Source organism: Epinephelus lanceolatus, chromosome 18, assembly GCF_041903045.1.
Source record: "Epinephelus lanceolatus isolate andai-2023 chromosome 18, ASM4190304v1, whole genome shotgun sequence".
Lineage (NCBI taxonomy): Eukaryota > Metazoa > Chordata > Actinopteri > Perciformes > Serranidae > Epinephelus > Epinephelus lanceolatus.
This window is the reverse complement of record NC_135751.1, coordinates 22,187,145-22,311,918: the sequence shown is the minus strand read 5'-3', so window position 1 is coordinate 22,311,918 and position 124,774 is coordinate 22,187,145. Positions and strand designations below refer to the sequence as shown.

The following is a 124,774-nucleotide window of genomic DNA, read 5'->3' as shown; positions in this document are numbered from 1 at the left end:
TATTTTTCTTTTGCTCCAAGGTTCAGGAAATTCAAATTTATTTTGCAATGGTCCATAATTTGTTTCTTAATATGTGTGTATAAAGTGTACATATATATATATATATATATATATATATATATATATATATATATATATATATATATAGTATGTGATTGTGTGTTTGTTTGTGTGTGACATTGCAGTGTCCTTGCATAGTTGGAAAACCCACCTACTATAAGTGGGCTGAACCCATGCCTGCTTTATCCTTCTGTCTGCACCTTCCCTGCCTGCTTCCTCGCCTTTCTGTTCATCGAAGGCTTTCAATTCCTAGATCGGCACTATTGTTTGAGCGCCCAGCCCCCACGGCAGCGAGAGCCCCCACCACCACCACCATCACTGCTGTGTTACCAAAGAACAAAAGAGAGAGTGTCAGACACCACCCACTAGATCTCTTTCACACCAGAGCCCCCACCTCAGTTCCAGATGGGGTTGCCTTTTTTTCAGGGTTTCTCTCAACCCCAAGAGTCCTCCAAAATGGAAGCCCCCCTCCCCCTGGAGCCCACTACTCAGCTGCCCGTCATCCACCTGCTCCGCCGCCACGCGCCTGTGGCCAGGGCACGTCCCCTCTCTCCCACCCCACCAGGGAGTCCTATTAAAATCATTAACCACTTTTTTACTGGGGTCTGCTTCCAGGACATTACTCCGCCAGCAGTAAAAACTTTAACAACATTAACTCCTCAAAAAGGAAGGACAAACTCACCATCTATCTCCAGGATGAAAAGGAAATACAATTAACAATAGGAAAAATATACATGCACTAACTGTTTAAAAATAGTAATGGTTTCCTGCAACATTATGTGATACATATATGTATTTATGTATATTTATGTATATATAAAAATAAATATTGCACATTCTCAGTCTTCCTTGTTCCGCTGCTTTTAAAGCAGTACAGAGGAATTGCACCACACTGAATATTGTGATCAATAATGCTAATTCTAATCTCTGTCCTGTGGTGGTGTCACATACAAAGGGAGCAGGCAGATGCTCATTTGTTTTTTCCTCCCTCAAAGCATCAACATGTAGCGTCTTCAGGAGAATCTCTGCCTCGACCTCCACCCCTGTCTTGACCTTTCCCCTCCAGGGACAGAGAGTGAGGTGTAGCAACAGGACACATCTGCTACAAGACAGCTGTTAAGTCTCCAAATGTTGATGCTACAATCAGGGTTTGGGGGGTGAGGGGGCTAAAGGTAATCATTGCTGAATTACTTAAAATCTGCTTAATTGCTAAAGACACAGAAACGTACAACTTGTTGTATTCACGCCTCCTCCAGAGACAAAACAGTGTAGTGAGCTAATCAGACAGAAGAAGTCTCTACTATCTCTCTCATCTTATTCACTAATAACCTGTAAAAAATCAATTGAGTGTATCTTGAAAAGCAGCACGTAAGACTTAGCCACCAGCATGCACAGCCACACTTTCTCCTCTGCCTACATTACATGCATGGGTGCATGCTATGCTGTCACTCACTAACCAAGATTTATGGAAATATTCCCTTCCAGCTCCACTTGGCGCAGTGCACATTGTACACTGCTATTAATGTGCTCAGTGTTTGAATGTATGCAGATATATGCATACGATATGTTTATGACTTCTTTACAGTACCTGCTTTAGACTTTTTACAGGTTACGTGCTGCAGGAAACGACTAAAACCCCATCACCATTACCACCACCCCCCATCCCACCACCATCCTCCAGTCCCTAAGGGTTCAAGCACCCAAATCAATTGAAAGAAAGAAGAGTGCACTGTGGTCCTCCCCCTACATCTGTCAGGGAGGGAAAGCAGGAGGGGCCACACTCATGGGCCGTTCAGGGGAACAATATCACTCCATCTGTCACAAACCGTTTCATCTCTGATGGGATGAAATATAGCTCGCAAATACATCTACCTCTATATCATCTATGTGTATTAGCTTACCGGTGCCCAAGCCTCGATCAATTCCCAGAAGCATACGCAGTGGCTTTTTGTCTCATATTACTTTCCTCCCACCAGCCTGCACTCTCCAACCACCTTGCAAATTATGCTTTTAAGCCAAACAGCATGTTAAAAGAAATTATTCCACTTTACACACTGAACCAGTTAATGAAAATGGAAGACTACCAAGTAACGAAATTTGCATGTAAAAAGTTCCAGAATGAATGTGCAGAGCAGCGAATCTGAAAGCTTAATGAAAGAGACAGCACATATTGTATTTGGAGGAAATACTAGGGGGAGAGAGAAAAAAAAAGTAAGATGCAATCTGCTAATAACCAGAGAGCTCTTTCATATTTAAATGGTGCTGCTGCTGTGTTTGCAAGATGGGTGTGGCCCGTTGATTCTTCTTGCCTCCTGAGCTGTCGCGGCTTTGTGACGTCCACGATCCCATTTGCTCTATCAAATTATGCTATCGGACTGGTCACCGTTCAGTGCCGAGGACAAAAATGACAACCAAGTCCACAGTGCTGCACGCCGATCTCCGACAAAACAAGGTAGCCATCCAGTAAGCTGTAAGCACAGCACAAAATGGCTTGACTGTTTACTGGAGGGAAAGGACGAAAAAACTAAAACCCATATCCCCAAGAGCCATCGTGCATCTCTCTCGGCAGCAGGTAGAGCTGCAATCTCAGTCATTCATATTTAATTCCACAAGAGTTTCCGGCCAGACTAATGTGCTATTGATTTCAAGTCTCCTATTACTGAAACGGGGGAGGGCCATGATGGGGAGAGAGCTGGACTACAGGGAGTGAGCGAAAGAGATTGAAATAGGAGAGGAGGGATGAAGATGGAGGGGGAGAAAATTGAGTGCAATGGTTAAACCAGCAAGTTTCTCTAAGAAACATCATCATACTGTATTTGGACAGCCCATATTATCTATCTCTGTCAAGAAATTATGTTTCAAATTCTACGTGGAAGCACAATCAGGTCTAAAATTTCAGGTTGATGCAGGAAATATGTACTATATTATTTATTGTTTCTTAAAAGTCAGGGCATTGACACAGTTCATGGAGCTAAAAACAGCTCAGCCTAACAGAAGCAGGCATCCTTGTACCAATTTTATTCGTTTTGTGTCTGTCACTTGTGTGTTTTGTTCACGTCAGATAGAAAGAAAGCAGCAGGAAGAGGAGCGAGGAAGAAAAAACAAAGAGAATGTCTAAGAGCTTTGTGTATTTAAGGTCTCTCCCTAGATACCAACTCAGACAGGACAAGATGAAAGATTAATAACTACGGCTTTATATTTAAAAAGGTTTTCAGTAAAACACGGTCTCTGTAAAGGAGGTTAGTCCTGCTTCGCCCAACCTCAAAGCCACATGGACCCAGTCACCAACATATATAATCGTATGATATACATATTGAATTGATATTAATATATACCTGCACCTTGTTTTTTTTTTTTGCCTTAGTCAAATAAGAAGGATGTGGCACATAAACATTGCCTGAAAAGATGAAACCTATCTCATACCACACTGAATACACACAAACAAAAGACAGATAACTGTTCACCGGGAATTAAACAAGGCACATGGAAAGCAGAATATAATCCATAAATAAAAAGATGACAAGAGCGTCTACTTCAGAGACTTCCTCCCACCAGCCTGTCTACTCTAATAATAGCCCAGAGACAACACATCCAGACAGACAGAGGGAGAGAAAGATAGAGAGAGAAAGAGAAGGAGAGAGACAGAGAGAAAGTGCAAGAGTGAACCCATGAGGGAGACCACGAGAAAATTGCCAAATAATACATAAAGGGGTTGGATTAGGCCAGTTGCCATTATCAACAAATGTCCTTTTTAAAAAGAGGCTAATTTAATTTTGGATCTTTTCCTGAAAGCAATAACTGCTTCACTACTGCTGCCACAAAAACCCTGAATTGCCAAGAGCCAGGCCTGGTGGAGAGACCACCGAATTAACCAGACCTGAGGCTGAATCATCCTACCCATCCCCCAGATACACTGTCATAGTGTCACTGTCTCTCCCTCTCTCCCTCGCTCTCCCTCGCTCTCTCCGTCTCACACACACACACACACACACACATACAAGGCCACTACCTTACCGCAGGGCAATGGCAACAGGCATTCATTTTGACGTAATACTACAAGAATAATAGAGATGAGAAGCAGCAAAGGCCGGGCTAAGGAATTCAGACCTAAAGGGTTTTTGCAATTTACAAAGTTAAGTTTAATTATATATTTACTATCCAGAGTTCAAGCACATAATGAATTTGTAATTCACATGCTGTACTACTGGCATATTTCTGCTGTTCTGGTAGTGCTGCATGGATAAAACATTAAAGATGTTATGGTACCATTTTGTCCTTCCCGATACGGTACCGGAACTTGCGTATCGGCTGATATTGAGTACCAGTCCAATACCACTGCACTAAAAAACATTAATAGCTGTATAATACTAACTCTGTATGGAAGCAATAAATATAAAATGATTGCTATCACTGTTGTATGGCAAAAAAATAGCATACATGATGCATCTTCAAATGCTTTATAAGATTGCTAGTGCTGAAACTGACGACATTTTTACCACCCCTCAAAACTGAAGCATTTTGCCTTATTACTAGTGGGACTTTACGAGGACAATATTGCCAAATTGCTGACATTTTGCTCACAGCTCATATTACACTACAAACCAGAAATCAATTCTTCTTCGCTGCTGTAAAACTGTCGTGATTAGTGGCTGCGTCACTTACAGTTTTAGAGCTACGCCAAAGAAAATGTTTTTTAGGAAAACTGCTGACATATCCTGGTAATAAAGTACTTTAAAGGTCATATATATTACATGGTATTGGATCGGTGCAGAGACTCGCATATTTGCCAATACCCAATCCAGCATTTTAGGCGGTATCAGAGGCATTTCCAATACTGGTATCTTGATCAGAACAACTCTACAGAACATAAGCATTTTTCTGCCTCTTTACCACATATCCTATGATAACTGCATATTTGCACTTATGATGTTTCCTCTGTGGGCTGATAAACTTCAAAATGAGTGAACTAATTCTGGAGATGCTTAGAGTTCATCCCTCTGGCACCAAGGAGCATTCCATGATATGCTAAGAGAAAAGGGCCGCTGCAACAAGACTCCGAATCACCACTAGTGGAGGAACCCTTAACAATAAGAAAACAATCAGTAGAATAACAAAAAGGCTTTTAAGCAAAACCAATGCTTGATCCTTTGATTCAGTAATGTACAATAGGCGCTTCAAATGCCCTCTTACCCAAAGGGAGGATTCAGCTGCCGTGCTACTAACCAGGGCTTTAATGAGGGGCCACAATTAAGCCCATTTATTCACATTAAGTGTGAACTGTAAGTGGGGCTGCAGTCAGTTGCCGGACCTGGGTGCCTTTGTGTTACAAGAGCCGCTTTTATTCGGCAAACAAAGATGGAAAAAACACAAGCACCTAATGACCGAATCTCGCCGTCTCTTCTCAGACGTTCATACACACTGGCAGAAACACACACACACGTGCACGCATACACACATACTCTCTTCCTCCCTCTCAAGCAAACTGACTCAAAGGCTGAGTTGAGTCACTGCTTGACAGAACGGTGGGGGCGGGGTTAAGACAGACTGACAGTGGGGCTCCATCTCTATCCTCTTATTAACGCTTAACGAGTGCTTTCCTCATGCAATATTCATCTCCACTAATATCATCCAAGCTCTGAGCCGAGCTTGCTACTTATGTAAGGCAATTATGTAAAATATCAGACAGAGCCCATGTTCAGAATATGACTGGAAGAGAGCTGCAGGACAATGACAGGGAGAAAGAGGGGGTGTACAAGGGTGACTGGGGAAGGTGGGAAACACAATAAGACACATACAGTAGGAGGAAATGAGTTACTTGTGTGTCCTGAAATATGTCTTGATCTGAATATACACATCACCCACACATCCACTAAAGGCAAGTGGTCAGTGTCAATAATGCAAACAGTTTCCTCCCTTGCACCATCACTCCTTCCAGCCAGGGACGTCTAAGGACTCCTCAAGGTCAGTTAGGGAGAGCAAAGCAGATTGTTGCAGAAGGGCTCACATCAGCAACACTTATCCACTCGTTGACAGTGAAAAATACACACACAGGAGACATCCTATACAAAGCACAACCTCCCTTCACCATCTCACCATCACACTTCCTCACGCGAACAGCAACCCTAGACTCGCACACAAATAAACAAACATACACTGATTTACGCACACTTGCCCGCACACCCACCCCCCCAGGTCAAGGCCCTATGGGGGTCTGCACAGAAATAGGTCATTTGTCACACATGATGTCCCGGGGCAGGGGATGCATTATAGATGAGCCCAAACAGCATGTCTCAGTGAGCTCTCACCACACAGCTAGGGACACAGGAGGGAGCAGCAGGAGGTGGGCAGAGAGGGGATGAGAACTCCTCAGGAAGGGGAAACTGAGATGTCGTAAAGTAAGATGAAAATCACTGCTGGCCACGTTTCTGTTCAAAGAGCAAAGAAAAGGGGACATTCAGCAGGGTCTGATGGGAGCTGCAAATGCACCTTTCTCAACTTCTCACTGAATAGGCATGAATTAATTCTGGGGGTATCTAATTTGTTATTCTCATGTCTGCACCTGACCCTATAGCCAGCCATCTGCCTTGCATGTGAGAGGTCCAGAAATCATCCACTCATTAGTCGTATTATGGATTTGACGCTTTGTTTGTGGCCACAATTCACACCCAATTATTGCATATTTTGTGTCTTTCCCCCCAGTGCTTCAGTTCTGTGATTATCAGCTGAGAACGTGGACTCCAAAAGTCTGCTGATCCACGCTCAAAAATCGCTTTTATACACAAAGACAAAGGCCTAAGGAGTGAAGTTGTTTGCTGTGGTTTCAAACAGACCTAAATGGAGAATCAGAGAGAAAGGAAGGGGCCGTGCTGAAGGAGAAGTGAGTGCAAAGTGTGGGGAACGAGAGAGACAAGTCTGCTGTCTTCTGCTGCACCCATCTGTTCTGAAAGTGCAGGTGGAGCCCTATTCACTCCGCTCTGCGTGTGAGTGTGAAGAGGGGGGCAGGAAGAAAGGAAGGGCAGCGAGAAAAAGGGAGTGGAGAGATGGAAGGGCAGGGATGGAAGAGGGAAGGGGGGGGGGGACTCTTGGTGATCTCTCCTGAAGGGGATAATGGGAGAGGAGCGCATTGCAATGGCTGCCATGTAGTACCCTCCCTGCACAATTAGCCAATCAGCAGCGCGCTCTGCCAGCCAGGAGGACGCATAAAAGAAGAACATTGCAGCAGAGGCACAGAAGGAGACTGCGAGAGGAGCAGGGAATTACACATAAAAACAGCAGAACCAGAACACCCTCCCCTGGACACACCCTGCTGAGGATCACTGCTTCTCTTTTTTTTTCTGAACCATCGCCCACGCCACTTGGAGAGAACGCTCTCCCTCATCATCACCCAGTAGAAAACCCCTTTCTCCTCATTTTCATCCTATAGAGGACACCTACAATCTCGGAGGGCTGAGACTCCCTGGCGAAGATTGTATTTTTTTCCTTTTTTTCTTTTTTTTTTCTTTTCATTTGGACTCCTGACAGAACACGAGGGCCATATAATAGAAAGGCCGAAGAGCATATAGAGACTCAGCCTCCAGCTTCAAGACCAGTGGAAAGAAGGACCTAGATTTCTTTCATTGTACGTCAAGAATGGTTACTGTACGTATGACTCTATTTCTCTTCAGATGTTGTAGCAGCATGCTTACATTGTATCTCAGTCCCTTTACGTTTCATTTGCTATGCATTACAGTGCATGTACACATTGGATGTAGCCATACACAGATTTATTTCTTACTAGTGTATCTGTAGTGGAGACATATGTCATTTTTAAACGGAGCTCCCTTGCTTTGCCCACATGCCAAAACACAGACAGGCTTTTGGATTAGTGTCCTGTGTTTTTGTCCTATATGGTTTGCCGTAATATTATGATAAGATTAACGATCGATAGAGGCAATTAGCAGTCCGATACTGAGTGATGCGCCATGCCGGCTGCGCTCCAGCCTGCAGTCATCCCGAGCGATGGATAAAGTCTTTCTCCTGCCATTTTAGATAACACAGCCTTTACGTTTGTGTATCACAGCCTCAATGTCGACGCTTTTGAGTGTATTTCCTAAGCGATGCAGGCGTCAAGGTTGAGGAATTCCGCAGGATTACAGAGATGGAGATGGAGAGAGGCGATGGAGATGGAGATGGGAGATGGAGAGAGGTTTCAACGGGGAGGGGGGTTGGTCTTGCTTTCTTTGCCTGGCGCAGCACAAGGATGCTGGAGACGGCTTTCTGAGACAAAACATGATGCCTCGGAGGCTGAGGGCCCATCCAGCAAGGCAAAGGAAAAAAGGGTCGAGTCACTCCGGGAGGAGGGAGGGAGGAGAAGGGGGGGGGAGAGGGAGGGGAGATTACGCATCCATTGGTTTGCATTGAATCAGACAAAGTCCAAAATTCCTCAGGGTTCTCGTTGCGATGCAACCGAGTAAATGGGCTGGAAACCTCAGAGGCCAAAGACAGTGAGGACGCGCGCGGACATCTCCATTTTAAGCGCATTTCCTTCCAAGTATCACAGCGCGTACGTACAAGATGGCCATGCTTACGTTGCGCGTGGCGGATGAAAAAAGGAGATGTGAGCGGTGATAAATTAGCTTTGCACTGAGCCGACGGCCGGATTGGGCGTGTCTCTGCTGGACTTAAGCACCCAAACGAGGGCCTTGAAGCCTCAAAAGGCCTGCTCCGATTTACCTCTTGACATCCTCTGTGGTTGGCAGCGGATGGTTTATTTATGCAGAGCAATTAAGGCACATTTGCATTGAATTATAGAGGCCAGGAAATAAATAAAAGAGCAAGAATCAGCTCGGTACAAGCAGGTGTTAAATACCCAGCGACATTTTAATAAAATCCGTAAAGTATTTGTTTAGTTTGGGGGAAATTATTAAAATATTATTAGAATTGGAATTATATCCACACGTGGCAAAATGTCAATGACTAATAGCATGAGCACTAGATAAATATTTCAACACATAAAAGGCACTGGATGCTAGAGATGGACTTTAACATCTCATGTCACTGAATTTAAAAATATTGCTTCGACAATATGAAGCAAAATGGATGCTGGGCAGCACCATCATGTGTGAGGCTCGGACAGACACATCCCCAATCCCACTTTTATTTTCTCTTTGTTGTACATTACCTATTGTCCCTCCTTTCAGGCCTATAGACACACAGAATCACACCGACAGAGGCTGTAGCTCCCCTCCACATGGTCCGCAGTACTCCATGCCTGTTCCGCAGTGCCAAGCAAATAAAAGCGTTGAGTCAGATAACCTATCCAAGGCACTTACACAATTCAAGGACAAGGGCAGCCGAGGCCATCACTGTAAACCACCCTAAAGTGTTGTCTGATGCGAGGTTGAAAACACAGAATTACATATCAGTATTTTTATCTGAGGTCTGAAGTCTGTGTCCAAAATGAAACCATTAAAAGGCTCAATTTTTATTGCAGCTAAGACATGGCCTGTGTAAGTTGCATGAAACGTTAAATGTGATTGTGTTATGTAAGCGGTGATTTGCCTCCTGTTGCCAACGACTTCATGTAATTATCAGCAACAAATATAAAGCCTGAAGGGAGGAAAGAGGTGCATGTGCTATCTCTGAGACTGCCAAATGAATCTCATGGGCTCATGATTTTAGATAACAAATTGTAGAAATTCAATATTATAAAGAGGGTATATGAAGGTTTATAATTATGGTAAAATATTTTTATGTTTTTGTAATAGTAGGCGAGTTAAATCCAGCTATTTTAAATGCAACTATCACCACTATTATTCTGTGCGTAAATATCTCGGATTGGGGATTTTTTTATTTGACCTATCATGGCGTTTTTGACTTGTGGCTGGCAACTGTAACAGTCATTGTTCCCGGAGAGTCCTGCAGCCCCTGGCCACGACACAAAGCGCCACTGTTTACATTAATATTCATAGTGCTGCCATAGCCTCTGCGAGGGAGAAGAGGAGGAACGGGTGGCTCTTTTGTTTGGTCGCTTCAATACGTTTATTCAGCAAAAAGGCGCTCCGGTTCATGAATGCCTGCAGAGCTCACAAGTCTTGCCTTTTTTTTTTAAATAAAGGAGGGGGGTAAATAAGAGAAACGTTGAAATCGAGGGATTTTTGTTATGCATCTGCCATATGCAAATAGCCGCATGTGTTATTTCTGTCTTAATTACTCGATTTTAAGCGTTTTTCAAGTTAAGAAAATGTAAAATAAAATGAGTCAGTGGTGTTTGCCGGATTCAGGGGCCTCTGTGGCCTCAAACGAGACCGTCTGAAAGCCACTCCCTTTTTCAGCACGCTGGATAGCGCCCCGCATGCTACAAGGACTTGCAGGACACATTTGTCTCCCTGAGCCTTTTGACGTTGTCTGCTCCCATCTTATCAAAGAGAAAAGCCCACCATACTCAGAGAAGCTGAAATCTTTAAAGAAATCTTTTATTTTTAGTCTGCTGAGCAGAGAATAGGATAGAGCCTCGGTGAGCACGGCTGACATGGGCTGTGACTCCTGTCGTCCTGTTGTTTTACAGCTGCCACCATGATCCTTTAAGCTGCAGAGAGTGTGGCTAATGCCCTTTGTTTGGGATAATCCCGTAATCTGTGTTATTTAGAGGGCTCATTTACACTTCAGCCTCGCATTCAGTCTTGATTCATGCCTTCCAGAAAGAAATCTTTATATAATATATGATAATGTGGACTGGAGACAAGGTTATATGTTAAAGAAATCTGTATCATCATTGCTAGTTGAAAATATCCAGGTGGTTTTAGTTTTGTCTACACAAAGAGAGCTAAAGTACATATAATACACACATACAGCAAGTGAAATTAAATCTACATGAATCCTAAAATGTCCAAAAATTAATGTTTTTGCTGAAACTGCTGATGTTGACTGGGTCATTTTCTCTCTTGTAACATGTAACCTGGCAAACCACACGCTCTGACTTAAACCTGGAGATGATTATTGTTCTGTACATCATAGCCTCCAGTGCTGCGCTGCATTTGGAGCAGAAGTGAATTGGGTGAGAGCAGTTTACAGGCATCAGAAGACAGGCACCGCATTTACATTCAGTCATGTAATGCTTCTGTGTTTTGTAATTTAATAGTGTACAGTGTAGGTGGTGGGTACGTGTGCTTGGCAGTGGAGGCAGGGCTCTTGTTTGCGTGCACGTCTGGGTTCATGTGTTTGGCAGAGGAGGCAGGGCTCTTGTTTGCGTGCAAGTCTGGGACCATGTGTGGGCGATGCTGATGCAGTACATTAAATATTAAGGGAGATCTCACAGAACCCCAAAATAGAAAAAAGCAGTGTGGGACACATATTGCTACCCTGACAACTGGAATCTTTGAGGAAATCTAAAAGAGGGTTTCTGAAAAAGATATGCTTTTGTCCTTATTAGATAGTTAACAAGAAATATGTTTAGAAAGAAGATTTGCAACAAAGGACCTCGGCCATATTTGCACCCAGGACGTCATGGTTACAAGGCACTCCTTGGGTGATTTTTATTGTCTCCAGTATAGCTGGAGTAGAGCTATACTGGGCGTATTAGGATTATTCATGCTATTGTAGGCTACAGCATCCCGATGATTTATTGTCTCGTTGCCATAGTAATTGGGTTTCTGCAAACCAAACTCTAGACTATTTGATTTTTGTTGTTGGTATACACAATGAAATATGACAGCCCTAAAGACGAAACAGTCTCCTCTGATTTATTTGTTTCCAATAACGTCAAAGCATGCTGCTTCTCTCTGTTCCTGTATGAAAATCTTAATCTTAGTTGCTGCTTGTGTCAGCCAATCTCGGTGTGCCCAGCCCATGCTCGGTGGGTCTGTGAATTATATAACTTCACACTGTTCACTGGGGATGTGTGTTCTGCCATGGTGAGGGTTATTTCAGTTGGCGAGTCAAATTTGCCCTAATATGTTTTTTTCCCCTTCAAAATGCTTTTTGTCATATTTGGGACACATTCAGCTGCTTATGTTTCTGTTAGTCAGATGCATCACATCACACAACCGTGCACTAGGTTAATATTACAATAAACACAACACAACAGCTTGATTCCACCTTTTTGTCAACATGTGTTAATCGTATAGTCGTAATGGCACGTAAGAGATAGTCAGCAGGCATTTGAGCCGTGCATCAAAATCCTGTGACAGATTGCTATCTGCATTGCTCTGCCTTTGTGCGTAGATGTGTGTCTGAAGTATTTTATTTTTAGGCTGTCTTAACTCTGTCACTGTGCTCTTTCTCCCCTTGTCATTATCAATCTGTCTTACTGATATTCCCTGCGTTTGCAAAGCCGTACAATATTAATACTCTGAGGCAAAAAAAAAAACAAGAAAACGTCTGACCTGCATAGCTGCTCCTAACAAGCACAGACACAAACACACACCGAAAGTAAGAAAGCCATTCAGCCGTTAGAAACAATGCAGTCTTTGAGGGACTGTTACCTGGGCAACGTGAGTCGAGGTGAGGCACAAAGCAAGACAGCAGGTTACAGAGACGAGGAGAAAAGGCAGGTTAGACAGGCCCAGTCACAGACGCTGGGGAAGGAGAGAGAACACATGAAATGGTACATAGGTCTGGAGACACAAATGAAGACATTAATGCTTCTAGTAATGTGATGGTAACACAGAAACACACTTACACAAACACATAATGCAGGTAGATGGTGAGCTGTGAATGAAAGATAGGGTAAATATTGCTGTTATAATGTTTACGTTTCAGTGACACCTACAATATTTCTCCATCAAGTCAGGAAATCCCCTGAACGTACTTTTGAAATAATTCTGAACATTCCTTAATTAAGTCCCTTTGTTGCTTTGCACTACATTGAAAGACCCCAGGAGCTTTAGAGGAGACTCATTTAGCCTTATTGACATACATAACACCCACCAGTTAGGGATGTGCAACAGCTCAAACCCACAATCTGACATAACAATTTCACACGTGTATTAAAACTATTCATCCAAGCACCTTAAGAGTTCTGTTTGCGAAAAGGCACTGAGATGCATCAAAACTGTTATAGTCCACTGCAAATGCATGCACATGGTGATGCTATAGGGGCTAATTTTAGTTGCATGAGTCAACAAGGATAACCTAACTCTAGGCATGCATACCTATTTACTTTGACGTGCAATGAATCTTATATTTAATTTAATGATGTTTGAAGGAGAAAACAACGGATGCAAATGAAAAAAATGCCCGCCCTTGCACAATCATATAGGATGTTAAATTACGATAGCTAAGCCTGCACATTTTTAGTAGCTGAACAAATTAGTGCACAAGCATCACACGAAGAAATGTCATCACAACCAATTTCATTTGAGATTCTTCATCCTTTGTTTACACACACAAAAAAAAAAAACGAGTTTGCAGTGTTTTTCCATGAGGATTCAAACTGGAAATAATGACCCAGGGACAGAGAGCTAGGTGTGTGAGGGAAGGGAAAAAGAAAGGGAAAGTGGAGCAGGAAGTTTTGTTTCTGGCCACACCGATGTTCCTTGAGGAGCCCCTGTGGATCAAATTAAGCAACACTGTGCACTCCAGAGCAACACAAACACTACACTGTGTACTAACCCACACCATTATTCCACTTACAAAAATAAAAGTCATAGGACCACAAAGAAACCTTAACAAAGTCCGATGAACAAACGTGTAATCCTGACTTTTATTTCTACCAAACCGTGATATTCCTCATTTCTTGTAGCACAAAATCCATTTACCGTCGCCACTCTGGCTTTTGTCCATCATCTCGACCACTGCCACCCCAAACTCCCCCAGCCTCACACACCACCATCACTATTATCCGTCCCTGTGTAATGATGTAATGGTGTTTGACCCTGGAAGAGAGTAGGGGGGAGGGGAGCAGTAAGGAAAAAGGGACTGTGACATCTGCAGAACCAGAGGCAGGGAGCGAGAGAGGGGGAAAGATGGGGTGAAAGTGGGGGAGGGGAGATGATAAATCAGGCCTTGTATCCATCTCCATTTTAGCGATGCTGATTCCTGACCTTTCCCTCTGACAGCGACAGAGTGGACAGCCTGCGTGTGTGCATACTTTATGTATTATGTGCTAAATATTAGCACATTAGCATTTACACGGCAATATCATTGCAGTGTCCAACTGTGCGTCTTGTGCGAAATATAAAATCTAACTCCACCCTCTTCCTCAGCAGATAATCAGCACCATGGAAACCCAGGTGTCCAACGGTCCAAGCGGAACCAGTCTGCCTAACGGCCCAGTCATTAGCACCAATGGCTCCACAGACGACAGCAAAACCAACCTGATCGTCAACTATCTGCCTCAGAACATGACCCAGGAAGAGTTCAAAAGTTTGTTCGGTAGCATCGGAGAGATCGAGTCCTGCAAGCTAGTCAGAGACAAGATAACAGGTGCAACACTTTGTCCACGCTGAAAACAAAACATCACTACAACTGGTTTTGAGAATCACTGACACCACTGTGGCTCTTTGTCTCCAGGTCAGAGTTTGGGATATGGCTTTGTAAACTATGTGGATCCAAATGATGCAGATAAGGCCATCAACACACTCAATGGTCTCAAACTGCAGACTAAAACAATCAAGGTGAGCTCACCTCTATTCTGTACAAAATTCACTCTCAATTTTTGGATTCTTGATGGTGTGCTAGACAAAAAGAAAGGAAGTGGAGATTCTGTCAGGGAGGGGGTGTGTGTGTTGAGAGAGGTGGCGACAGACGTGACAGAGGGAGGGGAGGAAAATGGGGAGGAGGAGGCAGAAGGGAGCGCTGGCCAGAACAAAGGAAGTGAGAGAAAGGGTGAAAAGAGCAGGAGTGAGTGGAGGTCAGAAAGCAAGGGGCGGACAGCATGCAGAGGTTATTGTGATGGAAATGTAATTAGGAAGCCTGACTGTGGTGCACAAGGGTCAGTCTTGGTTACCCCATCTGCCTCCAATCTAGGCTAATTAGGGGGCTTCTTTGTCCCAAAATCAGATGAAGGAAAGAAGGGGGCATATTATTAAACACTATTTCCTTCCATCCCCCCCCGACCTGATCAAAGTAGATCAAAGATCGAGACAAACTGCAGGATTGAGAAATCGAATCTCTGAGAGAGCAGAGCAGGTGATCTACCAACAGCTGTCCATGAATAGGGACGTTAATTTGGACTAATGGCAGATCAAACAACAAGCTACCAGCAGGAAAAGTCAAGTAGTGGATTTGGTTCCTTTCTGGAATATTTGTGTATAATACCATCAAATATTTTCCACAATACTGCACAAGAGAAATTACTTCTTACTCTGGAACAACCATGCAGAAAAAGTGTTAATTGTCATGGCTATTATTCTGCTTATTTTACTACATTCAATTATTATCAGTGTATCTATACATAGATTGCTCTGTCTAATTAATTCATTCTCAGATGTGAAAGAAAAAAACTCTTTCAGCCAAGAGCATAGTTTTATCCTTCTGATTCTGCAGAAGGCTTCAATGAAGAGGGGTGAGGCTGTGAGGGAGGGGGCAGCGGTAGAAGGGTAGGGGGTAGCTCGGAGAGCAGAATGCCAATGACAGGATTAGAGGCCATATGGGCTTCAGGCACCATCTGTACTGTGGGAGCGACAGGGAGAGGGTTAATTATAGGGCAGCCTCTGCTCCCCGAACACAGCAACTCCCCCCTGACTCATCCAGAACACCCTAATCACTGCACCACACAACCCTCCTGCTCATACAGTCTGTCTGTGTACACAATAGACACTGGTGCTTAGTGCTGATGGATGAAATCAGAACACCTGTATTCATCTGAAAGATAATATACAAGTCATTTGGATTCGCATCAGAGTTTTCTTTGCGCCTGTGCGATAAGTGAAATTTTAATCTCGCAAATATTTCTAGAAATTTGTGAAATTCACAAACAGTTATTCTATAACACCAATCCATATGCATAGAAACAATATGTGTGTGTTTGTGTGTGAGAGCAGTGTGTTTAAAAGTTGTCAAGGATCCTGCAAGTCTTGTGATGCACTTATATTGTTTGCTGTTTGCCAGTGGAGCTGTTCTCCTCCAGAGGATAGAGACAAAGGAAGGAGGCAGGACAGGGAGGGCAGCTCAGCCTATCTCAGACAACACTCACTCTGTCTCTCCATCACACACACACACACACACACACACACACAGCACTGCCAACAATGTACTGAACTGGATTATCTATTGCACATGAGATTGCATGCTCTCATCAACACAAAAACAAGAATGTGTGTATAGCTTGTTTTTTAAACAATCAATCAGATATTCTTCTGCAGCACTAGATGTAAAACTGTTCTGAAAAGTAGACCAACAGAAAACCATAAGGGATATAAACACAGACGCACCAAAAATGGCCGTGCACTAATTAAGTCACCAGTGGATTCAGGGAAATACATCAGCTAAGGCTGATGTTTTTCAGCGCAAAACAAAGCTGACGCCTGGGCTTGATGACTGGTATCAGTTTGGGTAATGGTTACAGTCATCATAGTGTCTCTGTGACGGTCTCATTGCGGCTGAGTGTGAGCTTAAAGGCAATGATTAAGTCCACAGATAGCAAAGAGACAGTTGGGTCTGTGGAGAGGGCGAATGAGAAGAAATCAGCAGGAGTTGAAATGAAGATTCTTTGCAGGCAACTTACATCAGAACTTTCTCACATGTCCCTTAAAGCTGGAGTTGGTAACTTTAATGAAAGTGACATTTTGTCATCACTGCTGAAACAGTCAGTGTGTCCTGATAGCGGCATATGTGACAGATAATTTGTAAAAAGAACATGTTCCCCTGCCTCCTCATAAGGCTCCTAATGGCATTTGCAAGAATCCACCATATGTGAAAGAAAGCAGTTTGCTAGAATCTACTGCGGCTCGTGGAAAACAATTCGAGGAGTCAAAGCCGAGGAGTTTCTAATGAAACTGTCAATCACTGCTCATGACAGGCTCATCACTGCAGTCAAACTGTAAAACTAGGCAGCGCTGATCAAATATAAATCAAGACTCTGTTACTGTGTTGCCTATTTCTCGCCTCAAATGTCTTCAGAAACATTTAAGTGTACTGTTTAGCTGTAAAATGAGAAAGCTTGTTACCTGGCAACCATGTTAAAAAACAAGTCAAACCGAAACTCAGCACCACCCATCGGCTGGAAGACACTCTCTTATTTTACAACTGAAGGACACACTATAATATGTTCCTGAAAAAATCTGACATGAGAAAGAGGCAATTCAGCAACAGAATCTCGATTCATATTTGATAAGTGCTGCCTAGTTTGACAGTTTGACCACAGTTGATGAGCAGTGATTAGCGTGATTGACAGCTGCGTTAGAGACTAATTGGCTCTGATAGGTTGTTTTACATGAGGAGATTCTTGCAAATGCCATTAGACGGAAAAGAAGTGGGAGGAGGAACCTGACTTTTTCAGATTATCTGCCTCGTGTAATACTGTGTGGAGAGTTATTTCTATAAAAGTCGCCTACTGTAGCTTTAAGTTGACGTGTTTGTGTTTCTCTAATTGAAGCCCTCTGAGACAATCTTGTGATTTTTGGTGATGTAAATATGATGCACTTATTGATTTATTTGATTTGGACGTTGTAGGTATCATACGCTCGGCCAAGCTCGGCCTCTATTCGTGATGCCAACCTTTACGTGAGTGGACTCCCCAAAACCATGAGCCAGAAGGACATGGAGCAGCTGTTCTCCCAATACGGTCGCATTATCACATCCCGTATACTAGTGGACCAAGTCACAGGTATAGCCTTATTTCACTTCTCATGCTGTCACTCAAGCGCCATTCCATGTCCAAACGAAAGAATGGTAGGCCACAGCAGTCGTTGATGCCAAGGTAGTAAAATTGGTTTGTATTCTTAATCGGAGCAGGCATATCACGAGGAGTGGGCTTCATCCGGTTTGACAAGCGAAATGAAGCAGAGGAGGCCATCAAAGGTCTGAACGGACAGAAGCCTTTGGGTGCCGCCGAGCCCATCACTGTCAAGTTCGCCAACAACCCCAGCCAGAAGACAGGCCAGGCCTTACTGACTCAGCTGTACCAGACCGCTGCCCGCCGCTACACGGGGCCCCTGCACCACCAGACTCAGCGTTTCAGGTACTGAACCTTTGGCAACCTCACACCATCTAAGAGTAAAAAAGAGAAATCAATTAGATGAAGTGGCACACCAACAAAAAAAGCAAATGTGGTCTAAAGAAAATTGTGAAATTGAAAACATTCAAAATAAAAACACTGTTAGTAAAATGTTCCTTTAAGCAACAGTATTGCTTTACAGTACAGAAGGAATTGGCAATATTGCGTTGTCCCTCCTTCTCACTCTTTTTCTCTGACTTTCTTTTAAACTGCAGCATGATCCCTTCACTTGGAAAGGGACCAGATCCAAATAACAGCTCAAAACCAATGTAAGACACCAGACTTTTCCAAATACAATAAAATAAAACTAAAGCTAAATAAATCTTGCTTTAAGAATAATACTGAACCTTTCAATTCTGCCTATACTATATAGGCATTACAGGCATAATAAAGATTGAAACTACTATATGTTGGCCACATCTAGATGGGTAAATATGAATAATTGTTCAAAAGATTTGAAAGTCAAAGGCCTCCAGTATTAACTATTTTCATAGAACCATAAAAACAGTTGTCGATACGCTCTCAATGTTGAATGCTTACTTATTCAGTATGGATAATTATTTTTAACCAGTAGATGTGAAATGGCCGGGGATACTTAATTTGGTAATACTGCATTCAAACTATTAAAGGAGAAGCTATTGTGGAGCTTAATCAACTGATGTCACAATGAACAATAAATACCAGCTGAGACACATACTCACAGCACTATTTTACACACCATCAGTTTGTGGTTGGATGGTTTGGGACTGCGTTGCAGTGAAGGATGCCCTCTGGAGGCCAGCTGGTGAAGGAGCAACATGTTAACTGAAAAGCCCCCCTTCCTTGTAGATCTCATAACTAACTTCTGCATCCCCTTCATTCTCCCTCTTGCGTTGCAGACTCGACAATTTACTAAACGCCAGCTACGGAGTCAAGAGGTAAATGCCAAAGGTGTATTTTCAAAAGCATCCATGCCAAAATTAAACCTCAAACAAAGTGCCTGGAATACCACCTGCTGACTTCATCTCGAAATCAGATATAATGGCCGTAATTCTTAACACCCACTGCCCATTTAAACCATGTGACAGAAGCAGCCCAGACAACAAAACACTATCTGTAATTGCAATGATGCAAGCTTCCAACAGCAGGGTATTCTGGCATGGCTTTGTTTAACCTTTTCGTTCTTTTATTTTTACTTAATAGAGATAATTTATATGTATTTATTTATGAACTAACATTGTCAGTTTCAGTTGCTTTAATGTCCCCTTTTTTTCACCAGCATGGACATACCAGATTCCGTTTGCGTCTCCTCTGTTTGCTCCAGTTTGTGTATGATTTGATTCCAATTTGCTTTTCATCCCTTTCTAGGTTTCTGTGTTTTGTTCAATACTGTGATTTCTGTTGAACATTGTGATTCATGTGTTTAATTCTTCCAGAGGCTTTGGTCAGCAGAGAAAAATGAGAAAATATGCAAATTGTGTGGGTGTCTGTGTCTCAGGGCACACAGTGTCATTTTGTATGAAAGCAGGTAGTTTGGAGCCACTGTGGTGCCCACACATATTTATCTACTTACTGTACAGCAGAGGGGATGGAGATGGTGTCCCCCGACTACAATCTTTATCACTTCTCACAGATACATGCCCATAAGAGACAGTATAGAGAACTGAATCCTGTGTGGAACTTCAGAATGACACCCATGGTAGCTCTCCCACTCTCTTCCCCAGATTCTCCCCCATCACCATCGACAGCATGACCAGCCTGGCCGGGGTCAACCTCACTGGTCCAACTGGAGCCGGCTGGTGCATCTTTGTGTACAACCTGTCCCCAGAGGCGGACGAGAGCGTCCTGTGGCAGCTCTTCGGGCCTTTCGGTGCCGTCACCAATGTCAAGGTCATCCGTGACTTCACCACCAACAAATGTAAGGGCTTTGGCTTTGTCACTATGACCAACTACGACGAAGCCGCCATGGCTATCGCTAGCCTTAACGGCTACCGCCTGGGTGACCGCGTGCTGCAGGTTTCCTTCAAGACCAGCAAGCAGCACAAGGCCTGAGAGAGAGAGGCTGCTGGCGCCAGCTCCTTCGACCTGCAGGGAGAGCAACCTGAGCTCCCTGCGCCATCACTCTACATGGGCCTGGACTGAGTCTCTCTCTGACGCATTCTCACACAAATCCATAATATATTATCACAGACACAGACATGCAGATACATGCATACACGCACAGACATGACCAAACATATCCATACGCAAAGCATACACAAGTCAGAGTTTCAAACAAACACACTAGTGGAGTTTTTCTTTTCTCTTTACACAACATGCTAGTCCTTCCCTATATTTGCCTGGATTGAATTAGAAGGGGTACGTAGCTGGTTTGTTGGGTAGGGGCAAGAGCTATCTATTTAGGAGACAGTCTAACGAATGTGACAGAGAATGTGTACTGAGTGCTTTGATTGAATTCAGGCAAATAACGACAACTGATGAACAAAACGATCAAAAATTTAAATGAACGAATATGTGCAATTTACCCAAACTCTTACCCCACCATCTCTCCTATTATCTTGCTGGAGAGGATGTAGTCACTTTTTTACACTTGGGCATTTTGAATCAGCGATTTTTTTAGATCAAAGAAAATGAAATTAAAAAACAGTGTTCTCTTATATACGTCTATTAAAATATAACTATATATTCAATATTTAAGGTGGTTATAATAGCCGAGTATGTAAGCATTTTCTAGAAACTTTGACTACTGTTTCCTGACCTGCATTAGGTGGTGCCTAGCGTAAAGGCAGTTTTCTCTACCCTATGTGAGCGTGTTAGCTCAGACCCAATAAGATTTAGGCTAACCAATGAATACTGGTCACAGAAAAGAGTAGTCCGAAAGACATCAGAATCACTCTTTCCCTCACAGTCTCACACCGAACGACATTAATAGTACACTTCTGTATCACAGAAACACAGTTCAAGAACTAGAAGATATATTTAGTCCACAAAAAAATTAAAAAAAAGAGTTCCTGTATTTCTTCTAATCTATCCTCGGGATGGATTCAACACAAGCAGACTGTCTGTGAACTCAGAGCAGAGTGGCAGTGCTCCTATGGTGACGGCGCTCATTAGTAATTCTCTGGTGGGCAAGAGAGTGGCGAGTACGAGGGGAAAACCGTTTCACCGTAACAAAGCCACGTCAGAGGAAAATACCGGTGTTTTTTCACTTTTTGCATCACTTTTTCATCGCACCCGTATTTAACATTTGCCACATTTACTCTGCATGGCTTTGTCAGCCATGATTTGGTGTGATATCCCTTTAACTGGAAGGCCATGTGGCGTGAAGAGGTCAAGAGCAAAAAACGAGACGTGAAAATTACATTGTTCTTGCTGACATGCTTTGATCATGAATGTTACTCTACTCGAGACAAGTCTTCAGATGAATTCAGACAAACAGGTGAAGGGACTTGGATAGTTTGAACATGATTACGACCCGCGCAGCAAAAAGAAAACGTCAAACACACCCCATGGACTGAACAACGGTCTAGGCTGCAGAGAAATGACACAGATGAGCAAAAACTCAAGAGCACCGGTATTATTCTTCAGTCTAGTGCACAGATAAAAGCTCCCCGGATAAATGAGGTCAAATCTTTACCATTCAGTGGAACACATCTACAGTAACAACACGCATAGAGTAGATCAAGAGGACTGCGGTTCCAAACGACCGAACATCTAAAACTGACTTAGAGTCACGTGTGTGAGCGATTATATCTGGCAATGTTAAAAAAATTATCACTGATCCTTTGAGGAGAACAATTACCAGCTCCTCCAGCTTTGCCAAATGCTCCTCAGTTTTATTTTAAACCCCTCGATTCTCTTAAAAGCTCCCCAGAAACTTTGAACTCCTGCCCTCTCAAAAGATGACTGTACGACATCAAGCCTGCAAATAAGTGTCATAATTATACTTCTGTTTACGACAGAGAGGTATTTATTTATTTGCTTCAGATCTGTTTGGCACTACCACGAAAATAGCATTTCTCAAAATATCCCCAACCCAATTGCATGAAAATTATTTATGGCACCCTTGATGAAACATTAAGGCCAACCTGTCTAGTTGAAGTGTCTGTTACAGACCAGACTTAAGATTTACCATGGGGAGAGCGAATGTCTTTCAATATCAAGACATCTGCACATGATAATAGATTAAATAAGGTCAACTATATTCAAGACATTTTTGCTTTTGCTTTTCTAAATGACGCTGTGTTAGCCAAAGAGGACGATCTCTTTGAAAGGATTACATTAGAGATAAATCTATTTTTATACATACAAAGGAACAAGACCTTGTGCTGAATTTTTACAGATTCTTAAGCTTGGAAAAATTGGGACATCGCATGGCTTTATTTTAAACCCTCTGATCTTTGCAGAGCAAGGGGGAATAAGCATGCGGTGTATGGGTGGGGATTTAGGGAGGGGGTGAAGGAACATTGTATCTCGTACAAACTTAACCATTCAACCATATCACAACAATTGAAACATAAAACAAAAAATTTGATGTACAAAAAACAAAAAAAAAAAAGTAAAATTAAACAGTTGGGGGTATAACCTGACAGACACATCTATACTTTTGAGTGCTTAGACACACTCTCATCTCTTGTCCTGAAGTTGTGTACAGTGTTGCTTCAATGATGGTGCAGTGAAGTGAAGTTCTTTGACTTGAGAATCCCAGACACAGCTGCAGTGAGACCAGCTCATTGCCCAGCTGAAAAACCGAATAGCTGCTTGCAAAACGTAAAAAAACAACAACGCAGATTCAAACAGTGACGCAGATTCATAACGAACACTGAGCATGATTCTTTATGATTAGATAGATTTGATTTTGCCAAAGAATTGCTTTGCAAGTCAGTACCAAGAAGGATAAATTAAGACTAACTATATTATTCCCTGAGTAATTGCTGTACAAATCTATGTTATTTATTGAATAAGGACCCTCGACAATTTCAGTTATCATTACTTTTGAATACCTAAGTTGCGCATATCAGTTTGCATTTGTAAATCCTATAACCACTAAACCAAATGCTAAAATGAAACCGTTGCAAGCAATCCCATTTGCACAAATTTTATGCACACAACGAATGATAAAAAAAGGCATATCAAAAATAAATTATGACAAAGGAAAAAGAATTGGATGCATTTCCCCCAACATTTATATCATCTGCTTTGTCTCATGAGCAATTTAATCCTTTTGAAAGCGTTTACATTGCACCACTTACTCTGGCATCTTTCGATCTGACTCATACTGTTTCATCCCCCCAAAATACTCTGAATGATTGTTGCTGGTGTGTCCAGAGCTGACCACATAAAAAAAGGACTAATCTAGCTATTTTGGGTCGAGCAATTTTGCAAGAGATAGCACTGTAGGACTGAGCACTTGGCAAGACCAGTGATCGACGTTACGAACAACTGAGAAAACAGGCCACATTGAGCTGCAGCTGGAGTTGTTCGCCCGGCCATGTCCGATGTAGTACAGTCAACCCACAAACCAAACGCACAGCATGAAACAACCTTTCATACACCGTCTATACAAAGACCCACACCTGATGTACAGTAGAGAGCCAAGGACCATGGCAGGAAACAGTACTACACTGCTTGAGCAACAACAATAATCATTTAAAAAGACAAAAAAACTTTCCTATGGAACAGTAAGTGCAATGTGCTTTGTTTTTATATTGACTGAGAACAAATGATATATATTTTTTAAAAAAGAAATTAAACGTCACACTGAAAAGGTTTGCGGAATAGCGAAAGGAGCAGACGAAAAACATTAAAAACGAATAGACTCATAAAGAGAATCAAACATGCAATGAGAGGTCTGATCTGTAGATTTCCATAATCACTTCCTCAGCCCCTAATTTGTGCTCTGACCATGCAAAGCTCAAACAAACTGCATATTTGGCTGACTTAATAGAGCAATTCTCAATGACCTTGAAAGGAATACTGTCTAATATATCATCAGTTTTAGCCCATGTCAATTTCAAATATCTTTTCTTTTCCTGTAATTTATTGATTTCATTTACATATCAAGACTCACTTGTTAAATTAGCGTATTTGTGTTGTTGATGTTGCCATAGAGAACACACATGGGTCAAAGATTATGTTTGGTTGCATTGATTGGGTACAGTTTGTTATTTTTCTTCCATTATTTAATTAGTTGCAGTTTTTACAGTGTATGCAGATTTTAGACTTAGTTAGACTTTTTAATTTCAATCAAACTGTGTTCAATTGTGTTTGTAAAAGTCTGTGGTAGCTTTTGTTGCAACATAAAATAATTTAAACAGAAAAAATTCAAAATAGCGCCAACAAACTTGTATTATTTGGGCGACTTTAAGCTTGTAGTTTTAACTTATTGTTAACTTAAAAACTATTTATTATGATTATTATTATTGCCTCGTATAAAGTATGTTTTGTGTATATTTATGGTTTATTTCATTATATTTGCAAGTTTAAAAGATTTTAAGTTTGCCAAAATTGTGGTTACACCATTTCGTTTCTTAAAAAGGGGGACAAATAGAAAAACAGCTTTAGAAGTACGATTTGGAAACGTTCTCCATAGTCAAAGAATGCACTGCTATATTTAACTAATTGAAGTGTATAAACATACATGCTGTGTGCTAGATGTTATGCCTTTACTGCCTGTGTTCTGTTTGTCTTGTTAAATGAAAATCTTTTAATTATTTAATCTAATCACAGTCTTGTTTTTTCAACCACTCTGTCAACCCCTGAGACATGGGACAGCCCCTGTAGCGAGGCTTTGGCCCACTTGAGGGTCCAGCAACTAGCCAGGAACGGAGGGGATGTCCTAGGTTTGATACGCTCACAAGATGCTTTCCTGTTTATGCTGATGGGCTGACTTCTAAAAAAAGATATAAATGGTTCTGTTTCTGTAAACGCATTGTAATACTGAGATCATCTGTATCTATTTCAATATCAATGTCTGCTATTGAGAGATGTTCTTTAGCGCCAAGATGCATTTGGAAACCCAGCCAAGAGCTTCGGCGAAATATTACACAGCTCAGAAAAAGCTGCAGGAAGGTTTTCTTGGGAGTCTCTAGGGTAGTAAAGGGGTGAGTGGTCCTTCTGTTTCTCAACCAACTGTATTTTGTGTCTATTTATTTAGAAGAGGGGACGCAGTAACTTAGTGATGTTTTTCTTACATTTTCCTGGAATGGTAGAACAAATCAAAGGTGAAAATGATCAAAAACAGTTCTGCTGACACCAACGTCAGCGGAAGAAATACAAAATCTCATACTTCCAAACATGACCAAATGAACAATGTCAAAATTTAACAAAGAAAAAAAAAATAAACCTTTCAGTTTAGTCTAGGATATTTATTACTGGGATTTCAGCTGAAGACGCTTGAAGACTTTTTCATGGAATTGTTTAATTATTTGTACTTTACATGCCAGAAAAAAATAAAATAAAAGTTACAAATATTGAGTGACCCAATTTTTATTGACTGTCAAAACGATACTGTTGAGAGTTACGACGAGATGTTGCGGATCAACTGATATAGGGTACTAAGTCAATATCACTGCATAGAAACAAAAGAACTACTGTATTCTATTAACCCTGTAAGGATGTGAAATCATGTGAATGTGGCTCTGATTAAACACTAACCTAGTGGGACTTGATATTGCCAAACTGCTAACATCTTGCTAACAGCTAATGTTATAGTTTTTAACAGAAATCAGTTCTTTGCTGCTCTGAAACAGTAGTTTTCGATTGCTGCATGATGCAACTTGCTATGTAGGCTACTGTTTAAAAGCAGCAAAGAAATGATTTCCAGGAAAACTGCTGTTACATAAGTGTGAAATACTTCAAAGTTTATAAATGAATCAGGCCTCTGTCATATTTTATCTGTGCATTGGCCTGCATATTTTCCGATACGTGATCCAGCATTTTAAGAAGTATCAGAGGCATTTCTGATACTGGTATCGGTATTGGAAAAATTCAAATTATGACCAAACATTTCTTTCAATACCAAGTTGTTTTGTTATATAATAGGTCTTTTTATAAGTAGGCAAATATTTTAAATCCATTAAATAAATGCCTACATTGAACTATGCTAAATGGTTTGAGAGTATGAAAGAAAGGATGGACTATAATCGTTGCTTTAAATATATTCTTAGGTTTCTAGACAGCTCCTCCTACTGTGGTATTTAAAGCTATGTTTTAGAAGTATGTTTAATTAATACTACTGAAATTAATTAAAGGCACATGCTATTGGCACCCAGGTGCCCATGGCCAACAATGCTATCTTCACCTGCCAATGTGGCTATTTGACACTTACGCGAACATGAACGGGTCTGTTCAGGTATTCAGCTAAAGTTTAGGTACACAATGTGCATTTAGCAACTTTATCCTTGAAACTGAAAATAAAAAATCAAGTCTAAAGAATACAATCCATTGTTGACTCACAAAGGACTCAAACCCCAGTCTTATCTGTGAAAGTCCCCTAATCACTTAACTCAATCATCCGACCTCCTCCACAGACTGTGTTGCTACGTCACCTGATTTTCTGGTAGTACATTGTGAGTTTTTTCTTCTAAATGTACCACTATAATCTCAGACAATATCCAAGATTAGCTACTACTAGCCCAGACCATGACCTCTTTGTCCTAACCCTAACATATTGTAGGGATGGGTGTGAATAGGCAAATAGCTGCAGTGTGACTGTTCTTACCCTAGATGCGAATAATCTAAAATAGCATGCACCTTATTCAGAAGCCACCAGTATTCATTGACAGCTAAATTATAAGATAAATAACTTTTATCTGGAGTTAAAAAAACAGACACAAGTTTGTAACATGATAAAATGTACTTTATTTGAAATCAATGGAATGACTACATTTGACACAAATCAGAGAAACAACACAACAGGTACAGTGGAAGCTGGATGTGTAGACAAGGTAACTACTCATTGGAATTTCCATCGTTTACTCTCAAATGTTAATTGGCGCCAAGGTGGTGCTGCTCACAGCATGGCAACTTCATGTTGCTGCAGTGACTGTGGTCCCTCACGAACAACCTGCAAGAGTGAGCGCAAACACATTCACTTCAGTGGCTTGTTAGCTTAAGTCATGACTTCCTATAGGGAAGGGCAATTCAGTTGCAATTAGTCCCTGGAGGAGTTTTTTTCCAATGACTGTGCATTTACACCAGTGATGTATCCACTTCCTGTGTTATCTTTGAGTCAGCACATTTGGGGTTAGATGCTTATTTAGGTCCATGACACATGAAAAAAAAACCCTAATTCTGTTGTTTCAGGCACTCTCACCTCCACAATTGCTTAAACAGACCAAAAGTCATCCACTACATCATTATCATAAAGCTCAACTTAGTTCGGGACCCTGTCTACAATAACACCATCAATCACAGCTACTATAATACTCTAGACTCTGAGTTTAAAACACCAAACCCATTTGAAAAGTTAAATAAGTTACAGTAGCCTATTATGATCCTTGGTTATTTCAAGGGAAGCTACACCTGATATCTATTCACTCTGTGCAGCATCAGGCCTGAGTGATTCTATCATTTTTCCAACCCACTTTAGATGACACCACGCCCACCTCTGCATCACAAAAGCTAGCTGCCAGACATCAAGGCCCGATGATTGGCTGCCAGCCTACTGCTGTGGCAAACAGGAAGTCGGCTGCTGGCTCAGAGAGGTGTCTTATAGCTGGACGCCTTGTGAAAAAGCACAGCTTGAGTCCATCAGTGGCTGTGAACACCACCCTTGCCAAAAACATTGAGGAACTCTAACCTCTCTCATCCCTCTCCTTAGAAGCAGGACGTTGGATTTCGATGCCTCTCTACCTCCGTTATGTAACTGTCTTGATCACATGTGTATATGTCTCCCCTGTGTTCGCCTGTTTTTACAAACAGTGGCTGGCTGATTTCTACTTGGTTCAGCTGTGAAGCGAAATTTTGCTGACTTTCAACCAGCTCTGTCATCACAGTATGTGTGCAGATGAACAGTTTTCGGCTTTTTCCTAAAATGCCACCAGAACCCAAGGCTCCCTGCTCATCTGCAACAAAAGTTCAATGGAACTCCACCATACACACTGTCCACACTGCAATGATACAGAGGTGGTTGAAAATCAGCAGTTTCCCTTTAACTACCCATATTGCTATTTTCCAAGCTACTATAGCTGCATATTCCACTTAAATGGACCCTCAGGGGCAAGATGACACCCTGACTCCCTGCCGGTTCACTAGATATCTTCTAGGTTCCTAGAATGGTGAGGGCAGGACCCAACCTACTCTCCTTCTGATTAATACTCGTTGCCTTCATTGGTTGGTTTGGTTAGGTTTAGGCATGACGAGTGACACTGATAATGGTAAAAAATATCAGGGTAAGCCAGTCAGAGGCAAAGAAGGGCAGGTCAAGCCTTCACCATCCTAGGGAAAAGAAACTCAATGCCGGACAAGCACACTTTCTGGCTTTGTAGTCTTCGAGCGGCAGGGAGTGAGGTGGAGGGACCGTGGGGTACATTCAAGGGTTGGCTAGTTAGCTAGCTCTGTCACTAACGCTGGCTAGCAGTAGGCTGGCAGACAATTATCAGGCCGTTCTTCATGCAAAAGTGGGCGAGGTTACATCTAAAGTGGATTGGAAAAATGATAGCTGCAGCTATAGCAGTCTATAGCAACAGTAACAGTGATATTACAGAGATGCGCAACATAAAGCATGCTATGACTATGTAGTATGAAATGCTTTCCATTTAAATTAATTTTACAGACATATTTAGTGAAAATGTCATGAGGTGCAAATGGCTGAACTGTCACAAACCTCTAAAGATGTCTAAAGTTAAGATGTCTGCAGTTAAGGGTGGATGCAATACTGTACCAGTAAGAGAATACATTACAATGTTGTTCCTCCAGTTTATCCAAAGGAACAGCTTTCACCCATATACTACATGAATAAATTCTTATCATTCATTTACTCTTAGTCCTCTATCAACTTAACAACTACCATGATCTCAAATAAAGTTGCCATTACCTTGCTCTTGTTCCTGTCTTGCTGTTCTTCTAAAGGGAAGCTGTGACTGAACAGGGGATTTCCTTTGCCTGAAAATGCTGCAACGCTAACCCTCCACATGCATTTGAAGGTGTCTACACCATTTAGAAATGGACACTGTAGGTGCAGTAGATTTTCTGTTCAAAAAAACAGACTGTTCTACACAGTCTTGGCCCAATTGTAGGACCAATTTAAGACCCTACAGGGGAAAAGATGTGGTCCTGCAGCAGACCATACTGTATGTGCCCTCACACTTAACAGCGTGAGATTGTCTCAATTCATTTTAAAGGTTTTCCAACTAACACAGACAAGTTAGAACTACTCACAAATCAAATGGATCTAGAGCTCTTCGTGCCCATGAAGCGCTGCATCCAGGCTTGGAGGCTCCTGGCAGACAGCAGGGCTGGTAAACTCCATTAGGTACTCGCAGCGACTGGGCTCTGAGGTAGATGTCACAACTGTCTCCTTTCCACATGTTAACTTAATCTGAAAGACAAAGGATATGTTTTTTCTGTGCTCTGCCCGACGAGAAACATTAAAGGATTGAAAAACCAGGAGTACAAACAGATCAAGTCGGGGCTAACTGCCTGAGACTCACCGTGGTAGATCTGTTAGGGCCTTGCCAGCACCCTGTTCCATGTTCATACTTCATCACAGAGTAGATGTTATCCTCAGGACCTGCCCATTGTCCCCATGTTCTGTGGCGCACAAGTGATGAAAAGCATGGGACAAGTCAAGTGTGTAAAAAAATAACAGCATATTACACAAAACAGTAAGAAACAACATAATATATTCTCTCACCCGAGGTTAGTTTCTGATCCACCATACTTGGGTTTCTGGGAAACTCTGTTGAACGGACAGAGCCTGTAGATGTACCTGAAAGCAAAAGATGAACTTAGTCTTTCAGAAGTAGGAACTTACAACAAACTAGAACATTTCTTGAGAATATTTTGACTGTGTGCCTGATACTTGTTTGCATCCCAATATTAATATTACAAGTACTAAGGCCACATGTATGCATGTCAGTGAGACAGAGAAAATACAATGGTTGAGCAAAGGCCACTGTCAAAACAGGTATATACAGGAAGTACATGTTAATACCATTAGTAAGACCTGGGTTGACTAAAGCCTCAATTATGGTAGGGCACTTGACACTTTTGATGAGTGTTGCTTTTTGACGGAAAAAAGTGTTGCATGATATTCTTCTTTGAATTTTCCTATGTTGCAGACAACGTGAAATTTTGTTGTGCAATGTTATTGGTGGTGTTACTATGATCACCGTTGAGTTAGTAGTTTTCTATCCACAGCGGCCAGTCAAGCTGCCTTCACCAGGCTGACTGACTGCAGACAATTACTCAACCAAAATAATTTTCATGGTGGAACCATGGCAAGAGATCAACAGTGTTTGTATTTATTGATTTTATTTCCCAGCCCGCCGTAGAGAGTGAGGGGAATCTGCAGCTCGCAGACAGACTGGGAGCTGATCAGTCAATGTAGATATGGTTAATAAATGAAAAACACATACACAGCAGGGTATCTGTGTAATTTAAACAGCTGTCTGTGCAGATTACGCTTCACTAAACGCGACGGAAATAGACTCAGATCGTAAAAACGTGGGGGGGGGGGGGGGGGGGTCTTGTTGCTATGGAGACAACTCAAAACCTTTAGCTTAAACATAAATTGAAAATTGTGCGCGACTGTTTAATTTCTCTCGGGCAACACTCATCAAAAGTGTCAAGCGGCCAACCATAAATCAGCCTTTACAGCTGTGCTGAGCTACCGTGGAGCTGCTGTTTGACAAGTCTTGCAAGGAGAGGACGAAACAGCTGACATTAAAAACGGTTTCATGAGAGGACCCAGCATGGATATTACACTGGGAGTTAAGCGGTCTAAGTAGCCAGACGCTGAATGTACTATTTATCCAGGTGTACGTGAAGCACCATGGGTGATCTTCATCCAAAATACTCTCTCAACTCAAACACTGAGTCAGAATGAAGAAATAGCTTTTACTATGAGTACCACAAGGCTTCACTGAAGATGCTGATATATAATGTTTCCATACATTTTCAAATGTAGGAGCTGTCAATCGTTAAATACTCCCATCATTTCTGTATTTGAGGTAGTAGTAGCAGGAATAGTGGTAGTAGTAGGTTTAGTAGGCATGGCAAAAAAAAAAAAACATACGGAAGATGGAGAATAAGAAGAAATAAGTACAGTGAACAGCAACCAGTGTGCCTTTTGCTTGCACATCAGACACACAGAATAATTAAACAACACAAGTCATATATTTTTTTTAAGTCAGAGTGTGTACATACTCGCTAGTTGTCAATTCATAACACTGGCTGTAGAGGTAGGCAAACTCAGCATTGGGTCCAAAGTCAAAGGAGATTTCCTTTTCAAGGTTCCTGCAGACAAAAAATAAAACAAATCCAAAATGTAATCTTTCTTGTTACTAACAACACACTGATTGTGCAACAAAATAATCCACTGCAGCTGTTGGAAGTTGCAGCTGTGGTAACAAACACTGATTGCCTTATTGGCAAAGGCATATTCTTAGTACTTACTTAATCTGATCATCAACTTCCCGGAGAACTCTCTCAGCCTCATCGAATGCATCCCTGGCTTTCTGAGCAGCTGGGAATCAGATGCCAAAATTTGAATACACCCTTTAACTAAGCTTGGTTCAAACCCATACATACATGTAAGCAAATGTACACACATACACACACATATACATAAAGTGTGAGCCACTCATGCCCTCCTGTTGATGTTTTTGATGAGAAATTTCTGTCATTTAAAAGCAACACATCTGTTAAATGAATCACATTGTCCGTCTAATTAACTATTTATTTGCACTACCAGAAAGACTGATGAGTTTCAAGTTAGCACATTAAAATTCAAACTAATAGGTAAGCAGTCACATCTGTGCTTTTTTCCTCTTAGTATTTCACAGCGTGACTCATTTAATCATAGCCGAGGACTGGCTGAGTCACTCACTTTTATACACACGCTTACCATCAATGAGGCCCTGCGTTTCTTCGTCGTAGGGTGGCATAGTCCCCTCATCATCGTCATCCTTCTTTTCTTGGGTCTGCATCGTAGGAGGGCTCTGCATATCAAACACAGAGAAAAAAAAATGACTCACTAACATAAACTTGAGTGCCATCCAGCAGAAGTTTTAAGGTGAGAAGGAGAAGTGGGCTTACCTTATAGTCTTCATCTTGGTCATCATCTTCGTCCTCTTCGTCGTCGTCCTCTTCTTCATCTGGGATGTCATCTTCAGGGTACGGCTCGGAGTCATTGTCGGAGACTGGCTCCCTGATCTCCTCCTGTGGAGTCTCTGCTGGTGCTGGAGTGTCTGCACTGGCCTGATGCCAAGAAAGCTGCAATTTTAGATGAGTCGAGGCTTTCATACACCGAGCTTACTGGAGGAATAATCCTGTTCTTACCTCTGATATGTACTTGTCTTTGATGTTATTCCAAATAGACTCAAATGCTACGGTGTCCACTTTGTCTACTCCTCCCAATAGTCCCTACACAAACCAGAGACAATATTCACATTTTGATATGTTCAGCTCCTTTAGATGTGCAACCATCTTTGAAATACTTATATTTATTGATAACATCACTTTAACATCAGGAACACTTAAAAATATAATTTACCAGAGCCTCTGCTTCTGTGAATGAAGCATCTGAATCTGGGTCGAGCTCCAAGTGGGACTGAAGCTCAGCCACTGAGACACTGAAACAAACACACCAGTAAATCATTCACTGAGTCGTAGTAACAACAAGGCCAACTACAGCAACACTGAATTACAATCATATTAATGATCAGCCAAAATGTACACATGAAAGGCATGAACATACAGTCTGTTAATAATCCATTCTCAGACACTTTTGTTCAGAAAAAAAGGTGGTCGCTATAGCATTTTAATGGTCCAGTTTGTAGGATTTAGGGACATCTACTGGCAGAAACAGTATATAATAGTCATACCTGTGTTTTCATATCACCTAAATTAGGACGCACTGTGTTTTAGTTACCTTAGAATGAGCTGTTTGTACCTACATAAGGAGCAGGTCTAAACCTGCACACTGAACCTTTAAGTCTGCTGTGTGGCAGCACTTTGAATAAACAATGAATAACATACAGAGCAACAAGACAACTTAAAATAAATATGGCTCCAGATTTACAAATGCCGTATTTCTTCTCTGCACTACTTCACTTGACTTTGCTCTTAAAGCTGTCTCTGATAAGCTTTACAACACGGCCTTCCCTCATTATGGGTGCTAATAAATCTGGAGGGTGCTGATACTCACAAGCCATCTGCATCGTCATCCAGTTCAAGAAACACCTCAGCCATTCTAGCCTTGTCCTTCTCCATTTGGAGAACAGCCTTTTGTTCTGAATCAGAAATTACATTTTTGAGTCATTAGAGATTCTGATCACACACACACACACACACACACACACACACACACACACACACACACACACACACACACACACTTTTTGACAGAATTTACACTTTAGGTTTAAATGTCTTGTATCAGGGAAGTTTTCTGAGTGCTACTAGTGTACTGGTAAGTGGTATCAAGGAAACTCAGGCTTCTAATATAGAAGAATCATGTTGAATTTTGGTGAAATATGGTACCAGCAGCAAACTCTAGTTCGTTTATTTTTCCTACATAAATCATATTCACTCAGCTGTCACTCCATGTTTTATCCCTGGTCATCCACGCCTCACCTGCAGTGGCTCTATGCCCCCCCAGGAGGCCCCACCATACAGTTTGAGAACCACTGGTCGAGCTAAAAAAAATATCAATAAAACTGTCTATACTATCTGTAATGTGATGCTCTGTACAAACGGTAGATGGTGATATGCTTTCACATCCTAATTTACCTTCCCAGGCCTTCAGATGGCGCTCTTTGGCTTCTTTCTCTGGCTGCTCTGCGGTCTCCTTTACAGTTCTCAGAGCCTCCACCTTATCTTCCAGTTCTTTCTTACTGGCCTGAACTTCTGCATGTTTGGCCTGTTGAGACAATTTTTTTTTTAAATTAAGCAATCTACACAATACCGACATATATATGGAATGCCACTAAATTTATGAAACACTGTCATTCGAAAAGGCAATATGGAGGATAAACAACAGTGTGCCACAAATAAACTCACCAACAACTTGGAAGACTTGGCATCTTTTGTTACTCTAAAATTAGCTGAATTGTTTGTTTGTGTTTTACAAGAGACTTCAGATGGCCAGCATCTATTTTCTGGATGTGAACCAGGCCTATTCTGAGTGAGTGAGTGGGGTGTGCTTAACATTAGGTTACTCAAACTACTGCTTTTATTTTTCTGTGTATAGTTAGCAAAACATTGGTGGCATAACTAGATATACAATGATTGTGTTGACACCTTTAAATGTCTCTACTGAAGTGTCAGTATTTCTATATAAAAACAAATTTGATGCTGCAATAATCCATGTTTCATTGCTCTGGATCTTGATTATTATTCCTGCAAATACCAAAGGTTTTCTCGTTATTCGCACCTTCTTATCCTCAAGGCCTCTCTTGGCCTCTTGGATAAGTTGCTGTTTCAGCAGAAAGCCCTCCTTCGCGATCTCTGCCATCTTCTGCAGGCTCTCCCTTTCTTTGCGCCCCATCTCCCTGCAAATAACACAAGACATACTCAACAAAACAAAACATTTAACATCTTCTTTCATCTTTCACTGGGGAAATCAAGTTTGGACTGTGAGGCATGCACAAGTTATTAGAGTTATAATCCAAAAACATTCCCACCTGCAGGTGTTCTGACAGGCAGCACCACTATTGTACTCATCTGTTGTGTCACAGCAGTCTGTACAAAAGACATAGACATTAAACAACATCCTAACTGTACAACACACCTGAAAAGAGATAGTCAGCACCATTTAAAACTCTTACCACAGATTCCGTCATTGATGCGAGAGGATGGGATGAAGCCTGGTCGGTAACCTGCATTGGTGCAGTGGAAGCTGCCATTGGGACAAGCGGCAGTGCCTGCAAATAATTGTGATGTCAGATATAAAAACCGCTGCTTGATATCGTCAAGACCTGGCATTGTGAGAATCATACCAACTAACTAGGCCTCCTATACATTTATTAGCAACTATTTTATTTGATTCAGTGAACTGTGGGAAAAAAATAGCACTAGACAGTAGTACAGGAATTTTCAGCATGCAGGATATACGCACCTGGCTCATCAGAGCCATCCTGGCAGTCACAGTAGTCATCATTCACTCTGTCAAAGGAAATAGTGCGGGAGCCATCCAGGCAAGTAAAAGGTTTGCCCTCTTCATAGAACTGCCGCTCTTTACAGATTGAACAGAAAAAACAGGTCAGTGCCATGACAGCTTTTAAAGTCTCTCTAAGTATACATGTATATATATAAGAAACTGTATATAATGTTTATCTTCTTACACTTCAGTCTATTCTAATTTGAATATTTAAATATATGTTAAGATAAGATAAGCCATAATCGATCCCCAGAGGTAGGTCAGGTGTCGTAGCAGCACAAACAAAGAAATAAGCAGAAATAAATAGAGAAGTGAACAATAAAAATAAGAATAAATAAGAGGTCTACACTGCTAGTATAAAAGCAGAGGTGAAAACACAAACTGTGCAAGAGCAAATAAAGACAAAGTTATGAGGTTAAGTCAAAGAGACAACTTACAAGGTAAAGTGACACGATATGATTAATAGCAGTGGGTATAGTAACAACATACACCCAAATAATACAGAGTAATTAAGTAATGATATTTAGTGCTGTCTGTGTTAATATAGCAAAACAGAAATATAGTATATGATGTGGTAAGACATGATGTATTAACATTGTATGGTATGGAATATAAGATACAGTATAGTAGGAGCGATATGTTGTGTGTGTGTGTAGTGTGTGTGGGCTATGACTTACATACTATTGTGCACCCTTGTGTTGTAAAATGACAAATAAATGAACAGTGTAAAACTCCAGAGACCTAATTGTGAACTTTCACCCCAGAGGAAACTGTGCTAATGGATCGGTCTTATTGGTTGTAATTAAATCATAAATGCTTACTTGACAAGGGGACACCGCGAGGTCGTTGGACTTCCACTGCTGAGACTCCCACACTCAGCAACAGCAGCAGGTACTGACAGGGCATCATGATTGCTCCACACAGGGTCCGGATACAGGAAGATTAAGATACACTGGAACCGCCTCAACCACGCACAACCTGCAGAGTAATACAGGAAGCACTCTGTAACAACCGATAATCTTGTACAATACAAAAGCGACAAAGCTACATCAAGTATCGACGCTTTTTTTCACGACGGTACACGACGACTTCTAATTAGTTAGCCGACAGCTAACAAATCAATGCTAACTAGCGCAATTAGCTATAGCTTTAGCTAAAAGCAACCCCTAAACTAATACGTAAATAAAAAAAACACCGAGACTACGTATGCCGTGACAATACTATCACAATACCTCTAGTATATACAGTTAAAAGAGTGGATAAAGACAAAGAAAACTTAAATTTATTTTTTCTTAGAACAAGCTAACAGCTAATCATTACCGGTCAAAACTCCGTCCAGTTCCGTAATGTCAAAGCGCATGCGTGTATCCCCACCCGCACTGTCTTGTTTCGCTCTGATTGGACGACGCTTTGTTTAGCCCCTGTGATTGGTGGAGAGCCGTGACACCCGTCTGAAGGAGAGGATTCTGGGGAGGATGCAGCCATCTCATGCCAGACAGGTGCAGGTAGTCATCACTGTTTATACTGTCATCCTTACACCATATTCAATATCAGCGAAAAAACTAACAAGTAAATAACGTTCAACTGTACAAATATTAATTTAAAACTGCACTATCATTTAAATGTATCTTAAAAATAGTACAAATGTCTTTAAAAATCAAGGGAAGGTGGCTGCAATACCTAGGTCATAATACAGTCTTTCTGGACTTGCTATAGATAAAAATAAGGTTACACTTCTAGCCCATTGAGTTATAAATTAATAATAATAATAATAATAATAATAATAATAATAATAATAATATTAATTTATTAGGTTGTATGCCTCTGCAAACCAGTCAAGTTGCACTTGCCTGTGAAAACATGGATGCTTCACACACATTTTCCCCCCTGGAAGCACAGAAGATTCATGCAATCAGCACAGTTCCAAGGTGGGCACCCAAAATTAGAATCACCAGTTCGGTATTAGACCAAATGTCTCCCCTTCTGCTCCTAAGATATGATATTGAGTAATGGCCAGAAAAGTGTTTTATGCAGAATATTATGATGTCACAGTAAAGTTGACTTTTGACCTTTTGGACACAACATGTCATCACTTCATCATTTCATCCTATTAGACATTTGTGTAAAAAGTTGTCATAATTGGTGTGAGAATTCTTGAATTATGGCCAAAAACATGTTTTGTGAGGTCACAGTGACCTTGACCTAATCTGATCTAATCAGTTCATTATTGGGTCCGAGTGAACGTTTGTGCCAAATTTGAAGAAATGATCTCAAGGTGTTCTAGAGATATTGCTTTTACGAGAATGATGTGCGATGTTGCACTCTATGAGTCAGATCCACCCCTCGCTCCTCCACAGTTCTACCCTCTGATCCAAATAAAGTCACTTCTGGCTCCAAAAAAAACACGATGGGGATGCCAAACTTGACGCTTCAAAACAGCAGTCCACAAACAACTGGGTGACATCACAGTGACCTTGCCCTTTAACCTATGACCACCTTATCACTAAGTCCAAGTAGACGTTTGTGCCAAATTTGAAGACATTCCCTCAAGGCGTTCTTGAGATACCATGTTCACAAGAATGGGACAAGATGGACAACCCAGCATGTGAAATGCTGACACTTAAATTGGTGACAAACTACCAAACGGGACGAACATACAATGAAACTGTAATGACAGCGAACATGACAATGGTGTTGCATTTAATATAAAAATCTTACTTTATTTGTATTTTTAACACACTTTACAGTACCGAACAGTGAAATAAAAGAAAAATATACTGATATACTATAATATTGTTTTATATATAGATGTTTGCTTATTAAATGCATTTATTCACAAAATGACACCTCAGCTCTGTTAAGAGGAAAAACTTTCATAAAAATAATATAATAAAAAATAACTTGGACACATTTTACACATTACAGCAAGATCATTTACAAATATTACAATCATTTCATGTTGTTTTTTTCCCCTTGAATAATCTTTCTTACTTGTGAACAAACACATGAATTAAAGCCCAGAGTATTATTCACAGAGGGAGTCAGTCTGTGACAAAATAACCTGACAGCAACCAGCTAGTTAGGCCACCACTGGACGGACATTTAGGCTATCAGGCTAGTGATTAAAGTTACTAAGAAATAGAGGTGGTGATAGGACTATAAATGGCCACGTTTGATAGGGACACATTTATTTCCTTTGATCGTGTCACATCCAATGTGACATCATCAGCCTACATTTGACTTTTCGGTCAAATTACTTCAATCTCACATGGACTATTAATAGAGAATGACTTCTTTGTTTGATTATGCCTCTAGAAAAGGGGTTAACATTGACGACTGCACGATGACGGTTTGTGATTTGGCCCAATGGAATTTAATCAACAGGTGACCGCCAATGACCAAACCACCAGCACAGATTGTACACTACCTGAAACACACTGTCTGCCCCGAAACCTGACGAAATAAAGTGCTGGTACAAATTTGATTTTTTAACAATAAATGTGGACAATTAAAAAACATGTTAGTACAAGTGAGCGAAAACATAACCAGAGAATGAAAAAGGTGAGGATATGGCCTGCAGTGCTTTAGTGGTTCACTTAACAACCTTAAGTGGTTATTCGTCAATCATTATGACTTGGATAAATTTATAATTTACAATCCAATATTACATTATATACAAGAATGGTAATGCTTATAGCTATATCATCAACACGTGATTCATTTTCCAGACCATCCACCAGAATGATATAAAAATAAACTGTACACAAACTGTTCAAAGAAAACACTTCCCGTGGTTTTCTTTTCATCATTTAAAAAGAATGGCAGCAATCAATCAATTGAATAATTTCCTTAATAAGAAACAATTGCTACAGTATCGTGTTTGTATGGCAATTAAATATTAATGTTTTTATAGCTTATGACATAACAAGAAGCCACAAAAACAAAGCAACATCTTTAAAGTAAAAGGCCGATGCATATGGGAATCTTTTTATGTAAGTAACTGCAATAGTAATCCTGGATTCCCATCGACAAGATGAAAGCCTGTGTGGTGGCCCGGCAGCTCTGCTCCGTGGTGCGACGGAGCAGGTCAAACACACAGGCTTCTGTTGCACCGAGCTGTGGTGTCTTCAGATAAGCTCAGTTACTGACCTGCAGAAACTTGCTCTTACCCTTCAAAAGAACCACACTCATGTTCTTTTATTATTATTATTATTATTATTATTATTATTTTTTTACCCTGTGAAAAACAAACACCTAAACAAACTGTGACCTATTTAAGCTGTGCTGATTGAATCCTTAACACCATTCAACAACATGTGGCGATGCCAGTGAGGGAACAATGACACATATGACAACATTTTCAGTATCCTGCCCTCTCTTTTCTGTTACTCACTCGCTTACTCATGACCACACAATTAGCCACGCAAACAAACACATGCACGCGTCAACTCCATCATGACAACAAATCAATATCTGGTCCGATTCAAACAAAGGACACCCTTATTCATTCTCACCGCCCACACAATCTTAACTCCCATTTCTCATTCCTCCTGCATGCCCCCAGGTATCTATGAGATAGTCATTTTACCCTCCTGATTAAAAAAACATTCTTTATGTTGGTCCGAGCACAGCAACAACATAACAGCTAATTGGCAGCAATGTTTCTCTTTCCCCTCCGAATGCAATGCTGGATACATTGTGTAAAGACACACTGATACTCACAGAAATAAGCATACAGACGTGATATAAATATACTAGGATATCTATTATATATCTTATAAATCTACATACTGGCAGGTATGTATCCTGCATCAGACATTAAGGCAAAAAAGCATCAAACATAACAAGGATGATTAGGGACTGCCAGACCACCTTTTGGCCAAGTCACGCTTCTTTCCCCTGACATCTGCCTCCCTGATTTTCTTATTCATTCGTGTTCCTTTAAATCACTTCACCCACTGAAGCATCTCATCCTTTACTTTGGTGAGAATCATTTGTGTATGAGGAGACGTAACCACACAGTGCAAGTGGGTGTGAGATGGCGAGTGGAAATTTGTTCTGCTGATGAAATAATTCTGTATCCCTTCAACGTATTTAGCAACTGTTAAATAGAAAATAGGCAAAACTTATGCTTCAAAGCATCACATGGCTTATTCTCAGAAAGTTTAAAAAAAGCATTCTAATAAGAAAAAACCATAAGCTGGAAAGAGTCCACTGGTGGTTGTGGTGGTGGTGGTGGTTGTGATTGCTCTGCATCTAGAGTTCTGAGTTATTATATTACCAGAAGAGCAACAAAAGGAAGACTTACAGCTCAAAAACATATCACCACAGAAACTGTACGTGTGATATACACACCACAATACCATGAACAGTAAAGAGAGATCTTCAACAAGAGACAATCAAAAAATGATAACAAAATCAGACACTCCTGTCCCACAATGCATTGCTTCACGACAGCTCCATTCAGGAAGCTGGTGTTTCAGAAAGGCACAGAGCCATCTTGCACCAGTAGCACTCTCCTCGTAAAGGGAAAAGGGGTATGGGACCCGGCGGCCCCTTCGTCGCAGCATCTTCTTTTTCCTTCCGGTATTTTCCTCTCTCCTCCTCCAACTCTGTGGATGTTCTTATTTTTCTTTCCGACAGAAATGGAAAAAAAAAAAGTCACTCGGATGTGTAGCTTTTCTGAGGAGAACAGTTTCTGTTGAGGTTCTAACGAACATGAATTACTAATACTGACTGACTAGTTAATACTCCATTAAGAGATGGCTTTTTCCAAAGAGATTCATTACTGATCAGTGTCCCTCATGTAAATGCACACATACAAACATACAGTCAAGTGTGCGTGTTTGCAAGAAAGGAGGGGGGGTTCGTTCCAATTATACTGCATGGCTGGCGCATGCATGTACACACACTGAATTGGTGTATTCTACATGACTTGCTTCTACAATGTGTGTCACTTTATGTGCATTTGTGTGTGTGCATTCCAGTCCCAGAGTGCTACGCTGTCTTCAGTTGCCCCGTCGTTAATGCTCTCCTTAATTCCTCTCAGTCTAAAGTTCGTTGTGAAATCAGTCGGAGGACTTGTGACCACTCCAAATCTACAGTTGCTGTGTAATTACCTTCTCTGTAAGCGATTTTAATTTATTCCCTTTTTGAAAAATATATTTAAAGGTCTGTATTGTCATTGCAGTCTTATTTGTTCTTGGTTTGGCCATTGAAAGGATGAACAAGATAATGTGTGCAAGTGAGGAGTGAGATACAGGAGCGGAACTCATGTATCTTCAGCTTGTGAAGAAGAATCCTCCTCTTCCTCTACAGGACTTGTGTCAGAAAGTCTCTCCTTTTCGGATCTCACCTCCAAGTGAGCTTTCAGCTCCTCCTCCACCTCCTCCTCCTCCATCGCCACCTCGTCCTCCTCTTCTATTATGTCCTCGTTTTCCTCCTCTGCCATTATATCTTCCTCTTTTTTACCCTCCTCCTCCTCCTCCTCCCCCTGACTACAGTCCCTTGCCACATGATTTGGCGTAGGCTTGTCTCCCTCGTCTCCCTCCTCTGCCTGAGAGCTGTCTTCAAGGGTGAGCTCAAACTGAAACTTGTCAATGCAGGCGTTGAGTTCCTTATCCTGACACACGGGAGGTGGCGAGGGGCTTTGTGGGATAGTGCTCTGATACCAGTCCCTGTTGTCCTCCAGAGTGTCCAAGATGTCCTGGGCATCAGGGTGCACAAGGTCGCCCCATGTCTCCCACAGTGGGTGAACAATGTAGTCGATAAAGCCCACCTGCACCCAGAAAAAAAAAGAGTATGACTGACATCATATAAATCACAGTGGTGTCACTTCACTCCCTACGAATCAGCATTAAAAATGTACGAGGACGACTGCTGTGATCAGAGATGACAGGTCGCTCTCTGCACTGTGGTTATCACCACACCTACAGCATTAACACTTATCCAGTTGTGCACAGAATCATATTCACACGTGTGTATATTCCTGAGCCGATCATTTACCTGGCTTTTTTCCACGGATGCAGTGTGTTTGTCGCACATGGGGCTGATCTCCATCCCTCGCTCTCTCTCCTTATCTCCCTGCCTGAAGAACTCCTCCATGATTCTCTCCGTCCATTGTCGATACACAGCCAGGGGTTTTGTTGGATTGCTCAGGTCGGCACAGTGCACCATGTTCCTCAACACCTGCACAAATACATGGTCACATGTAACACACTATATTGGTTATATGCAAAGTTATTAAGATGGAATTCAGAATGCATGGAGGTCATCTGCCTTAAACCCATTGAAACCTGATGTTACATTACTTTTCTTGTGCTGCTTTCAGACACCTTTCTCAAATTTATAAACTTTTGAACTCCGATCCGAGCAAATGGCAATTTCTGTCAAAAGCATGGGGAAAAAGGCAATGAGCAACTTGGCGGGAAATGTCCCACAAATTATAAATTAATAGATTTAGAAAATTATTTTAAAAAAAATAGGGAAAAACTATATTTATAATCATTATTACATATTTAAAATTATGGTAAAGATAAAAATTAAAAAAAAAAAATAAAAAAGATAAATAAAATAATAAATAAAATAAAATAAAAAAATACATAAAATAAATAATAATTGAAAAAAATATATGGTAAAGAATTGTTATAATTTTTAAGCACTTTTTTTCCCAAGTCATTTCCTTGTTTGTTTGTTTCTTTTTATAGTAAATTACTTTTTATTTTATTTTATTTTATTTTTTACTAATTTCTTGCAATATTTTGAGTCACTTCTTCTTTCGTTGCCTTCTTCCTGCGTTTTTGAAAAAAATAAAGCCAACTTGCTCAGGTTTCAAAGGATTAAAGGAACACTTCACCTGCAAAATGATCATGTGTATATAAATAACTTGCCACCTGTTACCTTGATTTTGGCATGTCTCCGGTAAACACAGCATTTAAAAAAGGCAAATATTCTTATTGAATAAAGTAATCAGGGTCCACATTGAACAACAGCAAAAAGTCTCATTTATCCAGTCGTATGCTCAGTACTCCCAAACAGATGTATTTTTTCTGTTACCCGGGAACATGGCGGACGAAAATAAATGCTTGATGTTAAGACATTTTTTTATTAATTCGCATATTGCATATTAATTTTTTGCTTACATGTAATTTGTTATGGTTATGGTATTAGGTTGCAACTGTTAGTTGTTGTTCACGTAGAGTGAGCTAGATTATTTAGAAAAGTTGTTTATTAGCATAGTGGTGCAGTGGTTAGCATTGTCGCCTCACAGCAAGAGAGTTCAACCTCGAACCCAGGGTGGGGGACTCAAAACCATCTGTACGGAGTTTGCATGCTCTCCCTGTTTCAGTGTGGGTTTTCTCCAGGTATGTTGGTTTCCTGCCACAATCCAAAGACACACAGGTTAGGTTAATTGGGGACTCTAAATTCAGCATGAATGGTTGTCTCTATGTGTCAGTCCTGTGATAGTCTGGTGACCTGTCCAGGGTGTACTCCACCTCTCGCCCAATGTCAGCTGGGACAGGCTCCAGCCCCCCGCCACCCCTAACAGGATAAGCGGTTACGGAAAATGAATTAATGAATGTTTATTAGCATGAACACTGATAACAGGTCAGGTAGAGCAATATTTTAAGGTTGAGGGGATGCACTGGTGCAGCAACAAGTTTGGCACAAAATTACTTTGTAATATGAAGCTTCAAACTGTTTCAGCAAAATGAGATAGCAACATGAATCTTCACTGGGATGTTAAATGCTCTAAGCAATGAAATACAAAACATCTTCATTGTAGCATCCTTTTTTTTCCATATCACAACTTACAAGCTCATGAACACACCACAGTTGGCAGAACAACTTCCCATCTCAGAGATGCGACTATCTAATGAGCTTGTGAATGCAGCAACAGTTCCTACAGGGATTTCAATCACATCCTTTGCATTTGATTAGACCGTTTGAAAGTGGGCAGGTGAGCACAATACAGAGCTACAGCTAAGTCAGCTGCTGAGCGGACTGACCACGCACGCCTCCCTCGAAGTTAAGTCAGGAGGAGGACGACAAGGGAGAGCTGAATGAATAAGACCTCCAACACATTGTTTTGGAAATGAAAACAAAGGTTTTGCTAACTGATATACAAACACACATATCTTCCTATCTCTCTTGTCATTGCTCAGTTAGCTACTACAACCCACAAGCACTGAAGTGCGGTCTTTTATGACTAGTGTGGCTAACTAGTTGTCCAAAGTCTCATTTGATTGGATGAACTTTTGTAAACACACCTGAAAAGAAAAGACAGGGATCATCTGATGCTGACTTTTTGACATATATTTGTCATATAATAAAAGATAAATGATCAATTAACACAGGGACACAGAATAAAAACAGGGAAAATGAATTTTGTTTTATGGGGACTTCAACATTGTTCTCTCCTTTGCCTGCAAAAAGGTGCAGAAACTTATTTTCAGGTGGTGTTAGCAACCACATCTGGCTATGTACTTTGAAGTTACCTAATTTCTCCAATGCTAATGACGAACTCATCACCTATGTACAGTCAAGAACAACAGACTAGTGTTGTTTTTTAAATTCCCTTCCAAAACTCTTGAATCAGACATTTCCCATAAAAACACTTGTTGGACCTCAATCATTCAGGATTCAAACTGGCATACTGAACCAACGCTGCACTCCTTCCTGTCTCTGCGTCTCTGGGCATGTTACCTTCCCATGGTCGTCTTCATGAACCTCTGATTCAAATTTATGACACTCAGGTCAAATATATTTCTACATGCCTGGCTGACATCATCCAGTCCATCAAACACAGTTTAGATAATACTGAGCAGCTCTTGCTTTCAGCAAAATACTACCCCACGCAACATCTCTCTGTCTTCATTGACAAAACAAAGTGACACCTACTTCATCCATCAAGTACTTAAAGGCAGGATGAGTAGGATTTGTCAGTTGTGATTTGTAAACACAACATTTAATGTTTGCCCATCCTCCCCGGCTCAACAGCTCCTCTTGGACGCATGCTTATGATCTGGTACCTGGTCGCTATGTTTTTAAAGAGTCCTGACCTTACACCATGCGTGCATTTGTTGAGTAGGGGTCTACACACCACTGCCCAAAGGTTGACACACAGAAACGCCCAGAACACAGGAAAATAAGTGAATACAGGCAGGTGCAGGGTCTCTGCAGATGGAGACACCGCTACACACTAAATAAAAGATGATTGAGAGGGATTATGAGTCTATACATTCTGCCTTTAAGCAAAGTCTTTGATTACCAAATCCTCTAGATGTGGATCAGCAGCACATCCTGTGGCTCTACCTCCTGCTATGTGTTGCCTTAACTATCTATTAATGTTACCAGCAGTGGTCATGGGTTGGAGAAAATACAAAAAAAGCCCAGACAGACAAGTTCTTGTAGTGTCCATGTGCACAGTCATCTGACTCACTGGATGTAGACTGTGGGTATACACATGCCAATGGGCAGCAATTTCAGCCAGCATTCTCCTTCCCATCCACTACATTCATGCTACTGTTTTGCAAGGGCACAGTCGCTGCATCCTGAGCTTAGCACCACCCAAGATGCTTGTGACTGGTTTAGAGAAACACAAACAACCCAGAGCATTTCCCTCCTATACCAAAATTATGGCACAGTGCTGTGGAGATAGGTCTGGCTACATGAGACTATGTACCCAGTGTTGCCACTACATGCCATGACATTCTGAGGAGGTGCATGTAAGTTATGACAAGGACATATCTCCCACGTACGAGCCGCGTCCTGCAAGGGTGCAATATTTTGATGCAGGAGTATCAACTAGTCTTCATCTGAGTTGGTGTTCTGTCCAGCCACCTACACTGTGCTGTAAGCTCCACTTCAACTCTAGCCAAAGCAGTGTTTACATCCTGCCGAGCCTTTATCTCAAACACAACCCCCTTTTTTTAACAGTCTAACAGGCAAATTCACAAAGAACGCACTGTGGCCGCTGATAGCACCATGAATTATGCAATACTTGCCACCGCTATCTGCCTGTCTCAAGGCTCACTTCAGAAAAGATGTGACGCCGCTGATAGAACAGCACAAACACACGCCCATAAAGTATTGCAGCCTTTTGCGTCTGATTACAATTCAGACTGAGCTTAAGGTCCTGGCTAACAAAGTGCAGAGACATTCCTCAAAACTTCAAGCAAGGAATTTAAACATAGCAGAGAGAAACTAGTTAGGATTTATTAATATTCCAGTCTGTCAGTTAGTCAGTCAGTTACCACCAGCTTTCTAAAGATGCTCATAATTTCAGTGTAACTTCGTGTCTGTTAGCACTGATCTTTGTGAATCAGACTGTTACATTTGGATACATTTCACCCTTTGCAAGTGCTTTGAGAATTACACATTTCTTTTTGTCTTGTTTGTGCAGGTTTAGCAGCTGCAAAAGCCGTGCAGTCCTTTTGTGAATTCACCCTTGAATTTATTTATTGGATACATCAGATCCATGCTTCAGTAATGCTCAGTTCTTTTGTGACAGACTCAGAATCAGAACATCTGCTAAATGGCTCAGCTGCTGATTGAAGTGTCTTGTAAATGAAGTGAAAGATCTCACCTGTATCCGATCAGTGTAATGGTCAAGCAGCAGTACACCAGAACTTGTCACTTTCTTGGTTTCCACCATAGTCTTGAGGTCTGCCAGCAAACTCATGTGTTTCGACATATCTGTTGCCAAAACCTGGGAAGAAACATGAGAGGAGTTCATTAGAGAAGAAAAAACTAGAGAGATGGAGAACAGAGAGGTGGTGCTGTAGGAGACAAGGAATATCTTCAGAATCAGAGTGCCGTCAACACTCACCATATCAATAACAAGTTTCCTCAGGCTCTGCCTCTGCCTCTTGCTGAGGTTCTGGAAGATGTCACAGTTGTCCTCGTGAAGCAGCTTGAAGCCCACAGCTAGGTGATGGTTCTCCAGCACAGACTCATCATTGTACATCAGGGCTAGCTCTGAGTCTGAGGGAAGCACCATACAACACATACAGAGTGAGTCAAAAACACATACAGTGATTTGCATCACCCCATCAACACATCAACTCATCACCATTTTAGAATCAGACTGTGGTGGCAGTGTTCTAAAATATCCAACCACTCAGTTGATGTAAGGAAGAGGCAGAGTTCAAATCAAGCTTTAGAGTCAAATATCTACATTTAGAACAACTGAAAGCACAATTTACACACTAAACAGATTAATGTGCTTAAAAAATACAACCACAAGCAAAAAGGGTGCTTTTTAACTGAAACTGAGGATGACTGCAGCACCAAGGGCAAAAAAGGCCCATTTCCACCAAACACTTTCAGTATGGTACCTTTGGAACCAAAAGAGACATGGTACTTAGACCCTAGGTCCGTTCAGCGTTTCCACTGCAAACAGTACTCTTAAATGTGGTCAGGGTTGTTGTCAGTCACTGCTCTGTCCATCACTCACTGTACTTCCTTATTACAGGTGACACAGATGGAAGTCTGCACCTCGTTTATCGTATGCAGAACGAACCTGCACGCCGACATTTTCTGAATAAAATAAAACAGGCTGCGGTGAGAGTCTCTCTCCATGGGATATTTAAAAATAGTAGGTTTGTGCATTTAGACTTTCTGAGGCAAGCTCAGGGGTTTACTGTTGCCGGAGCCCACAGGAACACAGGCTTTACAAAAAGGTAGCGACCAAGTGCCAGACTATAACCAGCAGGCACCCAGGAGACACAGCGCAAAAAAAAAGACATAGCGAGGTGAAACGAACTCTGGTGCAGTTTGTTTGTGGTGAGAACGTGTTCCGACCTCGATCTGAACCAACTGCAGTCACATGACACATTGTTTGGGTTAAACATGAGCATGTTACAGTCCTGGAGGATTATTAATGTGCACCTCCTCCTGTACTGCCTTAATATGCACATTCAGCACATCCAATGCATCAAAACAGTTGGAGCTGCGCCTCATTTTCAAACTGTATGGTTTGACTAAAATGAACAATGACAGCAATATAGTCCACGATGACCAACGCTAAAATCAACCTGCGTAGTTGTCCCTCCATTGTGACATTAGAAAGTGGTGCATTTATCTTGCAAGTGTACTCTTCTTCAACGTTTTGTTTACTTCCTGGATTTTTCCCACATGGAAATTCTGACCAATCAAGAGCAGCTTTCTCACACAGACATTTTATCTGGTCCACTTGTAAATGCTGCCGTGATAACACGCACCAACTCTAGGCAATTGTGTGATTGTGTAACAAAATTAGTCCCTGATTCGGACCAAAGCAAGAGAACTCTAGGTCTGAAAGCACCCTAACATGTTTGCAAACAGAAAGTGACAATCCTACATAGTATACCTTTAAAATAACCACACAGACCAAGTTTAGAGCCTCTAAATGTCAATACTTAAAATTCTTTCACTTCAAGTACACACATCTCAGTTAATAATGGTCTGTACAGCACTGTTGCCTAAAATTAATTTTCCAGTGCTGTGCAGCATTGTGATTAGTTATAATATGATTAAGAGGATGGAAGCATTTTATTATGAGGCAAAGGAAACATAAAACTGCCCTAATGTACATTAACACTGTCATGATAGATACTTGAAATAAGAGTTTAAAAATAACAATTAAGACAAACCTTTGCTGGGGAGAAAGACAATGAATGACAGGCATTATCAGAATAGCTAACCCAGAAAAGTGGCCTCATCTAATTCTTACATAGTGGATCTTAGCTACCTGCCTCATGGTCGTTCTGAAATCAGAGACTTTTAGTTGGGAAAACATGAGACCTGTCATCATTATACTGGGTCTTTTATAGCTTTCGTCCCTTTGTTGTGCAGGTGTACTCAAGCCTGAGCCATTTAGATTTTTACACAAAAGCAGCTTTTTGTTTGTTCTTGCCATCATGATGTCCTTTGTTTTTTTCCCATCCTACATTTCTTTTCATATTTCACATGTTTGTTTGTGTCTTAATCTCACTTCAACTCACTTGTGTTTATGAGGAATTGGTTGGACACTCCAGGATGGTCCACATCATGGATGGCAGCAGCAAATAACGCAGCTAGTATCTCTAAATCAGTGAACACAGCCTGTGAAATTTAAGAGAAAAAGTCAAACTGCTGTTTGCAATGTGCCTTTGACCACTGTATTCTACACACAAAGAAATTATTTGGCCCAGTAATTGTAGCATTAACCAAAAAAGTAATACTCTGTATATAAATCTGTAAATAAATCAAATAAACTCAGATGAATAGACCTTAAACATTTATGCAACTATAGCTCTATTATTTTAGGTATTAATTATACTGGGTTAATTCTGTGTATCTGTCAAAGTCTGTGCATGTGAAGTTGGATGTGTAGTGGCAGACGTATAGAGGTACTTACATCTAGAGCCGGTGTGGATAGCAGTACATGAGTAGACTGAGTGACATCTGCAGCGTGGAGGCTGTTGTGGTAGGCCACATTGGCATGGTAGTGGTCCTCCAGGGTCATCACATAGGTGACAAACGTATCGATGGGGATCCGAAAGGTCTTCAGTAGATCTCTTTCCTGCAGCAGAGACAGTCATAGATAAGTCACGCTACATGATACACACTATATTATCCACTGTGAGTTAAAGCGAAGTGTGTCTTTGTCTCTCACCTGGAAGATGGCAAACATTATGCAGCTGAGGGGTCGGTTATTTGAGAACTCTGCCACATGAAAGATATTAAGGCCCCACTTGTTCAAGTCGTTCAGCTCCTGAAAGCACAACAGAGAACATTAACACACATCAGTACAACAATCTATATCACATTGCCATCAAAATTCACCCATAAAGATGCACTACACTACAGTGGTGGGTTCTTTGGATTAGATTCTTTGGATTAGATTAGAATAAGGTTGTTTGAGACATGCAGCATGAAACATGTTTTATGGCTACATGACTTTGTGGTGTGTTTGCCAGTGGAGAAATTGGTTTCTCCTCCACAGCAAAACATTTTTCCACAATGAGAAAGAACAAGCGCTTGCTCTGGCTCTGATGTCATGGACCAATGCCAGCAGTTTTCTCAATTTCTTTATTGAACTTTAGGATACAGGCCATACAGTATCAAAGGGGAAGACTATGGGTGTTTTCACAAATAGTCCTTTTCAAACAAACTAACCTCAGTTCTCTTAAAGTGCACCAAAAAGTGGACCAACAGAAAAGGGACTCGGTTCTCTTTCTGATCAGCTTCAGCTTGATATAGTTTTATTTTAACTTTGACGTGGCACTGCAGTGTGGTTAGGAAGCCCCTCGCTTTCTGATGAACTTAAAATTGGAGGAAAACCTCAGTGTGTCTGTGCTAGTCTGTTGCTGTTTGATGTATTCTACATTCCACATCTGGAGACGTGCAGTATCTTCCGTGGACCAAACTACTCCTCGTCCTGTGTCCTTGCAAGCGTTACAGGCAGACATGGTTTTGTCGTTTTTTCAAGCGTCCCAGTGCAACAGCATGTGATATAGAGGGCTAAGTAGAACGGCAAAGAGCAAAGCGAACCTGGAGTGCTTTGCGTTCACAAGGCACAGGTTAAGTGAACCGCACTGCAGACTTGAAGCAATCCGAACTCAGACTCGCAAGGTGGTACGAGTTCAGTTTGTTCACACATGCACAAAAAATGCCGTGTCACCGCTTTGAGTCCGTTTAGAGGGCTGAAAAGGACCAGGTGTGAAAACACCCAATGTCACACACTAAAGAAACATAGGGGGGATTGCATTCCTGTCAAAGACAGCGTCATAGTTTTGTACTTCCCTATATGCAGTACAGCAGGGATACGCAACATCCAGGGGTCAGTTGATAAACAAAAAATAATAATATTTATTTGATAAAATTAATAAACAAGGCAAATCCATTTGCAGCAGCCCCACACAGGCTAGGTGTATGCAGGAGTGTTTTTAGGTGTTTATGACATTCAGGGCTAAGCCCAGATATTTTTTACAGTCTTGTTTTGTTGCATATGCACTCTTGCACCTTAATTACATTTAAAGTAAAAAGACAAATTTCCAGTGTGAATGAATTTATTTTCATTGTGAATTAGAAAATGGTTGGTAGGCCGCGCGGCACCCTATCCAGGGCCAGATTTGGCCCATGGGTTGTAAGTTGGTTATCACTGCTGTACAGCATCAAAAACACTAACAAAAAACTAAATACACAGAGCAGTACAGACAAAAGCAAAGTCAAGCCAACAAAGAGAACAGTACCAAAAAGGGAGAGGCCATATCACAAATCAAAAACAAAACAATTACAAAATAATATAAATAATTAAGGAGGGATCACCCCCCATTAGATACAGCATTACATCCAAGTCTTGCACTCCCGTTAAGTAAAGCACTTAACACTTAAGCACCTACAGTATATAGTGCAATCCATGCAACCCCATAGCAAATCAGTTATGCATTAGTACATCATGTGGTTTCCTAACTGATCCATCAGACCCTTTAACACAAACGCTGCTCAGGGACCACCTCTTATGGAATACCTTAACCATACATTTAAACCCGTCTGTCAAATATTCCACAGATATTGTGTCAGAAATAACCTTGTGCCACCCAGCTATTGTTGGAGATTTTCAGTCTATCTATTGCAGCAATATATTTTTCTTTCACAGACAGTAAGGACACATTTAAGTCTTTTGGAATGTACACTTTAAAGTTGTGTGCCTGGCAGCCCAAATAGACATATAAGGTCCTTTTAATGTCTAGAATTAGGCATGGTCTATCTATCCACTATGTTCTTCCAATATTGAAGTATTTACAAATCCAAACACAACAAACAAAACTCCCAGCCACAGCATTGCACTTCCTGCACTGCTCAGATTTATTGTGATCCATTTTATGTCTGAGATGGGAGTAATCTGCAGCCGGTGTAGTGGTCTAAATTGAGTTTCCTTCGTCCTATTAAAAACTGAAATGTTATTTGCCGATTTCCATATCGGTAACCTAGTTGCTTCATCAGAGTCTATATTTAGCTCTTTATTCCAATCTTGGTGCGTGAATGCAGGTTTGCCTTTATCAGATTTAGAAAGTGTTCTATACCCAAACAACAAGATGCATTTCTTCCATCTAACAGAACTATGTCCTCCAGCAGAGAAGACTGATGACAAAGGTCAGTGTGTTTTTGGTGAAGAACAAAGTGGCCTTATGTATCTGAAGGTATCTAAAAACTGCTTCTGTGGTATGTTATATTTCTCATATAATCAATCAATCGAAAGAAGTATTTTTGCTTCATATAAATACCCAATAGTGATACTCCCTAGGTAGGATGGAACATTTTGACATTGTCTTATGTGTGCGACCCACTGCCAGGAGATTTTAAAAGCAGCTAATAGCAGTTAGCAGCTAACTCAAGGAAGAACAGCAGCCAAAATGTGCACAAGCTAGGGAGACAATGAGGCCCAAGAGCTCATTACCCTCCAAGCAGAGGATACAATCAGCTGCCACATAACAGAGATGGTAAATGATTGTTGTTGCCATGTTGTGCCATTGTTGTCGTCTAGAAAGCACTGCCAACGCATATGTTATATGTCACACTGGCGGCCAACGCTGTTGTGTGATGCATCACTTCCATCATGCCTCTTTTGCTTCCAGAACACTGGCATGCGGTCTGAAATCACAGACTGGAGCAGCATTATGCTTGCATTGTTTGATTCTGTATTAAAAAAGGAAAGCAGGCAGGATGAAGGGTCTTCGTTGCAGACCAATTGCGTGATCCCCATACTGGCAAGAGGGAGGACAGCTATCCCTCAAGTACTTCCAACCTTCCTTTTTTCCACCAGGCTTTAACAGTTGTGTTTCTAACATTAGGTAAAAGTTTTGATCTTCTTTTGCTCTGAAGTAACAAGAGAACATTTAATGACTGATTGACCTAAGAAAATTCTTAGTTACAGGTGATCTATAAAGTTGTGGAAATGTTTTCCGATTGTAAACTCCTTAGCAGGTGTGGAATTGTGTACTGTATGACAACAGCTTCTTGGGGGGCATTTTACCTTCAACTGTTGAAGAAATGTGTACTGAAATGCATGTGTACATAACAAAATCATATTCACATAGAGAGGTAGAGTATGTAGAGAAGAGTGACAGGAGATACTTATTTGTTTCTTGTTGTTCTATGCAATAACTTACTGCTTGAGCTGCTTTTCCATCTAGTTCAGCTCAGTTCAGGTCTTTATTGTCTCACAAGAGGATTTTTTGTTGCAACAAGGCAGCGTGGAAACATTAATCACGAACACAATAAAAATAGAAAGATAATGATGTATTTACCCTGGCTAACGCGTCCTCGTGTTCAGTCTTGACGCCAAATCGAGGCGTGATGGAGTTTGAAAGGCTGGAGCTGTGTGTGAGCTTCTTCACACCGCTGATGTGACACATTGGCTTCTCCCTCTCCCTCAAAGTCGGGGATGGGATCTCCACCTCGTTCTGCTTATCTGGGTGAGGGGCAAGAGTCAGAGGTCAGACAAGATGGAGACTTAATGGGTTGTGCTTGACCTGAGGTCGAATGGATGGCAGGTTTGCTTTACCTAGAAAGGTAGTGGAGATGTATTCTGACACCTGGTTCCCTGAGCGACTCATCTCTGACAAATGGGACAGCTCCCTGTTCAACATCCTCTTGAACTGTAGGAAGGACAGACAGAAAAACAGAAAGTTAATGACTTGAATGGCACTTACAGAGTACATGTAACATAAAGGGTTACTGGCATATCCAACATGTAATAGTCACTTGTACATCAAATTCTTGTACCATTTGGAATAAATGGGGACCACGTTTAACAACAGCAAAACTGTATCACAACATCCATTTACAAATGTTCACACAACTCGTGCAGTATAATACAAGTCTCATTTGGTCAGATATATTGTCCATATCCAAGGGGTTTGCCTCCCTAAATGTAGCACTAAGCGTTACAGGTCATCCTTTGTTCTGTCTGCTATCGCTTATCTTAACCAGCGGTGACCACTAATTGTCCATGACAGTGTGTGATTCTGCATTCTGCGTGTTATCTGGTCTGTATCCCAAATTGCCCCCTGGGGACAGTTTTACCTTACCTTACCTTACCTTACCTTATCTTACCTTCTCAGTACTTCCTAAACACATGTATTTTCACCAGAACTTACCAGGTAAAACTTAGGCTTGGCTGAGTAGCATGACTGGGAAAATGCACAAATGCACATGCTTGCCCAGGCGCTCTACTCTTAGTGTTTTAAATAGTAAGGTTTTAAAGAAAATGCATGTGTTTCGGAAGTACTGAGAATACGACTGAATAAATGACACTTGGATTATACTGTGTGTGCTGTTTTAGAGTTTGTAAACAGATGTTTTGATAAAATTTTGCTGTTGTTAAACGCAAATGTTCTGTTTTTGGACTCCTCATGCAGCGGAGGCATGCAAGAAAAACAACAATTTCTTTACAAGTTCACTGTAAAACAGGTGTGCATTTGATATACAAATGATCATCTGTGGTTGAAGTATTCCTTTAACATTGTTCTTTAGAGCCCCTTTGCACTGACAGATAAAAAAACAAAACCTTCCTGTGAGTCAAATATGAGAAAATAAATTATCACCCTCATTCTGGCTCCATTCACTAAAGGGTGAGAAAATCAGTGATGCATCATGCCTCGTCTTTTTGAGAACATACTGTTCAATACCCCATTTCTGTGTGCTCGCATTTTGTTAAGCATGTTTTTATATGCTGCAATAATGTGATATACATTTTTCCATACATCTACAGCTGTAATCATGAGCAACCAGTCTGCAGGTCCTTGCAGTACAGGCACAAATGTGATTAAGTGAATACATTATCCCCGCAGACAGAAGAACACTGTTCCTGAATGTTCTCTGTCATTCTTTTATTTCTATAGATAAAGGCGGCCGATGGAGGATCGATACTTCACCTGTCGCACAGAGTCATGTGAAGGCACAATACGATTCGGACAAGACCCCTTCAGTCTGTGTCCTACTGACTGATCTTTCACACATAACAATCTCCATGGCAACCAGAGCGGTTGCCGTGGCAACTGCCTCCTCACAGTCAGTCCTTCAGCTTGATGTGAGAGCGGTGGCTGCTTGGGTGACAATCTGAGGGAGTAGGCAGGTGTCTCTGACCTTTACCAAGGTCAACCCTCCCCTCCTCTGCTGTCTTCCTCTCTACGTCTCTCTCTTACTTATATCTGCTCCCTCCTCTCCTCTCAAGGTAAACAACACCCTCCACTACTGCCCTCGAGCCCCGAAATCCTCCTCTGTCACACGCTCCACTTTGCCTTCCCTGCCATTTCACACACTCGGTGCATTCCCTCCATCTTTCCACTCTTTTCCTCTCAGTTGTCTCTCTCCTTTTCCACCCATTCCCATCCAGCCTGGCGCTCGCTACATGATAGGCCGAGCAAATAGGTGCTCTGACAGCAAATCGTAAAAGCAGTCAGGCAGAATCAGTCACCAGGAGCCAGGAAAGCAAGTCAAGCCCTGTGGCACACTTAGGCGGCAGGCTGAGCCCAAACCTCCTCTCTATCTCTCTCCCTCTCTCCCTCTCTCTCTCTTTCCTTCCCTAATGCTGTAACGCTGAGTCATAGCTGCCAACCAACACTTCCACAGTGCCAGTCCGAGTGCCAGGACAAACAACACTCTTCCTCTGACACTGACTAATGAAGCAAACATGTGAACGCTGCACAGACATGACCACGAACACACACACACAGAGAAACACCTGCATACATGAGGGACCCAGGAGGGCTTTATATTTGCCTGTGATCATAAATAACAATAACCGAATAACACACGTGCTAAATGTGACCCTCCTCTGAACCACAACCTGCACAACTGATTGATTCAGACTGCATACGTATCAGAGCAAACTCATATAACCTTATGTGCCCTATTTCATTCGGGAAAACAGCAAAGACAAAAGCCAGAATTTGTTTTGGCAACACAGTGCCACGATCTAATGCAAACCTGACACATAAAAGACAACTCACACAATGTCTGTGAACGTAACATGTTGGCAACATGAGGACAAAAGAAAAAGACACATCTACTCAGTCCTGAGACAATAAGCATTGTCCTTCACTGACAATACGCTTGGCTTCCTTGAGTCTGTATTGAGGCCAGCCTCAGGGTAGCAGGAGAGAGACACAGAGGGATGTGGGACGCAGGTGTGGAGGATGGAAATGGACATTATGTGACACTGCAACATACGTGCAGAAGAGATGGCTAGACTACTTATCGTCACAAAGTCCCAAAGCTATTGTCTTAGATTTTGAGCAGCCTGGTGTGTTCTCAAAGGACAGAAATGTAGACCAGATATAGAAGGATGAGGAATGAGAGTGATATTGTCTTTTTGTTTACAGTGCTGCTGCGATGTGGGGACACTGAGCAAAGTTAATAAAGTCTGTGCCTTTATCCCTGTTCCCCTTTAGTGGATTCATGTATATATTATGTAAGGGAACACACTCATAGATATTCTGCCTTATATTGTCTCACAAAGCCACTGTCAGACCCAGAAAACCTTCCTCCAACACATAAATTCAGTATATAATGAACAAGTTCCCATGTAAACACATAGAAACATATAATTGACAAACAGACACCATCACGGATTAAAATACAGACAACATACAAGAACATGGAGTAAGTAAATGAGTTGTTAATGCATGCTTAGATGTAGCAGTAACACTTGAAGAGTCCAGAACATCTATCCAAGATGGCCACTGCCAGGCCTTGTTTGCCCTCTGCAAGCTCTCCGAGCCCTACCTGGTCCCACCATCCAATGAGCCAGGGCCTGGAGCAGGTCTCACAGAACAGGTCCACTAAGGGCGTCCTGCGCTCCGCTGCCGTCCCACCCCCGTCCAGAACCCCTCCAGCGGCCGCACCGAGGTCCAGCTCTGCCCCTGCCCTCCCCTGCAGGGGGCTGTAGCTGGAGGAGCGGGGCAGCCTGTAGCCCCCTGGTACAGGCGAGGGGCAGGGGGATGGCGCCGGGTCAATGGCTTCCACCACACCCATGTTGAGGGTGACGGGGGGTTTGGGCCGATGGCACAGGCAGGAGGTGCGGTAGTGTAGTGGAGAGGGGGCACTGCGGGTGCCCCAGTGGCATGAGGGCGTCGTCAGGGTGTGTGAGGAGAGGCCACAGCCAGTCAAGCCGGAAAACTCCAGAGTGACGGCTGCCCCAAGAGGGGGCGAAGGAATGGGGGGAAGGGGGTGAGGGCAGGGGCTGCTGGTGCAGACTGTCCTTGCCTACATGCAGCACCCCAGAGCAGGCCACCCAGTCAGTCCAGAGTCAGGCTCCAGCCTCAGTGTGGTCCGAAGATGAGGGTCCCCCTGACGGGCAGACCAGGAGCCCCCTGGATCCGGCTGCTGTGGAGACTACATCTCATCCCATTTGCTGAGCAGACTGACCCAAATCTTCCGTCACTGCAGGGTAGAGGTGGATGGGAACCCGAAAGAGGGAAGATGGAGGGAAACAGAAAAGGAGAGGGAGCGAGGGACTGTCTGAAGGGCACAGAGAGGAGCAGATGGAGGAGATGAGTGGGAATGTGAGAGAAATGTGAACGACAAAATGATGTTGCGAGAGCTGCTTGACAAACAGTAATAAAAAATTTAGATGATGGAGGTGAGAGGGACAGAGTGATGGTGACGGCAGGATGGAGAGATGACCATGGTATCGAATGATGGTGGTAAAGGGAGCTTGGATGACAGCAGGAACATCGGGGAAGGAGGGAGGGAGAAGCAGATGACAATAGCAAGAGAAAAACAAGGATGGAGAGGATGAGAGAGGGACAGAGAGAAAGAGACAGAGAAGGATGCAAGCAGGCCTGTAGCAGACGGTCAGGCTGAAGAATCACACCAGAGCCGTGGTCTGGAAAAACAGGCTCCCTCTCCCTGCGTCGACTGCCCCTCCCCCACGGTACGGATCCAGAGGCCCGGCCCAGTCCTACCAGTGCATCAGCCCGCCTGTGCCGTCTCACACTGATCCCAGCAACACACAGTCAGTCCACAGTCAGTCAGGCTGCCTCCTGATAGCTCCGTAGCCCAGTCCCCTGCTCCAAGTCAATCCATGCCTCAGCTGGCCAGAATGCCAGAGGTCTAATCCTGCCGCTTCAGGCTGCCGTTCCTCCTCCAATGCTCTGCCTCTTGCGCCATTTCCCTGGATGCTGTAGACAGCTCTCGCAAGCTAATCAGGCAGTGTGGCTGCAGGCGCATGCATGTGTGTGTGTGCGTCTGTGCCTGCTCCTGCTCTCAGCCTGAGTGCGCCTGCGCGACAAGACAGCATGTACGTCTGTCGAAAATATGTGTGTGTGCAAGGGTGTGAGTGAGAGTGAGAGACTGAGTGGGAATATTCATGTGTACCTCCATGTTGGCACAGTGCGGAGGATTTCTGTAGCTTAGTTGCGGCTGCGAAAAGGCAGCAACATATTCACAGAGACTCTGTTTACCCCAGGAGACTCTGCACGTTGGACGTGCATGCGCATCGATGTATACACACACACTCACACACACACACACACACACACACATAAATGATGTCCTCTAAGCATTCTGCTGTTTTCTCTCCCTCAGTCTTTTCATCATAAGCCTGACTGATTACAAACACGAAGAACACTGCCATTCATCAATAGTGATGTGCAACATGGGGAGCATTTCTAGAATAAAACAAACAAGGTGCACGATGCTGTCTCTTTAAGACAGAGCACTATTAAAGGAGCATCACCTCTCTTTCATTGGTTACTGCCCAAACCACATGGCTTGTGGTCAGAGTGGCAAGCCAATGACTAAAAGGGAAGGGCAGACCCTGCTGCTGTTCGATAGCAACCAAGGTTACAGCAGAGACATCAGCATCAGGGCCCGTTCCCCCCTCCCTCTAGTGTCCTCCATACCCACAGACCGTCAAACTCCCTCTCTTCTCTGTCCCTGTGCCCCCACAAATACAAATGCGTGCATACTTAAGAAGCCTGTCCATGTGCACACATACAGGCGTCTAGATATAATAAATTGCACCTCAAAATTCAGCACAACCTGGCTGCATTTGTTCCAGCTGTGAACGCTTAACTAGACATAATAGTGTGTGTCAGTAAAGTCCAACAAATGGCATAAAAGCCAGGAGACAGGTGACCACATAATGTAGTATTAATTATTCATCAGTGCGATTACAACCACAGGGCTGCAAAAAAACATTTAAAAGAATTACTATTTCTATTTAACAACTCTAATTAACAAACAATCTACAGTAAAAAACAAACAAAAAACAGCACAATTACTTCAACAGCTCATTTTCTTACCAATATTAGGGCGAAATATGTAAATGCAAAATGTGTCAGGTGTTAGAGGACACTGGACAAGCCAATTTAAGGTTTCACAACCAAATGAAGTGTCCTTAAAAGTAAGTAAACTAAGACGACCCTCCTCCCACACACTAGGTGTCCCTGTTGCTGTGTTGCTGTGTCTGGTTGTTGGTGCAGGTGCTGAATGGAGGATGTAGCTGTAGCCGTACAAGTCACACCTGGGCCCGGTGTGTGCCCCATCAATAAAAAGCTCCCTCCTTTGACAGTCCCGCTCTTTTTGGGGGAATAACAACTTTTGGTTTCTTTTGACTGCTTCGATTATATACTGCAACACACACCTACATGCTCTTTATTACTGATAAACTTACGGTACGTGTTAAATTGGTTAATTTATGACTTTTTGTTTCTAAATTATTGCTGCAGATCGTTATTATTTGTTACATACCACTCCTGCAGGGTTTGTTTTCACTTTACTGTTATAAATACTTGTACCTTGGTGAAGCTCAGTGCTGAAGGAAGTATTCTGATCTTTTTACATAAGTAAAAGTAGCAACACCACAGTGTAGAAATACCATTTTGCAGTCAACTCATACTTACTTAAGTGAAAGTACACAAGTATTAACATCAAAATAAACTTAAGCACCAACATGCAGAATGATCCCATCAGAATCATATTTATATTACTGGATTTAAAATATTGATGCATTAATGTGTATATCGCTGTTATGTTGCAGCTGGTAAAGCTGGTTAGGGTAATTTCAAGTACTCTTTATAATGCTGAGTAGTTTTATTGTTTTATCTATAATAGACTGTCATAATTTCTTAGCTGATTTATGTTCTGATACATAATGTAAATCTGAAAAGTAACTAGTAACTGGGGTGGAGTTATAAGTGCAATGTTTGCCTTCAAAATGTAGTCAGTACAGGACTTGATAAATTCACTTTCCACCACTGGTGGAGCTACATTGTTTGTGTTTATCTGTAGAGTGGGAGCTTAAACAGGTAGTTAGCCAAACTGTATTTTGTACACTGAGTGATACAGCCATGAACCATGAAATGCGCTGTTTATACATTGTTTATCGACAAGCTTTGCACCACCCTGAGTTAAAGTTGAGGCAGAAGGACAGTGAAAGTCCTTGTTGTGAGCATGTGTGTGTGCGGACAGGTGTGCACCTTGTTGGAGGCCATCTCGCTGACTGAGCGGTGGGTCTGAATGGTCTCCAGCTGGTCCAAACACCAGTCCAGTTCCTCCAGAGTCTCCCGAGCCATCTGCTGGTATGTCTCCTCTAGGAAGGACAGACACACAGAGACAATATGCAAAACCAGCAGCAGAAGAAGAACACAGACAGTGGCATGACAGAACATCTTCCCAATGATCTGTGGCTTTTAAAGGGACAGTTCACTCCAAAATGAGTACATATAGTGCTGTTTATCAGTCTAGATTGTTTTGGTGTGAGATGCTGAGCCATTGAGATGTCTGCCTTCTCTTGGTTATAATGGAACTAGACAGCACTCGACTTGTGGTGCTCAAAGCACCCAAAAATACATTTGTAAAAATCAACAGCAATGTCTCTTTCCAGAAATCATGATCCAGTTACACAAGATAATCCACAGACAGTGTTGGGAGCAGTTTCATATAGGAACTATTTTCTTTTTACCTAACTACACCTGCCTACCATATCACCGTGCAAAAGAAAATGTGCATATATGGACGAGAGGCTCATGCGTGAGATGTAATGTTAGCTAGCTCAGTGGTGCTAGTTGAGCTAGCTTCCGTCTGTGTGGTAATAAAGTCAGCAGGTGTGGTTCATGATTTCTGGAAAGGGACATTACTGTATGCATTTTAAGGGGCTTTGAGCACCACAAGCTGAGTGTCATCTAGTTCCATTATATCTGAGAGAAGGCAGACATCTCTAGAGCTGATATCTCCAACACTGAGCAACTCACACCAAAACAATCTAGACTGATAAACAGCACTACAGGTAAAAGGGGGAAATATGTATTTTTGATATGGGGGTATTTTTGATCTGTCCCTTTTAGCTCCTGTAAATCAGTAGGTTAGTTGACAGAAAGAGTTGGCCACCTGTGATAGAAAGTATTTATATGCTTCAACTGGTAACCCAAATGTGCATTAAAGGGAGGTTCCACCAACAAATTTGAAAACATGATTTGCTCCCACTCTAAAACTGATTGACAAGTCTTTTACAATAAACCAATTGAATCAAAGTTGTTTGTGTCATCCTATGTGGTCACATTGATTTATACCAGTATAGTGATTGTAAGCAGAGTAAGACAAGTCTAAATATACCAATGCACATTAGACAACAGTTACAGTTTTTAAAAAAAGTTTGTGTTTTCTGACACTGTTTAGATATTTTCACATCAGTGATAATTATTAACACAGCAAATTAGGCCTGTTAGGAAATTTTGGGATTGGGTAATTAGGATTAGTTGGATAACTTATCTGAAAAACTATTATTTAAATTCAAAACGTATGATAACTATCAGTTCTAAAACCTGACTGACAGGTCTTTTTAATATGCATAAGAACAGATGACTTAATTATTAATGAATCTTTATAAATACAATAATTTCTGCTTTATAAAGACTTGCAAAACTGCATGATGCCTCCTTTAAGTTTTTGACTATGAGATTTAGACACACACAAAAAAAAATCACCAAACAATTTTGAAATTAGCCTCTAGACAGCTGCACACCAATTGTATAAAACAGTAAAATATGAGTAAAAGAAACATACATAATGTATAATAATATATCTGCCAGACACATGCTTAAATTGTGCCTTTAATAATAAGTGTTTGGTTAAAACTAAATAAAAATGTTCATGCTACAGTTGAGCCATCAGATTCTGCAGGGTTAATCAAAACAGTGTGTGGTCTTGCTGCTTGCCCAACATTTTTACAGCTGGTTACATTCTGTCCTCCTAATAAAAACAGTAGGTTACAGCATTTTAAGACTATTAGACACATCTTTTGGAGATGCTTTTCTCTCAGGTTCAGTAAAGATAAAAGGCTCCATAGAGTGAAAGCTTTTCATAAATGTCTTTTATACAACTATGTATGAAAAAAGACTCTCAGCATCCACTCTAGAACACCCATATCTTTTGTGGCTTTAGCATAATAAGATCCTGTCTCATAAAATATATGAAGTACAGTTAATTAAAAAAATCCTCAATAATAGCCACATGATGTTCTGCAGTCATTTTCATTACGGATGGTGCATTCAGGGAGTGTGGGAGCCTTAGTGTGTCCTTACAGCCCTGTGAGGGGACTGTGGGACTCTTTGGACTAAGAGTTTTAATTAGCTGACAACATACCAGAGAGTGTAGCTTGGGGAACAGTGGGTTGGCTTGTCACTGGTGACCTCCTGTGGACAAACACATCATTACATCAGAGGGAGAGCCAGACGCTGCTGCCCCCTGCTGGGGTTCAACACACATTCAGCATTACAAGATGAGGCAACAAAAGGCTTGGCTCACACAGGGGGCATAAATATTTTTCATGTATGTTATTTATTTATATGCTTCCAAAAAGGGAGAAACAGAGGAGCGCATGTCTGGATTAAAATGCCTTTGAGTTTGGAATAAAAGGGCAACGTGTTTTTAAAGTGTATAAAAATGCTTCAAATATTCAAGTATCCAAAAATAGTCAAAGACAAAGCTCTGCTCTCCTTTAAGTAGCCTTCGTGTCTTTGTAAATGTGTAGTGAGAGAGACGCTGAATAATTATAGCTGCTGATAATTCTGTGCTGCAATGCTTTATATATCATATTGACGTGGAGCTAAAAGCCTGCCAACTCCAGCTCCTTCTATCTGCTGCATTACAAAGGAGAATAATTTTAGTGTTATTGACCGTCTCTATCGTCTGGGTAGAGTCAGGGACATACATCTGAGGCATGACGTTCTCTGCACTCAGTCCTCAGCCAGCGAGCTGGAGAGATGCCAAATAATGCAGATCATATTTTCCTTGAGCACAGCCTGATAATCATAAACTGGTTAATCATGATGGCAAAAGTGTTTCCCCACGGGAGCAAGGAGAGGGAGACATTAGCAAACACACACTCTGCAAACTAAGCAGGCAGTCGTGACGAGAGCAAGCGGGGGGGAAGGGGTGTTTGACAGCATGATACTGACTTGTTAGTGGGTGTTGTGACATTGGCGAGGATGGTGAAGTTGCTTCTTACAGTTCGTAGGCTGGCCAACACCTGGGGGATGGATGGACAGCGTAGGAGGGAAAGAAGGAGAAAGGAGGGAGGGAACAGGAGGAGGGGGAGGGGGAGGGGGGACAAGTTCACTGCACTAATTAGCCAGCTTTTCACGTCATTTACAGCAATTAAACAGACGCGGTGCATGAGGAAAACATACCTGAGCGAAAGGGGTGACGATCATGTCTTCGGCGTGCCTGCAGGACAAAAGATTAAAAAAAAAAAAGTGCAGAGTGAGATGAATGTGAGCGGTTTGGGCAGCTGAGGCACTCAGTATCAGTGTTTATATGAGAGGCTGTATCTGTGAGCTGGATGTTTACAAAGACCTATTTGGATCTAAACACAGAAATAGTCCTGAAATACACTGATGGGGGGGTTTGGGTGTATAAACTTAGGCCAGAAGACAGAGCACAAGTGTTAATGTTAAGAGGATCCATCATGATTTCATTTGCATAATGACTGCATAATTAGAATCATAATCATTGCTGTGTTGATTGGAATAATGTGCAGTTAGTGTGTGTGTATATGTGTGTGTGTGTGTGTGTGTGTGTGTGTGTGTGTGTGAGTGGACAATGCAGGTTAACAAACATGTTCAAATTCCTTCAGTGATGGATCGAGGATGCTTACCCCTCACTGTTGATGGAGGAGTTGCGTGACATGGTTTTGGGGGACGTGTCATAGTCTGAGTCTGAGCGGTACAGGAAGGACTCCCTGCGCTGGCTCTGGGGGAAGGAAGGGTGGAGCACCAACCCAGGACTCGCCTGCGAATCCATGGGGCTGCGGCCTGGCGAGGGACCATTCTCTGAATCGAAGCTGAGGGGTTAGAGAGGACAGGGAGGAAGGTGGTTTTAACATCTGTTACGTATAATTCTGGTGTTTGTTTTGCTTGCCTCACAGCGATAACAAGATAAGGCTAAACACCCAAACACAAGCCGCGGAGTCCATCCTCCTGTAGCATTCTGAGGTTCTTAGAGGGGGAAGTTGAAGGAAGAGAGACCTGACAGACGCTGCAGCACAAACCCATGCAGCTTTGACTCCGAGGTGAGGCTGGATTGGCAGACTGCCATCGGGCTGCCCTGAAAATTACCCTTTACTGACAAGTTATATTTCAGAGCGAGTCGTGTTTAAGAGGGCGAAATGAGCCACATCAACTATAGTGTCTCTCTGGGCCAAAGCTGTCAGTCAGAGGACGTGAGTGACTGAGATATTTGATTTGGATTCAGATCTCTTTTAGGATGAAATACAAACAACATTAAGACCTCTTACATGTATTAAAGGAATATGATCTTTTCATAAAACTGGGCTATGTGATAGAAAGACACAAATATTTTTAAAATGGGTGCTACATGACCAGAGAAAACAGAAGAAAAGGGTGGCGACAATTGCTTTTGTCCTACAACTACCAGAATGCACTGCACTGCACCGGACCAATAAATGCTCCCGCTGGTGGGTGGCGTAATGCAAGTTTGTCTGATTTGACACAGGAAACAATATGGTGACCAGGTAGCAAACAATCTCAAATAACAGTTAAACAGTGAGCTAAAATGTTTCTGAAAAAGAAATAGGCAACACAGTAATAGAATCTTGGTCGGCACTGCCTAGTTTCAGCTTTGATCTGAGGTTTTAAAGCCTCTGTTTTCACAATATCAGAAACCGTATAACAGCCACTTCCTATTACAGCTAAACAGTGCACTAAAATATGTTTCTAATAACATTTTAGGCGAGAAATAGGCAACACAGGAACAGAATCTTGGTTCAGCACTGCCTAGTTTCACCGTTGATTTGAGGTTTTTAAGCCTCTGTTTTCACAATACCGGAAACTGTATGACAGCCACTTCCTATTACAGCTAAACAGTGCACTAAAAAATGTTTCTGAAAACATTGTAGGTGAGAAATATTGACACAGTAACAGAATCCTGGTTTAATAGCAAATATGCTGATACAACGAGACACAAGAGGGCTGAACTGCTTCTTCTTTTTATTTAGTCTTAACTTAAAAATGCTACAAACAACACGTTTAACCTATGGCTTCATCGGGTTTGGGTGAAATGTGTTGTTTGTAGCATTTTAAAGGTACGACTAAATTAAAATAAGAAGCAATTCAGCCCTCTTGTGTGCGGTATATCTGCTTATTTGCTATGAATCTGATGTTTCCTGCCATCATCTCCACCAAGGACTGAGGGCACTGTGCATGGGGCATGTGCTTTTGAATGAGAATCCTCAAGTCCTCCAGAGGATTACAGCTGAAAGATGACCAGGGAATAAGAAAAAGAGACAAAGTGGATCTTAGATACACCTTCATCCAACCCAAGAGATTCAGCCAGCAGATTGCTTATCTGCTTACTATTTTGGCATTTGTAGACAAGTTTAGCCAAAGGGGACACGGCAACACGCTTCACAGGTTACGCTCTCCTCTTTTTTCACCAACACCTGCAGCCATGGCGCTTTTATCTTCTAGCAGCCCTCGACAAAACTCCTCAGCCCAACTTTTTCTGAGATGAAAGAAGATTCGATCTTGCAGCTAAGAAATGAAGTCAGTATTGATTGACTGGAGTTTTAGAGTTTGGCATCAAATAACAAGAAAATGATGGGCAATTTTGTAGCAACAATACAGACGGATAGCAACTTTTCTGACAAAATCTGGGAAAGTGTGCTGCTTGATTTGTCATCAGCTTTGTTAAACACCAGAACAGCTACAACACTTCGGCAATGAACGATGAACATGTCCACTCCACTTTTTTGGAAGGAAGTATTGGACCCTTCACTTTTACAGTCCGGATACTTCTGGCAAAAAGAAAAAACAGGAGAATCTGTGTGTAAATCTGAAGGTATGGAAGTTTGAGTGGTGTTTGTATCTTAGAAGTTGTGGTAAATTACATAGAGAATGAATGGAGAGCATGGAGATGAGAATAACTAAACAAAGAATTTCAAAAATCTGCAAAATCTTTCAAAGTGTTAACAGTATCCATGATATTGGAGCTTAAAGTGACTGCTTTAAACATTGTAAGAGAAGATATATTTTTAAATCGTGAACCCCACAGGGTTTAATAGAGGTAAAATCTTATTTTTTATTTATGTCCGAGGTTATAAAAGAAATAAAACAATTGATTTTTGCTTCCTTTGTCACACTGTAACATTTAAAAAAGCTCTATTGGTTAATAGTAACTGGACTGCACTTGTATAGCGCCTGTCTAGCCTCCTGACCACTCAAAGCGCTTTTACACTTTGTCACATTCACCCATTCACACACACAGTCACACACTGGTGGCCAAAGCTAACATTCATGGTGCCACCTGCTACTCAGTAACCATACACAAGCTCTCACACACTGATGTAACAGCCATCAGGAGCAATTTGAGGTTCAATATCTTGCTCAAGGACACTTTCACATGCAGATTGGCGGAGCCAGGGATCGAACCGCGGATTTTCCGATTAGTGGACGACCCGCTCTACTTCTGAGCCACTGCCTTTTTTGTTTGTGTGCAAAGTTTCTTGACTAACGTGATGGCTTGACCTGTGCCAACGTATCATCCTATATTACCCAGGTGGCAAACTCTGAGGCTGAAAAATGAAGCCAACGTGGAAATGCCAAAAACTGCAGTTCAACAAATTGGCCCCTTGAGACTGGCTCCACAACAGGGTCAGTCCCCATAGACCCCCATGTTAAAATGCCAAACTTTACAGCAGAAATAAACATGTTTACTGGCTGGTACAAAAATGTTTTTTGTCTCTATGGTTAATCTTAACATTCCTGACGACTGTACAGGGGTTTGAATTCATATATAACTCACCAGTTTATATTTTATTAAGGCTTACAGTTACACATATCTAAGGGCAGGGGAGCCTGAGTGACTGTCTGCGAGGTGTCGCCACAGTCTGATACAGATCCACCCCCCACTCCTCCACAGCTCCATCCTTTCATCCAAATATGGTCACTTATAGATGGCGAAAGCTAAAATGCTCAGCTCAGCTCATTATATTATATAGTCTATGATATTAGCTAAAATGTATTAGCTATCTGCTGGTTTCACAGCCTCACACTGAAAGACAGAAACAGTTTGAATATCATTGTTAAATCTGCTCTCAGACCACAGGAGTGACACAACAGGACTTGACTGGTTTTTGCAATCATCAAATCTTCCACAAAGCCACACATATTGTAGCTTCTTCTAGACATGTTCTTGCAGGCAAATTTTCTCTGTTGCCATCAGGGAGTCGTTATGTTTCACATGCTTGTAAAACTAACTGGTATTCAAAATGTTTTAGTCTCTATGCTATTTGTCTGTATATTTTTTTTTTATTTGTCTGTAATATTTTTTATTGTATTTATTGATTTTTTTTATTGATAATCAGTCTATTAACTTTTTATTCCCCTAAACTCCTTGGTATATTATTTATCTTTGATTTTTATTAATTACTCATCTATTTATGTGCCTACATGTTACTGTACGTTACAGTATGAGGGCAAGACAAGCTGCTCAAACAAACTGCCCCTGCTGACATTAATAAATTTGTCGAAGTTGTGAAAATTGTGTGACATTTCTGCCTATGAGAACTTTGCATTTATGTGTTAGTGGCTTACCCAGTTCCCCTTTAAGGACGGTTGCCTTGTGGGTAACTTGTGAGGGTGTGACATGTATGTCAGTGTATGGAGGACAGCAGCTCTCTCGGGCTGCCATGGTGAAGACAGCAGTCAGCAGAATTAAGTGTCTAGATGAGCTCAGGGCTACTGTTCGACCTCATGAGAAGGCCATGTTTGTTGTTTTGTGGTGAAGCCATTGTTGGTGAACGACGCCTGAACGCCTCGCTATACTTCCTTCTGCAGAGTAATTCGGACCACTAGAAGCTTGTTACCAGCTAATAATGAGTCAAGCTAAATTAATGCTAATAAGCCAGTGTATTACCAACTCAACAGATTCTCACTCTGACCTCGTCACATATCGATGTTTGGTCATGAACTGTTGTGGGACAGTGTCAAGTTATGCCACTTACGTGCATTGTCCAACTACAGTTCAGAGCTTTCACTGAGAGAGAGGTAACAATAGTTTATAACAGGGCACTATTTCACTTCACTTTTCATGACTTTATGCTGTATTCTGTGGCATCAAATATTTTTATTATAACCATCCATTTCATGAAGAAGACCTCACAATTATAAATCAACAGTTGTGTTTTCTTCTGCCTAAGGTGGGGGTACCTGAAAAACTAGAGCCAGTGCCCCCCATATATAACAATATGAATCTGTGATTGTTGCTTTCAGGTTGCAGTCTAATGTTTGGATGACAAGGACAGATAGGGAATCAGGTTGCAGTGCAGCTACAGCATCTATTTTTAATGTAGGATAACTTTTATCTCCGCAACACCTCCCCACTTCGTCTCCTAAACTTCTCCAACTTTTGTTGTCAACAGCTTTTCAGTTTGACTCCTAAAATTAAGCGTGACGCGTGATATTTTTAGAATTTACTTCTAAATTGGCCAATTAGGAGCCACTCCTCTCCCCCAGCAGGCTTTGTGAATATGGCTACAGATCAAAATATCATTAAACAAGTTTCCCTGGTAATGACAAACACATCAAAAATGTCTGCCAGGGGGACCCTCTGCAAGCTGCACGCACTAATCCGTGTTTTTTTTCCCCCTGCAAACTTTGAGAGTAATTACAAGACTGAAATCAACACTTCCTAAAATCTAATCCATCTGACTGACTGGTTTTTAGAGTGTGTGCACGGAATAATTTGCTCTTAAGTCTTTGGGGAGTCGCATTACAGGTACATTGCACAGATGTTTGTAACGCTCACACCTCATCTGGAGTGATGCACAGCAATCACAAATCACTACAGCTTCTGTTTATTAGAACAGAGACATTAGTGAGGTGACAGAGGGCTGAGGCAAGTTAGAGATCAGTGGCTTGTACCTGCTCAGACAGTGAGAGGAGCGTCTGCGCTTCTGAATACTGCGGTTCAGTTTCATGCGTTGGAACAGAGCAGAGCCCCCGTGTCCTCGGGTCTGATCCACCGGTGACACAGGTGAGGTGAGAGAAGGCACAGGAGGTGGACCCTCAGGACTCTCCCACAACCTCAGCTGTCGTGTCAGCTTCCTCTGACTCATCGCTGCAAGCTCTGGCCCTGGTGGACCCGACCAGTTAAAGCAAAAAGTCCCCCCCTGCCTCCACTTAAAACTGGCTGTCTCGCTCTGTTTGGCTGTCTCCCTCCCACGCAGTCCCCCCTCATCGACTTTTTAGTGCGTCGACTCACGTCACAGCCAGACAGAGCTGCAGCACCTGCCGTATACGTGGTGCAAACTGTCCTCAATCCGGAGCGAGATCTAATAACAAGGCCTGATCCTCCCTTTAGTCCTGCTCTCCTGCGTGTCTCATGCCAGAGGAGTCAAAGTGCATCAACATGCATATCCTGCGCTGTGATCCTCGGGCCCCTGGATGCTTAAACTCCAGTCCCCCCCACTTTCACATCCTCAGTTTGCTCCCTGGATTTAAGCAGGTCTCCTTAATCCTCGCCTGTGCAGGTTTGTGTGAGGTTTATTTGTTCCTCGGCCTCCCAGAAGAGAGCTCCGCTGATATTTCACCACCTCAGCTCTGCTTGCTGCACCTGCCGGCCCCAACTAGACCTCTGTCCTCATCTGGTCTCCAGGATTCTGTGGCTCCCGTCGCACATTCACAACCCTTGAGACACCCGGGCTGCAAAAAAACAACTGTGATGATCTCTGTTAATATCCCAATTAGCCAGCCTTTTGCTCTTCACGTTGTATCTGTTACTTTTTATCTCCTCCTCCCTGCCTTTCTAGCGCAAGCATGTGCTCTCACTGCCCTTATCTCACTGCTCACAGTTCCTCTGCAGCAACAGGAAGGCTGATCAGTAAGTTACAGACAACAAACTGTAGAGTAGAGCAACACACGGAGCCTGTGTAATGAGGACCTTTGAAAATAAGGTAGAAAACAACCCAGAAAGAGGAGGAGAGAAGAGGGAAAAAACTATGTGAGGGGGGGGCTGGGTTGACTCATACCCCTGTGTAAATGTTTACATGTTCTACTAAAGAGCGTGCAAGGTTTGCACCCAAAACATTTCTTATTTAGACATCAACAGCCTTGCTCACCAACAGCACTTTCCTTGGCCTTCAGATGTGAGCAGACACGGTGCTACCTTAATATTCTCCATGAGCGACAATTAGACCATGAAATAGCTTTCAAACAAGGTGCATTAGGTCAACCACAACTAATTCAGTGATGACATCGGAGATAGCGATGTTAGACAGGCCTCAAGCAGATTTCTTTTGGTACACTTACATGGTTTCCCAACACACTGCAAGTCAATCTGCAGTCATATTCGACTGCAGTGTTAATGAAAAAATATGCTGGTGCTATTGAACCTCTGCAGGTATCTGCAGCTTTGTAACTGTAACTGCTGTATTACCAAAACGGCATTTGGAAACAGTGCTGTTGCAAGTGTGGCAATTTCCGCCAAAGAGAGAACTAAAGAAGTGGTGGGCAAGTTAAAACTGAGAATTTCTCAGTAATGATTGCACAACTTACCACATTACATTCCTGTGGCGCTGTCTGGTAGGTTTTTTTCCTCACATATAACTGAAGACTGTAGTCATAGATCACATTTGGACCTAAGGACACCTTTAATAACATCAGAAAATATGAGTAATACAGACGTACAGTTGTTGCCTCATGTTTTTTGGTGTGTTTTTTTTTAAATGGCAGTTAACAATAGCAGTCCAGTGTGTCATATTTTTAGGTAAAAGTAATTAATTAACCCTTTCATGCATGGATTATTACGACCTCAGTCAAGATTTTCTTTCTTAGGTGTTTTTTATTCCTCTTTTGGCATGAAACAAATATGAATATATATGTACATACATTTTTTAAAGGCATGCATTTAAATTTTAAACTAAAAAAATTTAAACCAAACAAAACTGAAACTATAAAAATATATTTTAATGCAGTTAAACTATTGTGTTCACATATTTAAAAAAAAAAAATTCTAATCCTGTTCAATGCCATGCAAAAGTAAGCACTCTGCTCCCAACTCCTCAGCTTCTCCTCTCTCTTTCTACTCCTTCCTTCCATAGGCCTACCTACCTCCCCTTATTCAACTCCTTCCTCTTCACTCCTTCGCCCCCACCCACCTCCTCCTGTTGAACTATATCATTTTTGCAATGAACATTTTCTGTAAAAAAATATTGTCAAAATATTGTTTCCAGTTCAAAAACTGTACATCACCTTCTAATAACATAAATCAATTGATTTACAGCCACACAAAAAAACCTGTAGTTGAAATATAGCCAGTGATGCATGATTTCCAGTAAATGCAATTTCCTCACAACATATAATCAATTATTGGAACATTTAACAACTGTATTACTCCTTAGATGTTACTTGATTTTTCCATAGTTTATTTACCTGCCAGGGTCTCCTGTTATAAAAGGATTGGCAAGATACTCTTGGGCTGCACATGTCTTGCATTCCTTCGGCCATCTTGGTTTTGAGAGATTTGTGTTGCACTGACAACACCTGGCCAGTGGGTGGCAGTGTATTGCATGACGAACTGTAGTGACTTAAATGCAAATGTAGCATCAAACACAAGTATGTACAAGAAAATGGCTTTCAAATATCTGCCCACTGTAGTGACCACTGTACATGAAAATCTACAGGTGGTAAGTTTTATGAAAATTACTTTTGTCATTTTAGCTGAAATTATCACTGCATCTACAAAGTATATGAGACAGATGGTCTGTGAAAAAAAAAATCATGTCCTTCCTCATTCTTGTGGTGCTTCTGAGGGCATTTGCTAGAGTCTACAGCAGCTGTTGGAAAACAACCAATCAGAGCGGAGGAGTCTGTGACACAGCTGTCAATCATGTCAGTCACTGCTCACTGTGGTCAAACTGTCAAACTAGGCAGTGTTGATCAAATGTGAATCAAGATTCTGTTATTGCACTGCATATTTCTCTCCTTCAATGATTCAAGAGACATAATTTAGCGCACTGTTTAGCTGCAAAATGAGAAAGCTCGCTCCGGCCCATGCTTTATTTTGGCTCATCTTATCATTACACTAAAACAGTGGTTCCTAACTGGTCCAGCCATGGGGTCCAGATTTCTCCTTAATCATTAGTTCAAGGTCCCACAGTTTAATTTAAGTGTCATACTTGCGTTTGGCCATGTTATGGAGCTGGTTTGCTGTCTCTGTCAAGCCGCTGTTAGATACTCACTCTACAGCAGGAAACAGCACTTCAAAATAAAAGCTCTGTGCTGAAAATTCACTGTACTTATTAATAAAGTGTGGGGGTTTTTTTACAAACTTGACATGTTTGCAAACCACAACCCACTTTTGGACCACGACCCACCGGTTGGGAACCACTGCACTCATATATGCTTCTGAAAACATCTGAGGTGAGAAAATACTGTTACTGCATTGCCTTTTTCTCACCTTAGATGTCTTCAGAAACATATTTTAGTGCACTGTTTAGTTGTTAAACGAGAAATTTGGTCTGGCTGATGGGCAGCACTTGGTACTCACATTTAACTGTATCTTACATGGCAACTGGTTAACACACCATTTTACAGCTAAACATTTCACTAGAATACATTTCTAGGTGAGAAATATATGTAGTAACAGAATCTTGATTCACGTTTCATCAGTGCTGCCTAGTTTGACAGTTTGACTGCAGTACATGAGCAGCGACTGACATGATTGAAAGTGGCGTTAGAGACTCCTCGGCTCTAGTTAGTTGCTTTCATTTACATGGAGTGGTGCCATTACAAACACTGCGGGGAAGTATGCTTTTTTCAGATTATCTGTCTCATGTATTACAGTTAGGATAAAGTGACAGTTTCAGCAATTATGACAAAAAGTAATTTTTAGAAACATTGCCAACTAAAGCTTTAAGATTTCTAGTCGTCTGCACTGCACGCTGACGTTAGAATAATCAGTGAGAAGAGATCACACTTCAGCATCACATGCTGCTGATTTCTGATTAACTGTAATTCTACATTTCTGCTTGTCTGAGTGGAAAACCCACTCCAAGCACTTTTTTGTTTTTGGTAGCGAGGCTAACCTTTTGTCAGTGTTTGGAATACAGATTAGACATTTTAAGTTGTGTGTGCATGTGTGTGTGTGTGTCTGTGTGAGAGAGATAGAGAGAGAGAAAGATTGTGTGTGCCGGTGTGTCTGTATGACAACCTGCACTCGTGTTTATTTGTGACTGCTGTGAAACACAGAGGAAAGATATTCAAACTTTGCGTGTCACAATTTGAATATACACTTTGTACATACCAAATGAGAGCACAAATGAGACGACTTGTGAGTCGTATCTGTTTTTCCCTCAGACTTTTTTTTTTTCCTCTGCAAGAGCAGCTAACACAAAAAAGAGCCAAGCAAAAACCTGCTGCATGAATTCAGTGTTCCACCTTTCAGCAAGCAGCTTAAGGCCCGAGCACGGCGAAGAACACAGTAAAGGTACAATGCCTTGTCAAGCTGTTTCCTCTTCTCCTCCTGCCTTCCACATTCAGCAGCTTACCCTTTCTTCTGAGTCTCGCTCTTCCCTCCCCTCTTTTTCTGCTAGAGAGTAACTATCGTTTGTTTATGACGCACAGGGGGATGGATGGTGGATCTCGTCTTGGAGAGTCGCTCATGAAAGGGCCTCACATACAGTCGGTTTGAACAGCGCCTTTCAAAGACAGACTCTGGAAAAATGTCAAGAATTCTAATTCCCATGACAGTTACTATTGTAATCTCTGGAGAGCTGATGAGGAGACAATTATTCTATCTACTATTAAACACGCGAGTCCCAGCTCAATAATAGCTGCTGAAACCTCTCAAAGTGACTCATGTCGACATGCACACACACATGTGGACACACATGCTGGAAGAAAACACACCCCCATGTTGCACTTAAGCACACACGCACAGATGAGCATTAACGCTGAAGCTCTTTGTTTTCACTCAAACACTATAAAAAGGAAAAGCAGATGCATGTGCACACACAGACTGTACACAGGGTGATTATAAGCTGTGTTGTGGGCAGCTCTCTTGGCTTCATTATGTGAAAGCAGAGTCCCTGGAGTGTATCGCTGCGGACAATGACATGATGATCAGAGGTTTCAGAGGGAAGGGGCTTTGTGCCAGCTGAGTGACTCCTTCTTATGGAAGATAACAAACCGTCTCTGTCAGGATGGAGAGGAGCACATTAAAGCTGCTGTCTCTCATGTAGCCCCACTACCTGAACTGCCTCACTGTGTTAACTCGCCGGGGCTCGGTGACGCACGCCAGAGACAAACCTGTGGTAATGGATATGTTAACAGCACGACTCTGATTCATCTTGTGTGACTGAGAGATACGGTCACTGAGTTGGAATGTAAATGTAAAGCTCGTTTTAGTGATGGGCGGGCAGATTCTTTCGAGTTGATACATATAATAGGGCTGCACAGTTAATCACAATAATATCATGATTGCAATATGGCCAATTGGAATATCCAGATGGCTGGAGCTGCAATTTGTTTAATAAAGGTAAAATGTGTCACAACATATCATTATAAATGAAGCGTTGTGGTGCTACAGAGATGTCCCCAGCCTACAAATATATAACAGATGTAAAGCAACACACTTGTGTGGTACAGACCCGGGCAAAAATCACATCATCACCATTTTTATTTTTCTTATGCCTCTGCACTAGCGATAGACGTGACCAGAGGCATTGTGTTTTCAGGTTGTCCATCCCTCCCTCTGTCCCTCCGTCCCATTCTCATGAAATTGATATCTCAACAACGCCTTGAAGAAATTCTTGAAATTTGGCACAAACATCCACTGAGCTGCAACAATGAACTGATTACATTTTGGTGGTCAAAGTCACTGTGACCTTGTGTCTGTCTCATTCCTGTGAACATGATATCACAAGAACATCAAGGGAATTTCTTCAACTTTGGCATGAACGTCCACTTGGATTTAACAATGAACTGATTAGATTTTGGTGGTCAAAGGTCAAGGTCACTGTGACCTTGCGTCCGTCTCATTATTGTGAACGCAATATTTAAAGAATGCCTTAAAGGAGTTCTGTCGAAATTTGGCACAAATGTCCATTTGAACTCAAGAGTAATCTGATTAGAATTTGATGGTTAAAGGTCAAGGTCACTGTGACCTAACAAAACATTCTGGCCATAACTCAAGAATTCATATGTAATTATTACAACATTGCACACAAATGTCTAATAGGATACGCTGTGTGTTCCAATACCCATACTACCATACTATATAGTGTGCCAGAAAAAGATTTAGTATGTCTCAATATGTCAAATGCAGTAAGCCAAAAATACCAGGATGTTCTACTACATCCAGTATGATTTTGCAGTATGTAAGCCAGCATGCTTCTCTGGCTATTCTTACCCACAATCCCCTGCACAGCGAACAATATGTCACATCCACTGAGCTGTTTGACAGCTGAATGACAGCTGTCAGAAGTCACAGTGACGGATGAAGTAACATTCAAGTAACTGATGACCAATTGAATAGTAATGTTAGGAATATTAATTGTTTAGGTAAACAAAATGGTCATAAATATCACAAACAACAATATGAAATAACAGTGACACAGAACTGGAGATGTAATTTCACTGTTGCAAATATAACATGTTAGAATCTACAATCTGTGCAGTTATATCTTTAAAGTTATAACGCATTGCAAAGTAACAACAGCAGAGCTCTCCAGGTTCATCTCCCTCTCTGGCAAACTCGATAAGTGGCGTTTTTTGTTTTTTGTTTTTTTTTTTTATCTCCAAGGTAACGTATAAAGTAAGATGGTCAAAGTTCAAGGCATATAATAGTATAATACAATAGCATTATTGTACAATAATATAATAGTATGTACAGCTGCAGTACCTACTTAAAGTAAAAAGAAAAAGTAGTGAATCGCAATGCACCCATAATGATGAAATGATGACATCTTATATTCAAAAGCTCAAAGGTCAGCTTCACTGTGATATCACAATGTTCTGCATAGACCATTTTTCTGGCCATTATTCACCATGTCAGAAAAAGAAGGGGAGAGACTTGGTCGAATACTGAATTGGTGACACTTATCTGGGGTGCTCGCCTTGAAACTGCTGATTGTATAGATCTCCTGTGCTGCTGGGGGGGAAGATGTGTGTGAAGCATCCATGTTTTTACAGACATGGATGTAAACTGTAAGTGCGACTTGACTAAACTGCGAGGCGGTAATGCTAGTTTCATTGAAAACTTCCCATTCCCACTAAAATTGTGACTCATATCACAATCACAGTACCTGTCAAAATAAATGCAACATGATATTTTTGCTTGTTGTGTAGCCCTAACATGTGAATGTATCAAACCTTTCAAGTTTTGATGTGTAATTTGATTTTGTAAAGTATGGTTTCTCTCCGTTATAGTATGTGCACGTCGACAAAACCTTTCTTCAATGCATCACCAGTCATCATGTATTAGTTTACATTATTAAACCGAAAATATTAATTTGAATGTATTGATTCAGCATCACACATGTATGTAGGTAGGCTATGTAAGCTCAATATGATGTTACAGAAATGTCAATGACCAATAACCTGTCGTTCTTTGAGGGGCAAGTAGCAGATGTTCCAGTTACTTCCACAGCGTTCTGCTGCATTCATGTGTTGTCCGAAAAATGAGTTATTAATCATATTTCATGACTCACCTGAACTGTTGTTAAATGTGTGTAGGATTTAGGGGCATCTATTGCCATGTAATATAATATTCATAAGGTTTTCATGAGCGTAAAAAATCACCTGAAAATAAGAATCACATTTTTGTTACCTCAGACCAGTGGTTTTCAAACTTTTTGTGCCCAAGATCACGACATAACACAATAAAAAATAATAATAAAAAATAAGACAGGTGGCTTTTGTGATACTGTCTGCTGACAGTTTATTTCTCTTCTTTCTTTCAGTTGTAGGTCGTCTTCGCTGGTGCTTTGTTGTAATTTGCTCCATACAATACAGTGATCCACTGTCCTACTCACAACGTTCTCTTGTTAAATGTTATCATCCCTCACACTGGCTGCCAATCACAGCTTTTGATGTGTCACACACTCATAATTCCCATGCACAAATGGTGACAAATAGGTTCCCCATGAAGGAGAGTTTAGAGTTTGACTTTTTATTTGGAAATGGGGCGCACAATATACTGATACAGAATTCATAATTTTTACTATAGGTCCAGTTGGATTTTGCAATAATAATGTGTGGTCATCACAAACTCTGCTTTGGCACACCAATTGAGAAACACTGGCATAAACTAAGTCGCTGATATCTGCAATGTTGTTCTACAGTAGTCCAGAATGGACAAATCAAACACTGGCTCTAGATAAGACCATTCGCATTTTTGCGTTTTCATGTCAGCCACCGTAGTTTTCCTACAAGCTTGGCACACAGAAGAAGTTTCAGTTCTTCAACCTCACCACTAGATGCCACTAAATCCTACACACTGGACCTTTAAATGCTCCGAGCAATAAAATACAACACATCTTCTTGGTAGTGCCCAGCTGTTTTCATATTACAACTAACACCTTATTAACACACCAAAGTCGGAAAAACAACCACCCGAGAAGCTTGTGAATGCACCATTGGCCTTTGCTGGCAGAGGTCTTGACTTGAGTTTGATTTAATCGATACTCGCTGGTTAATTCAGTGCTACTTTACGACACATTATGGATTCATGAGCACTGACCCAGTACATAGCAGACACTAAACAGAGTCATTCAAAAAGATTTGTTCGTTCATTTTCATCCATCACTAGCTCGCTTAAGCTGGATTTAGGTAGAGGAATCTTGTACACAGGTATTACTGCGGTAAGAATATGATTATTAAATTAGAACTGTGCATCTTCGTACAGAGAGTCCTTGTGTGTAGCATAAGCCGGGAAAATTGGACTGTTCTGCAGCAGCACTTCATTTTCTCTCATCTCTGTGCGCATTTCTGCAACAAAAGGGGGGAGCTTGATTCCATGTCATTAATACGCCAGGCTTCAAAGGGCTTTGGAGCTCCAAGTCAATGCAGCGATTAGTATAATTAAACCTATAAGTCTATATGAGAGTGTAGAAGAGATTCACATACATCCTCTCCATTGACCCCTCTGTTGCAATCGATTATTCATTAACAATCATCACGAGGGAGCCTCCGGCTGAGGCTGGAGCTGCTGCCACATCAGCATTTTCCCAACAGTCTGGTTGGTGTCAGCTCTCCTTTCCCTCTGTGGCACTGTATGGTGCTGTTAATCAGGCCTCTCTGGGGGGATGAGCCAACCCTTATTCATTTAAGCTACTTTAAAAAAAAAAAACCACTACAGTTAGTATCTCCCCCTGCCCCTTTCTTCATTCTCTTCAGTTCACTAAGTTAATGATTAACCTGCCTGAGTCCATCACCCTCTCTCTCCCTATGACACACACACACGCACACGCAGTCCGTACTCTCAGCCTCAGTGGAGAATGACAGTTATTTCCTGCCCCCGCTTCCTCCTCTGCCAAGCAAGCACAGATGCTTATTTCCACGTGCAATTTCAAACCCCCTCTCCACTACACCCCCCACCCACCCATGAGCTGTGCCTCACCCAGGCATTTAGCACCTGGCTGATTGCTACCAGTGTGGGAGTGGTGGCATTGCGGGGAGTTGAAGGGAAGAGAAGCGGGGACTTGCAAATTGGGTGAGGGTGCTACTTTTATAGGCTGACCATATAATCACAGCTGTACTCCATTGCTGCAGTTGAATCATCCGCGGGATCTATTGAGCACATTAGGGCTTTTTATTATGAAGCACTTTCGGGCCAGGGCATGCTTTTAGGGCAACATGCCCGTAACTGACACATCTCAAATGACATGTCCAGAGTGGGGCTTGCCATCTCCGCTTGCCTCAGCTTGCCCTTTGTGCCTCTCAGGCAATCACAAGAGGGATAGAAAGACAGCGGCACGCTCAAGCCTGCTTCCATTTTAATGTCGACATTTACAGTACGATGCACAAGGAGCTCTGAAGGGAAAGTGCTGGCGCCACGCCACATGGGCAAAGAGAGGGCATCTGGCCACTGGAGCTTCACAGAGCCAGCAATGACATGCGTGGGGGAGGGGATAATACAAGACAGGCCGCTGGAGCATAAATAAAGAGCGGGACAGTGGCAAGTCTGTCAGTCGTCACACTGTAAGATCTGATCTTTAGCGAAATCAACTAATCTTTTGTCACTAATTCAATATAATTAGATCACTTTTATAGACATCATGATCAGAACTCATAATCACGAACTCCAGCTTCGTGACTTCTTGCAACCTGGCTGCTGAACGCTCATTAAACTCATCAAACTATGTTAGCCAACACACATCATTATCTTATTAGCATATTTCCCAGCATACATTGCCTTTGAGTCAAACCTTTCCAGTAAGCATTCCTCTATCCAGTCTGAATACAGTTGCATGACGAGGGCTTGTTATTTCATGCATGCGTCTCAGATGAGTCACTGATATCTTTTCAGATAAAAATGAAAACAATGCTAACCCCGATGAAAATTCAAATCCACTTCAGCCCCTACCCCCACACTCTCATCTTATAAGTCAGCAGACTTGCATTGAGCTCTGCATGTCAGTACTAATACAGGCCTGACTGGTTGTGCACAGCAGAGGAAACACTGTATTACAACCTTAAACCCATTTATACCAAAAGGACTGATGCAACTGGAAAGCAAATCTGACTTGGAACTCTTTGCTCGGGTTTATCTGTAGTTTAAGAGTCTTACATTAAAACAGCTATGATGAGACAATATGAATGTGCGGTAATACGCTCACACTGGAGTCTTAGTGTTCAATTCAGATTCATTTAGGCATGCACAAACACACAAACAAGGACAATAACAAAGATGGTATGCTGTCGTACTTAAGTGAACATGGAACATGGAAATTTGTATGTACATGATAATGAGGATGAGGAGAAAGACAGAGAAAATTGCAATTATGGCTTTTGTGAAGCAATGGCTGCCACTCCTATACAGAGGTGCGTGAGGATATGGAGTCAGAGCCAGGAGTGTGGTAATGAGCAGAAAGGAACAATCAAATCTTTTGAACAAACTGATTGTCCCAGTGCTCATGAATCCCCGTCTTTCCCCACTCGCCTATTCTCTGTTATTGGAGAATACTGCTCACACTGCCTTATTCGGAGTGAATGAGCGATTCATTCGGACTTGAGTCTAGACATCTGCCAGCCAAGGCCAGTGGTGCGTTCATACCTTCCTTGTATGGCGTTCTTCCAGCTTTGGTTTGCTCATGACCCTCAAGCTGTAAATTATGTTTAAGTTTGGCGTCTCCAGCCTCATCACTCCCTGCAGATATGTTTGCACAAGATATTGGGGAGTGATGATTAAATATTCCCCCCTTAGCTGGAGCCTGCAGGTGGATGCTGGGGTGGAGGAAGGGTACTGATGCAGGGCAGCAGCAGCAGCAACAATGCAAGAGGAGAGCTGGGAAGATTTTGCTGCTATTAAATAGACAAATTGGGAGGGTGTGTTTGTAGATGACATAATGGAGAGTGACGTATGACGTGTGTGTATGAATCAGTGCAGCTCGAGTTGACTTCCTGAACTAGCTCGCAGGCGTGGCTCCATGTTATTGCTCAGAGCGTTTAAACAACACGTTGATAACGAAGAGCATGAAAGATAAGTTTTGTGGGGCGGGCTTCTCTGGCCTGGGGTGTCAAAGTGAAACTGCTCACCACTACAGGAGCGTTGGAATCATGATGGAGGTGATGAGGGACTCCTGCCAATGCAGAATTATGACGACTGTTGACCTGGAGTGATGTAAAAGTGTCATGAATTCTAATATGACTGTTCAGAGGCGCACTGCCAAAAAAATCAGATGTGCATCTGCTTTCAGACCACATATGAAAACAGCCTAAATCAGAATAGAAAAGATCAGATCCCATATGATTTGTGCCGTTCACAGATCTGTGCCATGGCCTAAGCAATGTTTCTAAAGCCCTGCCACGGACGCTGCCCCTGCTGTTTGCCCCCCCAGCCGTCTGCTCCAATCGCATCCTCTCCCACCCATCCAGCTCTCCGCTGCGCTGTGGTCAGATCACAGAGCCGGGGATTACAGCAGATTATCCTGCCCACAGGATCACCGACCCAACTCCGGGCGACTGAACACAGAGAGCCGGCCTCGTGCCTCTGAAAGTGCAGAACACATGCCTTTCAGGAAGAACCCGGAGGGATTGGCCACAATCACACACCTGGCAAATGCTACAGGAAAGGGATTTATTTTATGGGCTACACTAGACAGGATAATCAGCCTTTACTCCGCACAGCAACAGGCCCCTCCACATTGTGAAAGGACAGCCACCGCCGGCCCTCTTAATCTATTAAAGCACTGTACTAAATAAATTCCACCCGGATCAAGTGGTTCACATTAGACACACGAAGCTCTTAGTGCAGTGTTTCCTTTCACCTGAGGAATTTGGGCTGTGTTGCTCTGTGGAGTGTCTTACACTCTGTATTCTTCGAAACCCACCAGAGGCGTCCGTCGCTTTGCATCACCATCAGCGGATCTCTGAACTCCCGCAAACTCGCAGGAGTCTCTCCTCAGGTGGAGGCCAATTCGTTCTGTCACCACCATGCCTGCCCCTACACTTTCAACTCTGTTTGGATGCATCTTTGTGACATGGCCTACTGCACACACAGCTGGCGTATGTTACATCTTAAATGCAACAATATCGTGGAGTGAGAAAGTATTATGGGGCATTTGCATATTCTTTTGTGCTGGTTCTGTACTCCAGCAAGTTGAATTTGATTTTAAACAGTCACTGGGAGGCTAAAATCCAGAATACTAGCTTGAAAGTTCCAGTGTGTAGGATATGGGGGCAGACATGGGCAGAAATGGAATATAATGTATTACAGTAAGTATACTGTCTTTAGTGTATAACCACTTGAAAATAACAATCATTGAGCTTTTGTTATCTTAGAATGAGCCATTTACACTCACCGGCCACTAGGCACACCTTGCTAGTACCCAGTTGGACTCCCTCTTGCCTTCAGAGCTGCCTTAATTCTTCAATTCTTAGATTCAACAAGTTGCTGGAAACATTCCTCAGAGATTTTGGTCCACATTACCATGATAGCATCATGGAGTTGCTGCAGATTTGTCGACTGCACATCCATGATGTGAATCTCTCGTTCCACCACATCCCAAAGGTGCTCTGTTGGATTGAGATCTGGTGACTGTAAAACGATGCTCAGTTGGTACTAAGGGGCCCAAAGTGTGCCAAGAAAATATCCCCCACACCGTTACACCACCACCAGCCTGAACCGTTGATACAAGGCAGGATGGATCCATGCTTTCATGTTGTTTTCACCAAATTCTGACCCTACCATCTGAATGTCACAGCAGAAATCCAGACTCATCAGACCAGGCAACGTTTTTCCAATCTTCTATTGTCTAATTGTAGCCTCAGTTTCCTGTTGTTAGCTGACAGGAGTGGCACCCGGTGTGGTCTTCTGCTGCTGTAGCCCATCTGCTTCAAGGTTCGACATCTTGTTCATTCAGAGATGGTCTTCTGCAGACATTGGTTGTAGCGAGTGGTTATTTGAGTTACTGTTGCCTTTCTATCATCTTGAACCAGTCTGGCCATTCTCCTCTGACCTCTGGCATCAACAAGGCATTTTCATCCAGAGAACTGCAGCTCACTGGATATTTTCTCTTTTTCGGACCATCCTCTGTAAACCCTAGAGATGGTGGTGCATGAAGTAGCCTTATTCCAAGTCACTTAAATCACTTTTCTTCCCCGTTCTGATGCTTGGGTTGAACTTCAGCAGGTCATCTTGACCATGCCTACATGCCTAAATGCATTGAGTTCCTGATTAGCTTTTTGCATTAGCAAGCAGTTGAATAGGTGTACTTAGTACAGTGGCCAGTGAGTGTATATCTACATAGGGAGTGTTTCTTCGTTGACAGGGATGTTGCATCTTCATGTTTCTACAGTAGCCTAGAATGGACAAACCAAACACTGGCTCTAGATAGGGCCATTCACATTTTTGCTTTGAGCACTGTAGCTAGCAACCCCTCCGCTACAAGAGAGTCAGAAAAAGTGTGACACTGCTTTATTCAGTTTAAAGGAGAGGAAGAGACCTCTGCGGATAATTCCTGGTAAAAACCTCCTGAACATCTGCATCTCAAGTTATCAGAGAAAAAATGTGAGCACACATTACTGGGTGTCAGGCTAGCATCCCGTCACCAACATACGAATAGTATAGGAGAAATACTGATTTGTAACATGCAACTGCTTTATTCAGTGTTTTTAAACAAACAGACCTGGTTTTAATCACATGGTCTATTCGTTTTGGGGAGGAGGACTGCAGCTGGTTCAGATTGAGGTCAGAACATGTTCTCACCACAAACAAACCACACCAGAGACCATCTCTTCAAGAAGGTCTGGGTCCGGTTGTTTTGGTGCGATTGCTGTGTTCATACCTGCCTAAACGAACCACACTTTGGGGGCAAACAAACTTGAGTTTGACTGAGCCCAGCAAAACAGGGCAGGTGTGAAAGCATCCTCACACACTGCTCCTTTCATATCTGGTTGTTTGCATCGACAAAACTTCGCCTTTTTGTCATCCAAACTTTCGAGGACAGGAAGTCATTCAACAGGTCAGAACAAACAGTCATATGCTGAAAAACCCTTGTAGTCATGAATTGGCAAACTGCCAGGCCTGCACTGCAGCCATCTTCACTTCTTGCTTGTTTTGTGGTCTTTTTGCCTTTAATCTGGTCTTCAGGAAGTCAAACACATGCTCAATTGGACTGAGTTCAGACAGCTGACCTGGGATTGTTTCACGATTCGGACACAAACAATTAATTGGTTGCCTTTTCTGTATGATTAGAAGCATTTTCCTGCTGTATTGTCCTTAAAATCAAGGGACTTTGTATGCAAAGAGCTCTGACTCGGAGCTACTGACTCTGTTTTGGAGGGACGCCAAAGGAATGAAAAACCTCTTCCAACTGCTCTGTGTTTCTGCACACTCTTTTGCTGTTGTCTGCTGCACTTTGGCAGCACGTATTAGAGACAGGGGGCAACCAGGTCAACACAGCTTGTATTATTTTCAGTTTTGTTCTCTTTGTGTCTTTCATCCGTCAGTCCCTCTGCCTATCAATGCCTTTCTCGCTCTCTATCTAACTCTGCAAAATGATTAATTACAAAAGAGATTGGGCACACACAGCACCAGCAGGAACCCATCATTCTCCTGCTTCCTCCTCCTCTCTACACTCTTCCTCCTATATGTAAATCCTCTGCGACCCCAGAGGCCATTTAGGGCGGAAGGTAAGCGTTTAAGAATCAAACAAATATCAGGGGGGTAACCAGAGGAACTGTTTGTTTAATGAGCATTGTTCTTCTCAAACAGCACCTTGAAGGTTTGTGTTACGGGAGCGCCGCTGTATTGCCCCCCCCCCCCCCCCCCCCCCCCCCCCCCTCTGCTGTTGTGGAGACCGATCCTGGGCTAAACAGATGGATCAGCTGACACAGAACCATCCTGAGAGATGACAGATGGAGAGACGTGTTCAGTTGGTGCACTGTTTAGTTTCCTGCCACTCGCATCCAGATAAATTAGGAGTTGAGAGACAAACTCCTCAGCGTGGAAAGTAATTTTTTTCAGCATCAGCGAGAGCAATAGGACAATATTGATTTGCTTTTTGATGTTTAATGGAGTTTCTCAGAGAGGGGACACGAGCAGGGGGGGGTGGGTGGGAGTGACGGAAAGAAGGAATGGGGGTGAAGGATAAAAGTGGTATCCTTTAAATTATGCTTAAAGAACTAGATTTTAATTGCACTGACCAGCATTCCTCAAAAGTGGGAGAGTGCTCTTACGAAACCCAATTAGTACACATTGTGGAGAGGAGATGATGAGAAGAGAAACGGCTAAGAGAAGCTGGAAACGCAATCAAGTTGGACTGTAGAAAGTATATAGCACTGGCATCCCTACTATACCACCAAATCCATAAACCTCCCTCCCCATGCTGTGGCCTCCCTCCCCAACAAGCCCACACAAGGAGTGGTATTTTTAGCGCATCACCCTATCTCTGAGATGGAGCGCGTAACTCCCTCTCTGCAGGCTGGGGCTGCTGGGCCTCTTTTATTTTAATCCAGACTAGAGAGAAATGAAGAGAGAGAGAGAGGAGTGTGAGTCATCCAGAGCTACCTTTGTGTCACTGTGGTTCTGTTCTTCCTCACCATCTCGCTATCTTTCCCTCCATCTTTTGCTCCATCTGTCTTTTCACTGAGTCTGCCACTCTTGGCTAATAGCAGTCTATCTATCTATCTATCTATCTATCTATCTATCTATCTATCTATCTATCTATGTACTTGCATCTCGTGGCAGAAAAATCTACATATTCATTCTGTAATTTCGAATTCTGTCATATTTAATCCAATCTAGAAGTGAAATGCAGACTAATAAGCAGTCTTGGCATCCAATTCGTCATACATATTCCGCAGCACAAAGATGGTTGGCTGTGCATTACCCCGGAATGATAGATAATTACTGATATAATGTGGTGCAAAAACAAACGCTGGGCAGGGTGCAGCCGAGTGAGAAAGTGCACAAGGTTGATTTGAACACACAGTGAAATGGTCCATTTAGCTTGATGCTCCGAATTGTCCTGTAATGCATTCATGGCATGGCTGAACAAAAAAGGGAGCGTATTATTGAATTGCTGCCGCCTTGTTCGCTTTTTTTTTGTATTGTCCTTCATATTCAGCCCCATGTATAGCAGTGCAACACAGTGAGCAACTTGTTTTGTGCAAGAAAAAACCTAATGCAGTCTTTACTGAGCTCCATGGCTCAGTGGTTAAAAAAGTTTGAAATCCCATGTTTTGCTGCCCACGATCAGAAACTCCATCTTACTTTTGGACTGGATTTGGATTGAATCGCCCCAATCTAGATACAAACTATTCAAGCTCACCAAATCTGCGTAAACCAGTGCCCGAAATGGGACTATATATCACAATGTAGGCAATTAGCTTAGTAAAGAGAAACAAGTGGAACAGTCAGCTTAAGGGAACTTTAAGAACTTTTATTTGAAGAGACAACATGGAGGATGCAGTTAATAGAAACTTCTTTTGACTGTGTCATGTAATTAATATAAAGCGATAATTGAAAGGTAAAATGAAATAATTTTTGCTCTGTATTAGTTTTTTAGGGGGATTATTCAATGGAGACGAAATCCTTTATTTTATTTTTTTGATTATGGTATACTGAAAAGCTTAGGTAGCATAATGTCTACTTTGTCTATGTCATTACTCTAACAGTTAAATATGTATATGTTTGACCACTATAAAGGTTTTATTCTATTTTGTTCCTGAAATCGACATTAAATCTATACACTTCTGCTTGAACCTGGAATAATCAGGATTTATTTATTTATTTATTTGGATCAAAGGTATCCCAATCCTACTAAAATACTTCTAAAAGTTTTGAACAACACATACTGAAGGTTTAATCCTGAAAATAAACAAAACTAAACAACCCATTTTCAGGATTTGATGCAATCCAGTAGCAGAAATTCAGTCAGATTAACTCTTTACAACTGGGCCCAGTTGATAAATACAACTAGAAAAAGAAACAGAAATAAGAGGCAAAAACATTTTCCAAAACAAGCAAACAAACAAACAAAAAAAAAAACTGTTCAACCCGAAGAATGAGATCGCAGGTACAAGTGGCTTAAATGAGTTTTCCTCCGTTGGGAGGCTGGGCCCACTCGTTAGATAAGGAGATGGAGACAGCTGGAGCCTTCTGTTTGTACTCTGTTTTCACTTTGTCCGTCTTTGTACATGTTTTCTGAGAGCTTACGGATACGGACAAAATGGAGCAGTGCCAACGGAAATCATAGAGGCAGTGTAGCGTAGTTCAAGCAAGATATGGCGCAGTAGATGATGAAGAAATTTAAATAATGGCGGAACAAGACAAATCTGTAATATACTGAATATAATTCTTCATCCGCATGTTGGGATGTATATAATGGCTGCACAGACCAACACTGTCTACAACTGCAAAGGTAGCCTACAATATTACAACCTCATCGGCTGTCGCCCTTGTTTGTTGTTGTCTGAAATTTTTGACTCTGCCCTCTAGTGCCAAAATATTGGCGAAGTGGAGAAGTGTGTTGGCAGTGATGTTTACAATGTTTGAAATGGACGTGTCTAGTATTTTTTTACATTAAGGGAGTATAAATGAGCCTTTAGACAGCTCAGACATCATGACGGAGCTCAGAGTAGAGCCTCTCCTCCTCGTCGTTGGGATTCCCCAGAAGGAGCTGGAAAATGTTGCTAGGGAGAGGGACATGTGAACGGCCTTGCTTAGCCTGCTGTAACTGTGACTCGACCCCAGATAAGCAGAAACTGTTTGGATAACAATTTTATCTGCTTCCTTAAACCTGTGATAGCTGAGGTTTTGACTTCTTTGGGCCAACGAAAACAAGCTGTGAACACGACATTGACATATAATCACTTTTAAAGTTGTCATTTTAGCCTCCTTGTAGGTCTGTTTTGGTCTCCACTGATCAAAAAACAAAAACTTTTAGCGGTGTACATTGATGGACTGCTACTGCAGTCTATTTACGGCCGCCGGCTGCAGCCCTTTTGCTCAGTGCTGGAAGCATTTCAAAAATTGTTGTCACTTAGGGGCTTTGACATCAGGGACACGGGCCTGGATCCAAGTACACTTGACCCCAAAGTCCAGTTCATTTGATTAGTATGAACACTGTGTAATGTGCTCAGGTCCCGTATGCAGATCTGTGCCCAAGTCCACTTGAAAAGGTGGTCTCAAGTATGGTTCATATGTACTCCAGTATGGTATGCATCAGGTGTGAACACCAACTGTACCAAAAAATGGAAGTGAACTGCTATTTAACGCAATTACAAGGAATTTTTTTACTGGTCATGAAGCAACCTCAGTGTAATACTGATGCCTCTGTATCAGACAGCAGTGCAGCCAATCGTGGACAGACTGGAAGGCGGTGGAAGGCGATGGTCACCAGGGCAGCAGTGTCGGCCTGCAGTGCACTGCAGGACATCAAAACTGTCACGTAGACGATGACACAAGGGTCCTTTGGTATGGAACAGCATTACTAATGCCAAAGCTGAGTGGCAGGGGGGAGGCAGTCATACTTGGGCACTGTGCGAATCCATCGTACTAAATATGAGAATGGCCTTAGATGAAACATATGGGAAAATAGAGCCCAGATAGGCTGATAAATATCAAAGTTTCCCTTAAATTCCTGCAGCTTCTAGAGGGTTTTGTCATTTAAACGTATTCTTTTAAGGGGTTTGTTGAAGTGAATGATGCACTTGTTTTTCTTTGGAGGCGAGTTCCCTATGTTCACTCACTAACTTCATTTGTCTGCCATCTGATCCTGGGAGAGAGTGAACCAAAGCCGGAAAAACAATGAGCTGACAGATGCTGTAAAGCTTCTCAGAGTCAGGTGATAATTCTCTGTGGGTTCATCAGACAATCCCTTTCACATCTCACAGCCATTTTATCAATTGTTATTGTAAAAATATCAATTATAGCTGCATTATATGGCCCAGCTCCTGTTTTTGATAACACTCACCACTATGAATTTATATAATTAAAGATTATAAAGGATGAATAATATTATCTCGTGCAAAATTAAATGCTGACTATTTTATGTTTAGGTTAATTACATGCCTTGAGATAAAATATACCATAAATTTAACAAGGCCAATTAGTAAAACTGCACTCCAATTATAGTGCCGTTTAATAGGCATTAAACAGGAGAATCATGTTAGCTGGAGAACAATAAGAAAATCAGTGTGATCATCCTAGATAGCAGTTAGATATCATTAGTGAGGGAGAAGCAGGATAATCTGTGTGGATTCATTTGTCCTGAAACTGCCTCAGGGCCATTGCCTTGCAGCAGGCCAGTGAATGCGACATGCTTGTCTGATGAGTCATATGTCTATCATTTTTATTCTTATGTCATCCGATGCCCTCCCATTCCTCATATTCTCGATTTTTTTTTTAAAAGCATAAGCACTGTAATTTTAGACTTTCAAAATGTCCCCCAATTCACAATGCGGCCTTCCTGTCTTCTCTTCTTTGTCTCACATCAAGTCACGCCAGCAGCTTGAACTTTCAGCGTCTGCCTGACTTTATTCTGCCACACTTCAGTGGTCAGATCTGACCGAAAGCGTAAATCTGGAGAGGTTGTTGTTTTGACTACGTTAAATAAAAGCTTAGGGACATGTCAACAAAGCTGTAAAAGATGGATACATTTAGCTTTGCTTTGCTTTTAGTTGCATTACTCTGTTTATCTCTCCTTTTGGTGTCTTTATTCATCCTCATTTGTCTTTCGCTTCCACTGACCGCTGATGAATGTGTTCTCATGATTAGTCTTAGACGTGCAGATGATGTTGATAATGCTGTGTTCTCCTACTAATGGGAACAAAAGCAGGAGATGAAAAACAAATTTAGTGAACCCGGGCTTTCTAAGTGATGGCAAATTCATGGAGGAAGAAGCTGCGACTGGGTAATGGGGCCTGGGCGGCGCGTGGTAGAAAAAGCTGAGTCCAGCAGACCGTTTCCGAAACGTCAGAGTCTGGGAATATGGGCTGTTAGAATCAGCAGTATGCCCAAACAGAATGCATGTCTCCCACTCTGCGTGTCCCCAGACACTTTCCGTTTTAAAAAAAGCATTCGCAAAAAGCACATGCTCACACGCAGACGTTCGGCGATGATAGCTGTGCCAGTGCAGCTCTCTGTCTTGCTTTTCACAGATCAGGATTCAGCAGAAGCGTTGCACAAGACTTGTGCGCTGCGGTTAAAACTATCACTTCTCCACTGGCAGCAACAGACGGGGCCTCACGTGCATAATGTGGAAACTGCTGGAAAAGTCAGGAACCAAAGTGGGGGAATTCATGATGACTGCAAGGCGGCGGTTACTGGAGCTTCGTGACGGCACAACATTATGGTGGCAAACGCTTTACCATCATGATGAACACATCTTTAGGAGACATACCATGCCCTGCAGCGTGCTAAATGAGTATATTACACACACACACACACACACACACGACTCTTGATGCCTTCACACACACTTACATACCGATGCACAACCAATGTTCCTACATAGACTCTTGCACGCAGTAGCAGCCACACTCAATATCTTCCTTATACATATTGAAATACAGAATGGAAACTGAAATAAAGCTCAATAAAACACTGGGAGCTGAGGCTGGTTTGGTTTAATCTCATTACACTCAGAGCCTGAGGCCTCTCTCCCCCCTATTTATAGCACCCTGAGAGAGAGCGAGGAGGCCCGGTCTTCATGTACACAACATCACTGGCTTGTGCAACTGCGGCCGCCAGTGGCAAGGGACACGACCAATCGCAGGCAGGTCTTGCGTCAAATTTGATGTAATAAAACACACAATTACTTGTGATCTGGGAAGACAGCCGCCCTCATTCGCTATTCTCAAGACACAAGTGCGCTTCCTCATTTGCAACATTTACCTTCTGTTCCTCTCCGCTCTCCTTATCTTCACACCTTCTCCCTGGTGTCAGCGTCCCACCTGTTTGATGTAAAGGAATGGGCTCAGGGGTTAGCGTCTATCAAAGCAGGCAACGTCTTTGTGCAGGGGAGTACCCACTTCTTTTTTTCTTTTCTCATCTGCTTCTGCTGCGATTAAACAGAGATGTTTCTCTGGCGTTTTCTGGTGCTCAAACTGAGGATGAAAACTCTTGGATGGATTCAGCTGGTTTTAGTTTCGGAGATACATTGCTGATTTTGTACCAGCTTTGTATCATAACAACGTGAGCATTATGTCTATATGAACTACGGGAAATTTCCCTCCATATTAGCACCCAGATGTCCCTACTCTTCTCTCAGCTCCATTTTTTTGCTGGCTCTAGGGCTGTTGCTCAAACTACAGATTGTACTTCCACATTTTCATACGCCTGCCACCAAGGACACAAAGAGTATAGAAGTGGAACGAGACGGAAAGCTGCCCCTTTTTCTCTCTTAAACTCAGACCAAACTTCATCAACTGGTAAAACTAAGCAGTGCTGATATAAATATAAACCAGAATTCTATTGCTGTATGGCCTATTTTCCACCAAAAAATGTCTTCACAATCACATTTTAGTGCGCTGTTTGGCTGTAATATGAGAATTTGTGAACAGGAAGTGGGCACCATACTGTTTCCTGCATTGTGAAAATGAAAGCTGTAAATACTGAGATAAAACAGTAAAACGAAGTAGTGCTGATCAAAAATGAGCTGAGATTCTGTTACTGCGATGCCGATTTCTCACCTAAACAATCTCAAAAACATATTTTAGCTTAATATTTAGTTGTAATTTGAGATTGTTTGTTAACAGCAAGCCGCCATATTCCTGTGGAAAAACCAAGACATTCTCACTCCGACCTCATCACATATCGATGTTTGGTTGTGGACTTTCCGCATCCAGATACGATTGGGTGCGTTGGTTGTTGATGTTCTGGGAGGCCTTGTCAAGTTCTGCCTGTTACATGCATTGTCTTCTTTCAAAATACACTTCTGTTTTCACTGGAACGTTTACATACAATTCTTTCAAAATAAATGCACTATGTGAATACAACACTGTGAATTGACGTTTTTTTTCCCTTCCACAACCACGTGGTTGGGTATAGGTGACAAAAAAACGTGGTTGAGTTTAGGAAACAAGAACAGTGTAGTTTTTTAATCCACAAAACAAAACTCGTTCGGGGTATCAGAGGATAACAGCTTGCCGGGAATAATAGCTACACTTGAAGTGCATGGAACCCACATTTTGAAAATGTAATAAAACTCCGCTAATGCATTTCAGAAAACGTCAGAACGGCTCGTCCGTCGTAATCCAAGAGCCCTGAAGCCGCGGCATGCAAAATTGACTTGAAAAGACGTAATTTACTCCACTTTAATAGCATCATTTCTCACCGTGGTCAGTTAGCCTGCCCTGCAGGGGTGCTATGTTTACATGGCAACTCGCGCAAGACTCGAGAACTAGCACCACCACTAGCCATCAGCTAGTCTCGTGCAAGTTGCCATTTTTGTTTTTCATTCTAAAGTGGCCATTTCCTTTAAAGGACTGTTTTTTTCATCAGTGTCTGACACTGCAAGGCACTGCCCAAGCACCAGATTTTGGAGTGAGACCGGGTTGAAAAAACAGCCAAGCTTGCATTATGTCACCCACAAGCGTTTATTGGTCTGGTGTAGTGCAGTTTGTTCTGGTAGTTGTAGGTCTACATCTTGAGCAAAAGGAAATGCCACAGCCCTTTTTTCTCAGTTTTCTCTTGACATATAGCCTAGCACCAATTACAAAAGTATTAACATGATTCTAATGCATAGACAGCCCAGTTTTATGAAAAGACCATCTTTCCAGTGATACTTCTTTAAGAATATGCTGATGCAAACATACATGAAAATGAGGTACTCTTGCTCAGGGAGACTCTGAAACTTTTGCTGGGCACCAGCAACCTTTTAAGTTTAACAACAAAAAGGAAAAAGGCTCTGGAGAACAGCTTCGTGGATTGAGAGAAGACCCAATTCTGATCTTCTTTAAGGAAACCTCTCACAACAAAAAGAAACCCCAAACCACACAAGTAATCACACTATAAGCCCCTCAATACACGCACAACAAAAAGGAGAGAGAGCTCAGACTAAGGCCTCAATGGTGTTAATTACTGTGCCTTTGTTGGGGGTGAAATACACTTCCCAGTCTGCATCAGCATTATTAGAAATCCTGAATAATGGGGGATGTTACTTACAGTAAAACCTTCTGCTGTGGAGTGGGCCTAAGCAAAAAAACAAAACACGCAATCTTCAAAAAACATCCAGATCTCAAAGTGAAAAATAGAGCATCAAATGAAAATACCATCCTGAATCCTCGGGCCTTGCTTTTCCCCCCCTCTACCCTCCAACAGCCTGAATATTGAGTGTTAATGCGTGAACATGAGCATGACCTGCAAAAAATGGGCTCGCTGCTCTGACAAGACAGGTTACGCTCGCACATTGATCTTGGAGAGGTCAGGAGCTGGAACAGGGGCTCTTTTTTCTAACAGAGGAAACAGAGGTGTGTTCATATACCACGCTTTCAGTCGGCTATAAATCACAAGCTGCCTCATGCATTATGTAAAGTTCTCAAGTGTTCCCACAAACCTCGTTGCAGCTGCACAGATTGCTGGTGTTATTTTTTTTTATATCTTATATTCCTCACACAAACCTATTGCATCTGTTTTATTTTCATGGGCTTCTGAATCACTCTGTTTTGGTGGCAATAAAAAAATATTTTGCCCTGACAAGAAGCAACACACATAATGCATTCCTAAGCAGGAGCCGCAGCTGGCATCAACACAGCAACCTACAGTCAAAATGCACCGTGTTGTGCACATGTACCAAGAACTGCACCTTGTTACAGTCACAGCTCAAGGCTGGACAAAGGAAGGGACACCACATGAGTTGCAACTTAAAATAAGTTCGGGCTGTTTTACTTAACTACAGGGAAATTAGTGAGATGATAAAGTAAATGTGAGAGAAATGCTGACTGCCACCAGTTTAAATATATTCTTGCAGACAGGCCAGGTGAGCTGAATTTCCCATAACCCTTTTCCATACACGTGCTGGCTTGGCTTGTTTCAGTTTGATGCTCAGCAGGGATTTGCATCTCCGTGGCTGCCTGCCCGCTTGTGCTTGTGAACCACAGACTGTGTATCTGGATAGATCTGTCTCCTCTTCCGTCCACTGTACAAAAATGAAGCCAAAATATCCCGCAAATGGCCGCTGCCATCTTGTGCTGGTGCATCATTTGGAGCCAGACTCTGCGCAGTTGCGATCTCTATGGTATCGAGTTCCCATCCATTGGTCGTGAGCACACCAACTGACACACACAGATGTCAATCATGATGTCAAACCCCCTTTTTATAGCATCAAATAATGAATTAAAAACCAAACACATCAGAGAAATGAATGCTTGAACATACAGCAGAGTGAGCTACAGTAACATAGAGGGGGCGGGGTTTATGACCTGTACTGCAGCCAGCTACCAGGGGCTGGTGTTTTGGCTCAGACTGTAGGGAGCTGTCATGTCGTCCAACTTTATTACAGTCTACTGTGAACCAACAGAACGCTTTTCTGTCCGCCCCGCTGGTGTTATTGTGGTCAACAACTTTCTTATAATGTTCTTGTAATCTTTCTTGTGGGGCGACTATGGCTCGGAGGTAGAGTGGGTCATCCACTAATTGGAGGATCAGCAGTGTGATCCCCAGTTCCTCAGTCCGCGTGTTGAAGTATCCTTGGGCAATATACTGAACCTCACATTGCTCTCCATGGCTGTTCCATCGGTGTGTAAGTGTGTGTGGATGGTTTGCTGAGTGGCAGGTGGCACCTTGTAAAGTAGCCTTGGCCACCAGTGTAAGAATGGGTGAATGTGACATGTAGTGTCTGAGTGGTCAGAGGACCAGAAAAAGGCTACACAAGTACAGTCCATTTAATGATTTGTCTGAGGTTTTTAAAATTTTCTCGGCATTGCAAGAACGCATTTGGATGCCCATCCTGCCTGCATGGTGTCCTTGTTCCAAACACCTAGCAGGGCTTGTGTTTCATCCATAGACCAACCACTTATCACTCTTTTCTTTTCACTTCTTTGAAGACGGTGATGAAGGTATCTGCTATGCAGCGAAGGCTTTTGAAACATGTCAGTGATTCATCACTGAATGCTGACACTGAATAATGACGACGACGCTTATCTGACGTCTCCACAACCCACTTGGAGGTAGTAGGGCATGCTGTGGCCCCCGACTCCAGAGATGGCCCATCTCTGGTGCAACTCTGCACAACTTGATAAACTGGTAATGGAAACATAAATTAATAAGGCTGGGTCGAACGAGTGCAGCCAAAAGTGCCGATAGAAAAGACCTGGAACCAAAGAATAAATAACTTAAACTGAAAATTTGCACTCGACACCGAGCCTCCTTGTCCTTAATCTCTTTAAAACACAACATTGACACACAATACACAAAGTGCAACTCCCACTGAACCCTGACAAAATCCCACTAATATCCCAACTTGTTTCCTTCAGCTTATCCACCCTCAGACATCCTCATCCTCAGTACCAGAGGAAGCATCTTTAAGACTAAAGGGGAGACAAGATTCAGTCTACATTAGAGTGGGTATGGTGAAAGGCAGAGCAAAAACAGTGTGTGAATACCCTCTCCCCGACTCCACAACACTCCCAAAAAAGACACTGCATCTGTTCACTGTCCGTGTCAAGGCCTAATCCCAACCTAATAAATAGGAAGGTAACAGACCTTTAACATTAACCCAACCTGATACAACACACATAAAGTGCTGAATCCCAGTGTGAATTAACAAAACCAAAAGGTAGAAACACACAAACAAACTGGCGTCATAATCTGCCCCCGCCTCTGCTCCGGAGGGCATGTTTTCCCTTTGTTTGATTCATTATTCATCCATTCTTAGTGTTTCCTGTTTTGTTACTCACCTCTCCTCTCGTTTCAGATCACTTCACTTTCTGCCCTTATGTGTTTTCCCGCCAGTTTTGATCGTCTGCTCCGCCTTGATTAGTTTCACCTGTCCCCCATTAGCCCTGCAGTCACCTTACCTCCTGCTCACCTGTTCTCACTCAGCCAATTTGTCATCCCTGCTTATTCCGGCCCAGTTCATTTATTCTATGTCAGTCTGTCGCTGTTTGGAGTCAGTGTTGGCCTGCTTTTGGGACTCTGAGCCTGTAACACTGCTTTTGTTTTTTTCTTTTAATATATTAAAGTATCTTCATTGTGTTTGTCCGTCTTTCCATCACCTGCATCAACTGGAGCCTCCCCAAACATAGGCTGACTAACATACAACCCAGTCCTAGTCTTCAGACAGCTACTGATAATCCCAAGTATATAGTTCTACCACTTTCACTACCGCTTTAAGAGATCACAGCTGCAACACAGTCATCATTAGAGATTGTTACAAAAATGCACAACGAATTTACCCTCAGTTAGGACCAAAAACAAAAAGACACGAGGACAAGGGACCAGACTATTGCTCTCCCACCATAAGAAAAACACTGCTCATGCATTATGCTCCCTAAATTTGAATTAAACAAGACAACAGACTCTGAAGTCTGGACCAGAGCCCTAAATGTCATGGAGCTTAACTAATGCAAATTACTACAAAGATTACACTTCATTTTACCAACATTGTTAATTGGATCCTCAGTTCGCTGGCCAAAGGAATGGAGACCACACATGAGCTGTAACTAGAAAGGATGTTTGTTACCTAAAAAAAGACACTGGTGTAATGTCAAGCTAAATGTAACAATACCCAAACAGGGTGGACGCCAAGGCAAAGAGAGACTGGCTGACTGCCACCAGATCATATAGTCTTACAGTCAAACCAGGTGAGCTTAATCTGCCCGATGACCTGACTCCACCCGCCAGTGTCCTGGAGGGAGAGGCCTGCTCGGAGAGGGTTGTCACAGACACTTATAAATGGGCATTTTATGCTTTTTTTATTCTTCTACTGCACGGCATTTGGCAGGAAAATGTTGTATATTTTATTCCTTCCACTACATTTGTTGGACAGACAGAGTTACAAGTTCCATATTTAGATTTTACCTAAAAATAAACTAGTAGCCATTAGCTCCACTGACCATCTTAAGCAATAAAATACTGCTCATACATTAAATAATCTACAATAATAGTATAACACTCACAGAGGAGCCATTTTTACGCATTAGGTACTTTTACTTAAAGGTTAAGTGTGTAAAATTAAGGGAGATTTAGCAGTGATGACTGCAGATTGCAACCAGCTGAAACTTCTCCTGCTTAGAATTCCTTCAGTGTTTATTGTTCACGAGATTTTTATCTGGAGCCGAATTATCCGCAGAGGTTTCCTGCACTCCAAAACAAACGGACCAAGTGATTAAAACCATTAAAAGCATTGAATAAAGTAGTTTTATGTTTCAAATCAGTGTTTATCTGATGCTGTTCGGCATATTGGCCAACCACATGCTAATGTATGCTTACCTAATTTCTGATCCAGATGTTAAGGAGATTCTTTCAGGGTGCCGAATTATGCGCAGAAGTCTCTCCCTCTTCAAAACATATGGACCCAGTGATTTTAAACATTAAAAGAAACTGAATAAAGCAGTTTAAGGTTACAAAACAGTGTTTTTCTGATGCTGTTCGGCATGTCGGAGACAGGTGGCTCACCAACTACATGCTAATGTGTGCTCACTTTTTTTCTGAGTTTTTGCTGGGAGCCAAATTGTCTGCAGAGGTCTCTTCCTCTTCAAAACAAACGGACCCAGTGATTTAAACTGCTACAAATAATGAATAAAGCAGTTTTATGCAATGAATCAGGGTTTTTTTGTTTGTCGCAAATCAGCTTCTAACTACGGGGGGCTGATGCAAAAGCATGAATGGCCCTGTCTAGAGCCAGTGTTTGGTTTGTCCATTCTGGGCTACTGTAGAAACATGGCGGTGAACATGGCAATCTCCATAAACAAGGACCTGCTACCCATGATATAAACGGCTCATTCAAAGGTAATAAAAACACAATGATGCTTATTTTAAGGTGATTATACACTAAATAAAATGTACTTATTATGCTATACTATATTTCTGCTTAAATCCCATACACTGGACCTTCAAGTAACATTTTGATTGCAGGATTTTTACTAGTAAAAAAGGATTGGACAGGCACGGGGACAGTTTATGGCGCATCCTACGCATGTATGGGATTCCACAACAGACCATCATCATCATCAAGAGTTTTTACACCAAATTCACAAACCGTGCAGGAAACAGCAACCAATCAAAGTCAAGTCAGGAGTGAGGCGAGCATGTGTGATGTCAGCACTGCTTTTCAATATGGTCATAGACTGAGTGATGCGAAGCACAAGTGAGGACCAACCCAGAGGCATCAGATGCTCTTTTCCACACTTGAAGATCTCTACTTCACAGATGACTTGGCACTGGTCCCCTACACCCACTAATACATGTAGATGGACTGAACCTACCCACAACAGAGGAGATTTTATATCTTGGACGCACTGTTAGATACAATGGAGAATCAGGTGGCAACGTCACAAGTTGACTCAGCAGAGCTAGAAGTACTTGCAGATTGCTGAGCAATGTGTGGAAGCCCAGCCACCCCTTTGTTATTTCTACCCTGCTATACAGCTCAGAAGGCTGGAAAATGACAGAGTGACCTCTCCAAGCTGTCAACAAAACAGCCTCAGAAAATCTTCTGGCCTCACACCATCTCCAGAAAACAACTACTCACTCAGTCCAATTAAGAGAGCATAGACATGAGAAGGTGGTGAAGATGGATTGGACAGATCATGCAAAGAGAGCAGGATGACATCACAAGAACTGCCCGCTACTACAGGAACCCAGAAGTAAGAAGGGAAAGTCTGAGGAAACCTGGCGTCCAGCAGGAGAGAGAAGTAAAAGCCCTGAGGCAGACCTGAGGTACCATCCAAAAGTGCACTGTAAGGCAGAAGTCGGCAACCTTTACTATCAGAAGAGCCAATTTGGCCAAAAATATAAAATGCCAGGAGCAGCAAAACATATTTGAGCCTTTTCAGGAAGGTAGCACAGCCTTTGAAGTCTAAATATGCCCATCAACATTATTAATGGGTCTAAATAAGCACCCATTAATAGGTTTTAGCACAAGGTGGCCACTCTCCATGCATTATTTATGATTATTTGGTGCATAAACTTTGCAGCAATGGTGGTAAAAGCAATGAAATACGTCCTTGCACTATTAAACTCTCAATTCCCCCCTGATACTTTTTAATATTTTGGATTCAGAATCCATAGCTAGCCTCACTAGGGAGACAACTGTAGCCACAGCTGTTGAGGTTAGGCAAAGGCACCAGGCCTTAAGGCTAGACACACCAATCCGGCATCAAAGAACAAGGGGTGACAAAGGGCAAATGTTGCTTTGCCTCACATTGCTTGTGAGGCTTGTCAGCTAAAAAGTTGCACTTGAACACACCGCAACATATGTTATGGACCTGCGTGAGAAGAAATGACTCTATACCAGAAGGCTAGAAGACTGATGGATGGAAGGACAGAAAGACAGATTCAAGATGCTAGTTAGCCAGTTTGCACATTAACAGCACAACCCAGTGTTGCAAGGACAAAAGATATTTACCGTGCGCTAGCGAACAATAACACAAACAACCATTTAATTGTTTAATTCAACGGAACTTATTTATCACGAAGGAAATTCTTGTGCCAGAGAATGCTTCAAATTACAGTAACACTAAGTACAGTAACCACAATTTTAACGATTCACAACCAGTACCAACCAGGCAATCCCTGATTCCCCGGGCCAGGGTCACTCACTGGGCCCAGTTTTAGAACAACAGAGTATAAAATATGTGGCGAAATATACAAATATACAAGATGGAAGTGTTTTTAAGTAGCAGAGGTAAAAACCAGTGCCTAATAGAGAGACAATAGGAGTACAATAAGTGCAAGTCCTTTGCTCTCCTCACTTCCATTTCTCTTCTTTTGTGCAGTTCTTTCACTCACTGGCCGATTTAGCATGCTGAATTGGCAAACAAGGGCTGACTAGTGGCAACAGTGTGGGACACATTGCACATACTAGGGCAACAGACATCCACAGACAGCCTGACATTGACCATTAGTCGACCATTGACTTAATGTGTTAGGGCCCTTAGACATATGACATATTAGTTGATGAAATGTTACCTTTTTTTGGTGTAAGGGCAACACATTGTTACAGTTGTAAAATGTATCACTTCAGGTCTACGACAATGAGAAATGAAAAATAACCATTTCTGTATATTTTTTTGTCAAAGCCAGAGGGAGCCACTGGAGAGGAGCTAAAGAGCTGCATGTGGCTCCGCAGGCCCCAAACAGACAGGAGTGGAATCCCTTTGTTGCTGCCCTACACTCCAGCAGGCATAAAGGGCAGAAAGCTAAGCTAAAGTAATATGAGATACGAGGTTTTCACACAACAGCAGCTCAAATGACAATAAATACCGGCTGGCTGATTTGATTTTCTCCCCTCCAAATTAGTAGTCTATGAAATATTTAGTGTCACATTTAGCGAGCCCCTGTGCTGTTATTGTTTTGGTAGCATCTGAATATGATTTGCTGCTGGTTTGCAGCATTTTTCCAATCAAGCTCATGAAACAATGGTGGAGCTGAGTCAGACCAAGAACGGACAAAAACAAACAGTTTCCTGCTATAGGCCTATTTCTGTCTCGGGTGTACTGTATATATGTGTCAACACTGTCTTGTCATAAAAGGATATATGGGCAGCACAGCCTATAGGAATACAGTTTATACAGCGAGCAGGATCATAATGTACTTCTGAACAAAGCTTTGGTCGTGTTTGCTGGGACTGGGCCACACAGTGTACAGTGAGGAAGTCTGTGACATGTTACGCCACTATTAATGCCATCTGTCCCTCTTCTCTAAGCAGGACTGACACTCTTTCATAATCATCCAGTGAAGCTAATGATCTGCCAGTGATTTTTGGGCAACAACACTGTCCTGGGGCAGGAGGTCTGGAAGTGATATCTCAGATGAGACGTTGGCATCAGTTGAATGAGCATCTGCGTCTGTCCGTGCCAAGCGTGGTCTCCAGGTGCACTCCTTCATCCTTTTCAGCTCTGATTTGTTGTGAGTTCCTGTTTTGAACTAGGCTCTCTCTGCGCTCCCCGGACGTACCTCACATTAGTCTGACACAGCGCTCTGCTCGACAGGTGTACGCTATTTGTTCTTTCTGCTCCACTGTGTGCGTATGTGTGTGTGTGTGTGTGTGTGTGTGTGTGTGTGCTGACACACAGCTGACAGAGGGTTTGTCAGCTTCACTCATTCAGACAGTTCTGCGCTACGACAGCCGCCTGAAGCACATTTCGGCGAGGTCGTCCTCTCCGTGCCACAGCAGCAGCAGCAGAAGAGACCACAGACTGTCTGAATTGTGGCGGCCTGTGTCACCTGCTGGGACGCAACATGGACTGTGTTCACACGTGTGCCTTGTATGGAAAATCCCAACCAAAATGAGCATTACATTCAAGTTTTCCCTCAAGCAGAGCTGTTTGCTAAGAGGTGAGAGAGTACCACTTATTCTGAAATTGAACACGCTGCACATTTTGACATTTAAATTCTCCCGAGTCTCAGCATTGAAGACTTTTTTCTTGGTTTGAAGAGGGAGACTTGATTACACTAAAAAGGTTTTTCCTTTTAGTTCCTCTCAGCGCCTATAGGCTGGGAGAATAAATCACTATTCCTACTATTAAAGAGCGTTATTTTTTTTTACAACATAAGAAAAATAAATCCAAGGAAAAGTTCTGAATTCACACATTTTTAGTGTGTATTTTCATCCTTATTAACTGTTTTCCCCTCAAATAGAGTGCTCTTTGATGCACCGGTCTGTTTGAACTCCCTCTTTAATGGCAGCTGATTGCCAGCCATATGATGAAGGTGCATGCGTCTGCTCTCCCCTTGAAGCCTGTGATTTTTCAAGTAACGACTGGAGCATGAAGAATGAAAAATTGCATCCGCGTAAAATACCTTTAAGGAGAAGAATATAGGAAGAGATGAGGTGCTGCACACTGTCAGTGGCGGGCAGTTCATTCCACCACTGGGGATGTGAAGGTTTGAGATTCAGAGATGGCTTTGAGGGGGGAGAGACTCTGCAAGCAGCTGAGGATCTCGGTGGACAAAGAAAGGGAGAGTGGGATGAAATGATAGATAGATTTATGACAGAGAAACTGTGCGCTTAATGCCACTGTAAGCAAGAAGAAGACTATCAGATAGAATCTTAGAAGCTACAGGGAGCCAGTGAGACGGGCCACACAATAGCGAGACAAAGCGGAGAACAGAAATAGAGATGGAATCAATGCTCCCCATTTATACAGGGGTGAAATGAAGCACTGAGAGGATACAGGATCAAAAAGAGATAAAGGCTGCAATCAAAGGCTGTAATTTCTATGGACAAAAGAGGGATTCAAACAATATTATTAGATAAGAAGAGATTAGAAAAAAATTGCCACCATGAAGCTCATCGCAATCACACTGGACATCTTGAGAGAGGAAACTGTCACATAATAAACTGGCGGAAAGTTCCGTGATGGAGATTTAATGGATGTGACAAAGTAAGATGATGAAAAGCAAGTGAAGGGATACTTTGCTGATTTTCAACCAGCTTTGTGTCATAACAACGTGGGTAGTACATGTAAATGAACAGTGGATTGTCTTGCTCATCTCTCCACCAGATGATGCATTTCGCCTTGTTCAGCAGATTTTCGCAGGCTCTAGAGCTGTCTCTCAAACTACAGATTGTACTTCTGCATTTATGTATGCCCACCACCATGGATGCAAAGCGTCTAGACAGTGGATCAAGCGAGAGAACGCCCCCCCTCCCCAAACCAAACTCTGATCAAAGTGTAAAACTAGGCAGTGCTGATCAAATTTAAACCAGGATTCTGTCACTGTATCACCTATTTCTTGTCTAAAATGTCTTCAGAAACATATTTTAATGCGCTGTTTAACTGTAATTCCACATCGTTTATTCCCAGCTGGCCGCCATATTGTTTCCCTTGGGAAAACGAACAAGCTTGCATTACATCACCCACCAGCAGCACATATGGTTTAAAGAATGGGCCTACTAGGCAAACGCCCAGGGGTCCAAAGTGTAAGTGGGCCTCACCCACAAAATGTCACTCAAATACCCCATTTCCACCAAAATAAGTGTACATGTTTTCCTATAAACACAGGAAAACCCACTCAAAATAAGCGATAGACTTTTTTTTTTTTTAACTTGTGTGTATTGTTCAACATCACGGACGGGCGAGAAAGCAGGTTAGCAAACATCAGAAAGCAGCATGGAGGCAGGTGGAAATGTTACAGTGGTTGCCTCTTTTTATATCTTACTCATTCTGTCTCTTTTAAACAGGTGCAGGCTAATTTGGATCAATATTTTAGTGCTGCTTGGGTGGAGACGGATGGTATTTTGTGGTGGCGCATCATTGCAACTTGCTAGTAAAAGGGCAAAAATGAACGCGTTCAACCGGGTGTTGCATTTCCATCACTGCTGATTGGAGCTGGAGCCGATAAATATCCATGACTACTGCAGAGTCATTTGACCTGGGTGTGAATGCCGATTGTAATCTTTCCCATTGCTTACAAAAGCCAGATGTGAGTGGGTGTTAGTGGGTTTATTGTGCAGTGGGAGAGGGGCTAAATAAACACATATTGACTAGAAGATTTAGAATGATCCCAAAGAGATGCAGAGAGACAAAAAATAACTACCAAAAGCTGTAAAACAACTAAAAAATACACAAAATTAACTCAAGGAGACAGAAAAAGACAAAGAAATGCATTACGACTGCAAAGAGATGCAAAACAACACCACAAAAGAGGCTAAAAAACTATAAAGTGTGTGTGAGAGGGGGCTTTTGCAAATCTGTGCGCAGGAGCATTTACTGGTCTGGTAGCTGTAGGTCTCATGAGCAGAAGTGAATGCCACAGCCCTTTTTTTCTCTGTTTTCTCTGGTCATATAGCACCAGTTTCAAGAGTATTTGCATCTTTCCTCCATATAGACAGTCCTGTTTCATGAAAAGACCATCTTTCCAGCAGTGAAATACTTCGTTAAGGACTGGGTGCTGTTCTAGACAAAATGTAAGAGGACTATTTGCATCAAACAGGGTGATATTTGTTGGTAACAGGTGGAGTTGTTGTGCAACTTGAATTTCTGATGCTGTGGCTCACTTTGTTTCTTCTTGCTGGGATCCTTGCCCATCCACACTTGTCAAAAAAAAAAAAAAAAAAACACACACAGAAAAAAACAAATGACTAGTGTATCACTTCAAGTGGATTCAGTGTGAAAGTAATTAAAATGCAAAGTTGCCAAGGTTTCCAGCCGATTTACGAAACAAACTGACTGTGCTAAATGTGGTTACCGGTGGCCTGAGTAACCAAGGAGCCTGTGAGAACCTCCCCCAGTGAGACAAACTGATGAGCAGGTGACAAACACAGAGACTGGCCTCGGATGAGAGCTGCATATACATCCCCTTCCAGCAAACAACCTGCGTGGTGTCACTGCTAAAAGATCTCAGAGGGATTTTACCCGAGGTCTGTGGGATCTGCCTGAGCCAACCAATGGCGAGTGCCGTTCCAGAACATGAACTGCCTCCAGATACTAATTAGCGCTGCAAGTAGTGAGAAAGCACAATGTATTCACAGAAGAGTGCAATCTGTAGCTTAAACAGATGTTTCCGCTACACAAATGAGATAAGAGGTCTATTACTTAAAACACATTTGTTAGGATAATTCCTGAATGCTCTTTGCATGAGACTTTTTTTTGGCTTCTAGAGTGTAGAAATGTAAATGTATGATCAACAACAAAATACAGCTGTTGTGGTAATTAACTGGAGCTGTACCTCATTATGAACTAAATTATTATGGCAGCCGGCCAGTCAAGCAGGCAAAATAGCAGCTTCGGCTTACAAATCAGCCCTGGATCCCAGCTTGGGGGGAGAAAAACAAGGTGTAAAGAATGCATGAAGCTGTAGATGAGGGAGGGAGGACAGGAGGGAGGGGGGCTCTGGTTTGAAACTGTTGCAGAGGCCTAAACAGGAAACTGTCTCTGTGCTGTGATTAAACTATCGACAGGCTGCAGTTCTTCAGAAGAGGTGTGTTAATATTGACTTTTTCACCTTATATACATACAAGTCATGATGCATATCCAGTGGGATCTGCTACATACTGACAAATTATACAGTCAAGCCCATCAAGTGCCTGTAGGCTTTTGCCTTTTTTTGGGTAAATGAAATCCATTCTACAAATGCACAAAACAAGTAACCATAGCAACAGAATTGCGGAAAGAGCTGTTACTCGTTCAGTGTCAGTCAGTCATTTTCATGTTGGAACTTCCCAGAGCGTATTGGGCATGGGACCTGATGACTGATACGCTCATATTAGCATCCTCTGACAAAAGGACTGACAAGACGGTCGAACAAAAGACACCGGGGGTGGGAAGAGGAGGCAGACTGACACTCTTGGGGGGAAGCTGATTGCCACTAAGACTGCCATTTTGTGGGATACAACATAAGAGACAAAAATAGACAAGTGAAAACAGTCGCAGACAATGAGATTCTTCAAACAATTATGCTAAACAGCACCCAGGATCCCTCTTGTATGTTATCCATCCCTAGGCTGTTGACTGTTGGGGGTGCTTCATTTTCAACAGCAAGTGTATCAATTACAGTAACACGGTGCAATCTGTTCTTGTACGACCCTTGTCCCAAACAATTTCACCAACATCTCTCAGGCTGATTGACCATTCGGACCTCGAGATGAGGTCTTGACCAACTCTTCAGTGATTGAATGGTCTGCTGCCCCCAGACACTAAGGCCATCGTTGAGTTCATCTGTGCCCAACCAATCAAAGACCAATTACTTTTTCCTCTCTACGGCAACAAAGTCACTTCATGTTTCTCAGCTGAATACATTTGATCTTATTTTTATGGCTGTACCCAATTCAGAAGTCGAATCAGATTTTTCGGTTTAAAATGAATATTTGTTATATATTTCTTCTTTTTTCCACATGAAGTTTTAATATTTGAACAGGACTCAACAGGATGCAAATTTGTGAATGTTTGACCTGCCAGACTCTCCCTATAATTGGCTAGTATTCATTGCCTTTGTTGGTTGGATTGGTTAGGATTAGGCAAGACAAATGGGATTGGTTAAGGTTAGGGTAAGAGGCAGAGTAAGGTTGAGTAGGGTGGGCCATTCCTTCGCTATCCTAGGATTCATAAATTCACTGATATTATATTCAGGTAATATAGTAAACGAGCTGTACAACATTTTTTTCCAACACTAGATATCAAACAAAAGCTAGAGACTGTACTGTATTGAACTGCTGTGAACTGTAAATTCACCACATCTAAGCAGAAGAGAAAAGATAATATTTTTCTGAGCCGTTTGGTGCATAGTCTCTCCCCTTCTGTGCTGTCGCATCTTGTCCGCAGCTGACTGTGCCAAACAGTGTCATGAAAGTTAGGAGCCTTTATTCTGCAGCAAAATGTAGGGACTAAAACGTCCCCAAAAGTAAACTGCACAGCACACTGACTAAATACATACATACAAAACTGACTGTTCAACTTGAAGCAATCTCAATCGACTATGTGGGGTGTGTAACCCTAACCCATGATTAGGAAAAGATCATGTTTTTGAAAATATCCACTTTTGGTGGCACAGCTGGAAGTGCCTCCAATGTCTCGCTAAAAAACATCTGCTTTAGTGGCACAATTGCCCTGGAAATGCTATTGATTTCTTGTTAAAATAACCACTTTTGGTGGGCCAATTTTCCTAGAGATGCCACTAATTCCTTGCTAAAAAAAACCAACCGCTTTGGGGGCACTACCACTGCTGGGAATGCCATTGATGTCTCACTAAAAAACACCTGCTTTTGGTGGCCCAGTCGCCCTGGAAATGCCACCAATGTTTTGCTTAAATAACACCTGCTTTTGGGTGCCCGATTGCCCGAAAAGATGCCACAAGTCTTGCCAAAAACGCTTGCTTTTGGAGGCACAATCACCCAGGAAGATGCAGCCAGCACCTCCCTAAAAAACAACTGCTTTTGGTGGCCCAATTGACCTGGAAATGGCACCAATGTCTTGCTAAAAAACATGTGCTTTTGAGGGCCTGATCACCCTAGAAACATTGTAAATATCTCGCTAAAAAACACTTGCATTTGGTGGCACAATTGCCCAGGAAGTGCCACCAATGTGTCGCTAAATAGTTGTCTCACTTAGGTGTCACGCTGTCTACCATCCTCTCCACCTCCTACTAGGAAACTCAGCTCATATATGTGTAATTTGAACTATGTTCAGATATTGAAAAAGGTTGACATGATACGAATGAAACATACAAATGCAACTTATCTGCGGTTTGCTGCAAGGTCCAACATTCACATCTGGCAACTGAGCTGGAATTCATCTCAGCAGGAGAGTATTCAGCCTCACATTTTTGCTCAAATCTGGTGGTAATCAATATTTATTTAGTAACTTGAACCCTTGTCAATATGAGCAGGATTTAGGGGGCAACTCCTAGTTATTGTCTGTCTTTTTTCCCATATCTTAGGCTTTGGTGAAATTATATTTTCAGACACTGTACTGAGAGCAGACATGCGTGGTGCTGCCTTCCATAGGCTGGACTCAGAGAAAGCTAGCCTTGAGCTAAAAACAAAGAATACCTAGCTGTTCATAAAACCTGATAAATCCAGATGAGGCATGCAGCTTGAAGCGCCCTTTATTCGGACATAACGAAGGACGCAGGATGAATACGTAAAAAATAATTAAAATAATAGCAGCACAATGAAAATCCCTCTGGCCTCCTGGTGATATGAAAACACATGAAATGAGGCCTATTGCAATTCATAAGGGCTACAGGTCAGACACTAACCTGTGCACAACCCACTCATAAATACCTCTACACCCATACACAAACACACACTGTGCACGCTGCATTTCACCACTACTCATGACACACAGCCTGCAGCCCTCCGTCCTGACCAGCGTGTAGTACAAACACCCACAGACTGTACACATCACCTCATGGATGTGCTAAGGCACATACACACACATGAACACACACACACGCACACAGTTGGAGACAGCTTGGTGTGCTCTAAGAACTGAGCATGTTGGAATCGAATTACGACTCTCTCTCTGCCCTCTCATGGTTTGCCGCCCACAGAAGGAGAAGGCCAGGCAGAGTCAGTCCCAATGCACTAAAGATTGGACTGCCTCAGAGCGTGTCCTGAGGACTAAAATACAAATCAGCCCTTCCTCCAGTCAGCTGGAGTTGGCCCTTCTCCCAGGGGCCTGCCGGGAAGGCCGTCTGTGGCATTAAAATAAAAAAAATGAAAGAAAGAAAACAAATAATAACAGGAGTAAAAAAAAAATAATAAAAAAAGGAGGACCCCAACAGTCCTCTTGAGACCCAGCTCATTCACAGGGATGTGTTATTAATCTAATAATCACCTAGTTTAATGTGTTGCTCTTGTGAAAGGAGCACATTTTAATACCATAATAAGGGAGTCAGAAACAGTCCAACATGTAAACTAACTCTTTCACTTGGAGGAACATCTGGGGATTCCAGGTCACACAGAGGACAGGGTGGAAAAGGGAGCGACCGGGAAAACCTGCATTTATGGCCAATCTCTCCTAGAAGCAGGGATACCCCCTTTTATGAACATGTGAAACGCCACATAAATGAGTCAGCCACTCTGTCCACACTCATCAGGCTGTAAATGTGTCTTGCGTGATGAAAAAAGGCAGCTGTTTAGCAATAAAACACCCAGGTGCTGCATTCTTTAGAGGATAAACCGAGTGATAGTTGTGTAAGGACAAAGCAATCATATCAAAATTGTATCTGCCATGGCTCTCTTAATGAAATGCCTTTAATCTAATCTGCTTGATTAACATGCATGGTGTAATTTGATTTAAGTGCTGGCAGAGTTGTTGGCTGGTGGAGTTTAAGTATCATATAATTCTGCTGTGTTTGATGTCCTCTTCCTAATGCGGTGATTTTTTTTCTTCACTGTCACATCTGATCAGAGAGCAGCTCTGGTGTGCCAATTAGATTCTGTCTGAAACCATCTGTGTGACAGTCCATGTCACACTTCATAACTTTGTCACATCTTATTTAAACCATAGGGCGTCTTTTCATTGGAGCCCACACCTCACCTACCACACCTGGAGGGGGGGGCTTTTTTCTATATCTCCTTTGAGATAGAGCCTCAGTGCATTGCTAAAGGGCACTCCAGCAGGGATCATCCGCGCAAACTGGGGGGGGGGGTTCACTTTTGCTCCACCGCCCACTGGGCCCCAAACCTCCCTCTGCAAACAAGCGGATAAAAGGCCTGGATTGGAGGCTGATATCTGAGTGCCGCACGCTCGAGCGCACCCACTAGACCTTTGGTGCCATTAAACCGACTGTACCTGGTGTCACCTATCAGCTACATGTAACATGTGGACGCTCTTAAAAATGTTACTGGTATTTGCAGATGCTGCTCCTGCGTTTTCGAGTGGGCGGACTGGTTTGCGCTTCATACCCATCTGACAGTCTATCCAAAGACGCATAACGCATCAGCACCGAAAACCCACGCGTCCCGCCTCCCGGTAGAAAGCGCTTCATATCAGTTAACCCTTCAGGCACACTGCGTTATTACGCACTCATTAAAATGCACCCCCTTCCCCTCCTCCCCTCTGGTTTACGCATATGCCTTGTGGGCTGTCATGGGCTATTATTGGGATGTTTGGAATGCACACCCCTCTCTCGCCTACCGTTTATGCCCGACACAATTTCCGATGGATGTGTTTGTGGTCCCGTGGAAGGAGGATGGCCAGGACATTCGTGACTTTTTCAGTCCTGGTCGGTCGCTCGTATCCACGGCGTCTGAGCGCTCCATGTGCCTGTGGTGATGCCGGTCGGTGTCGGAGTAGCCCCGGTGTTTGATTTTGATCGGGGTCCGGGGTTGTCTCCAAAGATGCTGCGGAGGCTTCAGAGTCGCCTGTCCTTCCCGGGGAACCGGGAGCGACAGGGAAAGGCTCTTCTTCGAGCATGGTGGTGGTTCCATCATAGTGTAAAAAAAAAATCCCCTTTAAACTTATTGATTAAATGATATGGCTGTATTCGTTTATTTCAAGCACAGAATGTTTCATGTCCCTCTCTGCCACTTGATCTCTGCGCGAACAAATCAAAGTGACCAAGTCCAGCACAGCCCCGATCTGAAGCTTGTTTTCTGTCACAAGAACTGTCACAGTGGTGATCTGACAAGTCATCCAAAAATCATTAATCTCATTGTTTGCAGTGGTGATCAGTTTTAATTTAGTAGAATCTCCGCTCTGCCGTGATCCTCACCAGTCCTGCGTTTTGGTGATGAGACACCGGTCCTGCTGCTTCCCCTGAAGTTTGACGCCTCGTCGTCCATGGCGCACAACCGGATGACTATATTTATTTTAGAGAATTTATTGCTTTTTATCAGCCACTTATTGCAGAGACACACAGATCGCCGGCGCTGGCTTCTATGTGTGTGTGGTGGTGGTGATATTATTGCTGCCTGTATGTCTCTCAGCTGAGCTGAAATTTCCAAGCAATTTCCATAAAAGTACTCAATCTATCGCGGCTCATGTAGAGAGCTACGGCATCTCGGTGCGCGCGTACACCGCAGAAGTCGTCTCCAGTAATTCCTCCATGGAGATGTTGGATCCAGTGATTTCAGCGAGATGTTACACTGGACTCATCCCTCCTCAGTGCACCAGGATGGTGTGAAGAATGGTTGGACATGTCCAAAAACCACATGCGATCCTTTGTTCCTTGCTGTCCAGACTCTCCTCTTCAGCTTTTGTTTTGGCAGAATGCATCATAAAAGGACACAAATTGATAATTGCGGAGGTTCAGTCATCCTGTGGGCCATTATCTTTCCATTCTCATATTTGCTGGAGTTCGACGACAAACATTGGCTTCACCACAACACGCTCCTCTCTCTCCCTCCCTCCCTCTCTCCCTCTGTGTGTGTGTGTGTGTGTCCAGTCTATCTATGTGGTGGTTGGGTGGTGGTTGTTCTCCTCAGTGATTTGTCAGCACTGGAGGGTTTTGAACCTTTTATGTGCTCATCCATTATGTTTTGCCCCATGCGTGCATTCACTGCGAATTTCCTTGACAGAAAACAAACGCAGCAAATTGCTCAAATGATGGCAGCTGGCAAAGGAGCCTTACAAGATCACCCATGACATCTTAAAATGCCACTGTTTATCATTTTACCTATTTGTAGCTGAGAATTGTCACTGTGACTTACCCTCTCCATGCTTGAGGAGTACAGGTTCATTTGTCCACCCCCCTAGAGTGACAGCACTGACACCTTCCAGTCCTTCCCCTGGTGTTCCTGCTGCACCCAATATTTTTAGATGAGGGACAAAAGTAAACACTGCCCTGTTGCTTTGGGAGCTTGTGCAGGGCTCTCACATTGTTAGGTAAAAGGTCTTATTCCCATCAGGGCCACCACAGCTAATGGTATTGTAAAACACTTTAGATAAAAGCATCTGACTAGTGACATTTGTGACAATGAGCTGACCTCTGTCAGCGTGGGATCAATTTTTACTGCAGTGTTTTGGTCTGCAGTGCTTTTTAATAGATGCTAAATCGGACTTCACTCTTGATCAGACGGCGCTGGCTATTTCAGTTGTGTAGGTGCCAATTGGTTTGAGTGGGAGTAGATGGAGCGAGCTATTTGCAAATTTTAAAGCATCACACTAGTTATCTCCAGTGATTTATTTACTGTGCATTGTGTGCATTCAATTACTGCCTAACAGCTCCTAAGGGGCCGTAATTGTTTTTGTTTTTTCAGTTGATTTCTACACAACATAGCTAGAAATGGAAATGTGGTAAATGCAGGGCTGACCCTAGACCTCTCGGGAGCCCTAAGCAGGATTTTGTTTGCCTCCCTTCTGCACTTCTGCATAGTAATTATTACTTTAACCAGACATAATGTAAAAATAAGCATGTAAAGACTAAAATGGGACCATTAACATATTACAGATTAATCTTTAAATAGACTGGAGTAAATACTGTATTTGTCTATTACCCCCCTAACCCCATGAACGGTATTCCTAGGTCCTTTTGCTTGATATGGTTAAAGACTGATGCATGTTTTAGTGTTATGTTTTCACTGGAAAGAGCTGAATCTCACCTGTCCTCATGAATAAGATGTCTGAATGTAGACAGGATATGATGCAAATTGAGCATAGCCTGAATTCAGGCAGGACACAATGTCAAGCTCAGCTCACATCCCAGCTATGTCAGCTGATCTCAAACAGCCAGTCAACTGATGGAGCAGCTGAATGATGAAGGGAATCAGCTGATAGATCACATGATTCCTTTCTATGCAACCAATTGGCGAATCTCATTCAGGGCGCCCTATTTAAACTGCTCTGGCCTGCCCACTGTTGCTGCTTCCTCTGCAAGCCACTTCGCAACCCGTCTCCATCCCAGCTCCTCCTTTTCATGCTGTGTCTGACATATCAATGTCATTTCTGATTGTCATTGATGCTGCTCTGTTCTGTTCTGTTCCTGGGGGGTCTTTGCTGCTGCTCTCCGCATGGAGGGGCAGGAAGGTTTGCTCTCTCTGTCTAAGGCTTTCCTCGTATGCACGTGGAAGGGCAGAGAGGTGTGCTCCCTCGCCTTAAGGCTTTCAGTGCAGGTGCATGGAAGGGCGTAGAGGTGTGTTGTCTCTGTCTTAGACTTTCCACGTAGGTGCATGGAAGAGATTTTCTGCAAAGTCCCGAGGAAACTCAGAGAGGCCGCAGAACAGAGCCATACTGCCAAATAATACTATAATATACTATAATACTGCAAATGGAAATAAAGTTTTCTTTGACTAAAGTGTTCCTGACTGAAATAATCTTGTGCAAATCCTGGTGCATTGATCACATGAGAAAGAAAACATTTTACCCATTTGTAGTGACATAAATACCAAATTGGTTGAAAAATCCACCATGTAGACATGTAAGAACATTATTGTTACTGTTGCAATGTGAAAATAAATATAACACTTTTCAAAACCAGCCTCCATATCATGGGCTGCAGTGCTGGCAAACTGTTGAAGAAGAACTGTGGGTAGGGTACACTTGCCAAATAGAGCCACACAGAGACGGACAACCATTCACACTCACATTAAGACCTACAAGAAATTTAAAGTCACCAATTAACTTAACCTGCATGTCTTTGGATGCTCACACAGGGAGAACATGCAGACTCCTCACAGAAAGGCCCAAACTGGCTGGCCAGTCAGTTCAGAACTCTCTCACTGCGAGGCAACAGTGCTAACCACAGCACTACCATGTTGCCCCTTGATTGTGGTCCTGTTCATGAAGTTTGTTAATCTTGTCATATGTAATACAACTGCAAAATTAGTTTTTACCACAGAATCCTGGAAGTGGTTGTTTCGTGGGGCTTCACTTTATTGTCTCCGAGCTTACTGTTTTGTATGTCGTCAGTTTTTGTTTCGGAAGTTCAATTAATATTTTGTTATTTTGTTCATTAAAGCAATTCTTTACAAGGGGGCCCCCAGAGACCAAGGGGGCCCGAAGCAACTGCTTATATTGCTTAATAATGGGGATGGCCGGCTCTAAGTAAATGGGCAGGAAACACAGACCAGTACGACATAATGAATTCCACATTTCATTCGTTACAAATACAGCCTATGTTTTCTTTCTGTTTGTGGATGTTAGATTGACAGTATTTAGCCAGCACTGAACTGTAATCAAAGACTCAGAGGTCAAGCCTGTAAATCAAGCCTGTTCTTAATTATAGATGTCAAACACCTCAGTCAAACTGTAATCAAGGTGCAGCTGCAGTCTGGACTCCTTCAGTGGCATTCAGGTGCATCTTTGGTGCCTGCAGATGTGTCAACCTTTTATCCTCACTGTACTGGAGGGGTGTGTGTGTGTGTGTGTGTGTGCGTGTGTGTGTGTGTGTGTGTGTGTGTGTGTGTGTGAACACGACTAGCCGGCGGTGAGTACGAGCTTGCCCACATCTGAGACCAAGTGTCATTCCTGAATCATTGTGCCATTTTTAGATGGACAGTAATAGCTGTTCAAGTGGAGGAGCTCAGGTTTCCCTCTGTCTTATACACAGAGATGGACAGTATTTCAATTAATGGTACTAAGAATATGTATTTAATTGCTTTTGAGTATTTGGTTATTTGTATCCTGCTGGATAGAACAAAGGGTGTCATTTGTAACATGATACTTTAAGAGCTTGCGTTTGAAATACTTAAAATACATTATTGAATGTGCCATTTTAATCTTAATAAGACACATTAATCAAGTGATCAAACTTAATTTGCTTAGCACCTTGTAATGACATGCTGATGCCGATGAAAAGACAGAACAAGTGTAGACCATAAAAACAAGACAAAAATAATGTAACAGTTTAAAACCATAGTGGTGCAGTGGCATGTTCTCCCCGTGTCTGTGTGGGTTCCCCCCACAGTCCAAAGACATGCACGTTAGGGTAACTGGTGACTCTAAACTGCCCGTAGGTGTGAATGTGAGTGTGAATGGTTGTCTGTCTCTATGTGTCAGCCCTGTGATAGTCTGGCAACCTGTCCAGGGTGTACCCTGCCTCTCAAATCTATGACATGACAAATTAGCAGCTTTTCAATGTAACATCAGACAAATATTGAGGCTGCTAAATGTCTTAAATGTGATAATATTAGTTTATATAAAGGGTATTTTTGTATTTTCAAATGACAGATTACTTGTATTTTAATACATTTTCTCATACCAGTATGTTGTATTTTATTTTGATACATCTGATGAGCAAGTATCTGGAATTTGTAACAACATCTCTGCTTGTACATGAATGGAAACTAAATAAAATATCCTTAGTTAAGATAAGCTTAGTATCAGAGTGGTTGCACAGACAGAGCACATTTGCCACATGCTCTGTAACGGGGGGAAGCACCTATCTTAAAAACAATTCAGCAAGGACCTCACAGTCCGGACATAGCTGTTTAGAGGAGCTAGATCAGGTATCTCAGGCACTTAGATGAGATGCCTCCCAGACGTTTCCCATTGGTGACCAGCCCACCAGGAAGCAGCGCGGCTGGACTCATTTCAGCCTCGTCTGACCTGAAAGCGCCTTCAGATTCCCAGAGAAGAGCTGGAGCAAGGCTGCTGGGAAAACAGGACATCTGGGCTGCTCTCCTCGTCACTGCTGGTGACCCTGACACAGATAAGGAGTTTAAAATATAAACAGACGGATGTTTGGATGTGCTGTAAACTTTCTGAAAGTTGCTGCAGCTCTTCTTGCCCTGGCAGAGCAGTGTGAGCGCTCTCTGGAGTGGTGCTCTGAATAATATGGTGGCACTGACGGCTATAAATTGTTCGATGGAACATCTTGGTGTCAATGTGTGTGCTGAGACTCAGAAACAATTTATGGACACATCCATTTTAGATTTCATTAAGGGTCGCTTATCAAGAAGTATGGCATCAAACCAGGAAAGCGTCAAAGAATTTAAAGTGATTAAAGAAAGATGGCTTTCAAGGCTTTGATAAAACCACGGCGAGGGGCTGTGGAGAGTCTTGGTGGAGGTCTGCTACAATTCCGCCTACTGGCCCCGTTCAATGCAACCTCAGGCCTCACACCTCAGGCGAGTCGAGGCTATGAGCCGGAGGCCGCCACAGACAAATGGCTGCTGCCCTCCGTGTGCAGCTCACTGTAGTGGGAGCAAAGCTGTACTGGGGAAGCGGCGGTGCCACTAAGAATTAAGTAAAAGTCCGCTTTTTCCTCGGGGTCCCCTGAAAGCTTTGCTTCATTTCTCCCTGGTGGTGGTGCTTCCGCTCTGATAGATTGAAACAGAGTGGGAGAACGTGACCAGAAAGAAAAAGACAGATTTTTGATAGTTTCACCACTGAAATGCCGAAATATGACCTGTATTCTGACAATAAGTCTTTATCAAGCCAACCCCTCAGGTTTTAAGGAGAATCAAGTGCATAACCATAACCAGACGCTCGGTCTAAACCACTAAACCAACAATTTTGTTTTCTGGGGAGCATCACAGCCTCGCAGAGCAGTGAGCGTGGTTATAGATTTTTTAGACTGGGTTCTATCTATACTGTAATTACTGGCTTTAGAAATAGACTGACACTCAAAAAGTTGTTTTCCTCCTGTCCTCATGCTTTTGCGCTCTTTTCTTTTCAGACTCAGCCCAAATTAAATCATTATTTTATTGTGTCCAGCTGTCTGTTATTCAGAGCAGGGAGGACAGAAACAAAAATACACTGCTGTTGCATTCTGTTTGAAGTGTTTGAAAATATTGCTTTGAGCTACAATTTACAACAGAGTGCGTATAGTGTGAAAAATTACAAACTCAAAGGCCAGAGTAAATGTTTGCCCACTTGGACTTTCGCTGTCTTAACTTTCGTTCCTGTCCCGCCGCGTTTCCCCCTGACACCGCCAAGTGCAGTTAAACTATAACAGTGACTGGCTGCATATCATGCCGATCATTAAAGGATGGCTTTTTTTGTCAGTGTCTGATGCTGCAAGTCACTGCCCACTGCCCAGATTTCGACGACTTCGGAGTGAGACCGGTTTGGGACTGCAGTTAACTTGCCATCCACCAGCCCCTCCACCTCCTGATGACAACATCAGCTCATATTCTACATCACTTTAGAAATGCTGATATGATATGTATGAGATGTGCAAATGTAACGTCTCCACAGTCTGCAGAAACGTACACTGCCAACATTTTCTTCCAGTGACTGGGCTAGAAATTAAACACAAACAACACAATAACTTGAAAGGAATAATTAAACACATTGAGCTGTGGATGGATTACTGAACGGTCCTACCGCACAGGCAAAGGAGCCCAAAATGTTAGGAGCCACAGTGCCTTTCACCTGCAAAATGTCACTCGAAGAGACATGTACTAACCTGGAAGAGATTCAAAAATGACGACAAAAAACACAAAGCGACCACAAAAACGCTGCAAAAAGACACAAAGAGACTCAAAATGATTACAAAAAGACACAAAACAACAACAAAAGAGGCTAAACAACTGTAAAGTCTGTGTGTCTTGCTCTTATGTAGGAGAGGTGGTGGGGCCTTCTGCGTGTCTGTGCCCAGGGCCCCATTGTCTCACAATCCGCCCGTGGTTTGGCTGAATAGTGTGCACAGGTGAGTGATACTGTATGAGAAGTAGCATTACTAGGCATTCTGTGTGTGTGTTCAACATAATGTGGTCACATGTAAACTTAAACAGCCAGTGACAATGTGAACATGTAGTTTTTGTATCTGATTAAACACTGGAGTCAGCATCACTGGATGTTTTATTACCAACACTGGGTCATAAATTAAGCACTAAAAATGCTCTGTCAGCCATCTGGAATGATCAAGAATTCTCGTCTCGAGGACCTAATGGACAGAAAAGTGTTCACACAAACACTGTGGTAGTTAATCATGAAATGTTTTCCACAAAACTCAAAGCGATTTAAACTAATTTGGAGATTTTGTGGTGACCTTCAGAGGAAAAACAGCAGCAACAGCAGCAGCATTACTGGAGCTGAGCTGCAGAAGCATTGCAGTAGTTCAGCCACAACACAAAAAGCATTAATCATTTTGTCTGTGCCTTTAAAAGCCAGGGCAGGCCTAATTTTAGAAGTGTTGTCTGAGCCGAAGAAAAACAGAACTGAACACGCTTTTTTCGCTTGTTGCATTTTAAACAAAGGTTAAATATGGCGAGCTGAAATGTCAGGTTGATGAAGGGTCTTGCTGCTGCTTCATGCTCATTTATTCAAAGAGTCAGAGATGTTGATATGTATGTTTGATGCGCTGGCAAAATACACACAAACATGTCTTGTTTTGTTAGCTTTGAGGAATATCTGAGGAATCAGACAACGTGCGGATTGAATACAATCAGAAACCTTACAGATACAGGGTTTTCCCTAAAAAACAATATAAAGACTCGTACCTCTTCAGAATTCACATAAATGTCACATTTGATTGCAATATGCAACCTATTTAGCTTTGAAATGACACATTTTGGCTGTTAAAACATGCGATGTATCTGGGGTTTGAGGTTATTCTGCTCTTACTTTACTTCCCCACTGCAAAACCGAATAAATTTGCAATTGAATTTCAGCTCTAAATGATTATTTTCTCTCAGGGCAGCTGCTCTAAAGTACATTCAATACTGTCTCCTTGGGAAAAAAATTGTCAGTTGTAGTACATGTCCTTAGAAAATGAATAGGGTAAAAATGAAAAAGCTACATGTAACTAGATGCAGAAAGAAAACGTGGAAATAACTGTGTTTTTTTCAAGCTGATGATTCAATAGTGTTTTATTAATAGGCTGTTTGGGGTTCAGAAAAGGTTCAGAAAAGCCCTAAATGAACAACTCCAGGCTGTTTATCAGAATCACAGATTAGAGTATTGTTTCTCTGGGAGACACATGGGCCTTTAAAATAGAAATATGAATTTTCATTTGGGTTGAATTGCCCTGTAAGGAATTCCTCTCTGAAGAACAATTAGAACAATTTCAGCACAATTAAACATACGATTCAGTCGCTGCATCAGAATGCCAATGAGCACACAAAAGACTACAGGAGTCTTAATTCTTGTATGCTAACAAAAGAAACCTGCTTTCTTTCATGTCGTCTCAAAAAACCTTGATCAAACATGGGGGAAGAAATGCCCACACACGGTGCTGCATTTTTATTAAATACCCAGGCTTTGCAGGCTTTTGGTCACATAGCCTTCAACTGTACAAAACCTTGACCAAAAAAAAACATGCAGACCATGGGAATGTAACACTGGTAATATTTTTTGTGGAATGCAAGTACATTTTTATTCCACTCCTTGTGCCAAAAAATTAAAAATATTTCAATAACAGCACTTCTATTTGAATATAAAACAAAATTGAGAAGGAAGTTGAATGTTAATGTTATTTTTTCTGTCCAAAGAACTCTTCATGACACAGAGCTCGGACCACATGTTAAATCGTCATGTATATTTTTTTCAATATTCCTCAAACAAAGAAAGTAATGACGGGAGAATACAGTGGATGAAGAGGTGACCACAGACCACAGAACAGGCTAGAGTGCTCCATTGTGGTGTGGTGGGGGGGAAAAAAAGTTCCTCTTGCTTGAGTCAGCTGCACACTTCATTTAGTGAGCATCTGATTTATTATGATCAACCTCGCCAAATGGCTCTCCACGTTATACATTCATATTGTGGGGAATAATTGAAATGCCAAGCAGTCTCACTAACTCAGTATATGTGGATGAGGGGGGTTGTGCCGGCCATGGAAAAGTACTGTGTGTAATGCATTCTGGACATGTTGATTTGACTGTTGGTGGGATGAGGTATGTACGATGTGAAATATAAATGATTGTGAAACATCAACATTTATCGTTTATTGCTGCGTCCTTTGTTCTTTTATGATAGTCAGGCGCTTTCACACACGTGTGCTGGAGTTCACTGATGAGAGCTTGGACTCTGACCACGTTACAAGCATGATTTTGAATCTATGTCACATGGAAGATGTCTTATGTGTGCCGTTTTGGAACAGGTCAGTGACTTTATGAAAGCAGCAGAGAACCAATCCTGCCAGACTTCTGTGCTCTGCTATAAACATAAACCACTGCAGTGGCGCACAGTCGTTACGACAGGCCTTTGTGCATGCTAGTAGCCTAGCAAGCCTACTTAACCCAACAGCCAGAAAGAAACAAATGTTGGCATTGCACGTTTCTGCATATGCTTTTGTACATTATTATAGCAGATAAGTTGAAACTTTTTGTTCCTCTACATTTCAGCAACGATTTAGGTGCAAAAACCACTTGGTTATGGTGAGGAAAAGATTATGCTTTGGCTTAAATCACAAGGTTTTGGAGCCACAATTCAGGCTGGAAATGCAGCAATGTCTTGGTGAAAAGGAGTTGCTCTTCATGGCACCATTCAGGTTGCTAAAACACCCATGTTTGGTGACTAAAAAGATGCTGGAAATACTTGCTAAAAAACAACTGGCTTTGTTGTTTGTTGGTCTCTCGCCAAGATGTCACACCATCCAACTCTCCCTCCACATACCAATGACAATATCAGTCCATACTATGTCACTTTAGAAACATTGAGATGATATTTATGAAAAATACAAAATAACATGTCCATGATTTGGCAGAAACGCACAATGCCGACATTTTCCTCTGGCGACTAGGCTGCCCTACTGTAATGTAGAACTTGTTTTGAAATGTATGTCTAACACAATAGCCTGGAGTTATAACTATTTGGGCTAACGTTTTATCCAACATTACCTACAGCAGCGCCGATGCCGATGCCAGCCTCAACTGCTGCATTGCTACAAGGCGTGGAGTTGTCTGTGGGGTGGCGACTGTTTAAAATAAAATTTAAAAAAGCCAAAGGAATCTAATTTAGGAAGCTTTGCTACCTTCTCCTCGTGTTGTTTTCTCTCATCTTTTCTCACTGCCGCTTTAATGTTTGAAGGACATGACTGCACACTCGGTTCGTCAGTCTTGATAGATTTTCTGCCCACTTTAGGCTTGCTGCAAAACAGAGTCAATCCCCATAGACTCCTATGTTAAAACTTTACAGCAGAAGTAAACATGTGAATTTTTATATATTTGTACATTATTAAGGCTTAAAATGATGCATAATTAAGGGCGTGCAAGCTTTGATTGACAAGTGGGCGCCATAGGATAAGTGTCTACCACTGTAACAAGATAACATCATGGCATTATCATGGCATAACCCCAGATTCACAGAGTATAGGCGTTGCCCATAGTTGTGGCTATTTCAGCATGTTTCCAGTTCATTAAAGTAACATTTTGGTCACCTAAAAGAGTCTAATTCAGTGCTTGGTTGTACTAAAAGAGCCTCTAAGGAGGATGTTCAGGTTTTTGTTGTAATGATTTTAAGCCTGTTTTCATTAGAGAGTATCAGCACTAGCATTATCAACGTTAACCATGGCCTGTGATGCACCATGCTAACTACGCTAGCAGCTAGCATTAGGGTTAGCTCCACCCTCTCGTCCAAACATCCAACATGGCCAATGCCAAAACGTTAGACTTGAGAATTCAAACAGGAGTCCCCAAACCAATGGGTGATGCCACGAAGGCTATGTGCATTATTTCATAAGTCTGTGCTCCTCACATGATCAAACAGCCTACTTAACAATGTACAACATCAACATAGATTACCCAGCTCATCATGGCACATCTGTATATGAGAAAATTAAGCACATCATTTTGTTAAAGATTACTCCTGGCTATTTTACACAAGAAAAAAAGAAAACCATGACATAAACGCACTGTCTATTAGTACGACCCTGAACCACCTACATCTCTTTTATTCAGGTAATCTCTCAGAAATATACTGTACTGTATACAATATATTTTCCTTCAAACCCATCAAATGCTTTGTGTTTTTTTTCCTAAGTGCTGAGTGTTTGCAGGCAATTTCCAGCACAACAGTAGAGCATGTACCAAGAAATTTATCTTACACTCAACAATTTCTCCAGCTTACAGCCAATCACAGAAGGCAGCGAACTCTGTGCGTCCGGCAGAGAGACCATCAGCAGCCTGTCTGGCCTCTGGCCCGCACCGAGTCTACACATCAGGCATCAGGGAATGCTGGGAAATGGATCCACTCTCTGCCAGTGGTGGACCATGAAATATTAATCCACACCTCTTTCCTGACAGTGAGCAATAGTCTGACAGCTAATGGGCATGTGTGTGTCTGCATGTGTGTGTCCAAGTGTGTGTTTACATATATGTAGGACAATGAAAAGTAAATGGAAAGCACTAGAATGTGTGTGTGTGTGTGTGTGTGTGTGTGTGTGTGTGTGTAAGAGAGAGAGAGAGAGAAAGAGAGGGTGAAATATAGGTGTGTTTCGACATGCCTGCAGCAATGTGTAACAGTGTTTCAGTGAAGCTATCAGGTCATTTATATTAGATGTTCAAAGGATACCTGAAATAACTTGAGATTGTCTTTTTCTCTTTCTGTGGAGGTGCAGCGGTGGGGGCGGACTGTCCTCCTGTCCACGCTGTGTGCATGTGTGTAAACACTCACACACTCATGCTGATTCAAAGCTGCACGGACCTTGCACGGACCCTGCACGCACCGAACAACACGATCATTCAGAGGTGATTCTGGGATGTGCTCACAAGCAGCAAGAGCGTGCCACCATTTTTCACCTCATTTTCACTAAAGTATGTTGTTTGCTTCTCTGAACCAATCAGATGCCGCTGACATGTCTGCTCAGTAGAAGGCAGAGGAGGAGTTAGATGGGAAATGTTGCAACAGGGAGGCGAGGTTTCACTTTAGGGACAAACTGAGGACCAGTGAGACCTCAAATGACTTGATAACTAGATTTGAGAGCTTCTAAAAACTTCTACTAATGAGGTTGTGGAGCTATAATTGCAACTGGAGATGAGAATCAGTTGTCAGAATGACTGTAAGGTTGTTCTTTTGCTCCACGTGCTCCTGCAATTCACTTTTATGGTTACTGGTGTGAGACATATTAATGGAGAAACAAGGAGCACAATGAAACTTTACAGACTGCCAGGAAAAACAAATTAAAAGCCTTAAAGGATCAATCAGTCATCTTTATAACCACATTAATTATGTATGTTCAAATATCTAGTTTGATATGAATTATAAATGAAAAGCATAAGAAAAGTAACCAAGTGCATTAATTCAAGTACTTTACTTGAGTACAATTTTGAGGTACTTTACTTGAGTAGAGTCGCTGCAGTTATAATTTAGTTACAATGCAGATTCTGATAGTAGTACAAAATATAATAAATTACAATGTAATACTATAGGTTCAAATAAAACTTTAAAAATCCTATAACGTCATATATATTATGGCCCTTTTGTACTCTTACTTAAAGGCAAAAATCTGGGAAAAAAAAGGCCAAAACAAACAGACAAAATCGCCGAATTTGAAAAAGTACACACACATACAGCCCATTCTGTCTTCCTGTTTTGGGTTGTTTTGCAGTGTATGAAGTTATTGTCAGTGCTGGAATACCAACTTTCTCTGCAGGATTCTCCACCATTGAGCCGAGCTTTAACTTAAAGGACGCTCGCACACACATCTGCATTTGTAGAACAGCCAACAGGAACACAATCTCTCTGAAATGACCTGTGATTGGCCAAAGTCTTCAGTCATGGGCTAGAGTTCCTACAGCCTGAAAACAGATCCAAGAGGAGGTGCACAAGTCTAGTGTTTTTTCAGTCCACTTGAATTACAATTTGATCAACGTTTATAATGGGATTGTTTCCCAGTGAAGCCAAAATTAAACTGCCTATCCCAGCTTTAAGTAAAATTATGAATGCAGGACTTCAACATTTAACATAGTATTTCTACACTGTGGCATTGCTTCTTAAACCTAAGTAAAAGATGCAAATACTTCCTCCGCTATTACATCTGGCCACAGTCAGCCTTCAAAACACAGAACACTTCAGAACACATTATCAAACCTTGCATTTAGTCATCATTTTGTATCAGTCAGTGTATTAAAAGACCTGTCAATCATTTTAATTTGGATCACAGATTGTGTCCTTCAAGAGATGCTGTTTTTGAAATAAACAAGTATAAAAATCTGCTTTGTTGCTGCACTATAGTCCAGTTTTTACATTCACATCATAGGTGCTTTAAGATCAGAGATAAAGTGTTCTCACAAAATCTTGTAATTTAATAGTGATCATGTAAGAGACAAGTGGCAGCAAAGGAAGTAAGAGGAATGAGAGCCGGGCTTCAAGATAAAAGTGTAGGCAATTATTGTTGAGGAGGATGATATGGGACAGGGGATATAATTCAACGTGGGAAAGGAGGACATGAGATGCTTCTTGAAGAGATGAGTTTTTAGGGTGTGAGGTGGGAAGATTTCAAGACTCTGTATATTACCTTGCCAGTGCCTGCTTGCTTTAAATGAAACTCTCAGCCTGGTAGTTTAAACCGGGTTCATCTCACTTCTACTGTCAACGACTGGATTACATCTGTGTGCTGGAGCGTTAAATAAACATTCAAGATTGAATATCAGCACCTCCAGCCGAAAAATGAGACTATATATAACATGTGCAACAAACATAAACACAGCCTTTTCTCTTTATTTCAGCAACCCAGGT

At 42.1% G+C, this 124,774-nt stretch overlaps 3 protein-coding genes across 28 annotated transcripts; 1 reads left to right on the top strand and 2 right to left on the bottom strand.

Moving 5' to 3' along the window:
- The first annotated feature begins 7,173 nt into the window (after positions 1-7,173).
- elavl3 (ELAV like neuron-specific RNA binding protein 3) lies at positions 7,174-21,669 on the top strand. 24 transcript variants are annotated; one of them, XM_078161169.1, is made up of 8 exons: positions 7,174-7,698; positions 14,247-14,463; positions 14,551-14,654; positions 17,653-17,806; positions 17,935-18,160; positions 18,412-18,465; positions 19,075-19,113; positions 19,900-21,669. In XM_078161169.1, exons 1-8 carry the CDS (start codon positions 7,690-7,692, stop codon positions 20,225-20,227), a joined length of 1,131 nt encoding a protein of 376 aa, XP_078017295.1. In that variant the 5' UTR covers positions 7,174-7,689; the 3' UTR covers positions 20,228-21,669. The 24 variants fall into 24 exon arrangements, with proteins under 24 accessions (XP_078017295.1, XP_078017292.1, XP_078017293.1 ...); XM_078161166.1 differs by having other exon boundaries at positions 19,879-21,669; XM_078161167.1 differs by having other exon boundaries at positions 17,932-18,160.
- Positions 21,670-27,013: 5,344 nt separating this feature from the next.
- Positions 27,014-36,874, bottom strand: prkcsh (PRKCSH beta subunit of glucosidase II). Its single transcript, XM_033643694.1, has 18 exons — positions 36,822-36,874; positions 36,323-36,479; positions 35,460-35,576; positions 35,170-35,265; positions 35,026-35,083; positions 34,776-34,893; positions 34,133-34,262; positions 33,549-33,633; positions 32,895-32,973; positions 32,681-32,764; positions 32,438-32,599; positions 32,247-32,340; positions 31,796-31,865; positions 31,547-31,636; positions 30,033-30,107; positions 29,830-29,929; positions 29,558-29,717; positions 27,014-27,242 (listed from the first exon to the last, which is right to left on the bottom strand). Exons 2-17 carry the CDS (start codon positions 36,408-36,410, stop codon positions 29,571-29,573), a joined length of 1,593 nt encoding a protein of 530 aa, XP_033499585.1. The 5' UTR covers positions 36,411-36,479; positions 36,822-36,874; the 3' UTR covers positions 27,014-27,242; positions 29,558-29,570.
- Positions 36,875-41,650: 4,776 nt separating this feature from the next.
- pde4a (phosphodiesterase 4A, cAMP-specific) lies at positions 41,651-110,848 on the bottom strand. 3 transcript variants are annotated; one of them, XM_033644398.2, is made up of 15 exons: positions 110,411-110,848; positions 64,633-64,818; positions 64,166-64,202; positions 63,935-64,005; positions 63,120-63,169; positions 60,956-61,068; positions 54,034-54,127; positions 53,777-53,940; positions 50,140-50,238; positions 49,882-50,046; positions 49,487-49,586; positions 47,332-47,486; positions 47,089-47,211; positions 42,507-42,689; positions 41,651-42,279 (listed from the first exon to the last, which is right to left on the bottom strand). In XM_033644398.2, exons 1-15 carry the CDS (start codon positions 110,704-110,706, stop codon positions 41,773-41,775), a joined length of 2,343 nt encoding a protein of 780 aa, XP_033500289.1. In that variant the 5' UTR covers positions 110,707-110,848; the 3' UTR covers positions 41,651-41,772. The 3 variants fall into 3 exon arrangements, with proteins under 3 accessions (XP_033500289.1, XP_033500290.1, XP_033500291.1); XM_033644399.2 differs by lacking the exon at positions 110,411-110,848 and adding an exon at positions 69,917-70,350; XM_033644400.2 differs by lacking the exons at positions 60,956-61,068; positions 63,120-63,169; positions 63,935-64,005; ... (1 more) ...; positions 64,633-64,818; positions 110,411-110,848 and adding an exon at positions 57,258-58,680.
- Positions 110,849-124,774: the final 13,926 nt, after the last annotated feature.

Coding starts and splice junctions, on each gene's coding strand:
- prkcsh (XM_033643694.1), bottom strand. CDS start 36,410: ATGATGCCCTGTCAGTACCTGCTGCTGTTGCTGAGTGTGGGAGTCTCA. Junction 35,266..35,459: donor GGATGGCTCTGATGAGCCAG/GTGCGTATATCC, acceptor AATTATTTGCAG/GCACTGCCGCTTGTCCCAAT. Junction 32,974..33,548: donor GATGACGATGCAGATGGCTT/GTGAGTATCAGC, acceptor TGTTTGTTTCAG/TGTCTCAGTGGCTGAGCTTC.
- elavl3 (XM_033644562.2), top strand. Junction 14,464..14,550: donor AGTCAGAGACAAGATAACAG/GTGCAACACTTT, acceptor CTTTGTCTCCAG/GTCAGAGTTTGGGATATGGC. Junction 14,655..17,652: donor TGCAGACTAAAACAATCAAG/GTGAGCTCACCT, acceptor TGGACGTTGTAG/GTATCATACGCTCGGCCAAG.
- pde4a (XM_033644398.2), bottom strand. CDS start 110,706: ATGATGGAACCACCACCATGCTCGAAGAAGAGCCTTTCCCTGTCGCTC. Junction 63,170..63,934: donor GTCACAACACCCACTAACAA/GTCAGTATCATG, acceptor GTTTGTCCACAG/GAGGTCACCAGTGACAAGCC. Junction 50,047..50,139: donor TAATGTTTGCCATCTTCCAG/GTGAGAGACAAA, acceptor TCTCTGCTGCAG/GAAAGAGATCTACTGAAGAC.